Source organism: Cololabis saira, chromosome 10 (assembly GCF_033807715.1).
Source record: "Cololabis saira isolate AMF1-May2022 chromosome 10, fColSai1.1, whole genome shotgun sequence".
NCBI classification, from domain to species: domain Eukaryota; kingdom Metazoa; phylum Chordata; class Actinopteri; order Beloniformes; family Belonidae; genus Cololabis; species Cololabis saira.
Genome location: NC_084596.1, coordinates 21,071,543 through 21,190,501, shown reverse-complemented (window position 1 = coordinate 21,190,501; position 118,959 = coordinate 21,071,543). Strand labels below are relative to the sequence as shown.

The window sequence follows — 118,959 nt, the reverse complement described above, 5'->3', positions numbered from 1 at the left end:
TGGGCAAGTAACACAAGTGAAGCCTTTCATGTGTACCATGCCCATGAGGCTTGATGATGGCTGAAGCCAGACTCAGTTCAACCTCTCAGACTCACCAGAAGAGCATATGAAACCTGTCACCATGGAGATTTGGCTGCATACACCATTTCTACATCTGCACCAAAGTGTGTTTATCTCTAAATGGTAGGCTCCTACATATTTGCTCATAATATCCAGGTGCTCATTTTTTTATTTGGCCCTGCATTGTATTTGTGATTACATTTGCCCAATACTTACAATTCATGTGAGACATTTTAGTGTTGGAAATTTTAAAAACCTGAAGGCCATCTGCTAACAAAAACCTCAGGGAAAAAAAGTTCTGTCAGCAAATATAAACCAAGTGGCACAAATATTTCAAGTGAGAGATTTTTCTCTCATGTTTCTTTAGACGGTCCATCCTCATTGTGCATCAAATTATTCAGTCAGAAAATGAACTCTTCAAATGTGAAACATAAAGCTGGTTATCTTGAATTCAAGAGCAGAAGTCATGGTGTTTTAAAAGCTGAGCTGATGAGACTCGTCATCTGTTAAGTTAGTGGTGGTCACGTCGGCCTAGGGCTGGGTGGTCACGGTGCCCGGGTCCTGGCGTGGGCTCGCCCTGCTGCCTGGGGGGTTCCCTGGCGGTGCCCCCCCGGGGAGTGGGGAGTGGTGAGAGAATGAGTGTCCATGTCTTTGTCGTGAGTGTGGGTATGAAAGGGTCCTGCGATGGAAGATCCACTAAATTTTGGGCCTCCATCAGCAGGACTAAATAAATAAATAAAATAAATAATAATAATAATAATAATGATAATTATTATTATTATTATTAATAATAGTTAATAGTATTAATAATAATAATAATAATAATTATTATTATTATTATTATTATTATACTATTATTAATAATAAAGTATCTCTATTCGGGATAATAGAAAATGGATGTATGTATATATATATATATATATATACACATATATATATATATATATATATATATATATATATATATATATATATATATATATATATATATATATATATATATATATATATATATATATACTAGGTTTTTACCAACATGGTATTAACCATTAATATATATGCAGACAAAAAAAAGAAAAAAGATATAATTGGCACATGATCACTTTGTAATATCTGTAACGATGATTAAGTAAACATGAACTGCTGGATACAATTTAACAATGATCCACCCAAGAACTGAGTCATACTTGCTGATAAAAGTGAGTGGGACTAATCTAGATAAAAGCTGCCATTTGCGGACTGAAATGGTTGTAATGTGAAATGCAATGAATATTGGAGTTGCAATAAGAGTTGCAGTTATTAGTCTTGCATTTTGTCATCTGAAGTTCTCCGTCCATTATAATAGAAAAAATATCGTTACGTTTGCACTCAAAAAGTGGCCCTCTCTTTTTCTATTCACGACTTATTTTTCCCCCCTCTCGATTTCAACAACGTGCATTGTATTGCAATTCCCCCGTGGAAAGAAGGAAGGAAGGGGGGTTAGTACAAGATACATTACACCTCCAAAATACCCTTGTACTTGACTAAATACTTTCAAAATGTAAAAGATGTTCACCACCATAACACTAGAGGCAGCTCCACAAATCACTTTCAGCCCAGGGTTAACTCCAAGAAAGGTTCAAATTCGTTTGCATCCTATTCTACCAACATGTGGAATTCCTTACCGACAGCCATAAAAGAGAGCAAATCCCTAATCTCCTTCAAATCTGCCCTAAAAAACCACCTACAGGAGGCTGCTACTCGTAACTGGGAATAATCAAAGCCTCTACTGCACATCCCGCTGTTTCCTTCTGATTATTGTTTCTTGTTTTTGTTTTTTGGTTTTGTTTTCTGCTTTTGTTTTGTATTACCTAGCTTATTCTATTTGTCTCATCACCTTTTTAGTCTCTCTCGGGGCAAAATAACAGTAAATTCCCCCCTTTTCTTTTTTTTACAATCTTCCCTACAAAGTACTGCTTCTTACCTGTATGTCATTCAATGTTATATGAGTTTAAAAAAGGTCTCCAATGTAAACAAGTGTAATGCTTTCTTGGAATAATGCCTTTTAGTTAGGGATGGGCGATATTTTACTGTTCACGATATACCGTCAAAAAATTTCCCACAGTAAGAATTTGTCATCTCGCGGTAAAAACGATAAATTCCTGTTGATGACGTTTTTGTGTAAAGCCGGATTTATGGTTCTGCGTTAAATCAACACACAACGTACGTGAAGGAAAGAAAGAAAGAAAGAAAGAAAGAAAGAAAGAAAGAAAGAAAGAAAGAAAGAAAGAAAGAAAGAAAGAAAGAAAGAAAGAAAGAAAGAAAGAAAGAAAGAAAGAAAGAAAGAAAGAAAGAAAGAAAGAAAGAAAGAAAGAATCTCTTAAAATATGAAAGAAAGAAAGAAAGAAAAGCCGGATTTATGGTTCTGCGTTAAATCAACACACAACGTACGTGAAGGAAAGAAAGAAAGAAAGAAAGAAAGAAAGAAAGAAAGAAAGAAAGAAAGAAAGAAAGAAAGAAAGAAAGAAAGAAAGAAAGAAAGAAAGAAAGAAAGAAAGAAAGAAAGAAAGAAAGAATCTCTTAAAATATGAAAGAAAGAAAGAAAGAAAGAAAGAAAGAAAGAAAGAAAGAAAGAAAGAAAGAAAGAAAGAAAGAAAGAAAGAAAGAAAGAAAGAAAGAAAGAAAGAAAGAAAGAAAGAAGGATAAATTCCCGTTGATACGTGTTTGTCTAACAAACATGGCAGATCTGAGTCATTACAGTTTTGCAGTACAGGTGTACTAATTTAATTGTTTTTTATCAATTCAATTTAATTGGTGTAGTTTAGTAGTAGGCCTATTTATTATTCTTTTAGAGCAGTGTTTTGGGGGCTCCAAAGACTGAATGTGGTGATAGATAGAAGGTGGAGTTGAATTGTTATTTTTTTTATCGTCATTTTTATTGTTATCAGGATAAATGCCAGAAATTATCGTGATCAATGTTTTAGTCCATACTGCCCATCCCTACTTTTAGTTGACTTTCTATCAGCGAATCTGTACTGTCATGAAACTGTACCTGATCCTATGCAACTCTCCTAATAAATTCTTCAATCAATCAATTCCGAGCGGACCCTGAACGCACCATTCTGTAGCGTGGCGAGGGCGGGCCGTGTGACGTCACCCGGGGCTCTGGCTGTTTATTGTTCCTTCCTGGACGCCGACGGAGAGGCGACAAAAACAGGCTAGCGAGCCGCCGACTACCCTCTTCACAAGCTTCCACGGCCCGCGTTTTCTTTTTAACCAAGGTGTTAACGGTTAGGACCAGGTGACTGCACGAAGCCGAGGCCGCCATGGCGTACGCGTACCTCTTCAAATACATCATCATCGGGGACACGGGTAAGCTGCTACCCGCTAGCCGCCAGGCAGCGCTGCATTTCCGCAGTGTTGGACGGAGCAGTGACGTGGTGCAGGCGGGGGGGGGGGGGGGGGGGGGGGTGACAGCTCCCCGATCAGGCTCCTTATTACAACCCTTACTGTTGCAAATTAAAGTGGTGGATAAATAAGAGCCCCCTGTGCTGGCAGACCCCCCACCTGGTACCTGGTACCTGGCGGGGCAGATGTTGACAGCTGCAGATGTTGGGCCCTGGGTGGGGGGAGCCGGGGCTAGTGCCGCGTTCCATTTGTCCTCGGAAGTCGGAATTTCCCAGTTCCCAGTCGGAATTTTCAAATGGAACGCCCCTCGAAGTGGGATTTCCTACTGGGAAAGTGGGAGAAGCTTCACCACCCCCGAGTTACCATTCCAAGATGGCTGCCATTCCCAGTTCCGATTTCCGAGGTAAATAGAACGCGGCATAGCAGGCACCGATCCTGCACTAAACACTGGAGAAACTGCTGTCACGACGGAGAATTACCACCCCCCTGGTCCCTGACATATTAGGCAAATAAGAGCACGTATTTCCTCGTTTTGGATGCAAAGCTATGGTCGTTTGCAGGGGCGATTTTAGCGCATCTTTTATTGCTGGACCAGGCCATCCACGTCAAGCTAAAGCCTGATTTATGGTTCCGCGTTACACCGACGTAGAGCCTACGGCGTAGGGTGCGCGTCGCCGCGTACCTTACGCCGTAAGCTCTGCGTTGGTGTAACGCGGAACCATAAATCAGCCTTAATAGTCCCTGAAATGGCGTATACCGGCTCTGATTTCTCACCATGTTTTCTGTTCACCGCTTAATGCATCTACGCAGCTTTCATCAGTGTTTCCGCAGGGTTTTAAAAAGTATTAAAAAGTGATAAATGAAAATTGCCAAATTTAAGGCCATTAAAAGTGTTAAATTCACTGTCAGAGGTATTATTTTTTTTTAAATTGGTATTATTTTTTACCTTTTACATTTTAAGCAGTCTATTTTATTGTCATTCACAAAGTGAAATAAATGTGAAACATCTGGTCAACATCAATGAGTCTATAAATCTGTTCTGTATAGTGTTCTATAGTTCAAAATCTTAATGTTGTGACAGTTTTTAAAAAAAAATCTGAAGGTAGTGAAAAAGGTATTAAATTGGTATTAAATTTAACATAAGGATTGCTGTATAAACCCCCGCATTTCTGTTTTTCAAAGCTATTGTGAGCTATTGTTTTATATTTTTTTTTATATCGTGTTGCAACCTCAGTGTAAAGCCAGTGACTACGTAGGTAACATGTGTTTACTGTGATGGGCCTTGCTCAGTTATCAGAATCAAAATCAGAAACAGAAAGGGGGTTTATTTCCAAGTTTGTCAACACACACGAGGAATTTGTTGTGGTGATTGGTGCAATACAGTAAGAATAAAAATAAAGATAAAAAATAAAAATATAAAAGCAAACAAATATATATGGAGATAAACTGAGAGATAGAATAAAGTAAAATGTATAACAGGGATAAACAGAAATGTACAATATGAGGATATAGTGCCGGATGTGAATCTTTACAAAAAGTGACGTGGGATGACAGATGACAGATAAAATGTATAAACAGAAATGAACAGTATAGGCAGAAATGTACAATATGGGGTTTAGTCTGGCAGCTTGTACACGTCCAATCCTGCTGCATCAAACACAGGCAGAGAAACAGATGTCAAAGGTGACATTATGTGAGTGTAAATGTAATGAATGTAAAATCATAGTTCAGGTAAGTGTTTTTGTTTCACAACAAACCAATTGGATTAATATTAACTTGGATGGAAAATAGTTGAAAAAATGTAATTATAGACGTCATGCTGTTTATCTGTGTAGTAAATGGTGCATGTAAACAAAACTTAGGTGGTCACATGGTTAAATGATCACTGTCTTGGGTTGCAGAGATATTGCAAAACATGGTTCATGTTTAGCACAGTGTTGTTTAGTTATTTCTAGCCCTGGCAGCTGTAAACAAGGTCTTCACTGGATCACATGTACATCTATAGATGCATTACTTTTAGTAAAGTTCAAGTCACTAGGGCAATCATCATGCATGCGTCAACAAAATGATCAAGTTCACATTACAGTTTTTAAAAAAAGTTCAGATACCAGTATGATTAGTTTTCATCATACAATATCAGGGAAAGAAATGTAGCTTTTTTCCCCCCATGTCCATGGAGTTCCACATCTTTAATTGATATATCAATTTATTTGCCCAGAAATCTAAAATCATTTTATATATTGTAGTTTTTCCTCATGTGGAATAGAAGAAAAGGAGGAGAAAGAGAGGGGGAAAAGAGAGACCAAAGTCTCATCCGTATTAAAAAAACTGTCATACTGGAATAATGAGTTGTTTTAGGATCTGTTTTCGACAACAATCAGAAGACATATATAGACTTTTATCTGTTTTGTTTACTACTTAGAGGTTTTTATTGATAGACGTAACATAATCAACAAAAAATGTCATTGCAAAGCAAAACAAACCATTTAACTAAAGTCCTATCACAGCATTGATGAAAAGTTGTTGCAATAAGTCCCAAATAATATTTGTTTCTTCTTATTTTTATATTTTTTCTAGTTCTTAATGTTTCATGACGAACAAAGAAATGGAACATCATAAACTCAAACTGGCGCCACAATATTCATCTTTCTAAAGAAGAGAGACTTTACTGAATTCTTATTCCTTAAATAATGGGATCCAAAGCTGCAGATGGCACAATGCTAAATGTAAAGTGTTATGGAAATAAAAAGATCAAATAGTAATTTTAGTCAAAATTACACACAGACATCAAATTCACAAATAATTCAGAGCAAAAATTGTACCTGTAATATTCATCTGTATGTACTGTTGGATCTTGGAATATGACTTTTTGTGATTTAAACTAGTCTTAATAGTGAAAAGTACATGTTAATGTGTCAGCTTATAATGTCACCAAGAAAACACTTCATACCTTCTGTTTTTAAACAAATGTCTGGAAATATGTTCAGAGATTACACTTTTTTTTTTTTACCTTTTTCTGTACTTATAGTTATACTAGTTGTACTTTATTTTTTATCCGGGAATACTGCACTGCCCCCCCCACCCCCATATTGTCAGGTTCTAATGTTGACTTCTTTCTGACCATCGAAGATTCATGTGTTTTTGTTCATCCTTTTTTTTTCTCTTAATCTGTCCTCAGATTAAAAGGCTTGGGGTGTCTGCTTCTGACATAAAATTTGATGTGTTGAGACAAAGCAGATGATATGTCAAACACGAGAGGACAAGTTTAATTCAGAAATCTTTCTGGTTTCCATGGTGATCATTGGTGTCTGCCATGTGCTATTTCTTCACGGTAACATTCCCCATAGAAACGTTATAATTTAAGTCAATCTGTTCATTTAGATCTGTACGTTACACCTACACATGGAGACCTGTTGCGAGTCAGGAAACAACCTCTCATCCGGATCCTCTGAATGTAGTGACATCTAATGACCTCTCAACTTTAACATCAGGCACTTTGTCCTGGGTGATGTGGAGGGCTGTTGTAGCCATCGGTCCAACTTTCTCCAGGGCCCCCAGAACCGCCCCAGTCTGGGAGCTCATCCAGCCTCGCCTCCTTCTGCTGCCTCGGCACAGCGCACCCTTTCCACCCACAGCCACAGGACCAACGACTGCCAGTGGGATTATAACTACATGTGTTAACGCGGTGTCGACTTGCTCACACATTTACTGCCTTCCACCGGCTACGTCTTCTGGCATTGATGACGTAGTCACCATTAACTAGGTTTCTAACCACAGGTCAACATCTGTTCTTCCAACTACACAACCTAACAACAGTGTTTGCAAAGGTTTGTTGGAATGATGGTTTTAGGGAACAACTGCGTTGCAACGGTGGAATGTATTATGGAAGTTACCACTCTTGTCCGAATTATGGTTTTGGGAAATACTTGCATTGAACCTACATGGTTCCAGATATGTTAATTGCCAATGTAGTTATCAATGATGGTTTTGGGAACTGCAACCCCAGCCAACCAACCTAATCAACAACCGCATCAACAAAAGATATCCAAAAAGGTGTGCCGTGTAATAAGACTTTCAGTAAATATTGTTGGTTTTGTAGTAAAAACTTGGATGATCCAAGATGTTGATAGCTATTCTGCAGCCATCTTTGTTGTTTTGAATAGCAGCTCTTGGACGCTTCTGTATCAGTTGCTATTGGTTAGGTAGGTTGTGTATCTGTGGGAATGGCTCCTAGCCATCTGCTAGGATTCTCATTTAGTAACTGATGCTTTCTAAACCGGTAGATTTGTTGTTGGCAGTCCGTCCTGGGCTTTCCTGGCATTCTTGTAGTACTCCACTGGTCATATAACATTGGTGAGAGCCCTGATGCCTTTTTATTTATTTATTTTTTACTTCACAGTATATATTATAATTATACATTGACCATCATGGACAGACTTATTTTACAATGCAAAGCAGAAGCTGGGACATGAAAATGTAAACATTTTACTTGTATAGTTATTGATTTAACAGAGTTACTGGTAAAGAGAAGCAAATTCTGTTTTCAGTTGGACTTGTGGCCTCCTGCCAGGCTGTCCACAAATTTGATTGGCAAAAGGACAAATCAAGTCTGACCAGAAAATTATAGTCTGTGCACTTTTTCCTCTTTTTTTTTTTTTCTTTCTTTTTCTTTTTTTTTTTTAACCTCCATAAAATAGTCTGTCGGATTGCTGCCCGGAGATTTCTGAATTTCCAGAGACCAGTGAGTTTGGTCCCATCACTAAAATAAAGCATCCTTAGTTTTTATCAAGAGTTTAAGACTCGAGTTCAAGAAATTATCATCTAAAATTTCTAATGTCTCATTTGTGCACAGCATGGGATGTGATGACTTGTTTCTGACACACAGTTAAAAAAGAAAACGTAAAGCACCTCCAACTTATTTTAAACGCTTACTGAGGTTTGTGTGTATATGTGAGATACGTTCACTCAAACGAAGGGGCTAATTGTTGACGCAGCTTTCAAGGTCCTGGAAGACTGTGTTCTTGTAGAACGTGTCATATTCTTGTACTTGAAACACCTTTTGTATAATTTAATGTCAGAGGGTTGTTCATATGGATGGATTTTTGTCTTTGATTCCTCAGCAGCGGTTCAGTCTGCTGACCTTGGTGAGCTCCAGGTTACTGCTGTAGACGAGCAGAGAAACACTGCGTTTACATGCCGATAACACATCAGCCACAACGACCCTCTTCTTGATGCATTCATTAGTTTAATTGGAAAGCCTAGATTACTTTTAATAATTTCCTAATCTTAATGCCTCAACAAGAACATTTTCAATAATCTTTTTTTACTATGAGGCACAAGTTCATGTTTTTTACTCGGTAAAAGAGCTTATTTTGGATTAGTGTCAGTTTCTGCTCTAATATTAACCTCTGTTGTTTAATTATTATAAGCATGTTAGCATGTTCATTGAGGATGTTGAAATGTTTAGCCAGCTAAATAGCACTTTACACCAGCTTTGTTTTTAAGAATTTTATTACTACTAATTCAAACAGAGCATCTATTTTTTTTCTTATGTGTTCATCAGCCCAACCTCTTCTCTTAAAAACATGATTAAAACAGTATATTTGCATAACTCAAGTAGGATTTATGTCTAAATATTTATTTAGACAGTTTTTAAGGGCCTCTGTTATGAATGCCGTGTTGCTATGACAACAGTTAAAGTCAGCTTTCAGAAACCATAAAATCACATTAACTGCGTGTTCTTGTGTGAAAAACAAAGCTGTGATTTATACTTTCCTTTGCCAGATGCATAGTATATGTGCATTAGTTGGATAAGTTTACAACAAAGGCCTAAAATGCAAGGTTTAAGCCTGGATATCCCATCTTTGACATTATGGCTTCTAACTGCTGTGGGTTATGGTAAAAAGAGACAGATTTATTTAAAAAAAAAAAAAAGTCCACCAGGAGTTAAATATTGAGGTTCATACCGTAACATCCTTTCTCGGGTTGTGATTATTATTTTTTTTTTGTTTGTTTGTTTTGTTTCCCATCTTAATTTTCATGAGGTTTGTGGGCAGTAAATGGAGGAAACATTTGAAACAATAGTTTTTTTGTTTTTTTTTACCACTACCAAAACCTCCGGCATGATCTTTAGATATGGCCATCGATGTAGCTGTCATGCTGACGCACACCACCACTAACATTATCTGATCTAAGTGACATTTTCTCTGTTCTTACCCAAGAGAAGCAGTCTGCAGGTACTGCAACATCACTTACACAAACTTCACAGAAAATGTGTCACCTGACTACAGTGGAAACGTTTCGAGCAATGTGGAGGAGTCAAAAGTACAATATTTGTTTTTCAAATGTAGTGGAGCAAATAAAGTGCAGATAATTAGAAAAGATTACTTAAGTACATTTACTTTGTTACTGTGCACTCTTCCTAGAAGGCCCGCCCCCCAAAAGATGCTTTTGATAGCTGTTGTTTAACTTCATTCCTATAACATCAATTCCTACTTGGTCCCTCTTTCATTTTCTCTTCAGTCATTACTTTCTTTAGTCATTTAGTCACCTTCTGCATGATGTCCATGGTAGCTTGTGACATAGTGGCAGAAAGAAAAACACAGTTTTCACAAGAGACAACCGGAACAGGAGTCTGAGGTTATTTTGGCTGGTTTTTGCCAAAAGTAAGGATGGGAGACCTAGAGAGTCAGGCAATGCTTATTAAAAACAATCAAAAATTCCTTCATACGAAATTGAAACAGATTTATTTTTAACATGGAAAAACCCAACTTCTTAGTGGTGTTTGAACTTGGCACCTGGTCGCGTTGATCTGAAATGTACAATGGAAGCTAACCAGCCAATAGATGCTCTAATTATCTCTTAGATGAAAGCTGTGTTTGAGAAAATTCTCAAGATTCGTCTCTTTTGTTTTTGCTGTGCCGTTTTATGTTCTCAGCTGTACCTGAGTTAGATTCCAGGAGTTTTCCTTGGCATCTCATCAGATGGATGTTCAGACCTGTCTTCCACTTGCTGTGCTCAATCTGAACTCAAATTATATCCAAATGTTAGATTTGATGGAACTTATGCACTTCTCTTCCTGCCATAAGTGAGGCATTTGTTGGGCCAGGCGGCTGATACGGTGTGTAAATGGTACAGACTAATATCTGCACCCCATATATACCTTCCCTCGTCTAGAGCCCTCCATCCCTTATTATTATTATTATTATAATTATTATTATTATTATACAATCCCTACCTAGCAACAACAGTGTCCGACAGTGGTGAGCCTTGAAAACCGCAGAGGATCATCACTGTGTGTGTCCCTCTCCCTCCTTAGCATCTTTTTTTTGTTCACTCCATCCCTTAAAGCTGCTGTTCTTCTCTCCTGCCAACATCTAAATAAACTTGATGCACACCGACTCTTATTTTATATTTGGTTAAACTGCATTGGTGAAAACAAAGATTTTCAAAACAGTATTCCATAACAATATATTTTGTTTTCTTGAATGTGAAGGTCCGTGTTTCAGCTGTGGCAGCACTTGTGTCAGATGTTGTTTCGGTAGCAACATTTGAAATAAACAGGCTTCAGTGTCTCTCTTTTGAGTGATGTCACAGCTTGTTTGTCCAGTTCTTATACAGGCAATGGTTGTAGTGCGTGTCCCACAAATTGCAACTCAACAAACTTAATGTTTGTGTCACAGCATTTCCTCTTGCAATAACTAAAAATACTTCCAATTGTAAAGATTACCCATCTAACTCAGTAATCCAATATTCCAATGTTATCTTTTTGCTTTGAAATGAATAACCTTCATGTATTTGATGCATTTCATGTTTTTTGTCTCATTAAATGTTTGTTGATTGCTGACTGGTTATAACATTCAGAGCTGAAGTCACATGCAAAGTAATGCATTTAGTTACAGCATTAGTGCTCTTTGGGGGTAATGAAGCTGGGTTTATGGTTAGTAAACTGGGACTGACAGGGGTATGTAAGCTCCCTGTTGGGGTCATTTGAACTGGCCGATAATGCCTGTGCTTCCTTGTTAAATATGTAAGGGTTGTATTCATGAGACATTAATTCCTGTTGTATGTAACTCCCTGCAGAGCAGTGTCATGAGCCAACAGTGTTACTACAGTGTTTATGAATTCAGAGCTTGTTCATGGGATTCATTAATTCTTTTTATGTGTTTTATTTTGTTGTAGCTTGCTGGAGTTTACTGCTGCTTTGCTGCATTATAGCCTACTTTAATGTGCATTTTTCCCTCTTCTTTCCAGGTGTGGGAAAGTCATGTCTATTACTACAGTTCACAGACAAGAGGTTTCAGCCAGTTCACGACCTCACCATTGGTAAGAAGTCAAGAGTCTCCTTCTCCAACAGCAGAATAATTATAATACTTCGAATGTCATACACAGTCTTCATAATTTAGTAGCTGCTAATTACACAAACAGTTATGTTGGAAAGGTGTTGGTTCTTCAGCAAAGAAAATGCAAAATCTTGCTTGTTCCAACATGCTGAAGGCGTTCACCAATGTACTGCTGACATTTAGACAAATTAAATCACAATCAAATGAAAACCACAGCACAGAAACTCACGAGGCAAGGAGTTGTTTTGGAAATTTACCCCAGTAAAAAAAAAAAGAAAAACAAAAGAACCAAATGAATAAAAAATGATTTATTGCGTTTATTTAAAAAAAAAAAAAAAAAGAAAATAGTGAAGGTGCATTTTTGTGAGGTCACCGTGAAAATTTACAATGTTATTCATTTTGGTAACTTCAAGTCTGAAGTGACAAAGAAGAGATGATTTTTATATTCAGATGGAATTTAACTTCTCACATTGTTAATGAATACTTTTACTAATTAAAACAGTTTAGTTTTAAAATCTCACTAATATTGCAGGCATGTCTAAAAGCATGTGTAGTTTTTAACTAGTTCGTATGTCTTGGTTGATGGCAGCTTTAAGTTAACCATTTAATATTCAGTCTACAAGAACAGCTGAACAGATGAGTGAAAACATTACCTCAATTATTAAAGTAAAAAAACAACAACTCTAATTTACATTTACACCTAATAACAGTTACTTCATATGAGTTTAAGACCTGTTATTACATCTATGGTACCTACTCCTCTAAGCCACACAATCCCCATTTAGTCCTATTCAGTTTATCAAGGGCTGGCTAAGCCGCAAAGTTTATCGAGCAGGCAGCGACTCTGTCGAGGAGTCTGTTCACCTCACCACTGTGTTTGCTCTGGCTGCTCGTAGGCTCATCCAGTTGCAAAGGGAATCCATGCCACGGTCACCCTGTTCTTTCTTTGGACAGGGAAATGGATCAAAATAAACATTCAACACACTCTTAGTTTTAATGGCTAGGCTACATTCTTTTTACAGGCTGGTGTTATGTGAAAACAGTTATTGAATTGAAATGTACCCACCTTTTTAGAAAATGAGATGACTTTCCGGACTAATACACGTCTATATCTGACACTGCGATGATGTCAGTGCAATCTCGTGAGCAGATGATATCGGGTTTAGTTTTTCATGTCAATTGTCTTTGTTTCCTTTCCAATTAAGAGCTCCCATATTTTTTTTTTTGAAAAATAAATCAACTTAGGGGCAACTGGTGCTCTGAGCAGACCGTATGGCTTTCAATGTGTCAGGTGGAAGCAGACTACGCCCAGGACTGTCCGACAACAGACATGCGATATCAGCAAAACTTTAAAAAGCAAAGTCCTCTTAATATCTAGTTGTTGATAAGATCTCAGTTTCATAATGAGTGTATATTAGATGAAGCAGTTATATAAGTTACTATATCCAGTGTCATCAATATGTACTGTCAAAGGAATTAAGACTTAACAGTGTTTATTTTTTTCTCATTTTCTTTAATTTCCCATTTGTTGATATTCTCATTTCAGGCTCAGGTGAAAATGCTCATCATGTGTCAGTTTTTTCAAGAGCAGGACATTTTGATTAAGCCACTGCCTAATTAAACATCTTTTTTTCTTTCTTAATTCTTCTTTATTTTGTGTTTCCAGGTGTTGAGTTCGGCGCAAGGATGATCACTATAGATGGCAAACAGATCAAATTGCAGATCTGGGATACGGTAAACAATCTATACATTTTTTTTTTCCTTTTACACACGTGCGTATGTATATAATATACGCGTGTGTATGTATATATATATATATTTATTTTTTTTATTTTTTTATTTCATATAATATATATATATATATATATATATATATATATATATATATATATATATATATTACTGTATGTGTGTGTACGTGTAGTATCCCTTTTTATTCTTACCCCCCTTTTGAAACTGTTTTGAGACCCTTCAACCCAAATGTAATTGCTCAGAAACCACGAGATGCATTTACCTTTCCTTCCTTGGGAAACCCAAACTACATCAGCAAAAAGCAGCCTGCACCATGACCGGGCTGCTGTGTTCCTTCATGGGAGGAATCAAGTCTTTCATTGATCACCTGTCTGTACATGGTAGTGCCACCAAATTTGATCCAGAAATATTCTTTGCCATGAGCTCATCCTCAAAGTTCCTGAACCACTTGGGACAGTTACATAAAAATAATTTTATGGTTGTGTTCCCATTCGCCCGTCGATGCAGTAACGCTCTCTGCCAGCAGGTGGAGTTAGAGCTCCATGGAAGATACCTGCTTTGAAAGGAGCAGCAAGGGTAGAAGGCCGGCGACATAAGCACCGGTTCTCAGGTCTCACACTGATCCATTTCCTCCCACCATGAAGCTGATTATATTCACCTGGTTGTGCAGGTGTCCAGCTAAGTGTGGTCAAAATAAAATCCAGACAGACTTGACTGTGTCATTATGGTATTTGTGCAATCACACACAAATGTCAAACAGCAACCAACCGAGAAACCATTTAGATCATTGTTTGAGCTGCACTTGCCATGTAAATAAGCGTGAGTGGGTGTGGGTGTTTGTTTCTGCACACGGGCCTTTCGGCCAGATGGCAGACCAACACAGCGTTCCTGCTCTTTCACCCTTATTTATCATTTATTCGCTAATGGTGTTGGTGGCCAGTTGACCCTTGTCTGAATCTTCAGTGACTTGCTAACATGGAGTTTATTTCACTGACTGAATAAGTTGCGAACATCATAGAGTTTATTGGACTTAAAATCTGAAGTGTTCTCTGGCTGAGTTGCCTAACTTGTCGGTTTGCTAAGTGACCAGCTAATACTCTGACTGCTTCATTGACCAGTAGTCAAGATTTCGGGGTGACAAATTGGGTGTCTGGTCCTCTTACTTTCTGAATGATTCATTGCCTTACTGTGTTGCTGCCTGCATGTCTGTCTGACTGTCTGGTTTTTCAGATGAGGTCAGAGTAGTGCAGGGTTCGCAGCTGCTTGGATAGAGTGCCGTCTTGTTTTGTACTCTGGGCTGGACGAACACAGGCAACATTGTTAACGTACATTGCAGAGAGACCGGGAATGAATAGACATTGTGTTTGGGGGTGGTAAGAACGCTGGACAGGGAAAGCAATGACATAAAGAGGGGAGGTCCAGTGATTCATAGCTGAATAAGGTACGAGGTGACCGGATGCTCTGGATCCAGATCATTCGGTTACCTGTTAGCTTCAGTTGGGTCCACAAGTATTTGGACAACAAGGGCCTTTGTATGATCTGCAAGTAAGGGAGACGATCATTCGCCTTAAAGATGCAATGTAAATATGTGAGATAAGGGAAAACCCTTATATGTGACCAAATACACAGTTTAATACATTCTCAAAAAGAAGAGGGCACTCGTGAGGTCAATAACATCAAATGAAAGAAAGTAACTAAAGTGGAAGCTCACAGAAGCCTTTCCTTGGTGAAGAAAACAAAAGTTAAGAATCCTCTATAGCGAGTATGTTTTTCATTGAGGAAATATAAAAGCAGGAGACGCCTTCATGGATTTAAATGCAGAGTTTACAACAAGGTGCAAACTACTATAGAATTTAAAAACATGAAAGACAGATTTGTTTTTACCAGAAAAACATTTCAATTTCATTTGGGATCAGGTTCTTCAATCAGATTAAACAAAAAAATTATGTGACTGGGAAAGTAAGGAGAACGCATACACCATGTATCAAGCATTGAGGAGGCAGCAACTATAATCGGTAAACAAAAGCATAACTATAATCCTCACTGCAGCACCACATCTAATGTGACCTTCTTTGTTGATTATATTAATAGAGAGACTGGGAAGTTTCAGATTCAAGCAGAGTGAAAGAAGGGACTCTGTGAAAGATGGATAGAGACTGAAAGCAACAACTCTGTTATATCCAGTTACAGGCTGTGTGACGTCTTCTCCACAGTTGAGTGAAATCCTGGAGCTGGATTCAGCTCAGGAATCAGGAGTGTTTTGAAGAGGACTCAGATAAACAGACTAGCTGGATGATGCATCGTATGACTGAGATATCTGGCCTGTGGGGCCGTAGGACAGTCTGCACTGTTAAAAAACCCAAAATACTACATTTCTGCATATGTTCCATCTATTTTCAATGTTTACTTACTACTATATGTTTGTGTCTCTCCAGGCCGGCCAGGAGTCTTTCCGATCCATCACCAGGTCTTACTACAGAGGAGCAGCAGGAGCACTGCTAGTCTATGACATCACAAGGTAACCCACCCTGTCTGCACGCTCAACATGCCTTCAGGGATGCTGTGAGAATGGCATTACTCAAAGTTCAGCATGTTATCTTACAAACACCCCTGCAGCAGCAGGCTCCATGTGGAAGATGTGAGCATATTGTGACTTGTGAATTATTAAAAATTAATCCATTAATACATATAGAAACTAACTTGACTTTGTCAAGTTGCCTAAAATAGCTTCTGTTTGACTAGATTGTCTTATAAATCTGCAAGAAGAAAAGGCTTTAAGAAAGGAAACATTTCAGTGAAAATTTTGAGTTGTTAATTTTGTGAGCACAAACACATTTCAGCCAACATTTAAAAAAAAAACAAACTGCAAGCATAGTAGTGCAGGCACCAGTTATTTTCCAAAGTCCTTATTTTACAGCTCATTGGTTGTGGTCTCTGCTGTTTCAAATCTACTTCAGTGTTCAGGTTTTTTGCTTTTTTTGCCTTGCTGTTATTGCAAACGCGTTTGAACTTGCACATACTCCTTAACTTGATCATGTTTAGCGAGCAAACATCTGGAGCTGCTTATCTTAAGATGTAAAACAAGCTACATGAAAGACTTTTTGGAAGGGCTCTGATACTAAGCTGTGTTTTTAGTTATTGGTGTTTCATTTAAATAGGATTTTAAATTACAATAGTTAATGTCTGACTGTAGATCGACAGAGTCCTTAAGTTTTAGTTTCATCTTGACTCTTTGTAGATGTACATGAGTTGATTATATGTTGTAATACTGCAAGAAAGGAATGTCAACAACAGTGTCCTGCGAATAACAAGCTCACATTCCAGATCATTTACCAACTTACCTGTTGTGTACGTTTGTCATTTTCATCCTGGTAAATGGCAAGTGAGACTCATAAACATTTCCTTAGTTTCACAGGTTTTTGTTCAAAAACAATTTGTTCTAGGCCAAAATAAAGAAAATGTCCCCCTATTGAGGATTGATTTAATAGTTGTTCATTGCCAAAGGGATTGAAGTTGGTGAATGAATCAACAGTATTTGATGGCAGTTTATCCAGTGGCCATTTAAATAATTTATTTAGAACAATAAATAGGAAAGTTGTGGCAGTGCTAAAGGAAGCATGTGGTCATTAAACGTCATCCAAAGAGAAGGACTAGTTGAAAGAAACACATTTGCTCTCTTACGCAATCCTTCAAGATCACTTTATTTAATTTTTGTGCTGCTTTTTTCTCAATCTACACCAGCAAATTATGATGCAGAGAAACCAGCAGTAAGTTGACGTTCACTGTGTCTTCTTTCCGGTCCCCGGAGAGCCACCTGAATTTTTTCATTTTTTATTGATGCACCTATTTAACTCCTGATGCAGTTTCTGAACATTTCCCCAATGTTCACTTTTTCTTTTTTCAGATTCTTGCAGGACATGAAGAGCTGAAGCTTTATCTTTATCCATAAACTGCAAACATGAATAGATTTTGAGGTCAATGCATCCAAAACCACAGAGCACTAAGTGTATTTTTCTCTTCAGACTTGCACAGGAAGATGAGATGAAGTTTCTTTTTTTTTTTTTCTTATATAAATGGTTGCATAAACTGCAAGAGGAAATGGTGCACGTGTTACTCAACAATTTTCAAGGGAAAGTAAAATCTCTTAACATCTTATATTAGCGTGGGTGATTCTATGACAGCAGATGGTGCATCTGTAATGTTTTCAGTTTCAAAGTGGAATCAGACTTCAGCCAAAAATCTGTGTGTGTGTTTCAACAGAAGGGACACTTTCAACCATTTGACGACCTGGTTAGAGGACGCCCGCCAACATTCCAACTCCAATATGGTCATCATGCTTATTGGTAACAAGAGGTAATGTTTTTATTTAGCTATTTTTCCACCCCAGTCCTAATTTTACACTATAATCAATGTTCCACTTTTTTCTTGTTTTTTGTTTTGTTTAGTGTTTCTATCTGTAATTGTGCTCAAATTCAAATGAGGACTTCACTTCTGCTTTTTTGTGTACCTGAGATTACGTAACGCAGCAATGCTGTTTTTACTGTGGTAAATAAGATCATCAGCTTTAAATGAGGAAGTTCACTTCCCCAACACACATCACTTGGTAAAAGTACAGCTCACGCCATACTTGAGGTTACATAATCATGTTATATTTGGGGGTGGGGGGTTGCAGATTGCCATCAGTATAAAATTTACATGGAGATATTACTCTGTTCAAAAATAAAATACGCACCTCAGAGGAGAAGCTCCTTGATCGAAGGTCAGACATCTCTTTTAAAGTGTATCACAATGACCGTGTGTGTCTTTGTGTGTGTTTTAGTGACCTCGAATTGAGGAGAGAAGTGAAGAAAGAGGAAGGTGAAGCTTTTGCCAGAGAACACAACCTCATATTCATGGAGACCTCAGCCAAGACCGCCTCTAATGTAGAAGAGGTAATCGCATATAAAGATACCCAAAAGCATTCTGTGATGTCTAACCTTAATGACTTGTCTAAGGTTGCCGGCTTACCCAAACCAGGGTTCCAGGATGCTGTAAACGCCACTTGTCTTTGTAAAATATATGCTACTTCCTGCAGGTCAACGCTAACCCTTAACAGCTTTCCCCCAGACAAACAAGTCTGCAGTCACACCACGATTTTACACCAGTTATCTGCTCTTTCACAGTACCATGTGCTGTTTGTGTGGCTGACCTTAGGGCTCTGAAACGGGATCCAGACACAGAAAGACTTAACGGCAGGCCTATTATAAATGGATTGATTTATATCAGGAAGTGTGTTTAATCACTGAACCCTCTGGAGGCTGATTTGGTGGTTTGTCTTTAGCAAGCTGTTGAAGTGGATTCATTGACTGTCAAGTCTGATTTATATTTTGAGCTATACGGGGTATTACGCCTGTGTGATTACATAATAATTGTACAACTGCCCTTCGGAAGAGTAGTTGAGGTTGTTTTGGTAAATCATAGTGGTGTGATGAAGAGGATGACAACGCTGAACACCACGCCTGCTAATCATCAGCATCCTTTTGTGTGTAACTTTCAGTGCACTTACATGATGAAAAGAATAAATTACTACATTAGTCCTACCAAAATCATTTTTCAATGGATGTCAAATGTCCGATTAATGTCAAATTAAACAAAGCTTCTCACAGTCGGAGTTGCCAAGATGATGCAGTTGGAGCTCCGCTGATCTCGCTTGCAAACGTCCAGCCGGCCTGAAACTGGCCTGAATAAATGTCTTCAATAACTCTCTGAAGAAGAGAGTTATTGTTCTCATTTGGTTCTGCTGGATAAACCAAAGATGTATCCGTTGTTTTGGTGTAAGGCACCACAGGTCAACTGGGAAAGGCCGATAACACAAGGTGGATGCAGGCATAGCACCCCCTATCGTGGTGGAGGTTGACATACTTTGATCAGTTAAACCGCCCCCAAAATGCATATTGGGACAAAGAAAGGAGTCCAGCTAAAATGGCCTATTTGAGCTACAACGACAGCTGTGACTCAATAAAACTGCATGTAAACATAGTGGTTGGCCCCAGATTGCACCTCTCATGCGTAAAACATCCAGGTCAAGGAGATACAAGTATTCCTGGAATATCACAGGACTTCTTACCCTCTACGTTCGTCTTCATGGATTATTTGTTTTATCAAAATACAAATAATTGGCAGAAATTATTTAAAAAAAATAAAATCAAATGCACTTAATGTATTTGCTGTCGAAGTCTATGGTATTGAGTATTCTGCCTTGCGTATTACACATTTTTGGTGTATTTGAAGTCTAAATTTCTCTGTTTCCACTGAGAGGACTTTTCCATTTGTGCCGTGCGTCTGCATGCCGGAGCCGGCTGGAGCCCGACCGTATCACCTCCATATTAGCATCATGAACCGCAGTTGGTACAGCGAGTGCCAGGCTCCGCCCCTCAGTGTGACACACCCCTGGTGTTGTTGCAATGAATGTGCGGGGTGCTCCTCTGGGAGCTCTTTCTCACTTATCCAATCACATAAATAATCCCATCCTACATCGCACAGCATGCTAGCCAGAGCCACACTCTCACTCAATTCCTTATCTGTGTGAGTAATGTGTATGTGAGAACGTAGATTTCCCCCTCCTTCCTCTTTCCTGGCCTATATCATGCTAAAATTCTCAGCTACACCACTGTATAGCCGAGCTCTCTGGGGTTAAGATGAGGGGGGAGGTGTGTGTGTGTGAGTGTGTGTGTGTGTGGTATGATTAATTTGTCTCATTAGTGTCCTCTGAATCCTCCTGATACCCCTCCTCTCCTCTCTTCCCTTCATCTCTTTTCGCTCTATCCCTCCTCATCCCTCGACGTCCATCATTTGCTCTTTACCTCTTCTCCTTCACCCCCCCCTCCGCTGTGTCTTCCGCCCTCTGCTCATTTGTGTCGTCCTGCTCTATTCCATTCATTTCTTCCTCCCCCAGTTCCTTCCTCCCCCCATCATCTCCCTTCTTCTCTCTAGCACTATATCAACCAGTTAAAGTTCATACATATTCATAACCTCCACCCCACCTCCTCTCAGCGACATCCAGCAGCCAATCAGTGTGCAGGGTTTGTCGTCAGGGTCTGTGGGTGGACACTAGGGCTGATGGGATGGTCCTTAGAGACAGATGGAGGGATTCTGTAAGCATGTTTTCATCGTCTCATCTCTCCATTCTCACTCTTTTGGCACGTTCTTTTTTTTCTCTTGTGTTTTCTCCTCCGTTGTCTTTTTCTGCTCTCTTACTACTATTCAATTTATTTTGTGTTCCTAATTCAATGTTTTTCCCTTCTCCTTTCTTTATTCTGCTGTCATCTCCTACTGGTTTTCTCCCGTCTGCTCTTTCCATCAGTTTTCTCCCCCTCCGTCTTCTGCGCCTCTCTAACAGTTACTTAACCTTTCTCCCCTCCACTCACTCATTTTCTCAGTTTTCTGTCTTTCCCTTTTAGGTCCTCTCATTTTTCCTAACAACACATATCCGATACTCTATTACTTAAACCCAAGGAAAGAATGAAAGCATAGATTTGAATGGAAGGAGGTTGCAAGTATGTGTAAAAGGAAGGAAGGAGGACAGCAGTGAACGGGACAGAATACACAAGGGAGCGCCCTTGGGCTCAGTCTATTTCCGACTGGGTGTCAGATAGGAGTTCAGGACATATTTTCAGTTCCTGAACGTACTTTTTTTGGCCTGAGAAAGCTTCTTCTTGCATGCTGTTACTAGTGTGTGTGGTCTGAAATGAGCCTGCCCGGCTGCATTGTTCCTCCACAGATGTAAGTCTGGGATTGTCGGTGCTGTAGTTCATACCAGTTGTTGCTCTTTAATTAAGCTCCTTCCCGGACAAATGGTGGGAGACTGCATCGATACGGTAGTCGGAGGCCAGTCGCTCGGGGAGCTTTAGTCCTCTTTATTTAATCATCTTTGATCCTGACAGTGATGTTTGGGCGTTTGCGGGAGGGAGAAGACAGATTGCGTGTAGTCTCTATTTATCCTTCTCACATCCTGTTTTTGATCTGGTCGAAAGCGCGACTGCATCCTCTAACAAGGTTTACAGTCGTATCATCTAAACTTCTAAGGGCATCAGAAAGATCTCGAATTGTGTTCATTAAAGAATTTGAAGAAGTTCTTTAACCTCCTGAAGCCTGCAGAGAGCCGCACTTTAAAAGCATGTTCTACATCGGTGAACTGCTGGTGAATCACTTTTCTTTGTGAGTCAGCTGGATGATTAGGGGGCTTTAAATCTAGTTTGTCATAGAGACTTGAGGTGTGGTTCACCACTCCTTTCGTTTTTTTTTAGGGAGAATTTAGCCATGCATCTTTAAAAAACAGTGATTAATGGACTGTTTGTAATTAATTTGCAAACCTAGTAATTCCTCACCAATAATCTGGCAACCCGCACTTCGCCGTGCGAGAAGGACTGTTGATGTTCGGGTTTGGGTTTCATCTCAGCCGTCATTGAGCCAGATCTGGTAAACTCTTAAAAAAACATCCTGTGGTTTTATACAAAGTACGGTATGTTCAAATGAAACCCTGCACGTCTCAGGTGCTAATAAAATCCAAACATATTCACATACGCATATCCATTTCACAATGCCTGAGTGTTATTGTTGTCTGCAGGGTGTTGGTTTTTTGTTTTTCTCCGCCACTGACATAACTTGGGAATGCTTTGCTGTTCAGCAGCCAGCCTGCTTGTCTTTTTAGCCTCTGCAGTTGGCACACCTGAGGGGAATATACGACCAAGCAATTCACACTTTCTGTCTATATTGTGACAGCAAATAAACCCAAACGTGGTAGTTTAAGTTTTAAGACTGTGTAAAAGGATTTTCACACTCTTGACTGGAACCTTTTATTCGTCCTCGCAGAGAGCCATGATGGGAAAAGGAAAGTAAGATAGCTGAAAGCCCAACTCTGTTTGCATTCCTGAAATGTACACTGATTTATTTGTTTTCCCCTCCTAAAGATGTGAGACTTATTTGTGAAGAAATGTTCATAAGAGATGTGAAGGTTCATTTATAAGAGTCAGCTTGGAAATATGAATCAAATGTCCTTTCTGTGTCTCACTTCCCGTCTTACTCAGGCTTTCATCAACACAGCGAAGGGGATCTATGAGAAGATCCAGGAGGGAGTGTTTGATATCAACAATGAGGTGAGACACACCTTACCCTCATTTTTTCTTCCTCTTCCACTCTGAACCTCTTGTTTTTTTGTTTTGTTTTGTTTTTTTCCTCTTTCTGGCCTCTCTACTTCTTCCAGCCTTTGTTCTCGTTTTCCCTGCCCTCTTTCCCCTAAATGTGGTTTTCAAGCTGTGTGTGTGTGTGTGGTTTGCCATGCTCCCTGTAGCCTCAAAAAGAGGGATGAAAATACCCGTCTCTCTACTTCCTTTGACTCCAGCCAAGCAAAACTCCCTGCGTTCCTCCTTTCCTCCACTCTATTTTCCAGTCACACTCCCTTCACTCTTCAGCTCTCTCTCTTTCTGTCTCACTCTGTCTTGGCAACTTTCCAGCTCATAAATTCCTCACATCCCACAAGGTCTCAGTCATTCTGCAAAAAAACAAACACTCAGCCAGTCAGTCGGCCTGTAAGCTGCTTATCCAGCCAGTTGGTAAGTTTCTGATCCAGTCAGCCAAATTTCTATCTTCTTAGTGAAACGGCTATCAAGACGGGAAGGTCCAGAGGTCTCGCCTGTCAACAAGTTTTAGACGGACCGCCACGACATTAAAATGCCCAATTCCAGAAGCAGACTCCACCTTGATTTACACGTCCCTGAAAACTGAGGGACTGCACTTGCGCAGGGGGACACGTATTTTCCGAACCCAACTCAACGCTCTTTCACTTCAACCTGTTTGCAAATTATTGTGCAAAATTGATTTAATCAGATTCATTGAGCAAAATGTCAACAAATCTTGAGAGTTAGCCCAAACTGTCCCTTCTTTTCTTCCACTGAATGGTTGTAACTAGCTGCAGGTGCAATAGGTGTATCTACTGGGAGACAAAATCGTTAATCAGTGCAGACACTTCAATAGCTGTAGCCAGGAGTAATTAAAGCCTTGATATTTAGCTTTTTGGGTTGTTCCCATCTCCTTTATAAGGTGGAGCAAAGAGGGCTTGATTGACAGGAGCATGTTTCAGAAGGAAGGTGACTAGGTGCTGTGACAGTCTGAACTACAAAAAAAACAAACAATAATTATGTTTTCACCACATAACGTGTGCAACGATCATACAAGTCTATATGGCTGGGGAAAAAAACAACAAACAAAACTGGCAGAGCAGCATCAGGTTATCCCGGCTGTCTCTAAGTCTGTACAACAACCTCATAAAAAGAGGCGGGTTTTGCCAGGCATACTGGACGAGCCTCCACTCACCCTTCATTCACAAAATGGTGTCGAACTGGGTAACTACGTGCACATAAATCCCCTAACAAACCTGGTAAGAGATTGCTAACTTGTACGCTCAGGGATTAAAGGGGCCATCTGACTGAGCTGATGTGCAGCCCTCAAACATCTGCCGCCGCAGCTGAATGAGAACTGATTACATCACCACACGCAACTTTGTACCTCTTTGTAGTAGCACTTTCCTTCAAAAGGAATCATGTAAATGTTTGGTTTTAATGTCAAGCATATAGCATTGTTAAGACTTCAGTGATTGTAGCCATTTAAAGGAAACAGAAATGTCTTGTGCAGTTCAAACAAACTGTTTTCTCTCCTTCATTTGACTTGCTTGCTTTAAAGCAAATAAGTGCCACGGCTTATTCAGACACTTTGCAGACTGGTGAGCCCAGTATATTGCCTCCATCCCCGCGTAATCTCCCAACATAAATCACGTCTTGATCCTCGCATACAAGTGGTTCCCGAATTTGGGCCAGAATTTGCACCAACACGTGTGAACACATCTGAGCATACGGCGAGCTGATGTCGTCAATAAACAGAGCCGTGTGTGAATCCACTGGCTGCGTCCACATCTGGTTTGGAGCAAATGTGGCCCTTTTTTTTTTTTATCCAGCAAGTACAGGCATTCGGCAGACAGCACCGAGGAGAGCCAGCCAGCCAGCTAGTGTTTTTATTAGTAACAGTAAGACGAAGCGAAGGCAAGCCAGCCAGCCAAACCACATCAGCTGACTGGCTTAGAGAAAGAAAGGGAAGCCCCACCAGAAATGTTGGCAGCCACTATGAGAAAACACATACTCACTCACACACATGGCCTTAGCTCAATAAATGTGATTTAAAGGCATACAGCAGTTCCCAGAGGCACTACTGCTACCGAGTGTAGGAGAGGGAGTTACTCTGAGAGGGAGAGATAAATATATACAGAGCGAGGCTGAGTGTGTACTACAAGCTAGAGAGAGAGAGAAATGATGAAACGCAGAGGGAAAGTGAGCTCTACAGCGCGGAGAGATGAAAGTGTCTCCCTACCACCCACCTGCCTGACTCCCTCTCTGTTTCTCCTCTTTTATATGTGCTTTTCTCTCTTCTCCCGGTGTCCTTGAGTGCTGCTGCTGGTGTTTCCTTTGCCTTTGTGCAGCGCAGCAGCACCTGTTGCTTCTCCTGTGTTGTGATCTAATAGCAAGCCATGCAAGCACGGCGCACGGTTAATCTTTCCATGAAAGCAATAACACAGTTATTCTTTTCAGTCTGTGATTATAATTGTACATTTTTGTATGCGTAATTGTCTAGAGTCATTTTTAGACTTTTATTACAGAAATAGTGTAATCTGTAGGAAAAACAAATGGGAAAAGTCCACACTTACCCTCACTAATTAAGCAATAGACTCAAAGTTCTTTATGCAACAAAAACACTTTATTAACACAGAATTTTTAACATATCCTTTGAATTACACCACCACAAATTCTGAAGTACATGAAAGGTTTATGACCTACTACCGTAGAACATTTTGGGTTATGTCATTTTTTTTCTCCCTGTAGTTCATAATGATAACATTTTCCTGTGTAGCTTCTTCATAGAACAGACCTATGTACCATTTTAAACAAAACAGGTAAATGGTTGGCAGGAGGTTGTAGCAGATCCACCTTCTAGAAGAGATCTTGAGGACGCTGCCTTCAGTGTACAACCACACTGTTTTTTGCGTAGGAATAAAGCAATACACATAATCCTCTGAGCCTTCCGTCACATCTAAGATCATTCATGATAAAAATATTGGAGATCAGCCATGGAAAGGCATAGTATGGCCACTTTCACAACCTATTCATATCTACTATAATAAATCGTTGGTGGCTGTAAGCTCCTTTTACCCTTTTATCAATGAATCAGTGACACTAGAACCAAAACTGCCATTTCTATGCACTTTTCTGGCTATGATTGACCATGTTCTGTGCTGAAAACTGCTATAATAAGCCTGTAGAGGCAAAACAAATAAAAGGAAACGGACCTTATTAAGTAGGGACTCGACGGCAAAGGTTTGCATCTGCACAATGGTGATTAACCAATGATAAACTATTACTTGTGATTAGTAATTATTGGTTGTCTCATTAAGATGTCAAGGCAATTAATTTAGTTACTTGCTGCTTTGCTATGTTTTCTCCACATCAAAGATTTATAAAGAAATGGTTACAATAAAGAAAATTCAGAATGTCTATATGAAATGTGAGAATATAATGAAGAATATTAAGTAATGTCACTAAATAAATAAATAAATAAATAAATAAATAAAACTTGCCCTCCGACTGCTATGATAGAAACCTTTTCTTCTGATCAGCTGGGATCTCATGCTCTCATTTATTTGAATGTTGTGTGTGTGTTTCCTTGCAGGCTAACGGTATTAAGATTGGACCTCAGCATCCTACCACCAACTCCACACTGTCCAGTAGCCAGGGAGGCCACCAGGCTGGGGGGGGCTGCTGCTGAAGCCCCAAAACACACCTCCTCCTCCTCTTCCTCCTCTTACCCCTCTTCCTCCGGTCCTACCCTTTCTTCTCCTACCCTCCTTTGCGTTTCTACAGAATTGTCCCGGCCCACTAATGGTTTAACCTCTTTCTACCGCTTCATTCTTTCATCCATCTATCCTCGTGTCCTGAGTCTCTTGAGGATCCTCATGAGTCAATCTGACTTCCTACAATCTTATAAAGACAAAATCAGCTTCACCTGTACATTTAATCAATTTAGAAGTGTCCACTTTTTTGTTTTCTATAGATAATGAGATTTTAAACTTTTTTTTTTTTTATTATTATTATTTATTTAAAACACACCCACACCGTTGCTGGAATATTTAGTGTTATCCCAGCAGTTTAATTTATACATTTTCTCTAAACTGAAATGGATGATGTATTTCAGAATCTCAAAATCACACAAACCCATCTTTGGTCATGTGAGCTGACTTTGTCTAGAGAGCAGTAGGACTGGAGGTAGAAATTAAACTCTCTTAATGACTGACTGTATGGAAAAAAACCGGGTACTATGTTGTGTCTATACACACATCAGTTCATGTTTTTAAAGACTGTGCTGATAGCGGGACGTGTTTCTACATGCTGAGTCAGTTTTCGTGCTGTGCCTGTGTGTATAGGGACGATAAAGGTATTCCAGGATGTCAGTTTGTGCAGTGTGGGATAAATTCAAGTCACTCTGTATTATTTGTCCATAAAAAAAAGTCAAATTGTTGCCATTTTTGTCCATCCTTTCCTCGCTTTTTTTTCTTGTCATGTTACTTTGTTCTCTTCCCGTTTTTGTGCCCTTTTTTTGTTGACTTGCGGATGATTTGTATTTAAAGAACACTAAAAACTGGTTGTGGCTTAAAGAGTGTTTTAAAACCACCTGGGTAGAGAATAAAGACCAAGCTGGTGTGTGAACATGAGTCCTTCTGGAGCAACAGAGGAAAGCTGAAACGTTCAAGAATCCTGACAGTGATAGCTGCATTATGAAGTTAAGTCGTAAGATTTGGGAAAGATTGAAATGGAAATAAAAACATTCTTTTTTTTTTTCTTTTTAAATCTAAACCATATTTATCAGGCTCAGTTCTGTGTATATATGGCTCTTTAGTTTTCTGTAACTCTTTTTGGATGTTTAAGATAAAAACGGCTTTGTCGTTGTGATCTAGTTATGTCTTCACCAGGAAATGGAAAAAGACGCTGCTCTGGTCCTTCAGCTTTTTAGCATTTTTAATGATTCTCATTTAAACCCAAAGGAACTCCACCCCCCCTGTTGCATTAAGGTTGGAGGAGCCTTTTCTTTTAAATGACAAATATAAATGGTAACAGGCTATTAACAGGACGGAGCAGAGGCATTCGAAGTCCCTGATGGGAAACAGACTCCACCTGAAAATGTCAGGGCTTTTCTCTTTTAAACAAGCTAAGACTTCACCATGAATTAGCTGGCAGATATAATGTGTATTGTTTAAGGCTTGATCAGTGGCTGCTGCAATGTCTTTTTGTTTTCATTTTGCTTCAAGATCCAATGTAATACGCACCATTTTATTCCTATGGCTGCATTTTGCTGCTTTTGTTACTTATTGTTCACCCCTTTTTCTCTCATCCCCAATCTTCCTCAGACTGTGCGGTCACGATAGCTCTGTACATACTGTTAATGCCAAATTAATGTGCTTATCTGTGTTTTATTAATGGGCAATCGGGGCGGGGGGGGAACACATCAGCTACACCACTTTAGTCTAACCTGAAATCCTGAAATCAGCTGTCTGCCTTAACTCCGACCCCCTGAGAGATTTGGACAGCTGCGAAAAAAAAAAAGTGAATGACCCTTGACCAGGCATTTTACCACTGACTAGCTCGCCAACAATGCATAACACATGCATAGACGCACACTGAAGGACATGTCTTAGAAAGAGGCCTAGTTTGGATTGTTGGAAATCGGGGCATTTGAAATTCTTTCTTTTTTTTTTTTATCTCCCCCTCTCTCTTTCTCTTTTTCCATCCCCTCCATGCGTGCATACACATCCAGCCTGCATACAGCACATGTGTGCACGAGTAGATGATGCATATGTGTAATCCTGTCTATCTAACCAAGCTGTGTTTCCTCTCCAGCCTAACTGTACAACTGTTTTGGGTTTCACAGCAGTGCAAGTGAAGTCGTTTTCCTTGGCAGTGTGTTCTTCTATCATTTTAGTTTTATTATTTTTTAAATTCCTAGATATATTCAAGCAGTTATTAAACTTATTCTGATGATTATCCTTTGTAAAGCAACATGTATTGTATGTATGTGTGTGTGGGTGCGTGTGTGTGCGGACCCAGAGGGGTTATGGGTGGAGGATCAAACCAAACGTGACACATCTATTATCTATCTATCTATGGATTACCTATGTGGCCCTCCTCTGTCGCTCTTCCCTCTTCTTCCTGCTTCTCCTCCTCCCCGACATTATTTGCTGTGTTTGTTCTTTGGAAAAAATAAAACGTAAAAAAAGGAAAAAATTAAAATGCTATCACAATAAACTATAATAAAACATTCTAATCTCTAAACATGTAATTTTGATGGTTATGTGGAGATGTTAAAAAAAAGGCAGAATTTGTAACTTCTACTCCTTTTTAAAATGATTTTAAGCTATCCATCCTTCTCCTCGTTGTATGAAGGGATGTGTGTCCACATGCCGTTTTTTCTGTATCTGACTCGGCAACTAAAATGAAAAAAAGGAAGGACTTGTACGCTCCTGTGATGCTTTTCGACCTTCAGCTGTCGTGGAGACGGCACTCCCTGTCCAAGGATCGGTCCGACAGAGACTGCACATGAATGAAACATTTTCAACCACATGATCTGTGTGTAGTTTGTGAGAACGATTGGTGGAAGCTCATGACTCAAACATAAGTAACACAGAGTTAGGTACAGACATTTCTCTTAGCATGTAATACTTGGTCTAGCTACCAGAGTGGACTAATAGCAGACCTTCCACAATAAGCATTGTTGAAGGTTGCTCATGTGTCAGGTAAGGGGCAGAAATCATCTGGGAGACCACTATATGCTCTTAAAAGAAGAATCCATGGATCAACAGAAATCAGATTTGAACCTAATGAAGAAAGTATGGTTGAGGCATACAAAGGTCAGTGAGAGTCAACATTGGGGACTAATGAGTGTCATATTCTCTGCTGAAAGCTGATATAATAAGCCTGTAGAGGCAAAACAAAATGGACTTAATGAAGTAGGGACTCAACAGCAAAGGTTTGAATCTGCACAACGATGATTAACCAATGATAAACTATTACTTGTGATGAGTAAATGTGGGTTGTCTCATTAAGATGTGAAAGCAATTAATTTGGTTACTTGGTGGTTCATCACAGTGGAGTTCACAAATTAATTTAGCTCACAAAAAAATCCTCTTTAAAAACCAACATTACACTTAAGTGTCTCAATTGTAACAATGTTTTTTTGAGGAACTTCTGGTATTTTTTCTTCATTTCCTGTGGTTTACTTTTGCCTCATCTATGCAGATTTAGACACTTTTGTTTCAATGCCTCCAACCTAATAATACTTTTTATCATGAGAAGAAAAAGCACAGCTGCTCATAATAAACTGATTTCCACTTCGCCCCATTCAATTTCAGTTCTCCAGTTCATTAAGGCCCGCTGCAGCACTGTTGGGATTTACAGGAACACTTGAATGCTGCACAGTCTTCATTAATGGCCCATGAACCTTTTTTTTTTTTAGCCATCATGGCAGGAAACGTACAGGTGTAATTAATGCTTTTAATGGCATCATTGGACCTTGTATGTAATCTTTGAAAGTCAAGGCAGCAAGGCAGTAAACAACACTGAAGGGCAGTCGACCCGTGGTGCTGTTGTGAATTAATAATGCTGCTGCGTTGTGTCAGCGTGTGTACCGAGAATGGCTTACTCAATGAAATTGCTTTTAATGTGCTTGCAAAACAAGACAAAAAAAAAAAAAAAAAAGGTTTCAAGAGGCAGCGCAGTATAATTGAAATTCAGAAAAATAGTAATTACAGACAACTCAAAACACTTCATCTCTGGAGCTGTTTCATTGAAAATGTTTTGTGGTTCACATGATCCGACCCTTCAAGTTTCTTTAGTTTGGTACAGTGATTTTTGATTAAACACTGGTCAAGAAATGAAGTATGTGACCTATTGGTTTTTTAAAGAAATGTATGATCACTAATGAACAATGACCAGAGTTCCATAGACTTGAAGTGTTAGAGCAAAGCCAGTTTGAAGGTTTATAGAGCTGGGTCAGAGAGAGAAAACTGTCTTAACTGCTATCGATAAATAAATACAAGAAACAAGCATGTCTGTAGCTAATGAGCTAGTTTAGGGAATTAATATTTAACTAGAACCAGTGTTTTATATGTGTTCATCCAGATCAGTTTTTATGAGATCCGTGAGAGACAAGGTGGCTAAAGTTACAGTGCTAACCAGGGCTAATCAGCTGTCAGACCTTTCTGTGATTGTTGAAGACTTAAATCTTGTAAAAAAAAAAAAAAGTTTTAAAAATCAAAATGATAATGTTTTAGCTTTCAGTCTGGAAAAGCAAAAGGATGGTTTTGCTGAGCTATGAACTTAACTTAACTAACCAAATTAGCAGTGACTCTGTTTTAGCTCTTGGCCCAACTTTTTTTTTTTAACAAAATGAAATAAAATAACTTTTTTTTCTTTTTTCTGTGTCTTTTTCTGTTTTTATAGTTTAAAATACTTTTCATGTTAAAATAATAAAAGTCACAACAATAAATGAATAAAGTATGTGAAACCAACGTTGTGGGTTTGTTAAGATGACACATTTTACTCCCACATGCTCTTTTGTATATCGAGGCCTTCTCTTAAATATAAAACTCTGCGTATGGCAGCCTGGAGGATTACATTTGTATACTGATAAGATTATCAATTGCTAAGGGGGATGAAAAGCTTTTAAGACCTAGGCCGGTCTCTAGTGACCGAGTGACCCAGCATGATCTGGGTCAGCTAAGCTAAAGTTGCTAACTTGTAGTAAGTGAGCTAAGCTACTCCTGACAGCCTGCAGGTCTGCTCGCTCTGCCTTTTGTCCATTATCCAATGAATCATACTTGACTTAGGGTGTCAGTTCCTGCCAAAATGGTGCCACACAAACAAATGAAAAAGAGGCTTCAAAAGCTCCGCTCAGAAAACCTGGTGGGGGACATAAGCGGGGGGTTCTTCGTGTAAAGTTTACGGGTGTCATTGGCAAAACTATGTAAAAATGAATGGGTTTTAAAGTCGATCTTGTTTAGACAAGACATTACCAAACTACATTTTGCATCAGGGCTCTAAACTAAAACAGTGTACTGTAAACAAACTAGCCACCAAACATCTTATTCAGTAGAAGCCAAAAACTACAGCAAGGATGTCAAAATGGTTGAGAAGCCGAAATTTTACATCGAGCAAGAATGGGAAATCCTTTCGTCCTTTCCTTAACCTCCATCACTTGGTCCATTAGCACATCAACATAGATTGTTGGAATGCAGTGGTAGAAGGGGCGCTGTACTGTTTTGAAAATATATAAACTCAAAATGAGCTGATATTTAGGCAAAAATACATGAAATTATTGCGTTTATTCTTTTCTTTTTCTAATATTCATGTAAATAAAGTGCTTCGATCATTATGTACAAAGTCAAAAAATATGGCCTCAGTCAACAACGCTGGCCGGATGTTTGATGAGTAGAGACACGGAGGCTATTTGCTGTGTTACAGCTTCCGGGAGATATTTTCTTACACTTGATTAGATCTTTATTGATTAACACATATAAACAAAGGATGGTTACATCTTCTATTATGAATACCTACTAAACAGATGAAAATTACTTTTTGATGTTTCAAAACTGCCATCTTTGATCTTTAAAACAATTAACACCCATCCTCTTGCGAAAGTTGAGATACAAGCATTCAGAGACATGAAGGTTTTGAGAACATGGTTGAAACTTTTGGCAGAATGAAATATATATAAGATGAATATGAATGCAAGACAGAAATGCAAGCATGAGTAAACGAACAGCGATGGGAACAGTACAAGAGTAATGTGCTTTCTTTTCCATGTTCCACTTATAAGCTGTGCAGCACTATTTTACATCAGTTGAAACAAAGCAGGGAGGACTCCTCAACACCAACATACAAAGAATTATCATTCACTCAGTTGAGCAGTAATGAAGGACTGGATCGCTGTTTTAAAGTAATCCTTTGACAGAATGTTTTAATCGTTGCCAATTTCAGCTGAAAGAAGCTCGATTTCACCACTGCGCCGATCTGACTCACAAGTCTAAAACCCTTGTCCATCAGGTTTAAGACAGTATGCTTTCCGTTGAGCCCATGCCCTCACCTCTGTCATTTAATCAGAAAGCATAAGGTTCAGAGCCATCCAAGCCTTAGGTTCCACTCAGTTAAAGCTTGTATGTAGGAAGCATCCTTTCATTTTAGGGTCACATGGACCTGAAACAATGGAAAACAGTCTTGTGCTTTCTAAGAATTTGGCAAAAACAGATGACGTGCCCTACCTAACTCAAAACATATTATGAGCTAAAATAACGAAATGCTTGAAATTAAGTTTGAGAATCAGCCAGCAGTACAAATATGTGTGTAATATGACTCTTCTGTTATGATGTCTTATGTTCTCTAGTGTCTTTGAATACAACTTACAAAATATGTGATCATATTCAGATGTTCTTATGAAACATGTGGCTCTTTGCAGAAAGGAGGAAGTCAGTGAGTATACAAAAAGATTTGAGATGGTGCATTGTCAAATAGAGAAAGTGTACATGTATGTTTCTCTCCTGAGACCAGATTAGTATGATAAGCAAATTACAGATTGTGTCAGGGAGATTTGCATTACTGCCGGCCCCTCGTACTCTTGCAATATCCGTCATCATTTCATCACTTCACATCAGGGAGAAGTGTTAAATGGGGTAGCATAAACTGTGCTTCCTTCAGAGAGTTTAGTGTATATTTTACTTTATAATCTTGCTTTTATCTGGTGCTCTGCATTTCTGTAATCATCTCTCACGCTGCTCTATTTAGTCTCCCACAGAAGGACGCTGCCATCACCATGCCTGACTGGAAGGATGGTATTTATGTGGGTCCAGACCTCAAACACAAGTGATCTGAAAACTCATGTACATTTATAGTGTGTAAATCTGATAAACCTTACACGCATAAAAGGTGTTCCACATCCAACCTGGTTGATGCACAGGGTGCTATAGACATTTCATGGTGTCTGAATACTTATCTGGGATATTTCTGTATTTTATTTGATATGCCATTCACCCTTCAAATAAATATTTCCAGACATAAAAAATGTAATGTTTGAATAACCATAGAGAAGTAAATCATATGTTTTGAATTAACTAGCAGTCTGTCAATGTAATACAGTTGAAACAATATATTTTCAGTTTTACATGATGCAGTAATATTGTTAATAAACTCAGAAATACCCGTCCCACAACATTTTACACAATAGACTGTGAGAAAGCAGACATTCATAAAAAAGATATTCACATCAAAAGTGTTTAGTTTTGAAAATAAATAGAAATCGTATATTTGGACAATAAGGAATAGAATCATCACAACTGGTATGCATACATTTATTTATTGATTTGTTTAAATGTAAATGTCTAGATTGTGACAAATGACAAGAAAAGCGTCAGCAAACATTGATAACTCAATGGGAATACCTGTTGGCCTAAACTGAGCTTCCACTATCCGTGACTGCTACTGCTTTATGGCACGTTTTCATTAAGAAATATAATCTAAGATGATTAAAACAGTGTCTGCTTTCTGATCGTCTATTGTGTAAAATGTTGTGGGACAGGGGTATTTCTGAGTTTATTAACAACATTACTGCATAATGTAAAACTGAAAATATATTGTTGCAACTGTATTACATTGACAGACTGCTAGTTAATTCAAAACAGATGATTTACTTCTCTATGGTTATTCAAACATATTAAATTTTTTTTCCCAACTTAGTTTATTGGGATTTCACAGGTGAGATGATACAAGTTCACAGGTGGTACTTACAGTGGTCTGCGTTTAAAAAAAAAAACAATGATAAAGAAAAACAAATTGACATACAAGCAGAGAAGGACAAAAAACAAAGTGCAACAGAATAACACATGACAACTCAACGTATTATCGTTGTACAATTGGCAAATTAGAGTTGGATTCAGATTCCACTTGAAAAAAGATAAATAAAAAGGGGGGATGAATAAGCGATAATCCATCCCAGACACAGACCTTACATATATAAACATATTACATTTTTAATGTCTGGAAATATTTATTTGAGAGGTGAATGGCACATCAAATAAAATACAGAAATATCCCAGATAACTATTTAGACACCTTGTACATGTCTATAGCACCCTGTGCATCAACCAGCTTGTATGCATGCATTTATTTATTGTTTTATTTAAATGTAAATTGTGACAAATGACAAGAAAAGCGTCAGCAAACATTGATAACTCAATGGGAATACCTGTTGGCCAAAAACTGAGCTCCCACTATCCGTGACTGCTACTGCTTTATGGCACGTTTTCATTAAGAAATATAATCTAAGATGATTAAAACAGTGTCTGCTTTCTGATGGTCTATTGTGTAAAATGTTGTGGTACAGAGGTATTTCTGAGTTTATTAACAACATTACTGCATAATGTAAAACTGAAAATATATTGTTGCAACTGTATCACATTAATTCAAAACAGATGATTTACTTCTCTATGGTTATTCAAACATATTACATTTTTAATGTCTGTAAATATTTATTTGAGGGGTGAATGGCACATCAAATAAAATACAGAAATATCCCAGATAAGTATTTAGACACCTTGTAAATGTCTATAGCACCCTGTGCATCAACCAGGTTGTGATGTGGAACATCACAACTTGTATGCATGCATTTATTTATTGTTTTATTTAAATGTAAATTGTGATAAATGACAAGAAAAGCGTCAGCAAACATTGATAACTCAATGGGAATACCTGTTGGCCAAAACATAGCTCCCACTATCCATTCCTGCTACTGCTTTATGGAACATTTGAATTAAAAAATATAATCTAAAATGATTAAAACAATCTAATCGTGCTGCGATATTTTCCAAACTGTGAGCCACCCCAGCTCGAGTGACGCCTTCCTCGCATTTATTTGCCCGTATACCCAAATGAGAAGTGCGAGCGCGTCACACCGGCACGCAGGGGTCAGTGACCGCGCACGCCGCCTGTTTGTGTGTGGAGAGGTCTCGGGAGCGCGCCCCCCCCGGCCGAGGAAGGTGAGCGAGTGTCTGGAGGGGAGGACTCGGGAGCGACCAGCGCACGATCGATCGGATTAAACTCGATTTGAGTGAAATTAACACAAAGGAGAGAAGAGCAAACGCGCACTAGTCGGCGAGGTCGCGGATGAGAGGCACGCCGGAGAAATATTTCATGAAAAACAAAAAAAAAACTTGAACTTTTTCCACATTCTGTTTATTTATATTTCCGACTGAAAAGGGACCACGGTGGGTTTTTTTTTCCCCCCCGAGCGAGCGGAGATACTAACGAGGAGTTGGTGTGATAAAACCCCGGACTGACCGAGCTTGTTGGGTAAGCTAACAAATGCCCTTTTTCATTTAGTTACTGTTTTTAAAAAAATATTTCAATTATAAAACAAAGAAGGGGGGTCAAAATAACCAATGTTTTTGAATTGGGATCATTTAGATTGTAACAGAACAGCAAGTTGTCCATACTTTTTCAGGGCAATGGGACTCTTTAATCCACTGAGTTGTGTGTTTTTTTCAGTTCCTTCAGGGTGAGATTACACCGGCAAACTGCGTTTTTATTTTGCGTGTGTATGTCTTTTTCTTTAATCTTTTTGGTTGTGATCACAAAAGTCATTGAAGGTCCGTGGCTGCCATGCCGACATGCTAACAATAGCAAGTTTAGCTCCACCAGCCGCGCAGCCCCGACCGACGCGCACACGCACCGCGGTCCTGCACCGCCACAGAGTTGAAAAGTAGCAGGAAAATACCCCCGATCCCGGACCCGAGCCCCTCAATCCCCCAGGAATCACGTCCCCCAGTATTAAGTAAAGCGATCCCCGTTGAATGGGACGTGGGTCCGGCAGTAGTTTGGAAGTGTTAGCCCCGTTAGCTAATTGTGCGGCTCCGGGAGACACGAGGTGGCTGAGCCGCGGTGACGCGCCGCGGGGGCTCCGCCGGGGGCGGGGGGGGGCGACGGACGACCGACCAGTGGCCGCGCCGGCGCCCCCACCATGGGGGCTGGAGGGGGGGGCGAGGTGCCCAAAAGCGCCCAAAGGCGACGCCTAAAAGTTTACTGGGACATTTCTCCGATATAGTTGCGTTTATCGGAGTGTGTGTAGTTGGAGTTTTATTGGACGGAAGGGACGGAGTGGAGTGGATGGGGGGGTAGAGAGAGGGGGGGGGGTCACTGCGTGAAACCTTGTTTTTTTCCCTGTTTGCTGTTGTTTTATGTTACACCATTTATAACATGTTTAAAAAAAAAATAGTTTGGGCGCCTGTGTGCAGTTCCTGGGTGGGAATGAGGTGTTTTTTTGCGGGGATAAAGAGAGAGATGAGCGGAGCGATTCCCCCGGTCCGCGGCGACGTGCCAAGCGCACGTTAGACCGACGCAGAGCCTACGGCGTAGGGTACGGCGTAAGGTACGCGGCGTCCGCGTACCCTACGCCGTACCCTACAGCGTACGTTGCGCGTACCCTACGTAACCTACGCCGTACCCTACGGCGTAAGCTCTGCGTCGATTTAACGCGGACCATAATTCAGGCTTTAGCCGCTGATCCCGGTCCTGGTTTGTCCTGGTCGGTCCTGATCCGGGACCTGTAGTCCAGTCCGGCTCTCATCCTCATTATTGTGCCGGGACCAGCCCCCCCCCGGTCCCCGGTCCCTCCCCCAGGACTATAACCTGCTCCCGGCTCTGGCTGCTCCGCTGTTCCCGGGCAGGGAAACTCAACTTTACGCATCTTTCGCCTCACTTTTTTCCCTCTTTTTTTGTCCAAGTGTGAAGGCAAAGTGACGCCGAATAATCATTGTGAGTCTTTTCCGCGTTTTTCTGTTATGTAATGAGCTGGTTTCGTTGTTACATCGCGTCCCGCAGCACAAGTTTGTCAACCACTACACTTGTTACTCAGTATGGACCCAAACACCTGCCGGTGCTCCTGCACGCCACCCTGCTCCTTTTAATATATATATGTGTACATATTTAAAGCTAATACAATATTGGTTTCGATGTCGCTCGAGTTCGTTTCGTGTGTTTTTTTTTTTTTTTTTTTTTTTTGCGATATCTTTCCTGCCATCTTTCTCCATTGTGCGTCCTGTAATCGGTTAACTTGCATAATGGTCACCCTGCCGCTCTCACGCAACTCTGCCAGCTAACATCTCCACGGGGAGAAAAGAGAAAGAAATAACCTCGGTACAAGTTGTCATTTTGCTTTTATTTTGCATCTTTTATTCCCCGTGAGCGGTTCAGGGTTGAAGTGCTTGTTTATTTCTCCCGTTTGCCATGCAGCCAGGAGCTGCTTCCCCCACCACCTTGTGTCTCTGAGCCAAGATGGCAGCTAGTCATGTTTAGCGGGCCACAGAGGGAGAGATAAGAGGCCCCGACCACACACACACACACACACACACACACACACACACACACACACACACACACACACACACACACACACACAACAGATGTTAAGCACTATTTGGTCTTTCTCCCGTTGCTTTTTTTTCTTTTTTCACCCTCTTCTTTAGGCAGTCCTCCCTTTTCAGCCACTAGGCTGCTTCGGTTTTTTTAAAGAGGAAGCTGTTTTGGACCAAACTTTTTATTTGAAGGCGAGAGGGGGAAAAAAGGCTGAATTTCCTCAATGGGATTTTTGCTACTCATACTGGAATCAAGCTTTTACATTGTATTCATACGTTGTAATTATCTGTCCAGACAGATTGGTTAAAAAAAGGCTTCAAGCTTTCCTTTCCTGGAGTTTTTGTGATTTGAAGTTGGATGAGGCAAAAGTTCTTAGAGGACAATATATTTGTCAGAACTGTTTGTCCGGATTTAAATGTATTAAACTCCATACAGCAATGTTTAAAAGATGACATTACTGTATACATTTGTTTATTTTCTTGTTAATGTTACTGATGAGCTGCAGCTCAGGGCTTCCTTGCCATATTGGGGCTGAGAGGGTAACTACACCATGTGCCGTCATTATTAGATTTCACAGGATGATACATTTGTTTTCAGTGTAATATCCTTGCAGTCACACCTATTCTTTCCTGCATACTATCTGTAAATGTTTCTGTTCTCCCGAAGGATTTGGCCTCGCTTAATCATTATTGTGGTCACTGTTGATTATTGGACAGCTGTTGAAGTCCTCATTTAACCAACTCTCCTGTCCTAAGCATTAGCAGTAGTTAATCGTAATGGGGCAAAAAGTTTCGGAAATTCGGCCAGCAAGTGGAAATCAAAGCTATTATAGGTTTGTGTGTCGGACAGGTCATGAATTACGTGACAAGTGCTAACCTTGACAGCATCATATTTTTTTTTTTTCTTTTAACATCTGTGAGTTGTTCATGAATGTCCGTTGATGCTTGTTGTTCATATCCCGAGGCTGCCGTGTATTTCCAATTTGTCTGTAATGGCTGATGGCTAGTTTTGTGGTCATTTTGTTGCTTTATCAGTTTTGTCAAGTTGTTTTTTTGCTTCATCTCAGATTTATGTCCCCACACATTTCAGTTAGTCTCCTTGACTTGTGACAGCCCCGTGTTTGGCCATGAACCCGAACAGGCACATGCTGAAGCGCCTGTCTCAGAAAAATGATATAATATGTGGACGGATATGTGGAGAGTAGTCATCTCTGAGATGAGTCCCTTTGACTTGAAATAGCTTTCTTATTTTACCCAGTGGACGTGTACATTTAAGAACTTTTCTTGGGCATAGGGTGCAAATCACTAGCATAAAGACTTAACTAAGAGCAGAAACATGATACTGATACTTTACTATGTGGAAATAGTTTGTCCCTCAAGTTAAATCACCATTTGCAATTACACACAACCAATAGATGTATATAATAACACACATACTCACCACTGTTTCAGGCATACCAGGTGTCCCTATGACGTTTTCATATTTCCAGAGAAGGGTTGATGAGCTGACTGGGCTCAAACGTAAGTGTGGGGGGGAATCCTGAGCAAAGTGGGGGAATTTTCGACTTGTCGCATCATCAAAATTGTTAGCTGATCAAACTGTGGATGCACAGCTAGTGCTGATCAATGAAATTGCTTAATGTTGGTGAGAACATTTCAAAGCATTCTGCTTATTTGTGTGGTGAGCAATCAGAAATCGGACTGGTTGTGTTTTGTCAGGCGGAGGGATGTCAGGAGCCCCATCTATTGGGCATTAACCCCTTGGTGTGTGAGACTGAGGTAAAAGCAAATGCTGCCTCTGAGGGCATTACGACAGCACCGAATACAACTCTCAGGTAGACTTGGCTTACTTTCTTTTACTTTCCTTTAATGGCTCCTTGTAACACTCAAAGTTTAATCTTTAAAGCATGCGGCAGGGCACGCCCCAATGTAATTTAAGTCACTCAAATCTTTTTATATTGTCTTGCTTCTGTTGTCACGTATTTTCTGGCAAAAGCCCCAAATGGTGCAGCTTGTGCTCACGGGTCCTTTTATGGACTTTTAAGGCCAGGTCTTCATGAACTGACTGGAAGAGCAACAAGAGATGAAAACAAAGGTAACAGTGCGCGTGTCACTAGACCTGTGGTGTACGCCTCCTGGTCAATCCACAACTTACTTATCTAACTGAGAGGGTAAAGCCATTATTACAATGAATATGGGGTAACTGGAGGGATTGCCACCTCACAAAGTCTTTTCATCCTACTGTTATTCTTCTTGTCATGCTTGAAAATAATTATACAAACTGATTCTCGCTCACATTAGTCAGAGGAATGTGTTTTTGGAGTTGGACGGCCCAGATTTCAAGGCTTTAAGACCAACGTTGAGCTGATTTATACCGTCCTGAGGTCAGATGCCACCAGGTGGTGCGGTCCAGTGAACAGTTAAGTGTTGAAAGACCAGTGTTGGGAGCCGGAGCAGGAGCACTGGTGTTTGTTAGGGTGGCCATTTTGTCTCCTTTCATCTTGTGTCATGGATAGCAGCCCTCTTAGCGGAGATGAAAAGTGGTTCTGTTGTTTGCCTCCATCTCTTTAATGTTTGCTATCTATCACACCACCTCCACCCACTCACCCACCCACTTACTGCCCAAGAAGGGGCCTTCCTCTTTTTCTTTCTACCTTTTCTTTGTCATCCTTTCCATCTCATTTTCTCTCCATCTCGCCTGCCTGTCGTTTTCTCCCCTCCCTCCCTGTAGTCATATAATTTCCAGCCAAAAGGTTAGCGGGGGTCTTTAGCACGGTGGTGACATTCAAAACTGAGTGTCATCACTGTCTCTCTTCCTCTCTCATCCCTCCCTCTCACCTGTCTCACTCTCTGCCCCCTCCTCTCTGCTGTTGCCTCCCCAACCCCCACCCTCCTCCTGCAGTGAGGGCCTTCTGGACCAAGTGCTGTGCCTAGAAGAGAGGCTGGCAAAAATACAGATTTCAAGTATTTGTGTGTGGGTTGCATGTGTTTTTCTGTGTTGGAGGAGATTTGCTGTCAAGTACTCCCATGACCAAAACGTGTCAGTGCCTTTTTAATCTGTCTCTGACCTCCGCTGGTGTGGATACTTCTTCTCTCCATCCACATGCTCCTCACAAACCTCACTGCCGCTGGGAAACAGATAAGCAGAGGCAAGTCCAAGGACTCTCCACTTGAAAATATTTGGAAGTTTGTCGTATTGCAGCTGCTCGTCTCATTGTTGAACCACGTCCTCAGTGCTGTGAAAATCCCATCAGCTTCCCTTCTTCCCCTTCTACCTCCATGCATTTTACATATCACCATTTTATTAAGTGTTTCATGTAGCTGATGAAAGGTTAATTGCTGCTTCCTTATGGATACTGCCAGAAGACTGAGATGGGTTAGAGAAGAAAAAGTAGATTCAAAGAAAAAAGTTCTGTGTCTGACTGGAAAGATTACATTAACATGTTTTCACAAGCCAGGATGCTTTTACACTACATGATTTTGAGGGGGGAAATCAGTGAGCAGTTGGTCTCCGTTGGCACTCGGTTGTTAAGTTTGAACAAGTCAAAGGCGTTTTGAAGATGCCTACTCAAGTGTTGCCAAGCCTCCTCTCACTGCTGACTTATCTAGCCTGTCAGATATCTGGTTGACTCTTTCTAACACAGACAATGTCTGTGTCCTAATACATCCCATTACCCGCGTTTGCCCTTTCTTTTCCCATTTCCATTCTGAATAAATCATAACACAAATAGAAAGCTCTGCTTCTTTCCTCCCTTTGTCTATGTTCAAATAAACAATTCTCATCTTAAGCGCTTGTGCATCTTATTTTAGTCGTCTGTGCAGTAGGGCTGCAACTAAGGACTATTCTGATAGTCGACTAGTCATCGAATACTCAAACGATTAGGCGGCTAATGAGTATTATGAATCTAATTTTTAAATGGCTCTTATTTAGCTCTCAGCTTTTACATTTCGCATGAGGCTGTAAAATAATGTGATAACTAAAAATAAAAGACAAGGAAAATGGACACTTCATTCAAAAATCCATCTTTTAATGAACTTCGCTGCTCCATCGCTTTAGTTTTGCATTAGCCGCCGCCATATTGTTTACATGGCGCTGTGCTCTATTAGGCATGTGCAACTCTCAGCAGAGATGGAAAAGCAGGAAAATGCCTCTCTGTTGAAGAACATGTGGTGACAATAGCGGCTTAATGCTATTGCGCTGCTCAATTCTTAGCAGAGATAGGAAGCAGGATGAAGCCTCACTTTGTTGAAATTTTATTTTTTGCTGATGTCATCTAATCATTGCACCCTTGCTGTACAGCACATCAGCAGTTTATATCAAATGTAACTCACTTTGTCTTTTGTTTTATGCCCAGACAACACAAACTGCCAGTAGCTGTATCTTAAAGCCTTTCATTTAAACACTTGATTATGTGATGTACCCTGATTCTGTAAAAGAGGTGGGTCTCAGGTTAGAAGTTAACCACATCTTTATAGGAACGATGCAGCCCGTGCTATTGGTTGGAAAGGGCCTGTCTATAGCTGTGACCGATGAAGCAGGACTGGGGGGGTTGGGCCTTTTATAGCTTGCTGTATATTTTCAGATTGTGAGCTGTTTGCTTGTACATGGAGGTATGCTTAAGGTTTTCTTGGTTTTGAGGGAAATTCCTAATGAAAATCCAGAGTTTTAAACTTGTACACGATTCATATTTTCTGTATAAATTGAAATGTATATGTATGAAATATGTAAATATTCAGGAAATCCCTTGTGACGTTTGTGTTGCACATAAGTGCCCCTGAAACCTTTTTGACCTTTACTGAACAGGGATACACAGCCCAAAGGTGCTGATGGTTTTGGTAAAATTCCTTTAATCTGTAAAAATTCCCACTTTGTCACAACAACCTGTAGACTTGGGAGGTATGGCAGGCTTTGAACATTTGATCGAGGTTGCTGGGTTTTCCCCAAAGTCTGTAACTTGGTACCACACTGCAAAGTCATTTGCATCACCAACCAACAATTTTCCCCCTCACCTGCAGCTGTTACATGTCTGATCCTCATTTGGGTTTACAGCCTCGATACAAGTTTCTGGTTATAATTCAAACATCAGTAGTAGAACGATTGCATGAAAAGGTGTAAGGAAGGGTTTTAAGTTTAAAATAAGCTGGTTCAAGTGTGTAATCCATGATTTCAGAGGAATCTCAAGACAAAGTTGTAGAACAGTTGATGCATCAACAACGGTTTCCTGTCCAGAACTGAATGCTGTTGCACCTAACACGTAGTTTGCATATGTTGTTGTCAAATTGGAAGCACTTTTTTTTTGTTCTTCTGGCCGAGACAAGCTTTAGAGAATTATCCTTGTTGTCAAAACCCAGAAGTAGATTACAAGGTTTAAAGTGCACTAAAACCTCCAGCTGCATTGGTCTTTAAAGGATGCTGTCCCCCCACCTTGAACTTTGAATCCAGGACTGTCGCTTTAATGCCGGGCGGTTTCTGATTCACTCACATTTATAGTCTACAGGATTGTCTGTAAAATAAAAACAGATTTTTTTGTTAACGTTCACTATTATTATTATTGTTATGCTGCCACATCCACAAGGTTCTGTAGTGTCACCAATGCTCTCCCACTTACCTTCAGACAGGAAAATCTGCAATGTAGCTGAATGTGTTGTTGATGGTGAATAGTTTTCCCAAAAGTTGTCAGTCACTGGGAAGTGGTTTGTGTTTGCGACGTCGGATATTGTGCCATCCACTGTCTTCTGTAAAGTGTATTTTAGTTGTCTGTAGTCTGAGGCAGCTTAAGGTAGCAATGCAACCATTTCATTTTAGCATCACATCTGAGTGTGTGTCATGCTAACCCTGGTAGCTACAGGTAGCTGCAAATTTGGTTTCTTCCAGTGTCCTAAACGAGTGGCAGAAGTGTACAGCACTTTCTACAAGCACCAAGAGGTGGTGGGAACCAGGAAACACTGGCAGGATTGTTTTCCTGCAGGATCCCATCATAAAAACAGCACCTGGTGGAAAGATGGTACAGATAGTCGCGGTTCTTCCACCTGCTAAAACCAGTCTCCCCCAGGCACAATGCAGCTTACTATTGTTTGTTTATAGTGTATGTGCTCATTTATACACTTATTACTGTCCATATTTTAGAATTGAGTCGTTGAATGTTGGGATTAAACTTCAGTCGTCATATTTAATAAGCTTTAGGTATCATTTTATAGTTTTTCTTGTATTTAAATGAAAAATATATATATATATTTTTTTTCTTTTAGGAGAAAATAAACCAATTGAAAATTGGGTGTGACCCTCCTCCCCCTGGGTTGCACGATAAACTCGGCTTATAAAACCATTCATGTTTGTGAAAACCTTTGGGCCTTGTTTAATACATCAGGCTTGCCTTTTTGTGAAACACATTGTGACATTAAGAAAACTGCTATTTTTCTTTTTTATTAACCAAAACAGTTGATTATTAAAGTGTTTACCGTCCTTTTTTTCCCCACCAGAATTGTAACTCAACTGCTGAAACTGTCATACAAGCCATGTTTCCATGACACTTTTGCGCAAAAGAAAATGGAATCTGAAAGTTGGATATAGGCAGCGCTGCAGGGGGTTGGTGTTTCCATCGATCGCTGTTCTTCGAATTAGTGTAATTCTTGTAACTTTCGGCGTATCTCGTCCTGCGAGACGTCTCTCCAAAACGACGAAAAAGAAAATCTCAACGTTGAAGAAGGCGGACTGAAACATTTTTTGTTTTAAATAAGTTATTGCGATTGTTGCTGTTGAGAAAATAGCCAGATGATGAAGGCAGCAGATGATCATCATTACGCATTACATAAGAGCTTTGCTTCTGAATGATCATTTGAATGAAGTGGTGTTACAGGACAATTGTATTAATGAGGCCAAAAACAGCTGAGAACTGGATTTTGATTACTTGATTGACCGGCTACATAACGTCCAGATTATGGAATCGTCTGGAAAAACCACCTCCTGAAAGCGTAAAAAAGTTGATTCAACATTTTGGAGTTTTTTCAAACTGGTGCCGTTTCCATTACAGGATTATTTTTTTTCTATGTTTGGTGCTAATCTAGGGGTGATGGACAAGTGCCTACTGTTGTATTGCTGAAACCTTTTAGAGGTGGAAATGTTTAAACACCTGGAAAATTAGTTTTTAAAGATTAATCACCAGTTTGGCAGATTTTTAATTGTTAAAGGAGATTATCTTTTTTATGAGTTGACTAAATTGATGTAATGTGCTGATGTTCTAATGTGTTTTGGCCGAATAGCACAGATTTACTTCTGAATTGGACCAGTGCTGTTGCTACTAATGGTGCATTTACTGATAAATGTGAAAACAGAATATCCAACTGCTGACTGGGGGGTGATTAACACATTTCTTTGAGTCCATCAAACAATTTTTAATAACTTTAATAACAAAGCAAAAAAACATATTTAAGCTTTTAAGGCACAGACAGTCACGAGACAGTTTGAAAGTAAACATTTGTTGGAGCTGAACCTGAGGAGGCTGCATAGTTTTTTGAATCAGGCCCATAAGGCGTGATGACCCTGCTGATCTGAACAGCTGCCTTCACAGGACTGGAACATAAATGTCCCCAAACAAATGTGCTTATTTGTGCTTGAATTTTAGAAAAGACAGCCACATATACACTGAAAAGAGAGTGGACATCTTTTGTTTCTTTACCCTTTCATTTCGGCGGTATATCTGGCGCATCACTCCGATGAATAATCGCAAGAAACCGGAGCCAGTCTCAGAGACACCACAGCTCCCTAAAGCTCAGTGAGCACGTGTGTGTGTACGTGTATGGATGCATGTGGGCGCACACACTCCCTCCGTCTCTAGCAGGTTCCTTGTCCACCTCCTATGGCCTACTTATTTCTCCGTGTCCTCTGGGATCAGACTGAGAGCTGGCCAGTGGTTTTTCTTTTTTTTTTTTTTTCCTACCACATGGTAAAGGCAGGGAACAGATTGGATAAACACAGCCCCTTCCTGCTGACCCCACCCCCTCCCCCAAACACAAAAACAGCACACACACTGTCCATTAACAAAGCAGCCGTGCGTAAAATAACCAAAATTTATCTAGCTTCACTGCTTCTTTCTTTCTGCCTTCTCTTCATCTCTTGATACCCCCCCCCCCCCCCCCCTCTCATTTTACCACCATCATCACCACCTCCTCTTCTCTTTTCCTTCCTTCCGGGCTTAAAATCCCAGCCTCAGACACATGGCCCTGCATCCCCTCACTTGAGCGTAATTACACACACAGCTAGCCAGCTCCTGCATGCTGTCCTCCATTTGGGAACAAAGGTATAAATTATAGTGGCTTAGATCTTAGTGGTAATGGGAGGTGCGTGGGTGCACACGTGTCCTCCAGAGGAAGATCACTTAACTTTTTCAGATCTCTAGTTTTGTTGCTAGTCTGCTAAGCTATCGTAGTTTGCTTCTTTGGCTTGGGTTTGTTTGTCTGCGTCTCAGAGGAGACGTGGTGGTGTTGTTGACATGGCAGAGCCTGTAGTAAAACCTGGAGGCTACAGACAGTTTAGCTGCCAAACTGTCAACAGTACAGAAAGGACCACATTGAGCCACCGTTGGCTAATCTTCCTCCCTCCTTTCCTTCTTCATCGTAGACTAACACTAAATACACTCTGTGATTTGAAGCTGTTTTTGGTAAAATACACTCTTCCAGTTGAGTAAACCACGTAAAGTCAGAAATCATCTTTTAAAAGACTCTGGTATAAGGTCCCACGTGTTACTCTGAATCGAGAAGGCGCTGGTTTTATGTGCACAAAATTTCCGCTTATAATAAATTCTGTAATTTATGAGCCTGGCTCAGAGCAAGAAAAACAAACTCGGGTCAGTGTCTGCAAGTTTTCTTTCCAGCTGAAGTTTACAGAACGTGATGTCAGTATTGCATCTTCTCGTGAACTGCAGGAAATTACCTGTTACATCACCTGAGGCAGGGCTTCGATTGGCTGAAAACCGGGAACCTTTCCAAGCTGCGGCAGCGTCTGTCAAGATTTACAATAATCAGACAATTAATCATACTTATACAAGCTCCTGTTACACAAATCAAACCTTAAACCACACAATGCCATGAGGCCTCAGCGATAACGTGCATCTGTGCAGAAGTGACAAATATTTTCTTGGTTGGACATTGGTGGATGTTTTTTGTGTTTCAGTTTTCTGTAAAATGAGCGCTCAGCTCCGATGCAAAACAGTGAATCACTGTGTGATGCTGCTGACTGCCAGAGAGGCCATTCAGTTGAACTAACTTGGCAGTGTTGCTCTGCGGTTTTTGGCTAGCCTGAATGGGTGGCCTCTAATTGTGGTTTAACAGATTTGCAGTCTCTGTGAGTTTCTGAGCATGACTGGTTATCACCAGTTCATATATCAATTCTGTTTAGTATAGTGTGTTGGAATAATGATTACTTTTTGGCTTCAGGTGAAGTAGAAGTTGTAGATTGGCTAATTATATTCATAAATTCCCTTCAGCGGTGACGGAACCAAACTTTTTTGCTAATTCCCTCCCTCTGTGCTTTGAAGTGGGAATGAAGGTCAAAGCTACAGTATCGCTATACAGTTTTATTTTGGGACTTGTATTTTTTTCTCGTATGAAAACTCAAGACATTAAAGAAAATCATTTTTTCCCTCCTAATGCTTTCCCCCTATCCTAATGCTGAGAGAAATGAACATTTGATGCTAAGAAAAGTAAACTGATTTTGTTAGTATTTCGATAGAATATATCATAAATCAAGCATCACACTTGATTCCAAGGAAATTTGAATGTAATTTAAATTTTCTTATGCTCTGAAGACCAAATGGTTCTCATGAGATTTAAAAACTGACCAATAATTTGAATATTCATTTTTTTTCCCCACATTTTTGCCTAGAAACAAGGTTTTGATTAACCATTGGTGTTTCCAATTTTTTTTAAAGCATTTAGTGTTGTCATTCTGTTCCTTTTTATCTGATCACATTAAAGTTCACCCAGCTCAAAAATGTAGTTCCAGCAAGTTGAATATATCCCGATTCTTTCCTTTTATTAAATTTAGCATATTAATTACTGATTGATGAAAAAATTGTATAAATTGTTAGTGGGTTTTTGTGTTAATAAAATTTGGGGCACTTGTGCTTGAAAAGGACTTGCGATCTTATTGATGGCATAAAAGTGATTATACAGTGATCTATTTAATTATATCAGCGGCACTGTAATGTTAATTGTATGACAATCACAGGACAGTTGTTTAGTTTGGGCTCGTGAGTACAGGGGGGGGGGGGGGGGGGTAAAGATGGTGTTGAGTCGCAAGTTATTGTGACAGCTGACAGATCCAACAAATCCAGCGATGTCATAATAGGTTGGGTGTTGGTGAGATGGATGGAGACTGTTCAAATGGACTATAGTCCTGCATCCAAAAACAAACCAAAAAATCAAATTACCTCAAGTGCCTGCGGTGGTGGATCTGTTGCTCAGGTGCCACTGAGAAAATGGACCGAGCTGCACAGTTCAGCTTGCAGTTATCAAATGATGACTGATGAGTGAGTTTCTTAGAATATATTGAAGTGACCCAGATTATAGCCACCATAGCAGCACTGTGACAGAAAGTTGAATGAGAGTAGATGTGCTTTTTAATTAGCTCTGTCAGCGACGTTCAGTGTTAATGTGGCTTTACTTGTTCCTCAATGTTTGTGCGTTGTGGTAGGTGGAGCGAAGGGATGCATGGAGGGCTGAATGCCTGATCCTTTTTGAGATTTGGCTGCTAAAGTGGAGCACTGACCATTCACCTAATTCCTCCAGCACTGACAGCTGGGCCCCACAGCCCAAGTGCGCACGTGCTTGCATGTATGTATGACTCTGTTTACTGGCAGAAAAAGATCTCAAGTTCAGGGTGAAGCAGCAGAGGAAGTGGTAAAGAAAACAAAGCTGACAAGAGCAGAGCTCTAAGCTTTTCCATGGCTGACGCAAGCTTCACTGTGAAATTGATTGGTGACTTTGGAGATAATGAAGTCGATGGGAGCAAGGATGTGGAATGAGTCCAGCTCTGTCCAAGCTTCACATGATCACCTTCTTATGAGATTCACCTTCCAAAGGCCAAGCAAAAAGAGACGTGATTAAGGATGTATCCATGTCCTTCTTTTTAACTTGAGCTGTGTCGTCTGATTTAATCTACAGGCAGCTGCACACAAGCCTGCACACACTGTAGCTCCTAAGTGCTTGTATAGCTGCATTTATTTTGTATCATATAATTCACATCTGATGGAGTGTGCATCTGACACAGCTGACAGGAAATCAGTTGTCTTCAAAGTAGCTTGCTGCAGAGGAAGTGAAATTGCACTCAATTACTCTCACCTGCCACATAAGCACGTGGTGAAACTTCTTCCCCTTCCTGTAGTGATTGAATTTCATGAAAACAGTGCTTCAAAGTTGCTGCGTTGAGTATAAGCTAGCAGCAGCACGCAGGTTTTCCAATCCAGCTTTTCCACTTGGTGTGCAGCCTGGTTTTGTCCTCACACACAGTTGGTTATGAGTTAGACAACTACTTAATGGATTAAGGTAGAACTGTCAAAGATTTGCGTAACTCTGCATAAAAACTTAATACATTTTTTTTCTTAACTTTCCCTACCTTTTTGAAGAAACAGCTATTTAAGGTCATCACCAAAGCTTTGTAAACCAACTTGTGAAGTCAGTGGTTTTGAGATGACCTGCTAAAATTATCCAGCTGAAACATGGTGGTTGTACAACACATGCAGTTTATTTATCAGTGTGAAGGGTTTAATTGCACTTTAGTGACAGTTTAGTTATCAACTGAAGAAAAAAAGGACATCTGGTCACCGCTGTCAGATCAGAGCGCCACACCAAACCGTTAGTTTTATGATTTATTGTGACAAAAAACAAACTAAAATGCTGTTTTGTGGCTTATGAATACATTTTTTTGGATGGTTAATTTCAATAAATCTGAATAACTGAAAACATCAGAGAGAGATCGTCTAAAGCCTGGATTATGGTTCTACGTTAAACCAACGCAGAGCCTACGCCGTTGCCGTGACGCCGTCATGAACCCTTCGGACTTCTCTGCCACTCCATTTCGCCACGGTGCAGTACCCCCCGTGAGTGCTAGGGGCGTGCGTTCTTTTCCTGAATGGTTTATCCCACTTTTCCGGTCACAGTGAATCAAAGAGATAAGGACAATTATTGTGCAAAAAAAATCAAAGACACGAAGAAAAGAGTGCTGAAAGTTCACGACTGCTTCACAAACCGGATATGCGTTGCTACCAAGTGAACCAATCACAGCCCCCTCGGTCTGTGTTGATCTGCGACCTCTTGATGCGTAGTTACAATTTTTGGGAGGTGCGCCGTGGGGTGCTCATCGCGGCGCAACCTGCGGCGCATGCTCGTCGTCGGTTTAACGCAGAACCATAATCCAGCCTTAAGTTTCTGGCATGATGGAGTAATAATTGTCTTAGTGGTCTTACTTTTGACGATTGATCAGCTGGTGTTTTTTTTATATATATATATATATATATATATATATATATATATACACACAAACGAACACACACACACGTGTTATGACCCTAAATGTTTTTTTTTTTTTTTTTTTTTTTTTTTTAAAAGGAATTCACATTTTTTAAATTGTTACCTTTTTAAATAAGATAATTCGAAGTTTAAATTGTCCACTAAGCATAATGCTGTAAATTACATTTTTGATAAGGTTTCCAGTTTATACCAGAACTAATCTGTTATCCATAGTTCTACTCTACCTTGTCATATCCAATCAGACCGTGGGCTCTGTTTTAAAATTATCTTCCAAAAGGTTTTTAGGAAAATAAAGCTGTCCACTTAATCATTTTATTTTTTGGCCCCTGAGGCAAGTGGACACAGTAGATTATCGCCTTTGCTTTGGAATTTATTGGTGTTTTCTAAAATAATTGCTGATGGTTTTGTTTTTCAAAACGTTGTGATGTTTTCCAGGCTTGAAAAGTAAATGCATGCATATGTTTTATCAGATCCTAATTAGTTAATTTTGTGGAGTTTCTGAATGGATTGTATAAGAAGTTGTGACGTTTTTCTTGAAAGTGTTTGCAGTGGTTTTTTTCCCCCCTTCATAGACTGAAGTGACATGCTGCAAATTGGCAGAAGGAAAAGCCAGATGTAACATTCGCACCTTGTCAGTCACACGTCATCATTTTGTTTGGCTGACTTGGATTATCTAAACTATGATGCTAATTAATATGACCTTAAATTATTCTTATCAAATCTGTCTGAACTTCTTCATTCCAAGTATTGCTACTGAAACGACATCTGGGATGAGGACTAATGTAACTCCACTGGGACACTGAGCCATTTGCCCCGCGCTCAGCTGGGTTAGACCCATTGCAGTTTGCCAAGCTACCTGGATCGTGGGCTGATTTGACTGCACGTTGCAGCAGCCTTGATCCACTGTGGGTCCCGGCTCATTCACCTGATATCCACATGGTTTAACGATGTTATGGTTGCAGCCCTTCTGTGTACTACAAGCTGGTTTACTCACAACTGGAGCCTGGTGAGGTCCGTGTATTGGAATCCTGTTGGAGGAAGGAGGAAATGATTGAAGACTTTGTGTCTGTAGCTGCTGAGCATGCAAACCACTAAAAGACTTGAGGGTTTGTATGGGAGCAGAGAGCAGAGTTAAAGTGCCCCGTTCATACCGTCTAAGCTGAAGTGAGTGCATTCATGAGCCCAGCCATCATGGACAACGCTCGTGAGCCCCTGCAGCAACGTTTTTTGCTTGGGATGTCTTCTCAATCCTCATTAACTCTTGTCAATTCCTCTGTGGTGTCTAAGTGCCAACACACATTACTGCTTTTCCCTTGTGAGCATCACCAGGTCATTTTCCTGTTCATGTTAAAGTGAGAGTTCATCACCCATGCTGGACTTTCAGAAGGCAAATCAGATGCTTCTGAGGGCTGATATAACCAAAATTAAATCATAACAGAGGTGATTAAAGATGCATGGAAATTGAAAAATAGAGCAATAATAATGTGTACTTAAAACAGCAGTGATAAAATTGATCAGACGACATAATTGAAGTGTGATTTGATAAAGACAAAGCCATGTTTGATCTTATACTACAAATATCCATTTATTATTTCAAGGAAGAAACCTAAAGGGGGATATGTACAAAAACCATTTGTAAAATTGAAGTAATGAAAGCACTTGCATACCAAATACACAAGGACAAAGGTAGTTGAAATAAATTGTGAGATTTCATGAGCTTCACTGACGTTTGAAAACATGTTTTGACGGTCACTGCTCATTTTATTACAATATTCGCCGCTCATTATGAACTTTTCCATGGACTTTTGTCAGAAGCTGAACATGACATGTCTGTCTCTTATACAGCCGCATTCCTAGTGACTATCTATATATATATATATATATATATATATATATATATATATTTCTGTCTGCTGTAAGCAATGTGTTGTGCACCAGGGCGTGTCTTCACAGGATCCCCTGCTGATTAAATGTGTTAAGTTGGTGTACTTGGATGTGTCATAAAGGTTTCACAGTCCATCCTAGTGAATTTGCATCGTCAGCACCCCATAAAAGTAGTTGTGTGACGCCATTGACATGCATGCTGTTGAGCCCGCAGTAGAGTTTCTGCACGTGTGTGTAGATGTAGAGATATAGAGGTGTGTGTGTGTCTTTTTTTTTTTTTTTTTCCTCGCAATAAAGGTTTACCATGTGAACAAACCTTTTAACGCCTCATATTTGTTTGTTTATGAGTGCGTCAGTTGACTGCATCATCGTCACTTGATTAATGACAAATTTGTAGATTAACGTTCATGTTCCCGGTCTGGTTGGCCTTTTCTGATGGTGAAAACCATATTGTCAAATGTCTGTTTGTTGATAGTTCAGACAGACATGATGGAAAACACTGAATCCTATTTACACAACAAAGGGAGAAGACTTTGCCAGGCGTTGTACAAGCTTTCAGCAGAAAGACTCGAATGCCTCAAAGGCTTTTTTTTTTTTTTTTACTATAATTCACTGCATTATTGTAATGCTGTCCACTGAGTCAGTGTCCTGTTTGTCTCCTAGAAGGTAAAAGCCTGGAATTTACACATTTAAAAGAAACTCCAACTAAGACTTCCAACAAACTTGGAAAAGTGCCTGCTTCACCCCAGAGGGCTGCACATCTGTTGGTGTTTGTGGTGTGTGCATTGTATCTTTGGGACATGATTGATTTATTTCCTGTGCTCAAAAAACTTAGGGCATCCACACAATTTAAGCAAGACGTGTCTCGATTATTTCCTGAACCAGGTTGCAGTTGCATGCTATGTGACGTGTCTGTGTTGTGCCTATTTTGTGTCCGAGACAGCGTTACGGTTTCCAGTAAAATCCATAGCTTAAATATTTATTGATCACCTAAATGTCTTAAACATTAGCCACAAGGAGTTTTCTGCCGTATTGTCAGTACGCTATCCCGAGTAGTTTTCATGTTACTGGTACTGGTCAACTTTCATTTCATCAATATATCACGTCAACCACAGATGAGGCTGATCTTATTTCTGTCCGTTAGCAAAGCTAAATACAGAATAAAAACACTGAAAGTTATAACAATGAAGCAGCAGAGGGGTCTGTGGTTGGGAAACCCACACTCGCCATCTTAAGGTAGTAGTTAATTGATACTAACATCTCGCTGCTGTTATGAAACTGGCCTTATGATCTACATAACTCAGATTACATTTTTGCAATTTCGTCCAACATTTCCTCACATACAAAACTAACTAAAACATCTATCCCGTCCTAACAGTGCCGTTTGTCTGGGACGAGTGAGTTTGCATGCTCATGATGTGGGGACTGAATCAATGTCAATATTTTACGCAACTTTTCTGGCGTCTTTAACCAGGCTGCTGTTCATGAACTGGTATTAATGTGTATTTGAATTTATTGGATTCAAAATGGACTCAAATGAGTAGTGAATTGTAACATAATTGATTATAAATGGTTGAATTTGACATTATTTGATTGGACCCCTTTTAATTTGTTTCCTTTTAAAGTGCCCTAAGATTACTTTTTGTTGTGAAGCGGCGCCTCAAATGAATTGAATCAAAGATCACTTAATGCAGCCTTTGGTTTTCGTTGGATCTTTTCACTTAATTGAATATATTTAATACATCTAATATATTGAATAGATTTTAGCTTGTTAACATTAAAAGTAACATAATGCCTTTATTATTCTAATATTAACATCCTTGCCAGCGCCCACAATCCATTGTTCCAGTTACTGACCAGACTGTGACGAAGTTCTCCAACAAGTCTACATTTCACTATCTTGTTTGGTAAAAATGATGTTCTGTCTTATGTTTTTTATTGATGCCCATTAATAGACAGGGGTTTTCCACTTAGGCATTAAAGCTGTAGCTGGGAACTTCCCAAAAAACAGATAACTGGCTAGATAATTTGAGCGCATAACAACGCTCATGCCCCTCCCAACCTTTACCACTCCTTTACCTTTACTGAGCTGTGTAGTTGCGTTACTACGGAGATCCAAGGTGTCAGAGAACCGATACCTGAGAATAAATCAATAATATAACAATGAAGGTAAATACTATTGATAACTGATGAACCTTGTTTTACTGTTTCATATCCAGTCTTCCTCAAGCGGTGGATTTACTTGAAGCATGAGGGTGTGGGGTTGTCTGGAGCATGTTAGCACGTCCTGTAAATGCACCCCCTGGCTCTGATGAAGGAGCTGCGCCTGGAGCTGTGTAAACCTGTAAACTGCTTTGGGAGCTGCAGCTGCATGTTTCTCAAATGTGTATATTACGTGAAAATTGTGCTAATTTCTGCAAATATAACAAAAATACACTTTGACTGAAACTTTCATACCCTTTGCAAAACTGGCCATAACAAAATGTTGTAGCTTATTTCTATTTCTGATTACTGTTGATTTAATGCTTCACTTACACCCTCCTCTACCCTAGCTCAACCCCGCTGGACAAAAAAGTACTAGAAACTCAAAACGCAGAGGAAATGGTCATGTTTTATAGCTCTTTATATATGTATTTTATCTAGAAGCAGATTAAATAAATGCATAATCATTGAATATCCAAAAGCCACAAAGATTACCATCTGACAATAAACATCGCTGACAAATTAAATTAGAATATTTTTGATTGATGGACTGATTGATGGATTGATGGACTGCATTTCATGAATGATGTACCCGTTGTTAAAACTATGAAATCGATAATCAGTACTTTTTTTTTTTTTTTTCCTTTTTTTTATACCTACACTACGTACATAATTCACTAGTTATGTCAGTTATAGTCTTGATATGGTTTTTAACTGTCACTTCAATCTCCCTAGTGCTGTTTTTTAGCGAATGAGACAAACTGAACGTTTGACTTTGGGATTACTGAAGAGAAAATAGATTTTCCTTTTTTTTGGGGGGGGGGGTGTTCAGAGTTTATGAGCAGATGCTGGAAGGAGCGAAAGGCAGATGGACCAATCAGCTCTATCAGTTTTATCCAGTTGAGTAAAGCTGAAGAGAAAACATCTGCCAGACGGTAGAAAGGGGGATGTGAACTAATTTTCCTCCACAAACACTAGCAGTACCAGTACTGTTGCACCGTAGCAAAAATGCAGTCACGGCTCTGCAAAGGAGATCCAAGCTATACTGGCTGTAACTCTCCTTTTGTAAAATGCATCAACAAGACTGCACTTAAACCCAGATGTTAACCTGCTGCTTTTTCTTTTTCCTCCTCAACCTCGACTACGGTTATTGGTACTACTACAGTGACGGAAAATAGTTTGAAAGGACAGATTGTGTGGGGGACGGCAATTTAATTCTGTGGGAGAAAATATTTCAGAGGGAAATTAGTTAAATAATGCGCTTGCTCTGTTTGTTTTAGGAAATAAATAATGTTTCCTCCTCAATACCTGCCACCCTGTCATTAACCAATGAGCAGCTAAAATGGTGGGTGGGAGGGGTAAAGTGAGGTGAAGGAATGAATGAGGTGCCAGAAGGGGAACTCTGTAGCATCTATGCATGGGCTTGGGTGTTGTTTTTGCAGTGCAGAGAAGCAACAAGCAAACCTCCCCCACCTCCTCCCTGTCCCGGCCTTCACTACACGCTCACTCATGCATGCTTAGATCCACCTACCTAAACCCTCTTGTTCACACAGAGTGGAGTGTTGTGTGGGCCGCTCAGTCCCTTCGATGACAATTAAATATGTATCAGTTTTTCTTGTTTGAACACACAAATGCAGCTATTTTTTTTATAAGAAATGGGATCTCTCCAATATGGATTTTGCTTTTGAATTTCCGGCCTTAAAAGAAGAAAAATAACCAGCAGGTGGTTTGTTCCCTTGTCCTCAAACATCTGCCTGGACTGACCGAGTTGTTAGTGGCTCGGTCAACTGGCTAGCAACCTGACTGGTTTACTCAAAGGCTCTCTGCCCTGTTGGCTAGCTGATTTCTTGCTAGATGGCAGCTGCTGCTGTTCAGAGTTGCATCTGCTTGGCCCTTTGTTCTAACACACACTCAATGACTCCAAGTGTGTGTTGGAAAAGAGAGTTCTTTTGTTTGGTTGTAAAATGGAGCTGGGGGCAGGGTTTTGGGGCTAACCACTGCTGTGAAATGTGTTTGTGAGTCTCTGACCGTTTAGGGAGTTTTTCTTTTCTTTTTCCCTCCTAAATGGGTACAAGGGATTTCTTTTGGGGTGGGGGGTAGGGGGTGATCTAAATTACATTTTTTTTTTTGTGTTTTTTTTTTTCTTTAACCCCCCTCACCTCAGTCTAAAAGAAAAAAATATTTTTAATAACTAAAATCATGATAAATAATTTGAGAAACACTGGCAGCAACATCTTTACCTAAGCCTCATGTCCAGATTTTTACACGTTGGCTTCTTGCTTTCTTTATATTCAATGTGCCATAAAATAAAGGCAGCTTATTGATACTGAGATGCAGATGAACTTATCATAGCACTTGATTTGAACATACACTATCCAGTTGCCATTGTGAATACCTAATACTAATTCCACATTTTGTCTTTCTTGCCCCTTCCCTCCTTTCTGTTCTTTCAGCAACCTTATTGAAGATCATGGAGTAGAACGATTCAAACCAGCAGCTATCTCATTAGCTCTTCATTGCACAACACACCTCCCTCCATCTGCGGGCCACCACCCAGCCATGGCGGACCCAGCGATGTTGAGCTTATTTGGGGACGATGCAGGGCTGTTCTCAGATGGATTAGATGGTTTAGGAGACTGCTTTCCTCAGCAGCCAGCCTCTGGCCAAGCCAATCCACTAGCCCAGCAGACTAATCCCTCTCTGAACCATGAGCACCAAGGAAACAGGGGTTACCACCAGGGGATGATCCATGGGGCTGGGCCTGGTCCAGGGCAGCCTAAAATGGGGCAAATGTTTGACCACAGCCCCTACACGAGCTATGACCAGACTGGTGCCCCAGGAGGACGTTTGATGGCCCAGAATGGTCCTACCCAGGGGCCACCAAATGTGAACACGGCCATTAATGGCATGGCGTCCCACTACCATAATAACCCCACTAACTCAAGTAATCCTCACCACGGTTACCAAGGTGATGCTGGAGCAGGTGGAGGTGGTGTTTGGGGCCAGCAACCGCAGAGCAGAACAGTGTATCAGCAGGCACCGGCCGCACCGGGAGGCGGCCCCAACCAGATGGGAAGCTACCAGATGTCTCAAGGCAATTATAGTGGGATGCAAGGTCCACCTACATCGAGTGCAGCTCGCATGAACCAACACTACCCTTCACAGAGCATGGCCCCGCCTCCTGCTCAGGACCCAGCTCACTACTTGGGACATGTTGGGATGGGAGGCTCCCAAATGAGACATCCTCAGCCTCAGTCACAATCCCAGGGCTATCCCAACATGGGCCACACACCTAGATACCCTCACTCCCCCTCTAGACAACCTCAACACCCCCACCAGCACCAACAGAGCATGGCACCATTTGGAGGTACTCAGTACCCAGGTTATCAGGCACAGTATGGTGCCATGGGACCTGGGATGGGCCAAGGTGCTAATGCTAATGTCAGTGCAAACCCCAGCCAGACCATGGCACCAGGTCAGCTTGGCCAGAGGTTTACCCAGGGATCCGGCTCAGCAACAAGTCAACAGGGACAGCGATACCCCCCTGGAGCAGCACACCAGTCCCAGCCCCTTCAAACCCTTGCTAACCCAATGCAGCAGGGAGCACAGCAGGGCCAGCCTATGCACCCCTTAAACCACCCCCAGAATCTGCCCCAGCCCCCAAACCAATCCCAGACCCACCTTGCCCCACCAGCTCAGGGATCTTACCCCTCCCCCTCATCTATGTCTCCCATGCGGGTTTTGGGTACCCCAACTCCTCCTCCCCAGCAAGGGAGACCTCCTAGTGCAGGACTACCTGGGCCCTCAGAGGTCGCAGGGTACCCATCCCTGCAGTCTCCATCTAATGCTTTGGCCCACACACAGAGACCTCCACAAACCCCTTTATCGTCCCCACACCCCCAACACCAGCAGCCCCACAACATGCCCCCCAACGCGGGGCAAATGTATCCTGGCATGGGGCCACATCGTGGTCCACAACTGGGACCAAACAGGCCTCAGCTCCAGCCTCAGCAAGGTGAGCAGCAGACAACCGTTCTTCTATTAATCATTTAGGGTTATTGTGGCTTTCATTTCAGTTATTCTTCAGTCATTTTATATTAAAGTTAATGTGTCTGTCGTATCGATAAATATACACAAAACATTAACCACTCATGCCGTGCATGTGGTGTCTAAATACAAAACAAAGCTAATGGAGCTACTTTGGGTCCAGCAGATGGTGGAGAGTGTGACATGATCTTGTTCGACTGTACATTTGTTCTCACACTGTTAAGGGGCCAAAAATAGTAGGGAAGAAAGTCTGTTGAGGAGTGGTATTTTTGAAGTATCGCTGGGGGTGGAGATGAGTATTTCATAAACGTCAGGATTTATCAAATCTATGTTCTTTAAGCTTTTGTTTCACTTTATTTAAACATTTGCCCCATTTGGTCCAATCAGTTAGTAATTAGTCCAGTTGAACTTTTGGAATGACAAATTGAACCTTGAATTATTTGACCTCAAGTTGTCGTTTTTAATGATGTGCCTCCACAGAGTTACAAAATTCTGAGTTCAGAATCAAGAAATATTGTTCCTTTCAGTTAGTGCATTTTACTTAATCATACTAAATTTGTTTATTGGATTTGGTTGCTTCAAATTTGCGGATTTAATTTTAACATTTTTAAGATTGACAAAGGGGGGGAAAAGGGATCTGACGGCCGGTAATGACACTTAGTTAATCTCTGGTATCTTTCCAGGGCCTCACGAAGCTCCAGTCACCCAGGGGGGAGACCAGCGCCTGCTCCAGGCCCAGCAGCAGGCCTCTCGAAGCGGGCAGCCCGTGCAGGCCGCGCCCAGGGGCTTCCACAGCCCACCTCTCGGTCAACACGGAGCCCCTGCGTCAGGCCAGGGCTTGGCCCCGCCCACCCAGAACGCTCAGATGCCGCACACGCATCTCCCCCCCCACCCTCACCACCTGCAGAGCACGCCCCCTCCACCCAGCCAGGGCCCTCACCCGTGGGCACCCCCGCCTTCCGCCCCGCACCCGCTCTCGTCACCCCCTCTTACCCCACAGAAAGTGCCTCACATACAGGTGAGTCTCCATCAAACGGATGCTTTGATGTGGTGTGGCAGCGCTGCCGCTGAGAGATCTGGACTACACGCATTTCTCCTTGTGTGTGGGTGTATTTCATGTGAGTGTTTGTTTTTCATGTGGGTGTGGAAATGTGTGTGTTGGGAGTCTAAGGGAAGTGTGTGTGTTTTGTGTACATGACATTTGAGAACACAGCGGTGTATTGGGCACCGGAATCACTGGTTTTATGTGTGTGTTCGTGTCAGCGTGTCTCTTGCTGTTTGCGTGTGCTGCTGTTGGTCTTCTGTGTGCTTGTATTTCCGTGTGTGTGTGTGTGTGTGTGTGTGTGTGTGGGATGGGGGAAATGGATTTTTGCAGCTGTTTGCTTCTTGTGTGTTGCATATCCTGAGATGTGTGTGCAACATACACACTGAGGTGCCACCAGCATAATCTCCCCTTGCTCCCACTCCCCCCCCCCTCCCCTGTAGAGGAAACCTCCCTTCCTGTCCCTCCCTCCCTCCCTGTCTCCTCTCTTTCCGCTTGTCTGTCTGTCTCGCTGTTTATCTCATCCATTTCAGGGATGTCATTACAAAGTTAATGTTGTGTACCCGGATATGCACACAGAGAGGGAGAGAGAGAGACAGTTTAGGAAAGAGACAGACAGTTATGAGGAGCTGCTAAGTGATTAAGAGTTTGGGGGTTGGGGGAAGCTCTGAGGGAAAATAAGTGGGAAAACAAGCAAAGACCTCGAGAGGGAGTCCAGGATCTTTTGGAAAGGAGAGGGGGAGGGCTGGTGGGAAGAAGTTGGTGTTTCTGAATTGTAACAACCATGTGTATATATGCGTGTGTGAGAGCATGCACATTCGCCATTGCCTGTGTCATATGCCCCTGCCTTCCATTAGCTTGTTTTGTTGCTCAAAGCCCCCTTTCTCCATTGACCCATTCATACACAATAGCAGCCCTGTGGCCACACACACACACACACACACACACACACACTCCTGAGTCTGTGTGCGGTACAGAGGAGCTGAGCTCATGGTTACACTCCACCTGCCAGACTGTTTTAGACACTGTGGCTCCAATAAAAACCAGGCGGCTTAAAACTAGATCTGAGCCCTGGTTAAATGACACCACTCGTGCTGCCCGACGTGAGTGCCGTAAAGCTGAAAGAAAGTGGAAAAGGGACAAACTGCAGGTGTCTTTTCAAATTTTAAGGGACCGCTGGCGACAGTATCAGACAACTGTGAAAAATGCTAAGAGGGACTATCTGTCTAATATTATTCTTTCGAACTGTCACAAACCACGTGTTTTGTTTAAAACCATTGATTCAGTTCTTAATGCTCAGCAGACTGTTATAGAGGCCTCTCCTGCTGCTTGTGAAACATTTCTTCACTTTTTTATTGATAAGGTCTCTTCTGCTAGGGCTCTCATTCCACTCACTGTTCGTGACCCCTCAATCTCTGTCACCTGCTCTGCTGCCTTTCACCAGTTTGACCCTGTGACTCTGTCGGGTTTACAGGGGATTGTTGGTCAGTTGAAGCCCTCTGGTTCTCCTAATGATGCTGTCCCTCCTCGACTATTTAAAGAGGTTTTCCCCACTGTTGGAACCTCTGTTCTTGCAGTTATAAATAGTAGTCTGTCTTCAGGTGTGGTCCCTGTGCATTTTAAACATGCAGTTGTACAACCACTGATTAAAAAACCTGGACTAGATCCTGCAGCTCTTGCCAATTTCAGGCCGATCTCCAAACTACCCTTTCTGTCAAAAATCCTCGAGAAGATAGTTTGCAGTCAGTTAATGGCCTTTTTGAAAGACCACAACATTCTTGAGGTATTCCAATCCGGTTTTAAATCTTTGCACAGCACCGAATCAGCCCTTTTAAGAGTTTTTAATGATATCTTTTTAGCCACAGATTCAGGTGACTGTGCTATTCTTGTGCTTTTAGATCTAACGGCAGCTTTCGACACAGTGGACCATAACATTTTAATTTCACGCTTGGAGCAGTGGGTGGGCATCAGGGGCGTAGCACTGGAATGGTTCAGGTCATACTTGGCAGACCGAACCTTCTGTGTCAGCCTTGGCGACTCTGTGTCCTCCTCCGCTCCTCTCTCTTGTGGGGTTCCGCAGGGCTCGGTCCTCGGCCCTCTCCTGTTCTCCCTGTATCTGCTCCCGCTTGGCTCCATACTTAGGAAGCATGGGATTTTTTATCATTTTTATGCAGATGACAGTCAGATTTATGTCCCACTTAAAAAGAAAGACAATTACTCTGTTACTGCCCTACTTAAGTGTCTTGACGACATGAAGGCCTGGATGTCTCTGAACTTTTTAAACTTCAACGAGAAAAAGACTGAAGTGATGGTTTTTGGTGGCACCACTGGAACACCCATTCCAGATCTGGGGCCCTTGGCCCAGCATGTAAAGCCAACCATCACCAACCTAGGGGTCAAAGTGGATGCAGCTCTAAAGCTTGACAGCCAGATCAGGGCGGTTGTCAAATCCAGTTTTTATCACTTGCGGCAGCTGGCTAAAATAAAGCCAATTCTTTCAAGACGGCAGCTTGAAACAGTAATACATGCCTTTGTCACCACTAGACTGGACTACTGCAACGCCCTCTATGTGGGGGTTAGTGCTTCTTCCATCTCCCGTCTCCAGATGGTCCAAAATGCTGCAGCACGCCTTTTAACTGGCACTCGCAAATTTGAGCACATTTCCCCCATTTTAGCTTCCCTCCACTGGCTGCCCATACAGTCCCGGATTCATTTTAAAATTCTTTTATTTGCTTTTAAATCCTTGAATGGTCTTGCCCCGCCGTACCTCTCTGAGCTCCTACACCCTTATTCCCCCAGTCGCTCTCTCAGGTCAGCTGATCAGCTGCTCCTGAGAGAGCCTAAAACTAATAGAAAGCTCAGAGGGGACCGCGCCTTCGCTGTTGCAGCTCCAAAACTTTGGAACAACCTGCCTCAGCAAATAAAACAGGCCTCCTCTCTGTCTGTTTTTAAATCTCTTCTTAAAACCCACCTTTTCTCCTTGGCTTTTAACACCTAGCAAGACAGTTGTGCTTATTTTATCCTTTTTAGTATTTTATTCTTTTATCTTCTATTTTATCCTTTTTATTGACTTAACTTATAGTGATTGTTTTATTTATGTGCCCTGTGCCTTATGGTGTGTTGTCTTTTATTTGCCTGTCCAGCACTTTGGACCATGTTGGTGTTTTAAAGTGCTTTATAAATAAAGTTGTATTGTATTGTATTGTACACACACACACACAGAGCTAGTACTCTTTTACTCTTCACACTGGTCCCCTATCCTCGTCTATTACCCACCTCCAAGACTGCATCGCAGTCTTTCGTGGTTGACATTTCAGCCGTCACACTTAATTTACCCAGCACTCCTGACCTAGATGCCAGGTTGACTGGTGAGTCCCGCTTCTCGCCTCGGTGAGCTGCATGCGCCGTACCGACTTTAGCTGCCGGCCTGGCAGCCCCAGTTATTACACACACACACACACACACACACACACACACTGGTAGTGTGGTCTAGAATGTGATGGTGAATCTCCCTTGGGAAATAGACTTGAGGTGTAAGGTGTGTGTGTGTGCGTGTGTGTGTGTGTACAGGAAAGGAGCCCTTTCATGATGCACTTGTTAGAAAGAGCCACACACAACAAGCTGGTCAGTCAGTCATGATGACTGTATGTCTGGTACTCTTAAGCTCCATCTGTTCACTAAGCATGGTTATTACACATGCACACACACATGCACGTGCGCCTTCATCAGCAGCTCAAGGTCACATTTCTGGCAGAGTGCTATCATGTGACCTTTATTCCACATCTCGTGCGCGCGCACAACAGCGTTGCATGCGGTATTCTAGTTGACATATAACATGCCCGCCTCGCCCCTCCCCCGCCGCTCATTTGCACAGTCAGTGAGCCTCTATACCATTTAGCTCACAACAATTTGCAGCTTTGAGGAAATGCCTCCGTCGTAGTCAGGTCTTCTCCTGTTGTGCACTGATTTCAACACACGGAGAGCTTGTTTCAACATCTGACTTCATGTGAGCTTTCTTTGCTGTCGTTAATTCAAAACTGTTGTCAGTCGTGTGTCAAATATCCAAATTGTCAGTGAAGTCGGGTGAATGGCAGCTTGAGTTAGTACTTCAGTGTGTTTTTCAGCGTGCACATCATCTTTTCCACTGACAGTCGAGTAAAACCAGCTAATTGGTTAATGATACTCAGTCGTATAATTAAGATGAGCAGAAAAGTGTCAGTAGGTGTGTTTCCATTACATTTGGACTGTAGTTGCACTTAGGGAATATGCCCAGTCGAAACCAGTCCGGTTTCACAAAAGTAACCATTTATCAAAGGTAAAGTGGTTTTCTAGAGATTTGAAAGACATTTGAAAAAGAAATGTTTTGCAAAACTGCAAAAGGAAACCCCTTTTTTTTTTTTTTTTTTTTTTTTTTTGAATCAACAGGTCTCATGACATGCCAAAGTCTTTTTTGCTCTTTTTTTTATAGGAACAGGCTCCATTTGGCATGATGAAGTAGACACGATTAGATCTATTGGCTCACATAACTCATCAAAATTTGTACAAGTCAGCCTAAACCTTCACTGCTAATCAACTTTCATGCTAACTTTAAAGTTCAGCCATCATTGCAGAGGATTTAGTAGCAGCGTGCGAATCGGTGACCTTTGAATCTCTACACTATGGAATACAGAAACAAAGATATTGTTCTAGTTGGAGTTGCCGTTTACCTCCACGATTGTGCGGAAACATTTTCTTTTTTTTCCTTCAACCCTGGTTTGTCTCTTTAATAACTTGACTAGAAGTAGATGCACACCCAGTCTTGCATTAGTACGTGTTGGAGTAGGTGGTGGCAAAGCAAATATGGATCAGCTGATTTTAAAACAAATACATTTGGTCTCGTTGGGTGGCTCATCACACAGTAGATGGGTGTGCCTGTCCATGTCGTGCATAGCAACGTGAGTGGATGAGCATCGGTAGATGGTTGAAATCTGAAACTGAGACCAAGATTTCCTCCCGTCCGTATTTCAGAGGGGGGTTGTTTGTTATTTTTTTGTTGCTTTGGAGGGTCTGTAGCTGGCGACACAACTGTTGGTGTCCTTTTGGGAACCTTTACTTCAGTTGTTGCCAGTTTTGGTCAAACCTGTTTGGGAGGTGAGTGGAGCTGATTCAGAGGAGGACAATGAAATCTTCCACTGTTGACTGGGATTTAAAACTACTCGGATGGAATTTATGAGGTAGATTCAATGCAGGACACCAAACCTGACGCAGCAGTCAGGTATTGGTGTGCGCGCTTGTGTACACAGTGTGTGTCTCCGTTGTCATTCATGTGATTGATTATCTCGGGAGCTTGGCAGGAGGACAGATTTATCTCTTGCACCACATCTCTCTCCCCATCTCCTTCTTTCTGCGAGTGTTGCTCTCTCTCCCTCATTCTCCCCAAGCTAGCGCCCCCCCCCCCCCCCCCCCCCCCATTTGTGCATCTAAATGGCTCAGTTTACGTGCGTGTCAGCAGGTGTTTGTGTGCAGAGGTTTCTGTGACATGACCTTGCAGCGCTTGGGTGTTTTGTGTGTGTGTGTGTGTGTGTGTGTGTGTGTGTGTGTGTTCATTAGCATTCTTCTGATGGAAGTGAACTTTAAGTGATGGCACCCCAACTCTTTCTTCTTCCATGTGAACAAACCATGCTAGGCGTGTACGAATGCAGATGGAGACTGCTGTTGCAAACTTACCGATGCACGTACACGCACCTCATTGACACACCGACACACGCAGACGTGCATATTTGACGCGCACACACCAGCGCGCTCTCAAAGGCATAGTGTCTCTTGGTGTTGTATGACACACACACATACTTCCTGGCTGTGCCTTTTTGAAGTATGGAGATAATTTATTCGTGTCATGATGCCTGATTTCCCATCTGCTACTGGGACCCTGAGCAGCTGGGGAGAGAGAAAACAGGAGAGAGAAAGGGAGGGAGGGATGGAAGAGAGGGAGGAGAGGCAGCTGGAGAGGCTCCCAACAGCTGGTAACCAGTTTCCTGTCACAGAAAGCTTACTTGGGAGCGGAGAGGAGGTGGAGGGAGAAGGAGCATGGAGAGGGGATTTGGTTTGCAGGAGTGCAGAGGAGGAGTAAAAATGAGGTGTCAGCCAGTTTGTTTACTGAGGTTAGGTTCGAGGAGGAGGAGGTCGTCGGGAAATCAGAAACTGTAGCAACGAGCAGTCGAGTATAGGGAGGAGATGGCAGCTGTGCTCGTGGATGGATGGATATCTTTACCTCCTCTGCTCTGTGGTCTGCCATTACTGACAGATCCCAACCCCCACTTTCCAGGAAATAGATCAGCATTGACCTGATAGCTGGATTGACAAATCCTTAAAGAAGCAGAACACCAGCAGATTCAGTTCATGACACCTGATGGATATAAATTAGATATTTGCTCCAGAGTTGTAATGATGAATTATTGGTCATTAATCAGAAATAACTTGTCCTTTGTTAGAGCTTCTACACCTACGTGATTTAGTCTGCTTGGTGCGAACTGTAATCACACTTCAGTCCAATAAGCAGAGAAGACGTTCTCGCATGGGTTGAAGTGATGCATTTCTGTATGGTTGGGTTTTTATCCTTTTGAAAAGGAATCAGACTAAGGTGAAAACACAAGTTTACAAACGTAGCGAGCGATTCGGACCAGAGCAATCAAACAAAGGAGTGAAAACACAATATCAATTTAATGCTTCTGCAACACAGCAGCAGGAGGAACTGTCTTGACAGACCTTTAAATGTCATTAAAGCAATGCTGGCCAACGTTCAGACTCAGTTCTGCTAAAACGTCATGTTTAGGAACATTTCGCTTCATTTTCAGTCCAAAGTTCACTTGCTGCTCCCGTCACCTGTCTCTTTCAGTCCTGATTTTACATCCTAACTGCTCACAGAGCTGCTGGACTGAGCAGTTTGCAGCTCATTGGTAAATCCTAATTGATGTAGAACTGCATATATCAAAATAAGTCCAGCTCGCTGCTATGCTGCTCCTGAATAGAGAGAGGCTGAATCCTTCCTCCAGTGGTAACTGGTGGACGCGTGGTGAGAGTCGGCCATAGAAACGCTTCTCGATGGCTGTTGTCTCATTTGAAATTCTCCCATTTACTTCAACTTAAGAGATGATCACTGGTGTCGGGTTTGCTTCTCTACACGATTTCAGTTTATTAATCACTCACGATTTACTTCCGTGAGTACCTCTGGAGTGCTTTTCGACAATTATGTCATAGACGACTTCATCCACGTGCCTAATCTGCAGAGAAAATTCTTCCCAGATTTTGTTGTAATTCCAGTTTCCTGTTTTTTTTTTTTTTTTTCTTTCTTCCCATATTTCTGGTTGCCAAATGAGTCCTTTTGGTGACTTGCAGTTATTTGTGTGTGAGACATCCTACAGCAACTTTTATTTTATCAAGTTACGGCAGCATGTGGTCACAAAATGCTGAACTCGATTCAAACTCGACGTGTTTAACAGGTTTCCCACTAATAGTGCGAGATGGGCTAACGGGCCATAAATCACGCTCACATCTCGTTGGATGTTCAGTCAGACGACTTAATTTCTAAATGAGTGGGTTCTGTCTGTGTGAAAGGGGGGTACAAGTCTTAAAGGTGGATCCTGACACTTCCTGGCCAAAACGAATGGCTTCACCAGCAAATTAAAATGGGAAAAACATCTCAGAGATGGTCGCAGCTGCACCGTCCCTCCTTTTTTGTTGTTTTTTTGAGTTTGCATCTAAAAGGAAAATAGTTGAGCTGCAGGTAACGTTGCTCTGTTGTCTCAGGTGTGTGTGTATGTGTTTGATCATTGGAGGAGGCATCTATTTCTGAACATGGAAATATAAAAATTTTGATACATTTTGTTGTAGTGGTTTGTTTTCTGTGAGAATAATTGCATGCTGATGATTTTCCTATAAATTAAGGCCCACATTCATTTTTCAAAGCTGCAGGGAATTCCCCTCACACCTGCTTCACTAAAGGGGGGTTTATACACATTCAGTGGGAATACCACAGATGACCTCAACTCGTTTCAGCTTCAAGTCTCTTGTATTTAGTAACTTTCTTCCAACTTCATAAATGATAAATCATGATATATTATTTTTTATATATATATATATATATATATATATATATATATATATATATATATATATATATATATATATATATATTAGTGTGTGTGTGTGTGTGTGTGTGTGTGTGTGTGTGTGTAATATGTAATTTATTTTTGTTCCACTATGGAGCAATGTTCAACTAAACAATTATTTTTCAGCATTCATGTTTTAATTAATTTTTTTAAACATTTTCATCCGCTGTAAGTCAACAATGTCTCAGTTTGAAATTTCTTCTGGGAAAATAAAATAAAAAATGTGTAATAAGGTTATGTAGATAGGAGTCCATGATTGTAACAAACTGCTTGTAAGATGATGTAGCAGACGTGTCATGTCCCATCTGTTGCTACAGCAACAGGTGACAGCATCAGGACAGAGACATCAAGCTTCTGTTGGGTTTTTTTGTGTTTGCTCACACAAAGTTTGGGTTCACCAGGAACGCTCTTTTCAATGCCCGTTTGAGCCTCTGTGTGTTTCTTTCTACACTCTGCGGTGCTATTTGTGCCAGCTGAACAGTAAACAATGTAGCTGCAGGTGTGAAGAGCTGAACAAGTCCTGATACATTAATAAATAATACTATTATAGTACCTATAATAAGTGATTTCTTTCTTCTCTCCCAGCATTCCCCCTCGGACCTGTCAGGTGATGCCTCAATGATGGTTCCTGACAGGGCAGCGGTCGGCACCGGAGCCCCCGGCCAGCCTATCAGCACAGAGAAGTCCAGCGATCAGGAGACCAAGCCAAAAAAGAAGAAGAAGAAGAAAGCAAAAGCAGCTGAAGAAGAGGAGGGAAGCCACAAGGCGGCAAAGGAAGGAGAGGAAGACGTGAAGTCGGAATTTCCCGGAACAGGTGGTGACGCAGGTCAACAGGTTACTGGCACAGGAATCGTAGACGGAAGTTCACCACCAGTGGAGGAGAAGAAGAAGCGGAAAAAGAAACCAAAGGAGAAGGCCGAGGGCAAGGAGCCCAAACAGCCTAAGACCCCGAAGACACCCAAAACACCCAAGACTCCCAAAGAGCCCAAGGAGAAGAAGGCAAAGAACACCACACCCAAGGCGAAGACTCCCAAGAAAACCAGGTAGGAACAGCGGCACATCACGTATGTATGTTCAGCTTGGACTGAAATCAGGATAGAAAAACACTGAATCTGTCATCCCGTGTGATGGGAGCAACCACCTTGTCACCTGATGTGGACAGTTTTTATTTATCAATAAGATGATTTGGATATAATAGGATTCACTGAAATATCTACAATTTGTAAGTTATTGAAACAGCCCTAGTTAAATTCTGTTCACACAAACATGAGGTCATGCACACGTCCACACACACTGGATCCATCACTCATGTGACCAACCAGGGGGAACTGAAAGGGTCACAGCCTCTGAGCTGTGAAGTGCCACATACTCTGTTTATATGCATGTGAGTTAGCGATCGCAGGACTTAGTGGAGCTGCGTCCCATATCACCTGAGGAGCAGCCACGTTTTCTTCTCAAGCTCTGATCTGCAGGCCTGAAACTTCTGCCACTGTAGCTTTGTGAGTGAGGTGGAAAGTGAAACTTAAGGCTGTGACTTTAACCCGCTGGAGAAGCCTCTGTTACGTATACTATACCTCAGCCGCTCAGCTTACCACTCATGTTGCAGCAAATATATCGCTTCATGTGTTCACAGATCCTGCAGTGTAATTATGATTATTAAAACAGTCCTGGAGTAAGGGTTAATTTTAACGGTGAAGCTGCATGTTACTGTGGTACAGTGAGGGTCGTTTTTAATGCTTGGAGATATATAAGATATATTGGGCTTTGATTGCTCCCCCCACGCTGGCCTGAGGATTCAACATTGATCTTATTCTTTTCATCTCTTAGTAAAAAATAGGAGCAAGTTATAGTAAATTTCTAGGAATACTGGCTGTTGAACATGCATTTAGTTTTATTGAATTTTACATGTCATGCTTGCATCTATTCAGGGAAAGTGATGAAATGAGTTTGAAAGCTCCCGAGCAGGATATAGATTAGCTTGCTTGAACTGCTTATCAGTTTTTGTGGATTGCCTGTGGTTCAGTTTGTCTGCACGGTTCCTCCAGCCTTATCCTCGTCCTTTTCACACTCTGCCTGTCTGCCGTTATCATATCTCCGTTTTCACCTTCCAGGACCTGAAGGGCTTTAGTTTTCTAATTCTGTAGTTTGCCTTCTTTTCCGGTGTTGACACTTTTTTCCCCAGTTTGTACCTTTAGTGTGTTTGATCAGAGGAACCGGGCAGATAAAAGTGAGTCTCGGGCTGTTGGAGTACCAGAGGCTCAGGAGTGGTATCATTGCGAAGGTGGAGACTTCATGGGACTGAGGAATGTGCTGGGACGGCCCCCATCTCCCTCTAACTCACTTGTCCCTCAGTCTCTCATCTCTCTTTCTCTCGGCTCCTTTTATCCCGAGGAAGGAGGAGGGCCACAGCAGCAGGCAGGGGGTCAGCGCTGAAGGGGGCTGGCCGTGCGTGCATGTATGCATGCATGCATGCGCCGGCCACTGGAACAGAGTCAGGGGTGGGGGGGGGTGGCAGGAGAAGGGGGCTGGTGTTTTGTGTGTGCATGCATTTCTTGGGGGAGGGTTGTTGTAATCTCTGTGGCAGAAAATGGCGTCTAATGATAATGAGGGCCATGCTGCTGACCACTCCACAGATGCACGTCTGTATGTGACGGCAGAGGAAACGTGGGGGTGGGGAGTCCATTCTTAGCTCAGTGTGTGTTGGTAAACTAAACTAGCCCTTATCGGTTGTCAGGCTTTCCTCCATCTTGAGTGGCGGCCTGGAGCTCAGAGGTTAATTTAGCATAATAATGGCTGCTGGCCATTCACTGCTACTCTAAAATGGTGGACCTCTGCAATCACCCAACTATCTCCTTTTTTCTCCGCGTCTTCATTCTCCTCCCTCCAAGCCCACCTCTTCCTGACGAAGAGTAGCGGGTCTTTTCATCTTTTCCTCTCCTCCACCCTTCCTATCCTTTCCCTAGTCTTTAACTGCAGCTGAGGACTGCGAGGGGAAGTTGTTTGGAGCACACAGGATCACACTAAAGCTCCATGAAGTTGCAGGAAGTTTGGGTGGCTTTCATGCAGCTGAGCTCTTCGTTAGTCATAGCTCATTCTCCATAAACAAGCTATGTCTTAAGGTCTTTTGTTAAGTGTGTTTTTGATTGCATTGCACACTTTTAAAGTGTTAAATTAACCAATATTGCACTTAGACAGCTCTCTTTCTGTGAGGTGTTTTCATTGTAGATTTTTCTCCCAAATCTTACAAATTTACTGTTAAATTCTTAGTTTCCTAAACCACATGCTTCATTTAACAACTGTTAAAGGAGAACCTTAAATCTGTAAAAGTTTCTCAGGTGTTGAACGGAACAAAGTCTCTAAAGGGTTGCCAGCATGCAGATTTAATTTCTGTTGAACTTATTTATAATTTCCTTTCGTATTGGAGAAATAACCCACATAGCTTAAGTCTGTGTTGTAGCCCACACTAAACCACAAGGCAGTGTCTTCTCTCCTTTCAGCGTATGTGCGTCTGAACAAATAAACCACCTCGGAGCACAGTGCACGCTTTGCTTTATTGGTGTAACCAGGATGTTGGGCTGAGCTGTTTTAACATTTGAACAAAAGTTGTTTTTTTGGTTTGTGGCAGTGACGGAAGATGTGTCTTGTTACGTGAGAAGTTACTATGTAAGGAAATTCACAATTTTCACGTCAGTTTGTGTTGAACGCTTGTTGAGGGTTTGAAGGATCTTTTTTATTTTCATATTTGGCACCAAATGGATTGAGACATTGCTGTCAGCCAGCCTGTTGTTGGCCTGGATTTGGTTGTGGTGTCTTAAGTGTTAGCACTTCTGGAGTGGCATTGATTGTGTTGAGTATTTATATACATAAAAACCATTTACCCCACTCAGAGGTTATTTATTGTGCTTTGTGAATCGGAGGCTTCACATTTCATTCAGCGGACGTTACACCCTGTCCTGCCTTGGGAGGTAGTACCGGAGGCAAAGTAGGTGCTGTGTGAACAGGTGATCTGAAACGGTGCCATATTACGAACCCGACCACTGGACTAGCCAACCCTGCAAACACCGTTTCCTTGTGTGGCAACTTGGAGCAGCCACCTTGGCTGACGTGTGCTGGTATCTCCCTCCCGTTGGAGTGGAAACACGCCAACAGCAGGAGTAACAGCTCGTAAGTTTGGCCCCTACCAAAGCGACCAGAAACTTAGTTTACTTTCATTCAATGTGGACTGAATAAAGCACGTTCAGGATTGTGTGGACAGCTAAAACAAGGAGAGCAACTGTCTTCAGACTGTAGCATGCCAATAATGCTTTGTGAAAGCACACTGGGGAGAAAATATTCCTCCTTTGTGGGATCATTGTGATTGTGCAGCTGGAGAGAGGAGGCGGCATAAAGAAGTGAGGTCCAGTGCGTCTACGCACCACCATCTCTTCGTGAAACCGGCTCTAATATGTAGTAGACACTGGATATACCCCTTTGAAGTGGTTCAAGGAAATTCCCCTAATTCAGTTTTTATCTTCACCAAGTTGATATTTAACACGGGGCTTGAAAGATGCTGTTAAGTTTCAAAGGATTTATCATGTAGCCTGTGAAGTTTCTCTCAGCGGCGAGTGTGGACCGTTCAGCACAGGTTGATCTTCACGAACATGCAAAAGAGCGTGGGATGTGCTCCCTACCAGCGGTTTGTGCTGTCCAAGATGGTGTGTTCAGCACTGGGTGTGAGCGATGCAGAGAAAATCAGGTGGTTTACTTGTCCAGTCAGCTCCCTCTTCTCCGATGACCTTGCCTTCTCTCTCATCCTCCTCTTCCCTCACCATCTCCATCACTCCCCCACTCTGTCTACCTCTCTCAGAGGAAGTACATCTATAAATAACCGTGCTCTCATCTGCCACACCCTTCGCTGTGTCTGTGCGTGCATGCATGCAAGAGAGAATGTCTTTTTCTTTAAAAAAAAATATAAAAATGTCTTTTTTTTTTTTTTTTTTAGTACACACCGAGGACTCAGAGATGTATGCATTGAGCATGCCTGCAGACGTGTGTGCAAATACAGCACTTTCTGATAACACAGACTTGCTTGTGCGTTGCCTTCGGCCCTCAGGGCTCTTTTCCCGCTGAACGGAGGGGAGGTTGTGGGTTTCGGTGTAATGAGTCATCACAGCAGCAGGTGTTCCTTACACCCCACCCTTCTTCATTTTTGTCTTCATCTCATCTCTGTCACTCTCCACGTTTTACTCAATTGCTCCCCTTCCTGTCTCTCCTCTCCCCGGATCTGAGAGGCTCATTTCAGCCTCCCTCCGTCACACGCAGTAACGCCACAGCTGATCAGCATGATCAGCATGTGTGAATGCCACGCCGTACACCTGAATTGACAGCAGTCACACAGATGACCTTCAATCTCCGTTTTATTTGGTTTTCTCAGTAAAGGATCTTCTGTCCCTCATATATTGTCGCCTCGCGACAGCAACATTTTATACCAGTTACACAACGACATTAATTAAAGGATCAAATTAGAAATAAATCTAAATTGAGATTGAAATTTTCTTTAAAGAAAGTCAATGACTTGAAAGAGAAATTAAGCGCTGTATGTGTATCAGCAGCGTTAATACACACTACGTTTTATAATTATATTTATAAAACGTAGTGACTTTAAGCCCGGCATCGGTTTTGCTGATGAGCTACGAGGAAATAATTTCACCAGTGCTTTTATTTAAAATATCTACTACTACTACTACTTTTTTCAGAATGCAAAAGCAGTAAGGACTTGTTATTAGGATAAAAAGCCAGAAAGTTTGTGTAATGCAGGTTTATATTGTCTCAACATTTATCCGTCACAGAAGAGACTTCTTGTTGGGAGAGGAGTTGAGATGCACTGAACAGAGAGGGAGAGCTGTAAAAGGTGATGAAGACGACCATGAAGACGTTAGGAGGAAGAGAGGGAAGAAGGCAGCCAAGTGGAGAAGTGTGTGTGTGTCTGTGTGTGTGTGTGTCTGTGTGTGTGTGTGTGTGTGTGTGTGTGGCCAGATGGCTCCAGCGTGTGGCGACCAGCCAGAGGAACAGGTGCAGGTCACATGACCAGCCGTTACCACGGAGATGGTGATTGCTCTTGGCGTCAGGATGAAAGGAGAAGGCCCCAGGGACATAGAGGGGTGAGAGATGGAGAGAGGGGAGTGAGCGGGAGGGAGGGAGGGAGAGAGGGAGGCACAGCGCAGGAGAGATGCATGCAGCCGTACAGTTCTGCAGAGGGCAACATAGACACACAGATCTGGTCTGCAAAGGACTGTACACAACACTTTTAAAACTGTTTTACACCAAGTTAGTTAGATTAAAAAATGGTTTCCTGTTGGCCTGAAAATAATATCCAACATTGTTATTGTAAAGTATATTTATTATTTCCCCAACTGTAGTTTGTTTTGCAAAGCTGGTTCAATAGTGGATCCAGTTACACATTTGCAAACCCCCTAGTACTGACGAGTCGCTCAGCTACGCTCACTTTGCCTTTTCTTTTTTTTTGTAAAGGACAGGGATTAAACCATATATAATGTAGCATAATATTACTGAGGTTTTCCTACTTAAATGGTATGGTTTCTGCAATTCTGCAATTTTTTTTAATTATTTCTATTCATTACCTTTTTTTTAATGTATATAATATTTGATATAGTTTGGCACATGTAGCAAAACTTGAATGGTTCCATTCTGCGTAAAAACATGTAAATCATCTTAGTATTGGGCAAATTCAGCCTCAGACAGGCTACAACGTGCAACTTTTTTTCTGTACAATTTTTCAACATAAATGAAGCCAAAAAGAAATGTCATATGCACAGGACTAAGTACTATCAGACATTCTGGGGGTTTGCTGGTCTAAAGCATATAGGTGTGGTAATGCAATGCTAATAGAAAGGGTTATAAAACCATTTCCAAACAAACTGGAGTTCAGTGTTTTACAACAAAAAACAAAAGATCTATCGAGTAAAAAACATTCAAGACAGTTGCCAATCTTCCCAGAAGCAGACATCCCAGCAAATATACTCCACACCGCTAGTTGCAGCTCATGAAAGGCTGTTCAGAGGATGGCTGGGTAGCCGTGTACGACCGTAGACTGCATATAACGATGGATGAAGCATTGAGTCACATGACCCATTGGTTTCTGAAGACCAGTTTTGAAGCCCGTGTTTCTTCGTACGGAGAGCAGCCATGTTGCTCAGCAAGCTGACGGGAACACACCCACCGATTTACCGTTTAACATGTCGACTCCATGGCAATTTCGGAAATGACAGTTGCGTTCAGCCGATGCTGGGTTGATACAAAGCCGTGGTTGCTTTGTGAAATGCTGAAGCGTGACGATTACGGAGGAGGAAGTGATAACGGCCAGCGATGGGTTGTGCTGACTGCCATTAAAAAGAGACTTATTGCTTGACATTAATTCTCCTGGTGTGAAATCAAATGATTGAGACCAAAATGGTGTTTTGAAGCAGGCTGTAAATATGTTTATTTTGGCTCTAAAGTCAGACATTTTAACACGGGAGTCGGTGAAGATTGTCTCGCTTTTGCAGCCTCTGAGGAACTGCAACAAAACTTGGTTCCGCATGAGACTCGATGTGGAAGTGAGATGGTTGGCGCTTGGGTACGATGAGTTCTTTCCCCCGTTTCTCTTGTTTCCATTCATATGTTCTTCTGGTCAGTAGCAGACGGTGCAACCTATGCTGCCCCCTGGACTTCCTGAAGTGCATTGCAGGTACCAACATCCCCCTCCGAGCGCCAAAGACGCGTTTGACCTTTGTGGTTTTATGACATGCTTAAAAATTCCTAACAAATGTTTGTAGTCAGTTACCTTGATTATATTGAATAATTGTTGCACAACAGAACAAGCCATAATGAAAGCAACTACTTTAAGTCACTCTTGTGAAAGGTAGATCTGCAAACCACTGAATTATGGGAGCTCTCAGTAGTCGTGTTTCCATAACAATTGTTCGCAAAAGATAATCAAACTCTTGAACAATTTTTGTAACTCTTCGTATCTGGTTCTATGAGACTTCTCTTCAAAACAACGAAAAAGAAAATCTCCAAATCTTTACTCTTTGACAAATTATTGTGATTGCTGCTACTGCTGTTGAGAAAATAGCCAGATGATGAAGGCAGCGGATGGTTATTCAGAGGTGAAGTCCTTATGCAATGCATAATGATTAAGTGGTGTCGTAGCACAACTACATCGTATTAATAAGGCCCAAAAGAATTGGAAATTAAATTTTGATGACTTTAGATTGATCGGACACCGAGACGTGGGAGTGTGCAAAAAGCTTTTCCATTACACTTTTGCAATAAACTGGATTATCGAATCGCCCAAAAAAACCACCTTGTGGAAGCGTCAAAAGCAAATTAGAGCCTTTTCCATTGCTGGTGGGTTTTTTTTTTATATTTGGGTTTTGTGCAAATCTAGGAGTGATGTTTTTGTTTTTTTATTTTTTTTTTGCTGAATAAATAATGGCATAATGGGGAAAAAAAAGTTACTGTTGCCCTGAGATTTGCGTTTGCATACTACGACATGAGATGATCTTAGTATTGTTATTAAAAAAAAAAAAAAAAAACAGAACATAGGATTAATAGATGAATGCTGACTTTTACTTGTTACCTGGTTCATCATTGAATAGCAGTATGTTTGCAAATAAATCAGGGTTTTTGTAAAAAGAAAAAAGATAAAGATTGGGTTAACATTTTTTTATTTATAAAGAACATTTTGAAAGTAAAATTAACGTTTTGTCAGCAATACGAGGCTTTGATGATGCTAACGTTCCTCACTAGAATAAACTCGGGACTCGTCCTGCAAAATCAACACGACTTAAAGTGGTAACATGACTTCACAAATGTGGAGAAATATTGTATCTGATCACACGATCTACCTCAACTTCAGTAACATGTCACATTTTAGCAGGTGACAAAACCCGACTGGGCTGCAGTTGCCGTGGTAACAGCAACTTTGTGCTGTTAGCTGACTAGTGACTGAGCTTGATGAACGATAGAAAGTTTCCTAATAGATGCTGCTATGAATGTCATCCATCTCCTCGCTGCTCTGCATGTCTGTTAATATTATTGATCGTTATATCTGACGCATCTGCCATAATTAGGTCGGGAAAGGGGCAGAAAAGACGGCTAGAGGAAATTTTTAAGAGGGTTTCACCCACAAATCATTGAATTACTGAGATGTGCCTCAGTAATCAGGATTGAATTATCCCCTGACCTCTGCATTGGCTAAAATAGGGAAAGTAATTTGCAATTTGCAGGGGAGCTTTTACTTTGCTTATCAAACATTGAGCATTCACACTGCTTTATCCACAGTAATTATCCCCAACCATCGCAGGTATCCAGGTAGTACTAGTCCCATGCAAATAGGGCATTAGTCGATTTATTTTCCCCTCTTCCTTGCTGTGCTACAAAGTGTAGTAGAGCATCTTGGTTTCTTTAGTACAAAAAAGGAAAAATAATGTATTTCATTTTTAAACTTAAGATCAAGCATTTGCTTTTACAACAAACTTCGTGCGTGCGTGCGTGTGTGTGTGTGTGATCTCACCATGAATAAAAGACATTGAACAGAAATTGACTGTAGACTTGTCCAAGGCCCTCTGGAGAAATTTAAATAAAGCTTTTCGTTGATCTGAAAGTTTGAAACCAGTCAGGACGTCCAGACCGCTCAGCTGGTCCGCCACACAAATAGTCTGGATGTCTTCAGTGTTAAAGTCTTACTGTGTTGAGAGAACCAAAAACTACTAATGTAATATTTGAAAGGTGTTTAAAGATGAAGCCACAGGGAGATTAAGGGGCTACTAAAATAAAGAAGTGCTTTGTGACGGCACAGTAAACCACGTAGGGGGTTGGAGATGCAGCCCACTGCTCAGTGATATATAGTTATCCATAATTACCTGCTGCAGGTTACACATTTATGTCCAGCTGCTCTGAGCGGTATTAATTTCATAGTTTAATAACTGTAATTATCAAGTTGTAATCTGTCATGCGTATGGCAACTTGCTTTCAAATGTGCACGATGGTGTGACGTATCCACTCATTGTTAACAACTATGAATATGTAAACTCGCCCAGCTGAGGGTCCTGCTAGTAGATGAGAACTTGGTGCTTAAACATTATTGACACATATACCTTTTCAATATAACAAAAAAGGAAGATTTTAATTGATCTAAGAGACAAAATGTCTCCATTAGATACGTTATTTTAGAAAACACTGGTGGGATCAATGTAACGGCTCCAAAATAAATAAATAAAGGCCTCTGAATATGCTGCGTTTTCACACATAATCCAAGCAAACCCATGACAGGAAACGGTCAGCAGATGAATTATCTCTGCATGCCGTGCACTTTTACAGCACAACCTTTTTGTATCACGGAGAACAAAATCAAACAGGAAAAAGTAGTGTGAAAGTCAAATGTGTATAAATACATTGCTCAGTTTATTTGGTCAAATGTTTGGAAAGTTTATTAGACTATGTTTTTGTGGTATAACAGAATATTTTATCTCCTTTTGTACATTTTGAAAAGTTTAAAATGTTATGGTGGATTTTATTTGCTCTTGTGCTCTTGGGAACCTGGCACACTTATTTTTAGACCTCCAGATTTATAGAGCACGCCCAGAAAACAGCAGTATTTTATTGTCAGTATTCTTTTATAAACAAAGTTGAAGATTATGTCAAAACTAAAAAAGGATGAAACAAAATGCTTGCTGGCAATTGCACTCACTTAAGAGATTCTGGTTTGGCTAAATTTGAAACCAGCAGGTCAGAGTTTAACAAAACTCAGCATCAGCCAAGATAATTTGGGGCATCTCCACAACAAACGTCAACGAAATGCCGTGGGTCCTTAGGAGAATTGCATCTTCTGACACTCCTAAGGGTAAATATCCCACCAAGTCGTCTCCGTTTGAGATTTGCAGTTTGACAAATCTCCAAAAGATTATGAGCTAGAACTGAACATTTGAGAATGTTTGACTTGGAAAAAGAGTAAAAGAGATGAGTAGTTTCATCAATTTATAGACAAAATACTACTGGTAAAAAACCCTGGATGACTGCTCTTGTGTCGGCCGGACGGATCAGGACCGAAGGAGACTCACGTTTGACAGTCACAACACTAAACTGGATCTCACAAGGAGGCATTTAAAATAAAAAATAGTGGATTGTGACATGTTAAAGTAGAGGACTAGACTTGAATGGGATTTCTGCACGTTTGGCCAGCGGTTCCAGTGGACGTTGTAGCCAGACCGTCATCCACACGTCGACTCTGTGCAAGTGGCATTTAACCCCGTAAAGCCCGAGAGCGCCTTCTGGGAGAAGCTTTGTCGGAGAGGATGAAGGGATGCTGAGAGCCTCTCTCACCTCTGCGGCGTGAATGCACACAGACTCGCAGATGGAGCCAGTTCCTCTTTCTTTTTTTTTTTTTTCTTTCCATACCAGAGATTAGAAAAAGCCAGGGGCCTCTCAGTTCCTCCCCCTCCTCCTCTCTCTGGGGCCTCTCTCCCTCTCCGACTGCCTGTCTTCCTCTTTCACTCTATCCCCACGTCTCTCTCTTTAGACTCCCCCCTTCGCCTCTCTGCCTGTATCTCTCTATCTTGCTCCCTGTGCCCCCATGCAGTCTTTCATCATATTAACCCCCTATGTGCCAGAGCCCGAGGCACACTAATGATTTCTAAATGGGTAAATCAAACATGGCGATCGCCCTGGGACAGTGTGCGCACACACACACACACACACACACACACACACACACACACACACACACACACACACACACACACACGTATACAAACAGGCCTGGTAGGGCCTTGTCAGAGGTAACGTTGGGAAAAATGGGTTTGTTTTGTGACTGATTTTCGACTTTTGCTTTCTCTCTCCCTGCAACAGTAAAAAGGGGGAGTCGGAGGGTGGAGCTAGCGCTGCTAAGAAGGATTCCAAGAGGAAGAGAGAGTCGTCCGTTAGCGACGATGTGGGGGTGAAGTCTCCACTGCCCTCTCCTCCTGAAGAAGAGGATGATGATGGTGTGCAGGTAGGAGATATGTGCAAGCTTTTGCAGCTTGTTTCAGCCTCCATCATGCTTCCAGAATGGTTTTTGCGACACACAGCTATTATCGCACATAAGGATGGGTTCAGGAGGCTGCAGTAACTGGGACATCATTCAAGATTTCTGGTGTCACAGCTTGGAGAGACTGAAGGCGCTGAGATAGTAGATGTTTTTGCTGTAAACCAGTCTTGTTGACAGACCAAGCACACGGTCAAGTTCACCTTTGTACGCTGTCAGCAGCTTCACTTCAGTAGACACAATCTACTGCATACATCTTTTAAAATTGTTAAAACAACTGTAGTTCTTGAAATTTTATTCTCAGCAAACCCAAAGATAATGGCAACTGGTGTTTTGTAGGAACCAGCAGCGAGTTGCGTCCCTCTTTGGTTAAAGAAATGCTTGTCACCTGTGAACATCATCTAGCTGTTGGCTGCCTAAAAAAAAAAAAGGGTTGTGATTCTTCAGACACAGGAAAGCACCTGCTGTGTAACGTAATGATGTTTGATAGCGTTGTTGTCCCTTTCCTCATCAGAAGCGCCGTTCGAGCCGTCAGGTGAAAAGAAAGCGGTATACGGAGGACTTGGAGTTCAGGATCTCCGAGGATGACGACAGCGGTGATGACTCATCAGCACCAAAATCTCCATCATCCTCATCACAACAGCAGGCGAGTCTTGGGATTCTGTTAATTGGTTTATCATGGATTATGGAAGGAGGCGGGGGTTGGTGGGTAAAATTTCTTCCCGAGCACTCCTGGTTCCTGTGGTTGAAACAGAGGAGTTAAAAATTCCCTAAAAGACCTCAATTCCCAGAAATGAGTCTGATGTGTTTACCCTCTAAGCCTCTTTACCCCAGATACAAATTTCATGCCACCTGTTTGTCCTACAGGGTCAAAAAAGGGTCAGTGTTGTGGCTGATTACTGTCTCAATGGTTGAGGGGTTGATGTTTAGATATGAGGGGAAACTATATCAAGTCGGTGCGTACTCAATACCTGTGCTCCGTTTCCAGGACGTGGCTGAAGCTGAAGGGCCTGTCGTGGAGAAGATCATGGGTCTGCGCGCCTCCAAGAAACAGGTGAGCTGCACAGAAGCTCCACCGTCAACAAGGCAGCACAGACAGGCCGGCTCAAGTCGTGCTTTACGTCATTTGATTAGCTGCTCCACAGCTGGCCTAAGCAGATTACACACAGACACATGTGCACGCACACACGTACGCGCTCCCAGCTAAGACGGTGTGTGTTCACTCGGTAAGCAGATACAAGAGCTCTTGTATTTCACCGTGTGTGCGCTCGGTGCTCCGTGTGCCGCTGACGGGCTTTGTGTGTGTCAGCCCGGCTTTGTTTTAAACGCCTTAACTAAAGAAAACTCATCCCCGAGCCAACGCATACATGCACACTCACCAGCCAATTCTTCTTTGCTAGCCAGCTGCCAATGTGTTTACCACCCCCCCAACTACATGCACCCCTCACACATGCATAACACACACCCTTTCTCACAGTTGCATTCAGAGTTGACCCCAGGCCTGGCACAGAGCCAAAACCACAACGCTAGCTACGCCAGACGCCAAGCTAGCATTTCCTCAGGGTGTGTGTGTGTGTGTGTGCGCGCCTGACTGATGATTCATGGCGTTACAGTCATAGTAGAGTGTGTGTGTGTGTGTGTGTGTGTGTGTGTGTGTGTGTGTGCGTGCGTGCTGCAGCCACATTAGTAATGATAAATGATGGTGGACAACGGAGTCAAAGAGCTACTGTTCTGGTATTTTTCCCCTTTCACACGTGAAAAACCGCAGCACAAGCGTATTAATCAGGCACAAATTTTAGGCTGCATTATTTCACTTATTGCTTCGGCTTATTCCCCAAACTAGTTGATATTTGCTGTCGTATTAAAGCCAGAGTACAAACTGTGGGACCAACTGGACATGAATGAAACAATAGCCTGTCACCGAGTTGGGCAGCATGGCTACTAATTGACATGTTGGTGTGAAACGGTTTGAAGGCTCCTCGTACGCCACTTCACTAATTATACCGCGTGTTGTGTAACAATGGTGAACCACTTAATGTTCTTTCACTATCCAGCTGCTGTATTTGGGGTAATTAGTCACTTATTTTTCTTTCTAGCTGGAGTCAGGCGAGGAAGCGGAGGTGGAGGAGTTCTACGTCAAGTTCAAGGGCTTGTGAGTAATATATCGTTTTTTCGGGGTTGGGGGGGGGGGTTTCTTCACTTTTCAGCTCTCTTGTCTTTCACAGTGGGGTTTCCTCCTTTTTTAGACTCGTTTTCAACACACACCAGGGAGTCCTTTGGCCTTTAAATGTGGGAACAAATTCAGCTTGAAAGCCTTATTCAGTTTTGTCCTTTGTTTTGCATCTGGTGGTGGTTATTGTCTGTGCTACAGATCCATGCTCACAGCGGTAATAGTACAGTTGCATTTCTTCATATTGATAAATGCATGGTATTCTGGTGAATAAGTAGGCACGCTCTATTTTATTATTTTCTCCTCTTATTTTCCGGCAACATTTTTGTCAGTCTCAGTCTAGGAGGCTGGAACTGATATGAACCTTCTCCTTGGTTCTCTCAACTGTCATTACAGTGTCAGTCCTGGTAGGATCTACTGACCTAGAAAACTAACAATTCATACTCTGTACTTTTGCTGTTTGCCTGTCATCAATAAAATCAAAGCAATGTGGAGCGAGTCAACACCCTGGCCAACCTAACAGGGTTCGGTGACTTACCTAAACCGAGGAAACGACTCATCTCGGCCCCGTATTAGTTCCTGAAAATTCTTGTTGCCGAGTTCCTGCGGTTCCTGCTCTTGAAGCCGCACACCTTCAGCTCAGGACGCATAATTCCGACCTTCGCCGGTGGAAAGCTTCCTTAGCTGCTCTTTGATCTCCATTATGGCAACAGGAAGAACCCCCCCCCCCCCCCCGGTCGCATTCACAATGTAGATAAACCAAAGTGATATTGTAATGCCTCCTTTGAAGATAGCCTTGATGAACCCTGGCTTTACATCTATTTGTCGACGGTTTGTTTAGAGTTTTAGATGATAACTCACTTTTCCCCAGTGTTTTAGAGCTTTTCTTTGTGTGTATAATGATTGGCCTGTGTTGGTATTAACAAAAGGTAAAATAGGTTGCGCACATCCAATATCTCAATAGGTGCTGGTCTCAAAGCATAGATCCAGGAAAGATCTATTGTTTTTCCTGTTAGTATTAAACATTCTTCCCATTGCCATTAACGTACATATTTGGGGCCAGTCTTTGGACATTTCCATCACAGATCCTTTTCTTTATATTGGCTAAGCTCCTTTTCAGAAATAGGAGGTTAAAAAACCCTCCATCAATGCAGTTGTATAAACTGTGACTGGATGCTTTTCCTCGGTGCTGACACAGAAAAAGGATGACCGTCTTTCAGAGCAGGAAGAGCTATGAAATGCAGGAATCCCTCAAGTAACTGTATGGACAGATATTCACAACTTTGAAATATAGCCCAACAGAATACCAAACACATTTTTAAATTGCAGCATTAACTCTCCATCCATCCACCAGCTGACAAAAAAAAAAAAAAAGTACCTCAGCGAAGTCGTGGGTAGAATTTGCTGCAAATACATCCTGGTTTTAAAATGAGTGAAATGGATTGTATTTGTCTCCCTGTGTCTCAGTTCATACCTCCATTGCCGCTGGGCAGAGATGGAGGAACTGGGGAAGGACAAGAGAATACACCAGAAGATAAAGAGATTCAAGGCCAAGCAGCAACTGAACAGCTTTATAACTGAGGTGAGACGGATTTTTGCACCACAGTCCAAGTACTGATAGTAAAAAGCATTAACCTTCACCTCTCCATACAGGGACAAACTTTTCTTTTTCTATTCTGAAGATAAGATTACTCGGCTTAACCTTGTTTGCATCAATGTATCGTAAAATGTCAAACTTAATTTGTTGGTTCTCCAGATGGACGACGAGCCTTTTAACCCAGACTATGTGGAGGTGGACCGCGTCCTCGACGTTTCAGAGAGCCCAGATGAAAATGGAGAGGTACTTTGATCTCTTCTCTGGGCTTGAACCCTGGTCTCCGTGTTTCCTCTCCATTTGTACGAACTCACCAGGTGTGTGTTTCTGTGTGCAGACGGTCACCTTGTACTTGGTGAAATGGTGCAGCCTGCCTTATGAAGATTCCACCTGGGAGCTGAAGGCCGACATCGACCAGTCCAAGATAGATGAATATGAACGTATTGCATCGCGCACACCCAACACTAAGAAAGTGGTGAGTAGTTGTGCGTCTGTCCGTGTCCACGGACGCTCCTCCCACTAGGAGTTTGTCCATGTGGGCCCGCTGCCTGCTCCTTCCTCTTCCAGATTTACAGCTCCTTTAACTGCTCTCCGCAGGGCCACGTTCTCATGGCGCTACACACTCACTAGCGTCCGCACACACACATCCACAGAGTCACATACGCCCTGTTCTTGTGGCCAGCCAAACCACTAACAGTATGTTTAATGCTGAACAGAAGCAGCTGACTGCTGTGGTCTTTCCCTCCATCACTCCTTTCTTCTCTCTTTGTCCGTCTATTTAATGGCTGCCTACTGTTTCTCCTTAGGGCCGATGTTAGAAATGCTTCATCATATGGTGTCAGCGCTTGGAAACAGATGTATTTAAAGCCCGCTTAGCGTGCAGCTCAGGGGGATGGTCATTTGGATTATTGAACTTCTTGCAGCATGTGTTTATTTTCTTCAAGAGGATGAATTCAAATCAATTTGTTCCTGCTGGCGCCATCACAATGGCTTTTTCCCCCCCTTGTTCTTAAATACATTTGAATGTGAATCCTATGCTATTCATTTTAAACAGCACACCATGAAACACAACACTGTCCTTTAAATGAATCAGTGAGTAAATATAAATACTGGTTGCTAAAGAAGTCAATTGACTGAGCTTTTCACATGATCATGAAGCCTCATTTAAACTCATGTACCGTCAAGATCAGCAATGTTGCACTGATGATTCACCTGGGATTAATGAGACACTCGGTGGTTTAATAACACGTTATTTCCTCTCGTGTTAAGGATCGGCCTCCTGCAGCCGACTGGAAAAAGCTGGAGGGCTCCAGAGAATACGGGAATGGCAATGCACTCAGGGAATACCAGCTCGAAGGCCTCAACTGGCTAACTTTCAACTGGTACAACTCGTAAGTCACCATTAATTGTATTTTGTAGGGAAATGGTCCCTAACTGCTCCTCTCCGCCTGTCCACATTGCAGCACCTCATTTAATAGTCTTAAGTGGACATTAAAGTTAACTATAAGTGGCCTTGAGCCCCAGTGCTGTTTAAGTTTTCCCAGTGGCGCTATGCATGTGTAAAATAATGCTCCAATGGTACCTCACAAGTCTTTTAACAAACTCATTCAATAGATTTGAAATAGGCTTATAGAGGCACAATTAAATATGATGCTTTCACTTTGAAGGGGCGTCTGGTGGTGGATTTTCTGTTTTGATCAAACTCATATTGAAGGAATTTAGTCAAATCTCGGTGGATAACGAAGCGGTCACTGTTCAAGCTGTATACTTCCAAGAATTTTCCAACGTGTCCCTCATGTTTTTTGTATTAGATCACTGGAGTGGAAAATGGATTGCCTCACCCTTTTGGAAAATGTTTTTATTTCATGGAGGCTCACAGACGTCAGACTCTCAATGTAGACTAATAATCCTAAATGAAAATACGAGGGACTTGGAAGAGTCAAGAAATGTAAAGAATTAATTAAAGCCAGCTGTTGATCCCAGTGTTTGTCCTCTGCAGACGCAACTGTATCCTGGCAGATGAGATGGGGTTAGGAAAGACCATCCAGTCCATTACATTCCTCTATGAGATATACATGAAGGACATCGAGGGTCCGTTCCTGGTCATCGCCCCTCTCTCCACCATCCCCAACTGGGAGAGAGAATTCAGGACGTGGACTGAGCTCAACGTGGTGGTTTACCATGGCAGCCAGGCCAGCCGGAAAACCATTCAGGCCTACGAGATGTACTACAGAGATGCACAGGTAAGAAGAGGGTGTACGGAGACGCTTCAACTCTCAGGATGGTAATCTCCAGTTGTTATTTGAGAAAGTCTGCAGATTTAAACGCCTCCTCAGTCAGAGGAAGTTTTCATCCAGCTGTTGATCCTCTGCACTCGTTCCCACATAAGCTCTTTACAGTCCTCTTGCTGTAATCTGTTAAATTATAAGCTCTTATAGTACAATGATCCAAAAGTCTTTGATGCAGTGAGCCCACGAGGGAAATGACTCTCAGCATTGTGCTGGATAGGTGCTTGCTGCTAATCCAGGGAAAGGTAATCCTCAAGGTTGTGAAGCAGGAGACATGTTTATTTCTTGTTCCGTCTACTTTTCCACATACAGCAGAAGCAGATATTTATTAATTCTTATTACTGAAGATTTTAGTATAACTGGGAAAGTTGTAGCTTATAACGCTGTCATGGTTTGAATGAGGAGACTTGAAATATCAGAAAAGACCCACCAAATAACATGAATATGTTTCATTAATGCAAAATGCAGTGGGAACCATTTACTAAAGCGGCAGGGACTTTCCCCGCCATCGCCAAGGGTCGTTTCCCTGACCTCCTGCATTTCAGCAGCAGCATCAGGGGCTTAGAAAATAAAATAATAAAAACAGCAGCAAGGAATTTTACATGTGAAAGTATCAAAATACTTTTCAAGCAGGACTTGAACCCCTTGAGAGTTTGAGTGATCTTGGCTTTCGGTATCATTCATCTCAGTCAGTCTATTAACTGTAATCTGTACCAGTCAGTAGTGTTTCTAAACACTTCATTCATGCCTGATTCATTTAGTTGGGTAGAGACGGCACAAACAGTTGCTCAGTTGGTGAAAAGTGGGTTTAACGAAGGTGAGAACAAAGCAGCAGTCAGTCCTAAAAGGTTTTTTTTTTAGCTTCCATTAGCTTGATTCTTAAGAAACATTTAATATGTATTTAGCCCTTGAAAAAACTAAATGGTTTATTGGTAATTCTCTTATTTTCTTGAATGTCATTGTTGACCTGAAGTGCAACTGGTTCTCTCATAGATCCACATGAGGATTTGATATTCTTGTTGACCTTCATCCCCGTCCTCTCCGTCTCTCTACTTTGCTCCAGGGTAAGATAATAAAGGGCGTGTATCGGTTCCATGCGGTGATAACAACGTTTGAGATGATTCTGGCTGACTGTCCGGAGCTTCGCGGCATCTCATGGCGCTGTGTGGTAATTGATGAAGCCCACCGCCTTAAAAACCGAAACTGCAAACTACTGGAGGGATTGAAAATGATGGATATGGTGAGTGGCGCTCTATTCTTTGATTTATCTGTAGTATGAAATTCTTTCAAGTATTTTAGAAATGCAAGAGCACCTTGTGTTGGTCAAAGGCAGAATTGTTTAGTCCAGGGTCTGGCTTGGTACAGCAATCTCCCTCTCAATCTTTTCAGGGGTTTTTGTTCTGGTGATACATCCTGCTTTTAATTTTAGAAATTCTAAATATGCATTTCCTGCTGGCCTTGCTCCTCCAGGAGCACAAAGTCCTGTTGACAGGAACTCCTCTCCAGAACACGGTGGAGGAACTCTTCAGCTTACTCAACTTCCTGGAGCCTGAGAGATTCCCGTCGGAGCAGACATTCATGACTGAATTTGGAGACCTTAAGACTGAAGAGCAGGTAACAAGGCTATTCAACTACGGGGTGGTGGGGGTCTGCTTTTTCTAAATGATGGCTCCGATTAACATCGCCTCTTTGTGGCATCAGGTCCAAAAACTGCAAGCCATCCTGAAACCAATGATGCTGAGAAGACTGAAGGAGGATGTGGAGAAAAACCTGGCGCCTAAAGAGGAGACCATCATCGAGGTAGGACACACTTTTCATTAAACCCACAGCGTCTGTCTTTGTATAATGGCAGCCATGTTGTTTACAGGCGTTTAAGTAACTGGATCAACTGATGTTTTTTTGACAGGTGGAGTTGACCAACATCCAGAAGAAATACTATCGGGCTATTCTGGAAAAGAATTTCACATTCCTGTCCAAAGGAGGGCCAGGAGGAGGAGGAGGTGGAAGTGGAGGATCCGGTGTCCCCAACCTCCTCAACACCATGATGGAGTTGAGGAAATGCTGCAACCACCCCTACCTCATTAACGGTGCGGTCTGTTTCCCAAAAGCACGGCTTCACATATAATTAGAGCTCCGTATTAATCCTTGCGACTCCTGTCTCTTGTACAGGAGCCGAGGAGAAGATCATTGAGGAGTTCAGGGACTCCAACGGTGGCAGGATAGACATACCAGAAATGGCCCTGCAAGCGATGATCCAGGCAGCTGGTAAACTGGTGCTCATTGACAAGCTGCTGCCCAAACTGAAGGCTGGTGGACACCGAGTCTTGGTGTTCAGTCAGATGGTCCGTTGTCTGGACATCCTGGAGGATTACCTGATACAAAAACGGTGAGGATTACTCTGGAACCTCAGATTGTTTTCTGGTGATACCGAGGCATCCAGCACATGCTTTTGCCCGCCCAATGTGTATTCTGGCTACAACCTCCACAGGAAATGAGAGCCTTATCTTCGGTCTTGCTGGACTCGTAGCTGAAAACCTGCACTGTTGATAAAAAAATATATCTGGTACATTGAAATAAATGCTATAACTTGCTTAATATGACTTGCTTTATCTTGATTATGAAAAAAAGTAAGTTAAAGTTTAAACTGTCAAGTTTGGGAGCAAAAATGTGCCATTTTATTTCTCAAATGTAACTGCTGAAAATAATGATGTAACAGTTCAAGAGAACAGAGACTACCTCTTTTGAACTTATAATTCACATAATTTTTGTGAATTAATAAAGCAAAGCTGTCACTTAAACTAAATTTCTTGCTGAAAGTGAGCAGCTGCTAGATAAATATTTATACTCTGAGCTTTGATAATACAGAGTAAAAATGCTGGGATAACACGATGTGATAAGCTTAGTGAATTCATGTTTTTCAAAAGGAGTCTCTGGCACTGAAACAATGGTTTAGTGTGTAATGCGGTGGACACAATAAAGACTGTTCATGTTAACTCTGGCCGACACTGATCCAATCGAGTGCTCTCAAACTGGCTCAAAAACAGGTCGAGTCAAACCATAACTTGTATTTTTATAGTGTCTACTTGTGTAAACACAAGCATAAGTGGCAGTGATTCACCCTGGTCCCGTCTCTGTTCAGGTATCCGTATGAGCGCATCGACGGCAGAGTTCGTGGTAACCTGCGACAGGCAGCCATCGACAGGTTCTCCAGACCAGACTCGGACCGTTTTGTCTTCCTGCTTTGTACGAGAGCTGGAGGACTTGGCATCAACTTGACTGCAGCGGATACTTGCATCATCTTTGACTCTGACTGGAACCCTCAGAACGATCTGCAGGTGTGCTCTCCGTGATGCTGGTTATGTGCTCTGCAGCCCGTCCGCTAGTTTCTACAGGACTGTCTCAGAAAATCAGAATATTGTGATAAAGTCCTTTATTTTCTGTAATGCAAAAATGTCATACATTCTGGATTCATTACAAATTAACTGAAATATTGCAAGCCTTTTATTTTAATATTGCTGATCATGGCTTACAGCTTAAGAAAACTCAAATATCCTATCTCAAAAAATAAGAATATTCTGGGAATCTTAATCTTAAACTGTAAACCATAATCAGCTATATTAAAATAATAAAAGGCTTGCAATATTTCAGTTGATTTGTAATGAATCCAGAATGTATGACATTTTAGTTTTTTTAACTGCATTACAGAAAATAAAGAACTTTATCACAATATTCTAATTTTCTGAGACAGTCCTGTATATAATATATATAACAGCTCATTGGGGATGTCTGTCGTTAATACCAGCTTTTAAGCGAACCAGTAGGAGACTAGACTGTCTGCGCCATGCTGTGACACTGCTGGCCACGTTTAGCTGTAGATCGCTGGAGCACAATATTAGTCTACCACTGTAGTGTTGCATGTCCAGCTGAAAACATTCCTCCAGATTTAAAAGGCTGTGAAGAAAAAGTCACTCTGAAACCAAAGTGTCTCTAAATCTGTCGATGTGTCCTCCACCAGGCCCAGGCGAGGTGTCATCGTATCGGTCAGTCCAAGTCTGTCAAGATCTACCGTCTGATCACCAGGAATAGCTACGAGAGGGAGATGTTCGACAAGGCCAGCCTGAAGCTCGGACTCGATAAAGCTGTTCTTCAAAGCATGAGTGGACGAGAGAACGCCAACAGTGGGGTGGGTGGTGCTGCGTCGTCACACATGAAGTATCTAGAATGATTGGGGAGTTTTCAGACTCTTCTTTGGGTGATGATGAAATTAAGGGTTAAATCTTCTGATTCTTGTCCAGGTCCAGCAGTTGTCCAAGAAGGAGATCGAGGACCTGCTGAAAAAGGGTGCGTACGGCGCTCTGATGGATGAGGAAGACGAAAGCTCCAAGTTCTGCGAGGAAGACATCGACCAGATCCTCCAGAGGAGAACCCACACCATCACCATTGAATCAGAGGGCAAGGGCTCTACGTTTGCCAAGGTAAAAGAAAAACTCAGCTTCTCCCCTCATCGTACTGAGACTGAGCTGATTCGGTCCGCTTACAAACATGTTTCAATCTGTTTGCAGGCGAGTTTTGTTGCAGCAGGAAACCGAACAGACATTTCCCTGGAGGATCCAGATTTCTGGCAGAAATGGGCCAAGAAGGCGGAGCTGGACATGGACGCCATCAATGGCCGGGTACCGTACACACTTTTTTATTTTTAAAGCTGGAATTTTCTGAATGCGACTAAAATCGTAGTTTACTTGTTGGGCCTTTTATTTAATAGACATGAGTGAAAAGGAAATTATTTTTAGTGTGTTCACTGACCACCTAATTGTATTTAGAAACATGAGCAAATCTAGAAAATGATGCGAACACGAAGGTGTCGGTGCAGAGATACCAAGAGATACTTGTTAAATATCATCTTTTATTTGTTCGAAACCTAAAAATTCCAGCAATATTTTAGCCCCGCTACAGTTCTTCTGTTTGTCCTCCTTATGATCCTTCATACAATTACAGTATAAGATGGATCTGGACTTAAGGCATGTGTTTTTAAAGCTGCTCTTTTGTAAGTTGTGCAGTATATGGTCTGGCAGTGTCCCACTGAAATAACTACACACCTAACATGAAGAGAGGGGGCCTTGATGATTGCCGTTTGTCTCACCAAAACCCAGAGATAAAGTTCTGATTCAATGGTACCTTCACACCCATGCTATGTGCACCTTCATACACCGATCCATCCTCATACTCATACACTTTCTGCTGATATCAGTCAGGATGGTGTCTCCAGTTTATTCATAATTGTGTGAGAAAACCTTTCGCATCTTTAAAAACAATGTTCCTCAGACAGGTTTGCATGTTTCTTCCACGATAGCAAACATATTGTTAAAATTATCAAGGAATATGCAGGATTTTAGTTCATAAACATCAAGAATGGATTTAAAGCAACATATGCTCCTTTAGTTTTTCCAGATGTGTCCATGCACTTTTCAGTAAGACGGCAGAAACAAATTCTGCACACATTTCAACGCCATGGCTGTGAGAGAAAAACATAAAGGGATAAACCTACCATCCCACATTAAAGAATGTATGGAGAATTGAGAAATTAAAAATCAGTGACAGCCCCATACTGTTGTATAGTTGGAAACATTTACAGGGAGAAAATTATTCATTGCTTGATAATACTAAATGTTAGAAAGTCTTAAGGACCACCCCCCACAGAAGTTGACGTGTGTGTCACATGCTTTGATCAAAATGCTACTGATAGATGGTGCGACTGCTCCCTCTTCCATCATACTTACTGATGAGTTTACAGCAGTTTAAGAGGATGACCCCACTCCAGTTCTCTATTTCTGCAGGGTGTTGCCTCTCCTGAAACTGATGTTACAGCTTTGTGGTAAACACTTGAGGTGTGAGAAAGTCAGTATGATGGGGAGGTGACTGTAGATGCGGTGGTTACGGTACCCAGCAGATTTGATCAGCTCAATGAATGAGACATTTTCAGATTTTCTCACACTTAAAGCTGAATATTTTGGTTTTTTTTTTACATATTTTCCACGCTTCCATGGGTTGAAAGTACTAAACAAACTTAGTGTATCAAGTACCTCTTAGAAACATGATGAAGCCTAAGACGGCAAAACAAAACCCTTTGTTTTTACATGCTTTGCTGCTACAAAGTTTTGACACACAGACGCACACAAACACGATGTTGTGGCGTCGCCTGATGGAAAAATGGGTCGTTCAGTGGAAATTGAGCACTTTCAGCACACGCTTACGGAAGGAGGCAGGATGAGAGACCGACCAAGAGAAAGGACAAGAGGGAGGCATATGAGAGAGGAAGAGAGAGATTAATATTGACAGTTGGGAATCTCCTTTCTTCCTTAATTACCCATGTTTCCCTGCTCTCGTGTGTGCGTTTGAGCGAGAGCGTAAGCTGCTTAGCTCCACTTAACGGAGTGCAGATGCCTGGAGGGTACAGAGATATCACTTAGGCTAGTGCTCACATATACACAGAGAAACACAACCTCCATTACGTTGTCAACGCACACATCGAGCGTTCTGCTTACCGGTATATTTATATTCCTGCTTCCTGCCCTCAATATTGGTTCTCCTTCACTGCTCGACAAGTTTTCCTGGCTGTAGCTTCACAGCTCGTCTCATGGAGGGCCGTCCTCCGCAGGAGCGCTCCATCCAGCTCTGCAAGCATGAATATGGGCCGTTCCCCTGGGGTTTCTTATTGTGATGTTAAAATGGAAATTACCTCAGCGCTGTGATAATTGTGGAACTAACGACTGCCTGGTTTGTGCATATTAACGGGGTTGGAAGGGAGTGAGGAGGGAAAAAGGAAAACAAATTGAACAAAATTGTAATTCATTAGACAACACAATTAATGCCAGTTTATATGAGCTGCTTGATAAACTTATTTACCGACAATGAAATGTGCTGCAGAATACCCAGTTTATCAGGTTTAATCCAGGGTTTGGCATTCAGAGCAGCTAGAATTTATAAGAGATTTAAAAACAAACCACTTCAGGGGAATACAGCAGAAGTTACTGTGATTATTGTTGTGGTTCGATTTTAAAGCAGCTGTAATTTCTAATCAAGTGAAGAAGAAAAAAACACATGAGGGAGAATATCAATGCTATTGAAACAAACTAACATTTTCAACGTATTTCTCTCCAGAACACGCTTGTTATTGACACGCCGAGGGTGAGGAAGCAGACACGGCACTACAGCAGTGTCAAAGAGGATGAAATGTTGGAGTTCTCTGAGCTCGAGAGCGACGACGACGAGCCCAGCAAACCCCCATCCAAACAGAGGCGGCCCCAGGACAAAGCCCAGGGGTACCCCCGGTCAGAGTGCTTCAGGGTGGAGAAGAACCTGCTCGTCTATGGGTGCGTCACAATTTAATATGCAATACACAGAAGCATGAGCAGATGTCTGCTGTTTTTTGTTTTTTTTGTTTGTTTGTGCAATTGATTCACATCTTTGACAGTTTGACGCGGTGAAAAAAGTGAAATGGCTTCATTGATGTTGCATTTGAAATTTTAGCAGCCTGGGTCACACTAGATCAGGAGTCTGCAACCCTGGAGCCGCATGCGGCTCTTTAGCGTCGCCCTAGTGGCTCCTGGAGCTTTTTCAAAAATGTCTGACCCTTTTTTTTTCTTTTTTCTTTTTTCCTTTTTTTTTAATCTTTTTTTTCTTCCCTTTTCCTTTTTTAATCTCGACATTTCGACTTTTTTCTCGGAATTTTGACTTTTTTCTCGACATTTCGACTTTTTTCTCGACATTTCACCTTTCACCATTTTCCTTCATTCTAAGGCTTATACAAGACTTTTCATTTTTTGCGGCTCCAGACATAATTGTTTTTTGTGTTTTGGTCCAATATGGCTCTTTCAACATTTTGGGTTGCCGACCCTTGCACTAGATGTATGTATGCCAATCAGGTAATCATGACATAATGCCCTTAAATATTATTTGTTTTCTATAATTAGGATTAAACACATTTTTAATATAGAACAGCAACAACTGAACGAGAGCGAGAGAGAGAGCCACCTTTGTCCCTCTTTGTGTATCAGAGCTGTTATGTGATTGTATATTATTCACCAGTCACGTTATATTCACACCCAAAAGAAAAAGTATTGAAACGACAATTTTCACATGTAGAGACATCTTTGGTCTACTGGGCACGCAGCAGCCCCGGTGATGGCTGTGATGACAGCAGTAGATCTCACTTTAATTAGTGAGCTTGGAGGTGTTGCAGGGTTATTATTAGCTCTACACCTATTGTTTGACCAAAATCGGATGATTTTCACCTTGACTGGCTTTCATCGTGACCAGCCAATCCCACATGGAGAAATCCAGTTGTTTTTTGTCCCTTCTTCTTCTACCCTACTGGTCAGTGAACCCGCTGCAAGAGAGCACGGAGGTTAATGGGTGCACATGAAGTCATCAGGCGTTGTGACATCTCTGCTGTCAACGCCATGTACACAAAGCTACTTCATCTGCTGTTGGTGTTGATAAAGACAATTTATTCATGTCATCTCTGTCTCACACTCGCTCCTTTTTTTTTTAAAAATGGATATCCATTTAAATAGAGTATGCCTGATTTAAATTTATATACATGCTTCTTTCAAAATTCTTCTTGAAATCCCTCGTTTGATGCATTTTGATGCATTAATTATTGTGTTTTGTTGCTGTGAGCATGTACACAGGACATTGTAGTGTCTGAGGATCATCCGAACTCAGACTTGTACCGGAGCACAATAACGCTAATGTTAATGTGTGAGAGCAGCACACTACACACACACAGTGACACACTTGCCACAGATAGTGATTATTGGCCGAGCCCTTTCATTTTCATGGCTGGCTTGCGTGACGTGTATGTGTAAGAAAGAACAGTGGTGTTAGTGAGATGTCAGCATTGTTATTGTTACAGTCTAGTCTTGTGGCCCGAGGCTGTAGGACACAAAAACACACTGTCTGACTGGGCCTGTCATCTCTGCTCAGCCCGCTGTTGTCTTTACTCATCGTGCATCTCTCTCGCTTCCATTCACCCACCGTTTCCAAAAAGGTTTGAAGTAAGACTGGATCGCACGGTTGGTTGAACATCGGTAGACAGCAACTAAAAAAAAAAAAAAATGTTGAATAGGAGTATGTGAGGGATTGTGGAACCACATCCACCAATAGGGTCTTGAGCTAGTGGGGGTAGATGGGCCGTGATCCATGAAAACACATACACAGGGAGATGTCTGGGTGGCAGTAGTTAAGATGCCAGGAGTAGTTAAGTCAGCAGACTGGTAAAATGGACAGTATAATGAGATCCCAGCACTCCTCACTGTGTGTTTGATACGAGTCGGGGCTTTGAGACAAAGTGATGTGGACTTGTGTGCATATTCATGAAGGATGGGGGTCATGTCAGCCATGAAATGGCGGAGCACAGAATTATGAGCTGTCTGATTGACTTGGTAACATCATTAGTTTACCCAGTTATTTACTTTTTGTTTTTCTTTGTGGCCCCACTCCTCCAAACAGGATAAATAACAATATATCGATATATTTTGTATTCACTTGTGTGTTGTTGCAGCTGTGTCTTACGTAAAGTTTTTTTTTTTTTTCGACTGAAAGTTAAAAATATTTAGTTTTAACGTTGGAGAGCTATTATATGTGGGAGTCTGGGAATGCACAGGTACTGACGTCCCCCCGCTACCCATGTGTTATTATTATTGTATTATTATTTTTATTGATGCCTCTTGTTTTGCACTATCCCCTTTGCTGCTGTACACTGCGAATTTCCCCGCTGTGGGACTAATAAAGGAATATCTTATCTTATGTGCATCTCTAGTTGGGGTAGGTGGAGTGACATCCTGGCTCATGGCCGCTTCAAGCGCCCCCTGAAGGAGGCCGACGTGGAGACCATCTGCAGGGCCCTCCTGGCCTACTGCCTGCTGCATTACCGTGGCGATGAGAACATCAAAAGTTTCATCTGGGACTTGATCACCCCGAGTGAAGACGGGACCACGAAGACGCTGTCCAACCACTCTGGTGAGACAACCGACCGATGCTAACGTATTAACAACAACATTGCATTTTCAACCACAGGTCCGGGCTCTTTTTAGGGGGTCCTTTGCTCCGCCCCGACTATTTTCAGAGATGTTTGCTAACTAATATCCCTGATGGGGAGGTTGTGATTTAAAGATTAGCCAGGACACAAAAGGGGACCTATTATGGCATCTAATACTTATTTTGAACAGGTCTTGAATGTCTTAAAAACAAGCTTTTGATTGTTTTTGCTAAATAAATTAGAAATTCAGCCTCTGAGCCATGTCTTTATCTTCCCATTCTCTAACCTCATTCTCTATGAGGGATTCTGAGTGGGCGGGGAGGCTATGATATGATTGGCTGCCTAAATGACGCGATACACCGCTACGAAAAAATAGCGGAAGCTCCGGCCGGCGGAGTTAGTTGTGGGCGTGGTTTCACGCATCGCTCCCGTCGTTACGTAACAACAGGAGCAGAATCTGAACGGCTCGTAGATCCACATCACACTGGACGGCTCATCCGGGCGGCTGTACAGACACTGCAGAATCTGGTTGCTTTCCTCCTTCTCTGAGTTGGCAGGCTGAGGGGAGACCACTTTATATATGTGAAAGCAAGAGAAAACGTGTTTTTCATAATAGGTCCCCTTTAAATCGGATCGTTGCAAAGCTCATAATTATTTGGTCAAATATTCCGTTCAAGTCATCCTTTTTCAGTCGACTTGGAAAAGAATATGCAAACTTTTAACAAGAATGTAATAAATCTGACCAATAAGATGTTAATTTGTGACTAAAGCAAACATTATTTAAAAAAAGAATAAAGAAATTGCAATATAGAAACACAAATAGATAGTATGTAATGTTTTAAAGGTTTTGACTGAATACAGCTGACGCACACGTGCTGCCTGGACATCCCTTTACTGGCAGCTGACCAGCGGGGCAGCAAGGAGACCTTTTGTGTTTGAACTGACTTAATTCGCCTCATCTAGTGTGTACCTTGGACCCCGGAGGAAATGTTAAAGACCCTCAGCGGAAATGAGCCCAGCTCCTCGGACAAAGCCGCAGCGTGTTTAAGTACTCGGGGCTGATTTGTCCAAATTCACCGTATGTATGTTTTTAAAGAACATACAATCACTAAAGAGATTTAAAAGGATTATCTATTTGTAGTCACAATTTCTTAGAGAATTAAGACCAAAAAAAATACTACCAGTAACTTATCTATTTATTAGCATTTGTAATCAACATTTCAGTGGTAATTGTTAATGTAGAAAAGAAAAAGCCAAAAATTACGATTTCAACCTTGTTCCCAACTAAAAGAACCACACAAGCACACACTGACAGGTGAAGGTGTAGATAATTATAAAATAATGAAAAATGTAATTTTGATGTGTAGAAATAAAGAAAAATAACCCACTAGCTTCAAGCTGCAGATCAGTCAAAAGGATTTATCAGGTTGTCTGTTCAGACCTGATGAAGAAGACAACTCTTATTTAATTTAGTTTTTGAACTCCTGACGTTGCCTTACCACCTGCCGTCTGTCCCGCCAGGTCTGTCGACACCTGTCCCCAGGGGCAGGAAGGGGAAGAAAGGGAAGCCCACCGGCCCTCCACCGCAGACTCCACGAGCGGCCTGGCTGGCCGGCTGCAACCCCGACCACTTACTGCAGGAGGATAGCTACAAGAGACACCTGAAGCACCACTGCAACAAGTAAGGCCTCAAGGACTCACCTGAAGCCCCGTGGCAGCTATTGCAGGCAGGAACGTGGCGTCACAAATGGTCAATGAACTTGTTTTTGCACTAAATGAATGTTAATAGTGACCCATTTACAAAAACTGAACTGTCATTTTAAAAAGAAATGGTTAAGTTCGAGTGGCAAGTGTGAGAGTTTGAGACCTGGTTTATAACCAGGCACACAGCACAACGAGGCACAGGCACACAGCGATCTCCTCGTCATCCTCCTCCTCACACACACACACACACACACACACACACACACACACACACACACACACACACACACACACACACACACACACACACACAGTCATTTGTCTCCGGTCAGCTTTCCCTCCTGTTGTAAGGGAGATATGCTTCCTTGCCCTCCAGATTCAATCCCATGATTTTTTTTCCCTCCTTGAGGGAGAAGTTTGTGTTTGTGTGCCTGGCTGCACGCCAGGCCAGGTGCTAGGCAGGCAGACCTGTTGGAAGTGGGTGAAAGACGCACACAAACACACACACACACACACACACACTTGGGGGTGATTATGTGGTGCCATCTGTTAGGCTGGAGCACAGCGTTGTGTGGCTAATCAGGCCTGGCACATTGATGGATGAGCACACACAGCCTGCCAACAAACACACACACTGCAACTTGTTATGCCATTGATGCACACACACACACACGCACACACACACAAAGTCATGAGTTGCAAATGACAGTCTTCATGCCCCCCTCTCTCTTCAGCGCCTCTCCAAACTTTGTGTTCCCTTCTTTCCAGCAGAGCTCCATCCTTTCACTCCCTCCACTCGCCTCCTCCTCCTCCTCTCAAACCCATCCTCTCCGGCTCCGTCTTCTGCCCCAGACGCCATTACTGGCATTAAATCCTGGTGACAAATCTGATGACAAATGTTTACAGTGAAGCAGATCTCCCTGATAGCTGCGTTTCCAATGTCAGGAGATCAAATCAGATTTACATTCCCTTTTGAAGTGATTCATGACCGGCCTCGTTCATCTCACCAGGGAGGAGGCTTGAAGCAAACGCACAGGGAAATATCTGCCCAGAGATGCTGACCGTTCCCCCGACGGCACAAGCAGGAAACTGAAAAGCTAAATTTAGAGAGACGATAACTGGAATATATTTTCTATCTTAGTAATTCAAGCTCATAACCTTTAGACCTTTTTCACGGAGGTGAATCAAATTGGCCTTTTGCTTAAGTACAGTCTGAAAGGTCTGATCAGACCTCCTTCAGTCACTGAGTCAAATTGAGATGGGGAAATGAATTCATTAGTGTTACTGCAATGGAAATAGGTCATTTGGAGCAACACATTTTTCAAGCTTTTATTTTGTAAGCATCTAGTTGCAACGGATAGATGTCAAATATACAGCAGGACGAGCCAGACTGGTCAGCATGGCGTTGAACCTCAGTCCCAAGCAAACAACAATCTGGTTCTGACTTAAGTGGATAATGTGCCACATTTGTTAATTTTCTGAGCCTGAAGCATCAGACCCTCTGAAAACGATCCAGCAGGGTCCCGATCGAGAGGCAGCACCGACGGGTGCTTATCAGACGCAGTGGTTAGCGCTACAACCAATCACAGCAACAAACGAGGTGACGTAATCTAATGGCGCTTTTGCACTAGTCCCGGCTCGGTTCAGCCCCGTCTTGCACGTTTGCACTAGGGGCTGAGACGTGTAGAGCCACTCCAAGCCGATACTTTTTCTGTAACCAGTCTGGCCAGGTTCTTTGCAAGCTGAGCCGGGACTATTTCTGACGTCACCACCCTCCGCGCCTCTGATTGGTCGGGGGGCGGGGCCGTCAGACGTTTGAATCAGGAAGCGGGAGTCAGCACGAGAGCGACCCGCGGCTCGCAGCGATTTTATTATAAAGCGCAAAACGTCTGTTTGGTGATCCAACTCTGAGGTGCAGATGTTCATAAACCTGGTGGCTGAGGAGAGAATTAAAAAAGGGATGTAGACGGGCTGTTTTACTCTCAGCCGCTCGCGGCTCCAGCTGATTTCTGATCAGCGCCGACATGAACAAAGCGGTTGCGCAATCGAGTACGTCACAGCAGCTTCACCACAACCTGCCCACTTCTCACCTGGCTGTGGAAAAACAAACGGGTAGAGGCGGGTAGAGGCGTGATGAGCCGAGTCGGGCCGAGTAAGTCCTAGTGCAAAAGTGCCAAAAGCGGTGGGAACGAGAGGGAGGAGAGTGTGTTGGGTCGAAGAGTTGTGAAACCTTTGCTGTAGCCTGTCAACAAAACAGCAAAGTACATCTTCATTGCAAAGGAATTATTACTTTATTATTTGAGCGTCGTCTTCTGTTCACGAGAAAAAGTTCAAATCTTTAGCTGTGCTGCAGAAGCTGATTCAAACAGCCTTTAATCTTCAACTACAGCCATCGACACTGTTTGCATCCAGACGTCACCACTCTGTCGTCATCGCGTCAGCCCCGCCCACAGGATAGACTGATCTGATTGGCACCTGCATGTCTAGATTTCTAGGCTATGATTTTATATTTGTATCAAGTAAATATCTCTGTCTACAGCCTGGCATTTAATAACCCATTACAGCTATTAAAACAACTTATTTGTGGATGATCTTTTAATACTGCAAGCTGAGGAGTCCTGCTACTGTTTATCTAAATGAAAGACTTCTTGCTGTTTTGCAGGGTTCTGCTCAGAGTGAGGATGCTGTATTATCTGCGACAGGAAGTCGTAGGCGACCAGGCCGAGCGCATCCTGGAAGGAGCAGACTCCAGGTTAGTTGATGCTGTTTTCTCTCTCTCCGTTATAACTTCTGCAGACCCGGCAGAAGGCTTACTCTCACATGCAGGGTCATCCTCTTTTTCCCTCCTCTGTTACGCTGTGATCTTTTTGTTGGTAACGTCGTTGGGTTTTAACAAACTAATGGGATTGTTGGACTTGATCTCATTTCCTAAAGTAGCACCCGACATCACAAATGTGGTTTCTTTTATCATAAAGAAGGGACCACCCACCTGAAAGATGTTGATTTTTGGTGCCATCACACTCTTGCGCATCCTCCTCGTTAATCATCCGGCGTCCTCAGAGGATCTGACAACCTGATATTAACGGAGGGGGAAAACGCATCAATCCTGTGCAGCAGGGATGTTTTCCTAGAATACCTGATACAGTGGGAAAGCAAATGGAAAGGCTTCATTTCTTGGATGCATCACAGAAGTTGAGAAACGGATATTTATGTGAACATGTGATGAATTATTACTGAGGTGTATTTCAGCCTGTTCTAGTGGCCTCTTTGGCAGGATTTTAGCTATTCTGACAGACACAAACATACTTTTTCTGGAGGAAATTAGCTTTATTTCACAGTTTGGCCTATTTAGAAGTTTATTCTGTAATGCTGTTGTTCACGGCGAAGTGGTGCTGATGTAGACCAGCTCCGGATACTTTGTTCGTCTCATTCAGATGAGTCCTTCCCTCTTTGATGTTTCTGTTTGTCTTACACTGCACTGTTCTTGCCATCTGTCCATCCTTTTTCTTTTTCTTCGGTGCACTTTGCCTCATCTCCCATCCCCCTCTCACGCTGCCACCCAGATGTGAATGCTTTTATAATGTGGAGCACATGCACTCAAAGTTGCTTCTCCCCCACTCAGTGGGTACTGTGACAGACCTGTGTGTGTGTGTGTGTGTGTGTGTGTGTGTGTGTGTGTGTGTGTCAGGGCGTGCCAGGCAAGAGCATACGGGGTGCCATCATGCCAACATATGCCAGGGGGATTTAGCATGCCAGTCTTGGCGCGCACACACTCGTGTGTGTGTTGCCAAGGCCAGGCATGCTGCTGTTTGCAGAGATAAGGGGCTGTTTCCCTGGTTCCTTCTTCCACCAGTCACCCTCTGTCTTTCTGCTCCCATTGTGCATCGTACCCTTTCTCTCAATAACTCGCTGGAAGCGCCATTCTCTTTCCATAATGGAGGGATTTTTGTTTTTTATTTTTCCCCCTTCCCCGTCTCGGCGCTACAACTTAGGAGTAAAGTAATCAACTATTTTGAGTTCATTTTCATGCATTTTCCAATTAAGCGTGTGGTTTTTATTGAGCTCTTGTCATTTCAAAAACGTCAGTTAAACTGTACGTTCAGCGTTGGAGGCGCCAATATGTTGGGTTACATTTTAGAGTATTGCCGTCAATATAAATCCCTTAAATACTTCCAACGCTTTAAAATGAAGGCATTAAAATATCAGCTTCAATTTCAATTGAAGAAATATTTGCTTGCTTTTAGGAAATGTCACCAAGCCCTTCAGTCTCCCGTCTCTGCTGTTGCTCGGCAGAAACTAGGAACCTTATCTAAGCTGTCGCTGGCTACAAACGTTGATGTCTTCATGGTGCTGTCTCAGATGTGACGTTCACCTGTAGTTGGGTCAAACCGAGGCTGAACCGCGCTGAGACCACCACGCCACAGCGGTCCCGGTGCGGTTTCCGTGTTCACTAAACGAACCACACACGGCCCAGCGGTCCTCAGGGCCGCACTAACAAACCTGTAGGGGGACCGTCGAAGTTCTGCTGTAATCAGTGACGGGCCAAAACCGAGCCCCTAATGAACACATCTGGACTCTGAGGTGACGAGACACTAATGAAATAAAGTCCTAGAGCCCAGAGATTTAATTACTTGTCAGAAATTGAGACTTCTGCATAATCCAGGCTTCAAGTAAATAACGTTCCCACTTGAATTGAATTTGCTTATCCCCAAAGAGGAATCGTGGTGTTGCAGAAGGCAAATGTGAAGTCCCTAAAGGTCGTCATGGAGGCGTTTGGGATGTTGTTTAGCCTGATGAGCTCATATTCACCATCAGCGGGTAACGGGGACAAAGCCCTCAGTTAAGGAAGCTCCTCAGTTTAAAACAAGTCCCTGCATCCCTTTACTCTCATCTCCCATCTGCAGTCTGTCTGAATGATATGAACGAGATGCAAGGGATACATCGGAGTCTGAATATCTTCCTTAAGTCATGTCTCATAATTAGGAACGGGCGATATTTTACCGTTCACGATAAACCGTCAAAAAAATTCCCCATGGTAAGAATTTGTCATCTCGCGGTAAAAATTATAAATTCCCGTTGATGACGTTTTTGTGTAAAGCTGATTTATGGTTCTGCGTTAAATCCACGCACATACGTGTGAAGGGAGGAAGGGAGGAAGGAAGGAAGGAAGGAAGGAAGGGAAAAAACAAGGGAGGGAGGGAGGGAGGGAGGGAGGAAGGAAGGAAGGAAGGGAAAAAACAAGGAAAGGAGGAAGGAAGGAAGGAAGGGAAAAAACAAGGAAAGGAGGGAGGAAGGAAGGAAGGAAGGAAGGGAAAAAACAAGGAAAGGAGGGAGGAAGGAAGGAAGGAAGGGAAAAAACAAGGAAAGGAGGAAGGAAGGAAGGAAGGGAAAAAATAAGGAAAGGAGGAAGGAAGGAAGGAAGGGAAAAAACAAGGAAAGGAGGAAGGAAGGAAGGAAGGAAGGGAAAAAACAAGGAAAGGAGGAAGGAAGGAAGGAAGGGAAAAAACAAGGAAAGGAGGAAGGAAGGAAGGAAGGAAGGGAAAAAACAAGGAAAGGAGGAAGGAGAGAGCAGGAGGAAAGAAAGAAAGGATAAATTCCCGTTGATGACATTTTTGTGTAACAAACATGGCGGATCTGAGAGCGAGATAGATTTATAGTTACAAAGATGGAGTTGAATTGGTATTTTTTTATCGTCATTTTTATCGTTATCGGGATAAATGCCAGAAATTATCGTGATACATTTTTTAGTCCATACCGCCCATCCCTACTCATAATTCAATATCACCAATATTCCTGCCGTGTCCTTGTCGACGCCCCAATCTTGTTCTTTTTCTTTAACCCCAAATGATGCCACGTTCCCCCTAACGGTGTTGCTCAACGTTCAGTCACCGGCACCGGTCGGGTTTCTGTGCCCAGTTTAGCCAGCTGGCCTTCGGGGTGGTAGGGCATGATCTCAAATCCATGAGGACAGAAATTAGTAGACGCTGCTGTAGGGTCGGGGAAATGTGAAGAGCTGAAGTGGAATATCAGATGGTGCTTCAAGAGTTCTGGTCCACTGAAATCAGTTGCTGTGAAAATATGACTCAAACACAAGATGGTTCACAATCTGGATTCTGTTAATATTTCTATTTGAAAATGGAAATAAAAGACTGCAAACAGAACAAGGTTCACTCAGATGATGCATTGTTGCCTTGTGCTTGTACCACAGTGTGCTAGACGTCTGGATCCCTCAACCTTTCCACGCTGAGGTCCCAGCCGACTGGTGGGACACCGACGCGGACAAATCCCTGCTCCTCGGTGTCTTCAAACACGGTAAGAGATGCACTCGTACGCTCACCACCGCCAGACTGTGAGTGTTTGCACACGCCGCACACTTGTGCTGCCACCGGTTGATTGGCTGCGCTGAGGCCGTGCACAGCTGCCGGGCTCCAAGGGCAGGTGTGCGCTCCAGTGTGCGCACATACGGTGATACAACTGTTATAAAGTTGATCTCAGAGCTTCAATAGCCAAGTCTTCACCGTCTCTGAACTCTGGAACTGCTTTGTTTTGAAACGTGGATCCGTGAGTGACCCACCTTTGAGAGCAGAGTAATGAGGCCGAGCTCTCGGAGAGTTTTCTTAGGATGGAGCGCCTCATTCATATCAGTTTGGGCATAATTGTCATAATTTATCCGTCACTGCCACCTTCTATGATTCAATTAGGACACACAAGCGCACACGGAGCAATACAAGAGGGCTCACCCGTTGTTAATCATAATCCATATTCACCAGTGAGGCCCCTTCAGGGGGACCAACACACACATACACACACACACACACACACACACACACACACACACACACACACACACACAAAACAATGGTACACACACACACATACAGAAGAGTGATGGCCTATAAAGGCCCTGATGATTAACGTTTGGCTGCGGGCGCAGGCCTGCGTAAAAGACAGAGTGACGGTTAGGAACAATGCATTACATCTTTCCTAATTGAAATGTGATGGAGAAAAAAAGAGGATGGATGAATAAGAGGCTAAAGGAGAGGCGGTGTGGTGGTTTACGGTGGCCCTCCTCCTTCTCTGCCTCCTGTCCTCGCCGCCGCCTCTCATTTCCTCCACTTTTCCTTTGCTTCCTCCCCCCTCACATGCTCCTCTGCTTTTTCCCCCGATTCCTTCTTTTTTTTTTTCCTCCCTTTTTCTCCCCCTTCTCCTTCCCGACGTGTCTCAGTAGGATCTGCACATTCTAATCTGTTCTGCCTGAATGCTTTTAACGGACAAACACACACGGGTTCCTCACACCCAGTAGCTCGCTTTCACAAACTCCACGACACACTTTTTTCCCTTTTTTTTCCCCCCCTCTTCTTCTTCTCATGCTCTGTTCTCGTCTCCAACACAAATAAGTGCCTGTAGGCAAACTTGGATCAACTCACACTCGTACATGCACATGCAGAACAAACTTGAGTGTGGATGAACACACACACACACACACACACACACACACACACACACACACACACACACACACACACACACACACACGTGCAGTCTTGTCAGCAGCTGGCTCCTGGGGTCTGCCCTTCTGCTGCTGTTTTTGTCTGTTCCTTCATTTAATATGGATCCTGTGTGTGTTTGTGCATTTATTTGTGTGTGTTGGACAGTCGTGCTCCGTCTATCTAGAAATGAGTTGGAAGACGCCACCGTTATTTGTGGGTTTTAGTGGGATGTGTGTAGAAAAATAACCTTTCGTTCTCTCTGAGGCATATTGGACTGGTAACTGGATGAAACCCAGTTTCAGAGCCCTCTCCTTCTCCAGGGATGGCGTCCAAGCCTTTATATTCCTCATCTATCTTTCTCTTCAGGCTATGAGAAGTACAACTCTATGCGTGCCGACCCCACCCTGTGTTTCTTGGAGCGAGTGGGTATGCCAGACGCCAAAGCGATTGCCGCTGAGCAGAGGGGCTCTGACATGATGGCAGATGGTGTCGAGGGGTAAGAGAGCAGTCTTGACTTAACAGAAAAGCCGCCCTGCACTCTTCCTTCCTTGCAGTATATCATCTTTTCTGTATTTGTCCCTTATTGGTGTTTAGTCTCTTTGAGACACCTTCTCTACGGGCTTTTTTTGTCATTTTCAGACAGTCAAATATCAGTTGGTTTTTATAAAAAAAGATGGTGTAAAGCCGCATTTATGAATGGTTTATTGTCCAGTCGTTTCAGAAGTTGAATGTTTTGCTTGTTGTCACTCTGTAGTGAGGATGAGGACCCAGAGTATAAGCCGCTGCGTATGCCTTTCAAAGATGACATGGACGACTTCACCAACTCTCCACTGGACGACAAAGATGACACGGTGGAGGGGGAGGCTGAGGGTAAGCTGGTACTCCGGGTGTTGAAAAAGTTAAAACATTAATGAATCTCCTCCAGAACAATCCACAGTGCAAGATAGGAGCTAAAGGAAAATACAATGACATTATATCATCACATGGATTTATTTGGCTCCTGCATTAGCAGCAAGATGATGGGATGATGTCATGAAAGCACTTCTCAAATGTGTTTCCTGCAGTCAAATCTGGTGAAAACGGTGCACCGCCACCCGCGATCTCCGGGCCCAACGAGCGACTCTGCTGGCCCGCGGCCTCGGCGCTGACGGCTCGTCTGCGTCGCCTCATCACAGCGTACCAGCGCACGAATCGAAGAGAGCAGCTCCGCCAAGAGGCTCTCAGCCGGCCTGATGGTCGCCGCCGACGACGCAGGGAGTTCCTGCCTTCTATCGGCATGGTTCCTGAAACAGGAGGAGCAGCGTCTTATATCCAAGATGGCACGGGGGTGTTCATGACAGAAGGAAGTCCATATCTGGCCAAAGGAAGTGCTTACTTTGCCAAAGGTGGTCAGTTCGTGCCAGAGGCTTCGCCAGTGATGACCACCAGCTCCCTGATGGCTGACAGTGCCATGTATTACAAAGAGAGGAGACAAAGGTACCGCTAGAAAACATACATGGATCCGGCACTATTAGACGGTGTTTTGTTTGATGTTCTTGGTGAAAAGACGAGTCTCAGTAACGACACACAACCTGAACAACTTGTGAACCCATAAGAGCGTTTCATGCAGATACTGATGATCATGTTCTCTTCACCGCTCTGTTCTCAGGTGGACGCGCCGCGAGGAGGCTGATTTCTACCGTGTGGTGTCCACCTTCGGCGTGGTCTTTGATACCCAGCGCCAGAAGTTTGACTGGACACAGTTCAGGGCTTTCGCTCGGCTCGACAAGAAGACAGACGAGAGCTTGGAGAAGTATTACTTCTCATTCATCGCCATGTGTAAACGAGTCTGCAGAATGCAGATCAAGACTGACACAGGTAAGAGGTAGTGCTGCACGCTGCTCCAGGCTGTTCCTTTAATGTTCGTCTCAAGTTCCAGCTGTGCTGGGTGTGTCTTAGGGCTGGGCCATATGGACCAAAAGTCATATCTCAATATTTTCTAGCTGAATGGCGATACTCGATATATATCTATTTTATAGCATTATAGCATAGCATCTCTGTTAGCTTCATTTTTTTCTGAGGCAAACCCTTAAAAAAACAGTCAGTTTTAATACAAAGCCACGTGCCAAATGTCACACAGGTTCCTTTATTAAAGGAGCATGAGGCAGGATTTATGAAAAAAAATTTGTATACGTTTTAAGTTTTCTAGTAATAATGTCAGATGAAGCGTTCCAAACCCAAAAGAATGAAAAGAAGAGTATCTCTCCGTTGCCTTGAATAGGCTGTGTGCTGCAAAATGTGCTTCCGGGCCGGAATTTCCCGCGCTGTCCTGCGGATGTGACGTCAAATGACGCTGCATGCACGTTCTCCCCGTTCTCCCGTGCCGGCTTCGCTGTTGGCTGCAGTACCCCCGACGGCCGTCGTGGTGAAGGGTGGCGCTAGAGAGTCTCATTTCTTAAAAGGAGCCTCATGCTCCTTTAACAGAGGTCTGCACAATATCAAAATGTATAAAACAAATTAAATAAAAATAAACTGCCTGCATATATAGAATAAAAATGCTTCTTGAATAAAATAAAACAAATATCCCTTTCCTGCATAACAATTAAATTAAAATACACTGTGCAATTAATACAATGTAGACAGTAACAGGCAGACTTTTCCACTGAGGTTGACAGTTGTGCAAATAACAAAACATTTGTGCAAATCTCAAATAAAACATTCAAGTCAATTTGTCACAAAATAAGCTATATCAAAATCATTAAAAAAAAAAAAGCTATATCGATATAAACGATACTGTCTCGTACCATATCGCGTTTGAAAATATATGGATATATATTAAAATCTCGATATATCGCCCAGCCCTAGTGTGTCTGTATAAGTTTTCCTGCTAACGACTGCTGCCTTTTTTTCTATCAGAACTCCCAGACCCGACCCTGATCATCGACCCCATCACGGAGGAACGAGCCTCTCGCACCCTGTACCGCATCGAGCTCCTCCGTCGCATCAGAGAGCAGGTTCTCCCACACCCTCAGCTCTCGGAGCGCCTCAAGCTCTGCCAGCCCTCCCCGGACCTGCCGGAGTGGTGGGAGTGCGGCCACCACGACCGGGACCTCCTCCTGGGAGCCTGCAAGCACGGTGTTAGCCGCACAGATTATCACATCCTGAACGACCCCACGTTGTCCTTCCTGGAGACCCACCAGCGCGCCACCAGCCAGCGAGGGGCCGGCGGGGGTGCAGGTGCCCCCGGAGAGTTCACCAAAGCCGGGACGGGAGCCGTGGAAACCACGTCCGCTCCACTTCTCACCCCGGCGGAGCTGGCGAGCGCTGCAGCCGCCGCTAAAATTGCTGTTAATGCAGCTGAGGAGGACGAGGAGGAGGAGGGAGGAGAGGCGAAGGACATAAAGGTTGAGAAAGGGAAAACTGAGACGGAGGTGAAAATTGAAACCAAGGGAGACGCTAACGACACCCCAAGCACAAAGGATGAAACCCACGAGGAACAAATGGGAAATCAGGGAGATGACGAAGAAGGGAAAGATGAGACGCTTGCCTCACCAGTGAAGGAGGTCAAGACAGAAGAGGGCCAGCTGAAGGTGGAAAAGGAGGAGCTGGAAGCACAGGAGGAGGATCAGGGGGAGGAAGAAAAGGTTCTGAAGTTGGAAAATGACCAAGAAAAAGACTTGACGGAGGAGAAGAACAGTGCGAGTCCTGAGGAGCTTCTCAGCAAGCAGGAGGACTCGAGCACTGAGCTCCACGAACACCCAGACTCCACCCTCAAAGCACAGCTGGGCTGCAAAGCCACAGAGGAGGAAGATGGAGAGGACAGAGAGAATCCAGACTTTCCCAAATCTCCAAAGTCTGCCGACACAGAGAAGAGCCCCGAAGAGGAGGAGGAAGAGAGGCTGGATGAAGACGATAAATCTGAGAAATCCTCTCAAGCTGAAGGTATCTCAGCGCGGATTTAAATAGTTTAAATATTATTTTTAGTTTGAAGAGCTGCTTCCAAACAGAAGATGTCTTGCTTGAATAATTTGTAAGCCCATTTTTGGGGGGAGTTGTAAGATTACTTTCTTCTCCTCCACAGCGAGCGCCGCGTCGGAGCAGAAGAACTTTGACGAGGAGAGTATTGCATCTCTGAGCATGTCGACCCGAGACGAGACCAGAGACGGGTTCTGCCCCGACGACCTGGCAGAGACGTCTGCGCTGCAAGCCCTGCAGGACCGGGCCTACGCCTTCTCCTTCTGGCCTAAGGTGGATGTTCATGCGTGATCCGTCCTCGTTATGTCCCATCACTCAGTAGTATCTCGCACTACTTATAATCACTTTCAGATATGGAGAGTTTTATAGATTTATTCTGCCTCTAAAAGAAAAGACTTGATTGACACTATTTGATATTTAATGCCACCATTGTTTTATATATTTAATGCTCAGCTGATTGTTAAAAACACATTTATTAGATTAAAGGAGATGATGATGATGAAGTAGTTTATTTGGTCGATCAGTTTCCATTGATAAATACTTAGCATTTCATTTCCTTTTGTAGGAAGGAAATAATAAAAAAAAGAAGTAAGGAATAAACCGACCAAAAGGTTTAGGCTGAAGCCTAAGCTTATTGTGCCTACCCTTTTCAACTTTGTTTATTTCATAGTACTTCAAAAAAAAAGAGAGCAAAGTAAACACAAATGCAAAACAAGAAGGAAGATAAATATGACAGAAAAAAAAACCTAGTACAAAATACAAACAGAAGACGGATCTCAGAAAAACAACTAACAGAGATCAATATTGGGACAATGAATTGGTCCTGTTTGGTTCAAACAAAAGTCAAAATGTTTGTTAAACTGCAACGTAAACACCAACAGGAAGAAAATGTTTTTGTTTGTTTTAATTGTCGTCATTATTTTATACATCAAGTAACGTCGTCTGTCCCCACTTTCTCCACCACTCAGGATCGAGTGATGATCAATAGGATGGATAACGTCTGCGAGGCGGTCCTGAAGGGCAAGTGGCCCGTTAACAGACGCCACGTCTTCGACTTCCCCAGCAACCTGTTGCCGGGTCACGGCTCGGCGGCGAGCGGAGCTGCCGCCGCCGCCATGGTGACGGAGAGTCCACTGCAGAGGCGGAGCTTGGCTGAGCTAACGATGGCTGGCATCCACATGGCGTACAGCGGCAGTGACGATAAAGCATCACCACAGGCGCACGTGAGTGCTGTTGCACACGTAAATGACGTAATGGCTTGTTATCCTTTAGTAGGGGTGTAACGGAGGTGACAAAGTGTATCGCGATATTGGGTTATTAATATTAATCCATTATGTTGACTAGTAACGCGCATCCGACCGCGACCGTGCGGACCAAAATCTTACTCAGCTCAGAAGAAACTAGTACCGTTTTGCGGTCCCGTTTTGAGCTCTGAACCTTTACTTATGTAAGTCTGGTGTAGAGTTAAGCCTTACCTTATTAAATTAAACCTTTTTCGGGTCGTGAGTAGGATAAACACGGGACAACTTCTGCTTGAGTTCCAGTGTACTTTAATGTCCCTCAACAGTGTAGGATTTTAGAACATCAACACAGCAGCTAGTGCTGTATCACTCCGCCCAATCTAAAACATACTAATCACTACAGATAAACTGACTAGTGTCATTATAGTCCCTGATTTACAGAATATAAAGAATATATTTATAAAATAATGAACCCTGAATTACCAAAGTAACCTTAACAAAAATAAATCTCCTCTTACACTTATAAGGTGAGCATGAATCAATCTTTTTTATGATGTAAAATTGTATGTTTTTTCTTACTTTTATTTATTTATTTAATTTTAGTTGTTAAATTTCTGGAAAAGAAAAAAGTCAAATCATACATGAGAGAAACTATTCAGTTTGTGGCAAAATATTTTTACTTGTATGAAACTGAAGATGCATAATGCAAACCTGACATTTACTTTTAGTTCAGTTTGTGGAAAATGGTTGGCCTGGCTTTCTCTTTAAAACTTAAACAGTTATAAAGCATTACAAACTGTAACAATAAGGCAAACGTACAGCATTGTTTTGTATTTTGTGTCTTTCAAATAAAAGACAATTTTTTCCAGTCATATGTTCCTCATTCAAGGTTGTTAAAAAAATACTGCTATAATATCGTATCGTTATCGTGACCTCAATATTGTGTATCGTGAGATTAGTGTATCGTTACACCCCTATCAATATTCCACAATAACTTCTGAAAAGTGATTCCGTTTAGGAATGGAAACGGAAACGGGAGTAACTGTTGACTTGGTGTTGTAGGAGGATGCTCTAAGTCTGACGGTGCCACGGCAACGGAGGAGGAGGAGGAGAAAGATCGAGATTGAGGCGGAGAGGGCGGCCAAGAGACGTAACCTGATGGAGATGGTGGCTCAGCTGAGAGAAAGCCACGCCGCTGCCGAGTCGCAGAACCAGGCGATGGACCTCACCAAGGTGCTCGCCGTGAAGCTCGCTCTCCAACCAGTTTGCTAACAATTACTCAGAATTGGTTTGCGTGAAAACTTTGACTGACTGAAGCTGGTGTTTTGTGTTCAGGGCATGCAGCAGCACCACAAGGCTGCTCCGTCTCTCGCCGGCTTCCCCAGCGGCCTGGTGACAAACCCCTCCCTCAAGGCACAAATGGAGTTGTTGCAGCAAGTCCCACGATCGGGACACACAGCCAATGGTTTGTTGGAGACCGACCTGCCCATTATGAGAAGGAGGCGGGGCCGCAGGAAAAATGTGGAGGGCCTGGAGCTGCTGTTCATGGGCAACAAAAGAGCTGGAGGGGTGAGTAACGGTGTGCAGGAGGACGTGAGCCCTGGGTCTCCCTGCAACACCTGCATCACAATCTTTTTCTCTCTCTGACATTTTGCAGGATGATGCTGATGGGACGAAGGTTTCAGGCAGGGTTCAGGACGCTGCCCGTTCGCACAGACCCATCTCTGCCCCCGAGCAGAGCCCCAGTGCCAGAGCTCCCGCCTCCAGCAGCCTGGAGGACGAGGACGCAGCCGTTTCCAGTAAAGACCTGGGAGAGTGGCTGAGGCAGCACCCGACGTACATGGACATGCCTGGATTCACACCAGTAAAGCCCCCCCATCCCTTCTCACTGTTCTTTAGTGTGACGCTTGAGCAAGAGCATCTCATTTTGCTGTAAACTTCTGGGTGGTTTTTCTTCTTTTTGTTTTAACCCGTTTTTTTTTCTTCTTTTTTTTCCGCTCACTACAGAAGAACGAAGAGTTGGCACTGTCTCAGTTCAATAAGCCCAAGCAGAAGCGGCATCGCTGTCGAAACCCCAACAAGATCGACATCAACACTCTGACTGGGGAGGAGAGAGTCCCTGTGGTCAACAGACGGAATGGACGCAAGGTGAAAACAAGCAAATAAAGTACACCAGGGTCACATCTTGAGCAGTAAACACTATCACAGGATGAAAGGCATATTAAAGTTATGCTTTTCTACAGATTCATCAGTTTGCAAGCTAAAAATGTTTTCTGCTCTTGTTCCAGATGGGCGGGGCCATGGCTCCACCAATGAAAGAGCTTCCCCGGTGGTTACTGGAGAACCCCGAGTTCTCTGTGGCCCCTGACTGGACGGAGATCGTCAAACAGTCGGTACGTAACAAAGAAAAGATCCATCACCTTATCAACTCCAGGTTGAAAATAAGAACTAAATTAAAATTTTCCTCCGCACAGGGTTTTCTCCCAGAAGCCATGTTTGATCGCCTCCTGACCGGCCCCGTGGTCAGAGAGGAGGGCGTGCGTCGCCGGGGCCGACGACCCAAGTCTGAGATAGCGAAGGCGGCGGCTGCTGCCCAGGCGGCTGCAGCCGCTCAGGCTGCACACGCGTCGCTGGCGACCGCAGCCTCGTCTGCAGGTACGACGCTTTGCTCAAGCAAGCGCTTCACATGAAAGTTCGGGGGGGCTGTCATCATATAGAGTAGTAGGAGGAGCTAGGCCTGTGTTGAAAAAATCGATTTTCTGATTCTAAATCGATTCTCATATTAATTCCTAAAGATCGATTTCTTTTTTATTAAAACATTTTTTTATTTATTTATTTTTTTCCATCATAACATTTTTGCCTGGTGAACTTTAGTCCCAGTAGTTTTGAAAACTCCTGAACTAAATGAACTTTTCTTTAGAGAAAATGCTGGACATTTCAGCTTAAATTTCTAAATGTTATATTAGTTCAATGAAGTTCATATTATCTATATTTACTATAGCTTGTTTGGTTTCTCTGTTATCGGACACAGTTTACCATGAAATACCTGAAAAATGCCGGTGCTTCATGTCCAGCTGTGTCTGGTGACAGAATAAATCAGACTAGCTAAAATAATTTGTTTACTGCTTGAGCTGTTGCAATTTCTTTCTTTTTTTTGCACTTTAAATGGATATTGAAATGCCTATTTGAGTTATTTATTTCTTAGTTATTTCACAATAATTATTGTGAAATTATTATTTCAATAGTTATTTTACAGTCATATAATCCAGGCAACACTAACCCAAATCAATATCGGATCGAATCAAATGGTGATAATCGATTCTGAATCTTAAGAATCGGAATCGAATCGATTCTTGACATTTGAATCGATACCCAGCCCTAGGATGAGCCCAAGTACTCCTTGTAGCAGCTGTGTGGTGATGGAGCTCCGTTCTGACTGTCTTGTGCATCTGCAGGAGGAATCAACCCTCTGCTGTTGAACAGCCTGTTTGGAGGGATGGACCTGTCGTCTCTCCAGAGCCTCCAGTCCCTCCAGCTGGCCGCCGGGCTGATGGCCTTCCCTTCTCCCAGCGACCCCAAGCAGTCTGCCGCCAACGCCGCCGCCGCCTCCATGCTGCCCCTCATGCTCCCCGGGATGGGAGGCCTGCCCAACATGGCCGCCGCCCTGCCGAACATGTTTAGCCTCGGAGGGCTGTTTGGAAGTAACCTGGCCGCGGCCGCCTCTGCCGCTTCAAACTCTGCCGCTGCTGCTGCTGCCGCCGCCGCGGCCGCACAACACACCAACGGAAGCTTGGAAAGGGAGGGAGACGGCGAGGAGGCCGCGATATCCAAGAGGAAGAGGGAGGGGGAGGAGAAGTATCAAGGAGAAGGTTGTGGCGAGGCGGGAGAGGACGAAGAAGAAGAGGAGGCCAAGGGAAATGAGGATGGAGGGAAAGCAAAAAAGAGGAAGGGGGGAGAGGGCGGTTCAGAGAAATCATTCAGTGACGTCACCGCGGCTCCTAAGATGCTGGCTGCTGATTCGCCGGCGGAAGTGTCCATCAACGGGGATGCGGCGGCCCTGCTGGCGGCTGCCGGCATGTCTGCCAACTCCCTGGCGTTCAACCCCTTCCTCATCTCCACCATGGCTCCCGGCCTCCTCTACCCCTCCATGTTCCTGCCCCCGGGGCTCGGGGGAATCAGCCTCTCCGCCTTCCCCACGGCCTCCACCTTGGCCGAGCTGCAGAGCGCCATGGCCGGGGCCCTGGGGGGCGGCGCCGTCACCCCAAACCTCCTGAGAGACGAAGACGACGAGGACAAGAAAGACGGGGAGAAGGCTGCCGTAGAGGGGGAGGATGAGGGCGAAGACGGAGGAGGGGACAGTGACTTGGCCGAGGAGAATGCGGGAAGAGCAGAGGGGGAGAACAGCGGAGAAGCTGAGCCTGCGGCTCTCAGAGGAGGAAAAGGAGACGAGGAGGAGGACGAGGAGGAGGAGGATGAGGAGGAGGAGGACGAGGAGGAGGAGGATGCAGCTGCGGCGTCTCCTCAGAAGGGCAAGAGTGACTGAAATAAAACACAAAACTGACTGGCCTTGAACATTTCCTCCCCTCTGACGTCCCCTCGCCACGTTTACACACTTCCACCAGAAATATCCAAACTATTATGATCATGTTATTTTGTTTTCTTTTCTTTGCGCTTTTTGTTGATTTTGTCCTTCACTCTGTTGTTTATCTGTTGTTTGGATGTATTTACTACGTGTCAGAGAGGACGAGGTGTGTTTGTGTTAAGTTAAATCTCTCTGATCGCTGGTGTAGTCAGGGAAAATCTTCTGCCGCTCACTCGGAGCTCGGCTCGTACTCAAAGACTGTTTCTTCTTCTCTGGTTGGTTTGTGTGCGCTGTGAACCGCGCCCACACTCTTTTTCTACAATCCCTCAAATAGGACTTCACAAATTTCCAATAGTACTATTATTATATTATTATATTATTATTGCTGCTGCTTTCAGCTCTCAAGTCTTTATTCTTATTTTTGCCTCAGTTTTCTGTTGTTGGCAGCATCTCATCAAAAAGAAGAAACGCCCGTTTGCCGGTGCTTTTTTCTAACATCAGTTCTCAAAAGAAAACAGCATTACAGCTAACCCAGCTGTCTGTCTGACAAAGCTGCTGCAAAATGAATTGTGGGTAATGGAGTTGATTGAGCTGCTCTTTTTTTTGAGAGCAAATATGTTGTAGTTTTTTGTTTTGTTTTTTCTTTTGGTAGTTCTTGCATATCAGATCAGGTAGACCGATGAGGAGAACGACCCGGACTGGCACAGAGATCAGTCACCAACTCATCCAAGTGCATCCTTGATCCTGAGCTGCACACACTCAAACGTTCAGGTGTCTACCACTACACACACTAACCCCTCTTGTTTCTGTGATTGTTTTTTCTTTTTTATTTTAATTATAGATATTTCCTTTTGAGTGTGCTCGTGCACGCTGAACCGATACTGTTAAAGCCAGTCCCACACTGAATACCAGTCTCATGTCTTTCTACTGCCACATCTGAATCTCGTCTGCCTCTCCGAGGCGGCTGGTTGCATGGGCGCGCGGGGTGGCAGGCGGGCTGGGTCTGCCGCCAGTCAGGCCTCCTGATTGGTCCGCTCCGCCGCCACAGCCGGCCGTCCTCGCCCGGAGGCTTCTGTGAATGAATACGCAGCGTTGGTCCACACAGGGATGTGATGTTTCAGGTTTCTTCTTGAAAGGGGGCACATAAGATTTTGTTTTCTTTTTTTCTTTTTTTTTTTTCTTTCTTTCTTTCTAGTTGCTGCAACATTAACGTTTTAATTTTTGACTTCTTTCACATCCCGGTAGTTCAGACCAAGTGCTGCTCCATAGTGACCTTCTATTTAAAGACTGTTGCTCTAGTCACACACACTGACACCAGGCCTGACCAAAACAGGACCGAGACACGGTTGGAAACTGGGGCCGAGTTGGAAACTTTCAATTTTTCTGTATGAAGTTCGACTCTGGTTGCCGAGTGAGTTTTTTTTTTTTTTTAAATACTTGAAAAGCACGAGTGGTGGTTGATTTGTGTCCCCAAAGGCCAGTTCAAGTGTCTGAGAAGAATCTAGTGCTGCAAGTGATTTAAATATTTCAAAGTACATTCAAACAGACACACACACAATCACACACACACACTAGCCAGGTCTTATTAACGTTTGCTCTCACAACCAACCGGCAGATGCAGGGAGGGAAATGAGTTGCGGAGGGGAGGAGGGGGGGTTGTTCTCTCTGGAGACGTTTCCCCGTCGCAGGTCCTCGTCCTTTCCTCGGATGCTGAGACAGCAATAACCAAGGCAGCTTCTGAATGTTCCAACATCGCTCTCCCAACACACACACACACACTCGCTCACACACACTCGCACACGAAATAAACAACCACAAGTGTCGTATGAAACGAAAAACAAAACTAAAACTGTAAAATGACAGAATTAAGTACTGCAATCAGTTTTGTCTCACTCTGTTCCTGTTGATGCACTGGTGTTAAAGATTTAAAATAGTCAGGTACCTTTATTACTTAGCTACTTTTCTTGAAAAAAAAAGGACTTTTTGTTACTTTTAGCCAGCAAGCTGAAGAGCATTACCTCAAAATTCTTATCTAGCCTTGAAGTTTACAGACATACCATGTAAATGTTTTTTTTTCCTTTTTGTCTTTTTGTTTTGTTTTTTGTTGGTTTTTTGTTTTTTTTTGAGACATCAAGTATGATGAATTGTAGCTATGATGCTTTTAATAAAAGTGAATCATATTCGCCTAGGAAACCAATCCTGAGCTTCTGTCTCATTTCTCGTGGCGTTTAAGGAGCAGTTACGTTCCAGGAATCGTGTTTTTTGTGTTTGTAAACTGACGTGTGATGCAGAGTGCTGTTCAAAAAGGTTATCCAGAACTGGTTTTGTTCGTTCATCAAACTTTACATCACAGTTTGCAGACTTAAGAATACAATTTATAAGAAATTCATAGATGAAACTAAAATTGCACCATGTTCAGGTCAAAATGACTCCACAAGCAAAAGTCAGCATTTAGTGTGACGTGCAGAAACGAGCGCTGATTTAACTCGTGATGCCTCGCGCAGACGTTTGCTTTGATATCTGTTAGGATCCAATTCCCTTTTGGTTTAAGAGGTTCCTGGGTTTTTATATCTTGGAGACATCAGAAGACAAACAAGGATTTCTTTAAAACTTTGATAAAACAAGACTAAAGGTGCCTAAGACTTTAGCCCAGCACTGTGCGTATTCATGTCCTTACACTGGCGTAGTGACATTTTGATAGATTGTACATTTAGCTGTGTATTAACAGTTAGATCCAGAGGTATTTTTTTAATGGTTTTGCCTTGATATACGCCATCGTAATGGCTTTGAAAGATGTGATGAAAATGTAGACTTTCAACTTTAATGTGAGAGGTTTCATTTAAGAAGAAATATGGAGTTCATCATTTTGTAAATGCAGCCGTTTTAAGTAAAGTCTCCAAATTCAGGTAAACACATTTGGACAACGGATGGAAAAGTTGATGGTCGGATGTGTGTATAGTTTCAGTCAAGATAAATAGCCGATAAAAGGTCTGGAGTTGATGTCGGGTGGAGTTGGAATTATAAAGTGTGAGTGAAGGAGGTCATTAGGCTGAAAGGAAAACACTCCTGGAGAGATGACAAACACGTTATGTGGCCAAATCAATAGTTTGGTTCATTCCTAAAATGAAGTCTGAAGTGGATGATCAGAGAATCCTTTTCCTTGGTGAAGAAAACCCTTCACAACATCAGACGTCAGTAACACTCCAGAGGGAGCAGGTGTGTCTGTCCAAACCTTCGTGACTTACAGAGGGTTTACACCAAGATGCAAACCACTAACCTTTCTGTTAGTAAACCTCTAAACTAAAAGACCACATGCACCAAACATGGTGGAGGTAGTATTATGGTATGGCTGCCAGTGGAGCAGGTTCACATGGTGTTTATTGATCATGTGACAGAAGTAGCACGATGAATCCTGATGTGTACGGAGCACTTCAGGTAGAAATGGATAATGACACCAAACATATTGTGAAATATTCATCAGTGGTCAAGTTGGTCACCTGATCTCACCTCAAAAGGTCGTGATTTTCAGTCACTGGAGACGGAAAGGCTCACAAACAAGGAACACCTGGTGGTGAAGGAGGAAAATCTGAATTTGAAGGCGAGTACGGTTATATTAACGAATATGTTACTTTGTCCAAATACTTCTGAGCCCCTGAAAATACAAGAACTTTGCTTAAAATAGCTGTCGTTTCTAAATGGGTAGATGTCGTACTTTATAAAACCTCTTAGCGTAGAAAAGGCCACATGTTCATTGTTTTACTGCCAAAAGCAAAGAGTTTTAAGGCCAAAATCATTGTTCAAATACTTCTTGACCCGACTGTATCAGTGAAATCTGTAACATGATGGTGACAACAAATTGAGGTCCTTAGTTAAATATTTAGTTATGAAATCATCAGATAATTTGTGGTAAGTCTCGAGC

At 42.4% G+C, this 118,959-nt stretch overlaps 2 protein-coding genes across 3 annotated transcripts; both read left to right on the top strand.

Moving 5' to 3' along the window:
- The first annotated feature begins 3,198 nt into the window (after positions 1-3,198).
- rab2a (RAB2A, member RAS oncogene family) lies at positions 3,199-28,933 on the top strand. Its single transcript, XM_061731997.1, has 8 exons — positions 3,199-3,411; positions 11,701-11,772; positions 13,456-13,523; positions 15,977-16,059; positions 17,802-17,894; positions 18,361-18,472; positions 22,607-22,675; positions 26,292-28,933. Exons 1-8 carry the CDS (start codon positions 3,366-3,368, stop codon positions 26,385-26,387), a joined length of 639 nt encoding a protein of 212 aa, XP_061587981.1. The 5' UTR covers positions 3,199-3,365; the 3' UTR covers positions 26,388-28,933.
- A 6,688-nt stretch (positions 28,934-35,621) lies between these two features.
- chd7 (chromodomain helicase DNA binding protein 7) lies at positions 35,622-117,237 on the top strand. 2 transcript variants are annotated; one of them, XM_061731994.1, is made up of 41 exons: positions 35,622-36,007; positions 57,132-58,693; positions 59,409-59,743; positions 68,500-68,957; positions 79,804-79,945; positions 80,493-80,624; positions 80,967-81,032; positions 82,075-82,130; positions 83,616-83,730; positions 83,905-83,988; positions 84,080-84,217; positions 85,012-85,133; positions 85,742-85,985; positions 87,094-87,270; positions 87,501-87,644; positions 87,732-87,830; positions 87,937-88,117; positions 88,200-88,416; positions 89,170-89,365; positions 90,046-90,213; positions 90,326-90,505; positions 90,593-90,703; positions 93,189-93,400; positions 95,851-96,050; positions 97,591-97,750; positions 100,436-100,525; positions 103,982-104,085; positions 105,630-105,759; positions 106,018-106,133; positions 106,328-106,739; positions 106,912-107,120; positions 108,159-109,184; positions 109,324-109,490; positions 110,186-110,440; positions 111,521-111,691; positions 111,794-112,027; positions 112,116-112,322; positions 112,466-112,606; positions 112,747-112,851; positions 112,933-113,113; positions 113,914-117,237. In XM_061731994.1, exons 2-41 carry the CDS (start codon positions 57,238-57,240, stop codon positions 114,999-115,001), a joined length of 10,029 nt encoding a protein of 3,342 aa, XP_061587978.1. In that variant the 5' UTR covers positions 35,622-36,007; positions 57,132-57,237; the 3' UTR covers positions 115,002-117,237. The 2 variants fall into 2 exon arrangements, with proteins under 2 accessions (XP_061587978.1, XP_061587979.1); XM_061731995.1 differs by lacking the exon at positions 35,622-36,007 and adding an exon at positions 37,335-37,468.
- The last annotated feature ends 1,722 nt before the right edge of the window (positions 117,238-118,959 follow it).

Excerpts from the sequence above, each read along its gene's own strand:
- rab2a (XM_061731997.1), top strand. The coding sequence starts at position 3,366 with ATGGCGTACGCGTACCTCTTCAAATACATCATCATCGGGGACACGG. Across the intron at positions 16,060-17,801 it reads CTAGTCTATGACATCACAAG|AAGGGACACTTTCAACCATT; the intron begins GTAACCCACCCT and ends GTGTTTCAACAG. Across the intron at positions 17,895-18,360 it reads ATGCTTATTGGTAACAAGAG|TGACCTCGAATTGAGGAGAG; the intron begins GTAATGTTTTTA and ends TGTGTGTTTTAG.
- chd7 (XM_061731994.1), top strand. The coding sequence starts at position 57,238 with ATGGCGGACCCAGCGATGTTGAGCTTATTTGGGGACGATGCAGGGCTG. Across the intron at positions 58,694-59,408 it reads TCAGCTCCAGCCTCAGCAAG|GGCCTCACGAAGCTCCAGTC; the intron begins GTGAGCAGCAGA and ends GTATCTTTCCAG. Across the intron at positions 106,740-106,911 it reads TACAAAGAGAGGAGACAAAG|GTGGACGCGCCGCGAGGAGG; the intron begins GTACCGCTAGAA and ends CTCTGTTCTCAG.